A 117,649-nucleotide genomic window follows, 5' to 3' on the forward strand; every position below is an offset into this window, starting at 1 on the left:
GGGAGCGAGTCGTGAGCCGCCGCTGATACCGCCACGACTACTGCCGGGTTCACGGACGTCGCCACCGCCGTGAACCGCGACACGTGCAGAGCGCCTGGGGGCGGGGGGCGGGGCGGGGGGGGAGCGCTCACAGACAGCATTCACTCACTCACCTACACACTCACGCACTCACCACCTACAGACTCACTCACTCACCTACACACTCACGCACTCACCACCTACACACTCACGCACTCACCACCTACACACTCACTCACTCACCTACACACTCACGCACTCACCTACACACTAACTCACTCACCACCCACACTCACCACCTACACTCACCACCCACACACTCACCACCTACACACTCACCACCCACACACTCACCACCTACACACTCCCACCCACACCACTCACCACCCACACACTCAGCCACACACTCACTCACCCACACACTCACCACCCACACTCACCACCTACACACTCACCACCCACACACTCACCACCCACACACTCACTCACCCACACACTCACCACCCACACACTCACCACACTCACCACCCACACACTCACCACCCACTCACTCACCACACTCACCACCCACACACTCACCACCCACACACTCACCACCCACACACTCACCACCCACACACTCACCACCACACTCACCTACACACTGACCACCCACCACATCCCCACCCACACACTCACCACCCACTCACCACCCACACACTCACCACCCACTCACTCACCACCTACCCACCACCACACACACTCACACCCACTCACTCACCACTCACGCACTCACCACCAACACACTCACCACTCACGCACTCACCACCCGTGCACTCACCACCTACACAGTCACCACCTACACACTCACCACCAACACACTCACCACCCACTCACTCACCACTCACGCACTCACCACCCACACACTCACCACCCGTGCACTCACCACACACACACTCGCCACCTACACACTCACCACCCACACACTCACTCAGCCACACACTCACCACCCACACACTCACCACCCACACACTCCCACCCACTCACTCACCACCCACACACTCACCACCCACACACTCACTCACCACGCACCACCACGCACTCACCACCCACTCACTCACCACACACTCACCACCCACACACCACCACCACTCACCACCTACACACCACACCACACACACTCGCCACCTACACACTCACCACCCACACACTCACCACCACACACTCACCACCCACACACTCACCACCCACACACTCCCCACTCACGCACTCACCACCCACACACTCACCACACACACACCACCACCCACACACTCACTCACCCACACACTCACCACCCACACTCCCACACCCACACACTCACACCCACACACTCACCACCCACGCACGCACCACCCACTCACTCACCACCACACACTCACCACCCACACACTCACCACCTCCACACTCACCACCCACACACTCACCACCCACACACTCACCACCCACACTCACCACCCACTAACTCACCACTCACACACTCACCACCCACACACTCACCACCTACACACTCACCACCCACACACTCACCACCTACACAACACACCACCTGATATTGCCCTGCTGATGATAATCGTGTGGGAGTGGAGCTCTCCTCTGGTACAAAGACAAAGATCTCCCGTCTAGCCTCGCGTTTGTGTTATTTGTACGAGATTCGTAGAGTCTGCCACTTTACAGAATGGATTTGCTCCGCTTCCACCGCCTGCTATGAAAGCATTGGGGGGCAGTTCGTTATTTTTAAACAGCATCCACAATTCTGCAACATTGTAGTTGTCCTAAGACAGCCACCACAGTCAAAAAAGTAACTTATTTTGAATTCATTCCTGCTGGATTTAATCTCGACTATAATTTTCCACGATTTATGAAATCGCAATAAGTCTTTATTTTTTAAATATAAAATTTACATATTGTCCTGCAACCCATCCCTCGTTTGGTGTCTCCAGCGACCAACCTCTGCAGCCCTAACCCTAACCCTAGGGTTAGGGTTAGACCCCAGCGGTGTCTCCCAGTGGGTGTAGTGGGAGACCCCAGCGGTGTCTCCCAGTGGGGTCGTGGGAGACCCCAGCGGTGTTCCCAGTGGGTGTAGTGGAGACCCCAGCGGTGTCTCCCAGTGGGTGTAGTGGAGACCCCAGCGGTGTCTCCCAGTGGGTGTCGTGGGAGACCCAGCGGTGTCTCCCAGTGGGTGTAGTGGAGACCCCAGCGGTGTCTCCCAGGGGTGTAGTGGAGACCCCAGCGGTGTCTCCCAGTGGGTGTAGTGAGAGACCCCAGCGGTGTAGCCCAGTGGGTGTAGTGGAGACCCCAGCGGTGTCTCCCAGTGGGTGTAGTGGAGACCCCAGCGGTGTCTCCCAGTGGGTGTAGTGAGAGACCCCAGCGGTGTAGCCCAGTGGGTGTAGTGGAGACCCCAGCGGTGTCTCCCAGTGGGTGTAGTGGAGACCCCAGCGGTGTCTCCCAGTGGGCGTGTGGGAGACCCCAGCGGTGTCTCCCAGTGGGTGTAGTGGAGACCCCAGCGGTGTCTCCCAGTGGGTGTAGTGAGGACCCCAGCGGTGTTCCCAGTGGGTGTAGTGGGAGACCCCAGCGGGTAGCCCAGTGGGTGTAGTGGGAGACCCAGCGGTGTCTCCCAGTGGGTGTAGTGGAGACCCCAGCGGTGTCACCCAGTGGGTGTAGTGGGAGACCCCAGCGGTGTCTCCCAGTGGGTGTAGTGGGGACCCAGCGGTGTCTCCCAGTGGGTGTAGTGGAGACCCCAGCGGTGTCTCCCAGTAGGTGTAGTGGGAGACCCCAGCGGTGTCTCCCAGTGGGTGTAGTGGGAGACCCAGCGGTGTCTCCCAGTGGGTGTAGTGGGACCCAGCGGTGTGGCCCAGTGGGTGTAGTGAGAGACCCCAGCGGTGTAGCCCAGTGGGTGTAGTGAGAGACCCAGCGGTGTCTCCCAGTGGGTGTAGTGGAGACCCAGCGGTGTCCCAGTGGGTGTAGTGAGAGACCCCAGCGGTGTAGCCCAGTGGGTGTAGTGAGAGATTCAGCGGTGTCTCCCAGTGGGTGTAGTGGAGACCCAGCGGTGTAGCCCAGTGGGTGTAGTGAGAGACCCAGCGGTGCCAGTGGGTGTAGTGAGAGACCCAGCGGTGTCTCCCAGTGGGTGTAGTGAGACCCCAGCGGTGTCTCCCAGTGGGTGTAGTGGAGACCCCAGCGGTGTGGCCCAGTGGGTGTAGTGGAGACCCCAGCGGTGTCTCCCAGTGGGTGTAGTGGGGACCCAGCGGTGTACCCAGTGGGTGTAGTGAGAGACCCAGCGGTGTCTCCCAGTGGGTGTAGTGGGACCCAGCGTGTGTGGCCCAGTGGGTGTAGTGAGAGACCCCAGCGGTGTAGCCCAGTGGGTGTAGTGAGAGACCCAGCGGTGTCTCCCAGTGGGTGTAGTGGAGACCCAGCGGTGTAGCCCAGTGGGTGTAGGAGAGACCCCAGCGGTGTAGCCCAGTGGGTGTAGTAAGAGACCCAGCGGTGTCTCCCAGTGGGTGTAGTGGAGACCCCAGCGGTGTAGCCCAGTGGGTGTAGTGGGAGACCCAGCGGGTCTCCCAGTGGGTGTAGTGAGAGACCCAGCGGTGTCTCCCAGTGGTGTAGTGAGCAGAGCGGTGTCTCCCAGTGGGTGTAGTAGTGAGAGACCCAGCGGTTCCCAGTGGGTGTAGTGAGAGACCCAGCGGTGTCTCCCAGTGGGTGTGGGAGACCCCAGCGGTGTGGCCCAGTGGGTGTAGTGGAGACCCCAGCGGTGTCTCCCAGTGGGTGTAGTGGAGACCCAGCGGTGTGTCCAGGGGTGTAGTGGGAGACCCAGCGGTGTCTCCCAGTGGGTGTAGTGGAGACCCAGCGGTGTCCCAGTGGTGTAGTGGGAGACCCAGCGGTGTCTCCCAGTGGGTGTAGTGGAGACCCAGCGGTGTCTCCCAGGGGTGTAGTGGGAGACCCAGCGGTGTCTCCCAGTGGGTGTAGTGGAGACCCAGCGGTGTCTCCCAGTGGGTGTAGGGAGACCCAGCGGTGTCTCCCAGTGGGTGTAGTGGAGACCCCAGCGGTGTCTCCCAGTGGGTGTAGTGGGAGACCCCAGCGGTGTCTCCCAGTGGGTGTAGTGGAGACCCCAGCGGTGTCTCCCAGTGGGGTAGGGAGACCCCAGCGGGTCTCCCAGTGGGTGTAGTGGAGACCCAGGGTGTCTCCCAGTGGGTGTAGTGGAGACCCCAGCGGTGTCTCCCAGTGGGTGTAGTGGAGGACCCCAGGGTGTCCCAGTGGGTTGTAGTGGAGACCCCAGCGGTGTCTCCCAGTGGGTGTAGTGGAGACCCCAGCGGTGTCTCCCAGTGGGTGTAGTGGAGACCCCAGCGGTGTCTCCCAGTGGGTGTAGTGGAGACCCCAGCGGTGTCTCCCAGTGGGTGTAGTGGGAGACCCCAGCGGTGTCTCCCAGTGGGTGTAGTGGAGACCCCAGCGGTGTCTCCCAGTGGTGTGGGAGACCCCAGCGGTGTAGCCCAGTGGGTGTAGTGGAAGACCCAGCGGTGTCTCCCAGTGAGTGTAGTGGGAGACCCCATGTTGCTGCACGACAACAACTCTACATTCACATTGAGGTGGCTGATGAGCCAGATATATGCGTCACAAGCGGCGGAGTCTACGGCTCCGGCGATGCCTCCTTTGAACGCCGCTGGTTGAGTGACGTGGAGGTCTCGAGTGGTGGAGACGGATCGTGGCTGAGGTCTCGATTCGGGCTTTTCTTATCCTTACCCACTCAGTTAGACACTCTCAAAGCCACCCTCGCGAAACAAGTCTTGAGACTCGAGGGTTGTGTTTCGTTTGTTTTCTCACGGAGCTCATCAGCGAAGCAAACCTCAGAGTTAATCTCAGGGAATCTCGAGCATGAATGCCCACGGGGTCGAATGATGCTCCGAGCGCCTTGCTCGAGTGACAATTGGACGTTCATCTCTGGGCCGCCGATGTTTGCACCTTTACAGCACACGAGGGGGCACTGGGCGGTGATCAGAGGGGAGATCAGTGGCAGTGGCGTGGTTGGCATGGGTCGTGATGCAAGGAATGAAATGGGCCATGCCCACCCAGCCCCCCCCCCCCAACACGTCCATTCCTCTGCTTTTCACAGCACGACGCATGACCCCCTCCGCTCTGTGAGCCCCCAAGGTGCAGTTGCACCGCCTGTACACTCGATAGTACCCCCTCTCCCCCACTGAGATGCCAGACGCGCGCTCGAGTGAGGAATCCCATTGGTCCAGAGGCCGTCTCCTGCTCCTCCTCTGCACGCTGCTGCCCCCCCCCCACGCTCTCTCTCCAGGCCCCCCGGGAGGACCCCGCGTGCCCCGTGCGCTTCGTTCAGACGCCGCGCGCGTCGCTCGCCGGGAACGTCGCTCGCAACAGACGGGGAGATGCATTCGTTCGAGATTTGAAGCTTTCGTGACTGCAATGATTCATATTCTTAGGTTTTTTCGGTAAAGTCACGTTGGTGGATGAGATGCATTCGCTTCACGGGAGAAAGGAGAACAATGAGGCCCCCCCCCCTCACCCCCCGGTGGTGTTAGAAGCCCGCCCGCCCGCCTCCCCACCACCAACACCACTGCCGCTTTTAAGTGGAATTCTGGAAAGGAGTAGGAACGATTTACCCCCCAAATCCCGGGGGAGTGAGTGAATACAGTTGACCCCCCCCCCCTGCATGTTGGCAATCGCTTTCGAGGCGGCGGCGGTGGGGGTGGTGGTGGGGGGTGTTGGTGGTGGTGGGGGTGGGGGGTGGTGTTGGTGGGGGGGTGGCGGTGGTGGGGGTGGTGGGGGCGGTGGTGGCGGTGGGGATTGGTCCGAGGTGGATGAGGTGCGCACGCCGAGACGACGGCGCCAGGCATCGGCTGACATGGGGTTGGAGGGGGGCGCTGAGAAGGAGGCACCGTGGCCCCGTGCGCCTGCCTGGGCCTGGGGGAGCGGTGGCGCCTGCAGCGCCTCGCTGCGCCTACTGAGCCCCGACCGCCCGAGTTCGATTCCCGCTCGTGGCCAACGCCGCTGACGGTTATCTGAAGCGGTCCTGCGCCTCCCCTAGGTCGACTTCCGCCTCAAATGAGTACCTGGTGCATTGTGGAAACATCGCAACTGGGGAGACAAAGGCGGCCGGGCGTGGTGCTGGCCTCGCCCGTGGCCGATGAGCCCTGGTGGTTACCAGGTGGTTACCAGGTGGTTACCAGGTGGTTACCAGGTGATTACCAGGTGGTTACCAGGGCTCCTCGCAGTGCTAGGAGTGGGCTGCGGGAGAGACATTCGGAGGGGGCCTTGCTGAGTGTCACCACCTCGCGATGGCGTTGCGGTTTCTCCCCGAATCTCGTCGCTTTCCTCCCGTACGAAGTGGAGCTGTCACTGCTGCAGTGGCCGTGGCCAAAGATGTTCCAATGTAGCGGCGCCCTCCTGTAGGAAACAAACGAGTCTTGGGACTCGACGAGGAGTTCCTGCGTAAATTATTGGCGTTAAGAAGAGATGCGTAAAAAATGAAGAATGATATTCAGCCCTTTGTCAATCTCCTGCCGGATGAAGGCCTCCTTACAACTCCCTTGGTCACGGGGATCTGGACATATGCGAACAAGAGCTTTATAGCTCACCGGATTTCTCCGATATAAATAAATATTCTGATTCTGGGATGTGTTTGGCCACACCTCTCGCCGGCCAGGGCCGTGTGTGGGCAGGGAGCTGGGTAGGGGGCTGGGCGGGGGGCTGGCGGGGGGCTGGGCGGGGGGCTGGGCGGGGGGCTGGGCGGGGGCTGGGCGGGGGGTTGGGCGGGGCGGGGGGCTGGGCGGGGGCTGGGCTGGGGGCTGGGCGGGGGCTGGGCGGGGGGCTGGGCGGGGGCTGGGCGGGGGGCTGGGCGGGGGCTGGGCGTGGGGCTCGGCGGGGGGCTGGGCGGGGGGCGGGGCGGGGGGCTGGGCGGGGGGCTGGACGGGGGGCGGGGGCGGGGGGGCTGGCCACCGATGGCAGCCACGACCGCTGCAGTCCGATTCGGGTGGCTCGCACCGCGCCAAGAGACAGTGCCTCCACTACCTTACACATTTGGCATCGTGGTTAAAAACTCAACTTTTGTTTACCCCACCTCCGATTAGCACGGTTGGCTACGTACGGCGCGAAAGAAGGTCAACATACGTGCGTACATACACGCCTCTCCATCCTGCCAATTATTCGTTGTATTTTCTTTTTTTTCCATAGATTTCCCACTCGCGTGATTTCATACCGAGTACATTGCACTTCACCCGCTCGCTGATATGAGTAGAACACTGGAAGATCCCCTTACATTGGCCAGCCGTCATCGCCGATTGATTTCACGTTCAGTAGCAAACCCAGGAGATTTCTGTTTGTGTTTACACCGGAGTGCTGTACACACAATCCACGTTCTTCCCGCTGGAATTTAGCGAAAAGGATGCAGCCGTGGCAGCAGTGGTTGACGTGGCACTGCGTGACGAACCCGGCGGAACACGGTTCCATTCCCACTCACAGCCACCACCAGTGACGATTATCTGAACCAGTCCTGGGCCTCCCCTAGCCAAGTCAGCCTCAAATTAATACCTGGTGCAGTGCGTGAACATCGCCACTCGGGAGACAAAGGCGGCCGGGCGTGGTGCTGGCCTCCCACTCCATCCGTGGGCTGTGCCGGCCTTCATAGGTGCTTGCTAACAGCACTTGCCGCAACAGTCTGTTCAAGGCTACACGGGGGATCTTTGGGTGCGCGCGTGTGCGTGACTCGGCACAGGCTTGGAGTGGGTCTTAACTCTACGGAGCATCTCAGAATGCAGGAGGGTGGCGAGCGGACTTATCGGAGGGGGTTTTTTCCCCCTCTGCTGTTTGCGCAATTTTATTACAGCCGTGCCATCGACGCCACGTCACGAGAGGAATAATCCATTCGGAACTCTCTTACAGTCATCATCCAGTTGTGGGAAGAAAAAAAACCCGCAGAAGCAGAACTCACAGAACTCCTTCTGAGATCCCTTCAAGCTGCCCTTCTTTACATCCACGTACTTAGAGGCGGCACTTTCCCCACGTGCCCTGCTGTGGATACATGTTCAATCGCGTGGCAGTGAAACCAATATATTTGATCGTTCTCAGAGCTGGGATTTTGTGATAACACTGTGTAACAATTTTTTTTTTGTTCCTGGGTAGTAAGTATTATTTATTAATTGCTTATGCCTGAAAAGTACAGAAAATAGCTATTATTCCCCACAAACTTTGCTTTTGTGACCAGGACAGTGATATTTTGAAATTTTACAGAACATTCCAAGATAGATTAAGTGCTGATTAAATTTGGAGTAACTTTTAGAACATTCTAGAACTTTCCAGTAATATAAATAGTAGTATAAATCAGGGGCCTCAATCCCACTAGTTCAGTTTAGTTCCAGCTGCCTAAGTGGATACATATCTGCATTTTTCTGAGATGGCATCAAGAGGCTGCAAGCATTTGGCAGACACATTTAGCTGTCTGCGGCCAATTTATCAAGACAAAAGTGAAAAAGTGCTCTGTGGAAGCATCTGCTAAGATGTGTGAGGCCGACAAGGCATATTTTGGCATGCCTGTCGGGGATCAAGACAAACTCTGGGCACCTAATTTTACCTGCGAGCAATGCAAAAAAACTCTGGAAGGTAAGATGGACAATTATTGCTCGGAATTTTGTCGTAATATTTGTTGAAACATTTTAAATTGTAAAAGTTTTTAATTTTAAAATGTTTAACAATTTTAAATGTTATTTAAAACATATTTGAAAAATGTTGCGATCTCTTACACATTAGTCATGGGTGATATAAATGTATTTTTGTAGGATGTTACAGAGGGGAAAAGAGAGCCATGAAGTTCGCTATCCCAATAATTTGGTGGGAACCCACTGACCGCTCAAGCAACTGCTACTTCTGCAAGGTGGACCCTTCCAAACGTCGGACTGGCAAGAATGCACCGGCTATCACGTATCCGGACCTTCCTTCATCCATCGTCCCGGTGCCACACTGCCATGAGCTTCCCGTACCCACTTCTCCGGAGAGAGAGAAGCCGTCTTTATAAGAAAGCAGCAAGTCAGAGAGCGAGGAAGATGTAGATCCAGATGACAATTTCAGAGGTGGAGCTGAGGAGAGAAACCCATACTACCCCAACCAAAAAGACCTCAACGACTTGATCAGAGATCTTGGTCTCACCAAGTCCAATGCCGAGCTTTTGACGTCTAGACTCAAGCAGTTGAACTTGTTGGATGAAAGTGTGCAAGTCGCAGATCAGAGGAAGTGTCACCAACCTTGTTGCAGCTTCTTCACCCTACCACAGGCGGGACTGGCCACAGCGGACCGAGTTCTCTGTGGGGAGGAACAACGTCAGTGGGAGCCACTGGTGGACCCCCGGAAGGTGCTGATGCCACCACTGCACATCAAATTGGGCATTATGAAACAATTGGTCAAAGCTGTAGATAAGGAGTCAGCAGCCTTCAAGTAACTTCAAGATTTCTTCCCTAAGCTGTCTGAGGCAAAGGTCAAAGCCGGTTTCTTCGTCGGACCGCAGATAAAGAAGATCTTGAAGTGCAATTAATTCCCCAAGAAGCTCACTTGTAAGGAGAAAACAGCACTGAACAGCTTTGTTGCAGTGGTTCGTGGCTTGCTGGGAAATTACAAAGTCGAGTGCTTCCACCAGGATATACTGGACTTTGAATGCTGCTACAAAGGACAGTATAACGAGAACATGATGGGAGACAACATTTGGGGGCTGATTCGTGAAAGTGATTTACAGTATAATCGTAAATCTCGAAAAACAACTCACTTATAAATCTTTTGTAGTAATTTTTGTATTACTTTAGTATAAATACATGTTAATTTTGATTCATATGTTGTTTTTTCTGACTTTATGTGAACGAAAAGACACAAATTCGCCGTTTTCTCATTGAAAAAAGGTAAATTTCAAAATATCACTGTCCTGTTCATAAAAGCAAAGTTTGTGGGGAATTATAGACATTTTAATTTTTGGGTCTTTCGGTAAAGTCACCTAGATAGATTCAAAGAAAATAACAAAAAATTAAAAAAAACTACGACGTTTCAATCGCAACACAAGCAATCGTCATCAGGAGAAAATAATTGCGGGAAAGCTGCTGAGGCAGGATGTTTTAAAGGTTTGAAATGGGTGTAGCCCACGGGTCATAAGCGAAGTTGGCGGGGCTAGTGATGTTAACATGAGAAAGTTGCTACCTTCCGATGTTAGAAGTTATTTTCGACTCTCTGGGTTTACATTAACAGGTTCAATGTCTCACTAACACAGCCACCGTTGCTCGTTTTCCTCGATGTGGCGGTGGCTCTGCGATCTTACATTGACATGCTAATCTCTCACAAGACAATGACCACCTCCGCAGATTCGTCATCGTGGAGGTAGCTCTCCGATCTTACATTGACATGCAAATTTCTCATGTTAACATCACTAGCCCCGCCCACTTCGCTTATGACCCTTGGGCTACACCCATTTCAAACCTTTAAAACAGCCTGCCTCAGCAGCTTTCCGGCATTTTTTTCTCCTGATGACGATTGCTTGTGTTGCGATCGAAACGTCGTAGTTTTTTGTTATTTTTTGTCATTTCTTTGAACCTATCAACGTGACTTTACCGAAAGACCCAAGAATATGAATTCCTGCAGTCACGAAAGCTTTAAGTCAAGATATAGACATTTTCTTTACTTTTCATGCATAAGCAATTAAGAAATAACACTTACTACCCAAGAACAAAAATTGTGTTTATTTAGCGAAAATGTCAAATGTTACTGGATTTTGTTGTGTATAAATGTTTTATTGGTGAGGTGACAACGTGCTGCATTTGAGAAGCAGCCTTAATCGGGGATGGCTGAGAACTGGAATCCTCAGCCTGACGATCTCGCCTTTGCTGCCTCAGTGTCTGTGACCCCCCCGATCCGACATTGAGTCACACTGACACCCACATTGCTCGCAGGATCCTGTGTGGGCAGCCGCAAGAGGTGCGCAATTGTGACAGCAGATTTCCGTACATGTACTCTATGTATGATGATGACGATTTTATTTTAATCGAGCCTTCCCCCCTATGCGTCGCGGCATCTCAGAAGCTCTTTACATTCCATCTCAAACACATTTCAAGCGGGCACACCCAGTGGCGGCAGTCCCTGTAGCGGCAAAAATGTGACTCGGCACCTGACCTGCAAATGCGCATCCGTCTTGCCAGGAAAGGGACTCCTCTACTTGCGAACATTCGACTTACAAACTTTCAGAGATACGAACAAACCTGTCCGTATGTCCAGTTGCCTGTTCGGACCGAGAGTCGTAAGTTCAACCGCCGCGCAATAGATGGCGGCGGCGGCATCTACATCTGCAAAACATGAACTACCAGTGGCATCTACGTCTACTGGAGATTATACAACGTTTAAAGCCGTTCCCCGTGTTTAGTGCACACGCCGTACAACATGTTTGGAATCGACAGGAGTAAAGTTGGACTTACGAACAAATCGACTTACGAACAGACCTCTGGATCCGAACACGTTCGTCAGTAGAGGAGTCCCTCTGTGCTATTCTTGCTATGCCGGCCAGCCTAGTGGCACCACGAGTAACAGCTGTCGCTGTGGCACAAGGAGCCTCAACACCTGGCCTGCAAACGGGGACCACTGATTGCTGTGTCTGTGTAATGCCAATTGAGTAGAGTATGTACACGTGTGTTGTTTGGGCAGGGACAAGAGCAGGCTATTGGACTCGCCCCTTTCACCAGCCCACCTCACTGTCGCTGTCAATCGCCCTCTGTGTGCAAGGCGAACCACGTGGCTGAGCCCATCGCGGGCACCAGCGATTCCGATTGCCCCCCCCCCCCCCGGCGCACCACGGTCGCAGCGGTGCGGAGAGCGCCAACTTTGGTTGCCGCCGCCGCCGAGCGGAGTTTGAAACTTCCTTCCCCTGCGAGATCTTCGCGAACGAGTGAGAACGAGCTAAGTGCACTCTTGAGTAGCTTCGTCACATTTCGGTGGTGCGGTGTTAACTACCTCGCCTGGTCTACAGGAGGTCGTGGGTTCGATCCCGACTCTGACAATACCTGCTGTATATTTGGAGTTTGCGTTTATCTCATCATCATCACTGTGGCTAGGAGATGTTAACTACCTCGCCTGGTCTACAGGAGGTCGTGGGTTAAATCCCGACTCTGACGCCTACTACTGTATATTTGGAATTTGCGTGTCTCTCTCTCTCGCCGTGGTCACGTGGATTTAGAATCAACATGTGTTTAAAGTATTTGGCTGTTATACATTTCCACACGATAAGCCACTTCGTTGCGCTATAATTTGTGGCCAGGTCGCTTCTGAAAAAAGAGCTATACAGCTCAGTGGGGCCTTACCTGGTAAAACAAACACAAAGTTTAGTTTTAGTTTAAATTCGGGGGACACGAGTTCATTCGTTAATTCAAGATGGCGCCAGATGGCGAATTGCCCGATGATGCTGGATGCAATTACCAGCGAAACGTCGTACTCAAATTGTAAATGTTGTGGTTTCACGCTTCAACACACCGGTGGGCTAAAGCAGTGAACTATTTGTCTTTTGTCAACGTGACACTTTTCTGCTGATTGGTCGTGTCGGGTGGTGGAGGGTTACGACACATTTATAAATAACGCGATCTAAACCCAAAAACGTTGATTATGAATAATATTGGTCGCGAAAGCCTACGTGTTAAACGTGGTCTGTTGTTTGTCTGGTGGCTGAGCGCTGGCTGCTGACCTCTGCCGCGTCCCCGGCTAACACAGAGGTCCGTGTGGTGCGTTGATTGTCGTGGTGGTGATGGAGGGCGTTGTGTGTGCGCGCGTGGGGAGCGGCGGCGTTGCGGTTAGCGCCACGAACCCGGCGACCCCGGATCGATTCGCGCTCACGGCCACCGATGCCGGTGGCGATTATCTGAACCGTTGCTGGGCCTCCCCTAGGTCGACTCAGCCTCAAATGAGTACCTGGTTGGGTGTGTGAACGTCGCCACTAGGGAGACAAAGGCGGTCGGGCGTGGTGCTGGCCACCCACCCCCTCGTGCTCCGTGCCGGCCTTCATAGGTGCTGCTACTCGCTAACAGCACTTGCCCCAACAGTCTGTTCAGGCTATCGGGGGGTGGGGGGGGGACGACTTTGTCTTTGTACAAACAGCAACGTGGATAGCGCGGGGCATTGTGAGCAGGTCAAGAGAAGTGTTGCGATGAGCACGGTGGGAAGGGCGGCTGTTGATGGGTCAACATGAGAACTTGTAAATAGCGCAGAGGTGGAATGCGATGTGAAGAGACGGGAACTTGAGGCGGAAGCACCCAATGGCGGAGCCAGGATTTTCAGGTAGGGGGGCAACTCCTCCAGCAATAAAAAATGATAGAGTTGTTAGTGAGTAAGGACTTGTCCCTTGCTTTTTATTCGACGCGTGTGCGGCGATGGCGTAGCCATCGATCGAGGGTCGAATTCGAACCGCGTTGTGTGATCGGCATCGCGCTCGCTGAAGGTGTTGATGCCTTCAGCGAAATCGTGTACTGTATACGCAACTGCGCACAATTCTGAGTCGCTTATAACCGCTTCGCTGTTACTTATTGCCAATTATGGACTCAGACTATTGTCCTATCATCTCATAGAGTCCCTGGCACGTAATAATATGCTACACAGTGGCAGTGGCGGTCGCAAAATGCCGATTCATTACGAAATTAGGGATTTCGATCGGATCATTGGGGGGGGGGGGCACGTGCCACCCCCCCCCCCACCCCACTGGCTCTGCCAGTGGAAGTAATATCCACGTTTTTCATCCGTGTAATCCGGAGAGCCGGAGCTGAACAAAGCAAAGAGACAAGAAGGCCTCTCACCTTTTCGTTTACTGGGCGCCACGGTGGCTAGAAGATGTTAACTACCTCACCGGGTACACAGGAGGTCGTGGGTTCGATCCCGACCCTAACGCCTGCTGCTGTATATTTGGAGTCTGCGTGTCTCTCTCATCATCATCACGGTGGCTAGAAAATGTTAACTACCTCACCGGGTACACAGGAGGTCGTGGGTTCGATCCCGACCCTAACGCCTGCTGCTGTATATTTGGAGTCTGCGTGTCTCTCTCATCATCATCACGGTGGCTAGAAGATGTTAACTACCTCACCGGGTACACAGGAGGTCGTGGGTTCGATCCCGACCCTAACGCCTGCTGCTGTATAATTGGAGTCTGCGTGTCTCTCTCTCATCATCATCACGGTGGCTAGGAGATGTTAACTACTTCGCCTGGTCTCCAGGAGGTCGTGGGTTCGATCCCGACCCTGACACCTGCTGTATATTTGGAGTCTGCGTGTCTCTCTCCCCGTGGTCGCTTGCATTTGTCTCCGGGTCCTGCGGTTTTCCCCTCCACATTCAGAAACAACGTGCGTTTAGATTATTTGGCTGCTGTAACTTTCCACGTGATAAGCCACCTTGTTGACCTATAATTTGTGGCCACGTGGCTTCCAAAAAGGGGTTATATAATTCAGCGGGGCCTTACCTGGTAACACAAACAAAATAGAACAGTTAGACTGGTGCACACAGAGGCTGCAAGGACTTATCATGGTGGGATACGGTAAGCAACTTGGAGGTTGTGGAGGACAGAGGGCAGGTGACCGAGACGGGTATTGGAGTGGCACCCAGAGGTGGGCCACCAAGTGGAAGTCGATTGGGGCCGAAATGCCACTCGATGCTATGACCTCTTGACCTTGGCGTTTGTGGAATAGGAAATTGTGAATTATTGGTACAAAAGCAATTGAGTGGATGAAATTGGCTTTTTGAAAGAAAGAAAGAAGACATTGAATCGCAGGCGCGTTCTGCGCAGGCATCACGACTCGACGACCCGCCCACCGAGTGATCTGCGCGAGCCCGGGTTCGACTCCTGCCCACGACCCCACCCCCCCCGATCTATTCGCTTTTTGGCATCTGAGCGTGACCCGCAACTCCCGTAGAACAGACACGACCACGACATCGGTACGCGTTGCAATATTATAGTCGCCGTCGCCACCACGACTTGCCCTGGAGAGACAAAGGCGGCGGTGCGTGCGTACAGCACATCCCACATCTCACATCTCACGCTTGTTGCCATTCTCCGCCTTTAACCCGGCGGGGGGCGGTGGGGGGTCATAAGTTCGCAACGCCCGCGACTTCTTTCCCTCCGTGTTGCCGAGGAGGCGGTCGCAGGTCGACACCGCGGTTTGCGCTCCACCCCCAGCGGCTTCAGGCGAGGCGCGGTGAGTGCTGGTCGTGGGGGATCGGTCTCTCCTCAGCAGCGCACCCCGCGACAACGTCCCCTCGCCCCCCCCTCCCCGGAGGAGCGAGACGGGGAGGGGGCACAAGTCCGCTCACTCCGGCTGCCCGCTCACTCCGGCTGCCCGCTCACCGCCTGTCCACGCGCCGAGCTGCACAGGGAGCGGTGAGGCGCTTCGGTCACCGACCGTGGCGGTCATTCCTCCTCCTCCCCCCGCCCCGGGCCAACATAAATCGTGGATCACAACCTTCCCGCGTTCGTGCGCGCGGGGTCGTGCGTGCACACCGCGCAGAGCGGCGTTCTGCAGAAACGGCGGCTCACACTTACACACACTTACACATATATATTTATATATAAATTAGGGCGGACGCGCTTCCGTCATTCTTGGATGCGTTTGTGTTTTTCCTTCCGAAGGTCGCTCGAGACACCGCCGCGGTTTTGAGGTTGAACGCTCCCTTCTTGATCCCCCATCCCCCCCCCCCCCCGCGTGAAACGAGACCTTTGACGACGAGCACGACGAGGATGGAGGGTGCCAGTCGGGGTGAGGTGGGGTCATCATCGCGTGGGGGGTCATCGTCACGTGGGGGGTCGAGCCCTGGGGCCCCTCGTCTCGCGTGGGTCCACTCCGCCGTTGGGATGGAGTTGTACAGATGGAGTCGCGTCCCATTGTTTTGTCTGCCCCGTGTCACTGTCCTTGCGTCGTTGTTGTCGTTTTTATCGCGAGCAAATGTTGACGTCTGCACTTGACGGTGACAACGATGATCGTGATCCCGACGGCACCACCACCACCACCACCACGCCGGGTGGCGTGGCGCGGTTGACTTGGGCTCAGGTGGGTGGAAGCAATTGCAGCTGAATCTTTAGTAAATACTGGAGGAATCCGAAGAGCTATAAAGCTCTTTTTCACATATCGAAATGCCACACCCCCCCCCCTCCTTCAACTTCCCCCACCCTCTGCATAGCCCGGTGCCGCCTGGGCCCCTCTCGCGCGTACGGCCTCGGCGCAGTTGCACCGCCTACACACTGTCCAGCAATGCCACTGAGCGAGCCGCAAACGCACGGACTGGTGAGGACATCTCCCTCCGGCTGTCCTCCGGCTTGTAGGGGCAGGGCAGGGGTGGGGGGAGAGGATGGAGGAGGAAGAAGGGGGTTGGGGGGGGAGAGGGTCGGGACCCCGGCGGGTTCGTCCTCGCCGCCGCCGGCGAGACAGCCGCGGTCAGGGCACGGCCGCCGCCACGAGGGTGGTGCGGCTCTCCCTCCTGGCGCGGCTCAGCTCGTGGTGCCTGTGCAGGAGGCAGCCGGCGGCGCCCAGCAGCCCCAGCAGGGCGCCGAGCCCCAGCAGCGCGAGGCCGAGCAGCGTGATGGGGCTGCCGTGCGCGTTGCGGCCGTACGCCACTGCGCTCACCGCCGCGCCGCTCACCAGCAGCGCCACGCCGAACGGCGCCAGGCACTTGTAGCAGGCGCCCTCGGCGCCTCCCGTAGCCGCCAGCAGCTGCAGCTGCTGCTGCTGCAGCTGCTGCTGCTGCTGGTGCTGCGGGGAGAGCGAGCACCGGCCGGGTGCCAGGCGGGCGCCGCTCGTGCCGCATCCCGTCGCTCCTCCTGCTGCTGCTGCTGACGACGGCGGCGGTGGTGCTGCTGCTGCTGGTGGTGGTGACGATGCTGTCGCCTTGGGGTTGTTGGGCTCCGTGCCCGAGTGTGGACGAGGTGGCTCCGAGCGCCCCGACTGGAGCAGGGGCCCCTTCTGGATGTAACCGTCGGACATGGTGCCAGGGGTCACGGGAGGTCACGACTCGGGCCTTGCTCTGCCTGCATGGGGAGCACGAGGGCAGGCACAGGGCAAGAGACGGCGGCGTCACATCAGTGGCTCTTCTGGTTGTCGAAAGCGGTAACCGGTTTGAGAATCGGTAACCGGTTTTAGAAAGTCAGGAAGCGCTAACGGATCGCGGTGGAACCGTCGTAGCGAACGCACTGACGACGAGAAGTGCAGCGGATTGTTTCGACTGCCGCGGCCGGGAGGTGGCATCGAACCGTCGACCATCTGGACTGCAAGTGGCGCTGCGCTGACCACTGGCGCCACCCCCGCAGTGGCGGCTCCCTTCACTTCCCGGGTGCCGAGTTAATCAACAACAACAACAACCACCATCACCACCATCACCACCACCACGTGCAGCATGCTCGCTGCTTTGGTGTCACCGGTGCTCTCCGCGTGCCGGTTGCCGCTAACGCAGCACTCACCCAGCGTGCGTGCCCGCGTGGGGAGACACTCATCAAGCTGCTGCTGCGTTCGTGTGCTGAGCTCGCGACCGTTTATGGGGCCGCCCATAAATGACGTCACGCGATTTTGGACGATTTTTGCCCTCCCCCCTCGTCAAACGGCGTCACAAAAAGTCAACCCCCCCCTCTCGAATGACGTCACAAAGCTCTGCCCCCCCCCCCCCCCTCCAAAACCATATTTCCATTTTTTAAAATAAAACATGCTTAAAATCGCTTTTAACTATTGTCATTGTTGTGCGTATGTTATGTGGCGCTGCACTCTGATGTTGTAGGAGAAAACATTCATTAAAAAGTATATTGATTTAAAGTTGCGCATTTTGATGTGACGTCAAATTTATCAAACCCCACCCCCCTTCGTCACACATCGTCACAAATGTCTGACCCCCCCCCCCCCACCTAGGTACGTGACGTCATTTATGGACGGCCCCTATGTAGCACCCTTGCTTGACCACGGCTGCCCTTTACAGACAACTAACAGCGGTGCGTACGAATGTGACGGTGGAAGATGAAGTGATTTCAAATGTACGAGGGGAAGTAAAATGGGCGAAAAACCTGCGGTGCGTGAATTAAGTAAAAAAAAATGTTTTATGTGACGAGAGCGAATGATGATGAACGGATTTGATGGATGGGGGGAATGAGTGGGAGCCACGGGGGAGAGATTGTGAAGAGGGAACAGGAACGGTCGTGGTTTAGAAGGCGGAGATTAAGGGGTCGTGGGATGAGCTAGGGGAGGGAGGAGAGGAAACGATTTAGCGACGATGACTTCTTAATGGCCCTGCTGACAGAGCCATATCGTTTGAATGGGGGGGGGGGGCTCTTACTAATAACATCTGACAAATCCATCATTACCAAGGAAGCCTCACTCGGCTGACACTTGTTCATAATAAGATATACAGTAGCAGTAATTTCAACGTGTTGGTTCTTTCGGTAAAGTCACGTAAGTATCAAATAAAATATACCTACGTGACAATAGTATGGATCCCTGCAGTCATGAAAACTTCAAATCTCGATTTAACTTCAACTTGTAACGCGCTGCGCGGCGTTCACTCTCGTACAGGGAGGACGCACTCGGAGGCGCGAGCAGGAGCCGCAGGGCGAGCCGGTGCCCAAGCCCCGCGCTTCTCCCCCAACAGATGGAGGCATCGTCAGCCAGTCCGTGAGTGTTCGTACATGGGACGAAACCGGAGCACCCGGAGGGGGGGGGGGTGGAGGGGAAACCCCCGTCGCACGTGGGTTGACAACTCCCGACCCAACAACGCACGCGCAGATGGACCCCCACGGGAAGAGGAGGGGGAGATTCGCAACATTTATGTGTGCTTCTAGAAGCTTTCGTGACTGCAAGGATTCATACTCTTCGGTTTTTTCGGTAAAGTCACGTAGGTCAAATAATATAATAATAAAATAATGATAAATGAAAATAACTAAATTAAATCACGACGTTTCGGAGGCAACACAAGTCTCCGGCTTCAGGTGGGACCGTCACAGCCAAATTTACTGTATCAAGTGAAGGGAAATCCAAGAGACAAGATCTTATATATACTGGTTCAGGGGAGGGGGGAGGAGCTTATCTAAATGTGGCAGTCAGGGACTGGGAGGGTGGGGGGAGGTGTGCGGGGCTAGAAGCACCTCCGCAAGAATTACGGCCGGTGTTGGCTTCCAAAACCAAAACAATTGCAGCGCTGTTAAACGCTGGGGATGTCAACAACTCGGTAAAATAGACTAGTGCCTGTGAAATAAGATGGTACAAAAATGCGTAGTTAAATCTTTTATTGTTTACCTACGTGACTTTACCGAAACAACCTACGAGTATTTCTGCATGCGGCGATCCAGCACTGAGTCCCTGGAGCGTTGGTGGGGGAGGGGGTCCACATTTGTGTTGCTTCGTGCCCCATGCTCCTGATTCTACGTAGGAATCTCCGCGGTCCATCGGCGGAAAGATTCAAATATTCAGGGTGGCCCCTACAAGTGCAGTGTTTTAACAAATCACACGGGCTTATTTCAGTTATTTGAACAAATGTTCAAGCTGCCTGCCGTAAACATGAATGCATTAATGCGTGCATGAATATTTTTGTTCGAAATTAATTTCGGACTTTTATTTTTAAAAATTCCAGATGTACTCTCGAATATTTATCGGTTATGTGTTGTCTCAATTGCGTTAATTTGTTTTCCATTTGTGGTCATCATCAAAATATATTAATCACGATATTAAATCAAATATTGACTTAGACAATAAATTATTAAAATATTTCAATTCCCGTCTTTAAATGCATATAACAACCCGATGTGTCCTGACTTCTGGGCCACCCTGGATTCCGTTTTCTTTTTAGAGGGAGATTCAGAACAGAGGTCAATCTGCAGCACGTTCAGAATGCGGCTGCTCGGGTCTCAACCAGAACTCCTTGTTCATGTCGTCCGACGCCCGTGTTGGCCTCCTTGCACTGGCTTCCATTTTCACGTAGAACCCAGTTCACAATCCTCGTGTTAACTTAACGAGGCAGTGAACCATCTTGCCCCAGCCTACATGATTGACATACCGCACCCACGTGTCCCACTCAAGGTCCACTACGATCTGGGGGATGCAGATATTCTCTGCGTTCACAGCTCGAGGCTTATTAGGTCTACGGATGACCGAGATGTCCGCCGTGTAGCCACCATGCGTCTTAAAAAGCGTCTTAAAAAGCCATTTATATTCGCTTCCGCTTGTTAAACTTTTGGTTTATTTCGTAGATGGATTCTTAAAATGTATTTATGATATGAAAAAAAATTGTGCTGAGTGCTGCTGCTGTGTCCTGTGCAGCGCTTTGAAATCCTTGATGAGAAGCGTTCTTAATGAATGTATTATATTATCATGAATGTAATTCTTAATGAATGTGTTATGTTATCATGAATGTAATTCATAATGAATGTGTTACATTATCATGAATGTTATGTTATCATGAATGTAATTCTTAATGAATGTGTTATGTTATCATGAATGTAATTCTTAATTAATGTGTTACATTATCATGAATGTAATTCTTAATGAATGTGTTATGTTATCATGAATGTAATTCTTAATGAATGTATTATGTTATCATGAATGTAATTCTTAATGAATGTATTATGTTATCATTAATGTAATTCTTAATGAATGTGTTACATTATCATGAATTTAATTCTTAATTAATGTGTTATATTATCATGAATGTAATTCTTAATGAATGTGTTATATTATCATGAATGTAATTCTTAATGAATGTGTTATATTATCATGAATGTAATTCTTAATGAATGTATTATGTTATCATGAATGTAATTCTTAATGAATGTATTATGTTATCATGAATGTAATTCTTAATGAATGTGTTATATTATCATGAATGTAATTCTTAATGAATGTGTTATATTATCATGAATGTAATTCTTAATGAATGTGTTACATTATCAAGAATGTAATTCTTAATGAATGTGTTATATTATCATGAATGTAATTCTTAATGAATGTGTTATATTATCATGAATGTAATTCTTAATGAATGTGTTATATCATCATGAATGTAATTCTTAATGAATGTGTTACGTTATCAAGAATGTAATTCTTAATGAATGTGTTACATTATCATGAATGTAATTCTTAATGAATGGGTTACATTAACATGATTGTAATTCTTTATGAATGTGTTATATTATCATGAATGTAATTCTTAATGAATGTGTTATATTATAATGAATGTAATTCTTAATGAATGGGTTACATTAACATGAATGTAATTATTTATGAATGTATTATATTATCATGAATGTAATTCTTAATGAATGTGTTATATTATCATGAATGTAATTCTTAATGAATGTATTATATTAGCATGAATGTAATTCTTTATGAATGTATTATATTATCATGAATGTGTTATATTACAATGAATGTAATTCTTTATGAATGTATTATATCATCATGAATGTAATTCTTAATGAATGTGTTATATTATAATGAATGTAATTCTTAATGAATGGGTTACATTAACATGAATGTAATTCTTTATGAATGTATTATATTATCATGAATGTAATTCTTAATGAATGTGTTATATTATCATGAATGTAATTCTTAATGAATGTGTTATATTATCATGAATGTAATTTTTAATGAATGGATTATATTAGCATGAATGTAATTCTTAATGAATGTGTTATATTATCATGAATGTAATTCTTAATGAATGTGTTACATTATCATGAATGTAATTCTTAATGAATGTGTTACATTATCATGAATGTAATTCTTAATGAATGTGTTACATTATCATGAATGTAATTCTTAATGAATGTGTTACATTATCATGAATGTAATTCTTAATGAATGTGTTACATTATCATGAATGTAACATCACGCGCCCAGCCACGCGCATCGGCGTCTTAAACGTGGCGTTAGATGTCCCGCTGGGCTCTTCTCTGAGTGTGTGTGTGTTTCTTCAAGCACACGGCCGTAATTCATCATCAGCAGCAGCAGCAGTCATGATTCTGCTGTAATGTAGTCCACCCGGCACCCGCACACCAGCCGGTTTCATCGCTCCAACTCCTCAGGTGTCATTAACAACAATAACAATTATAAAAATGAGTATTGACATTTATAGGACGACATTCATCCAGGGATCTGGGTGCGCCTTTCACGGGGCATGACAAGCGTGGGTTTACATACTCACGTGCCCACAGCGAGTGCGTGACAGTGCGTGAGAAACACGCGCATCAGGGAGGCGCTCGTGCCAGGCTAGGTGCGCATCGAATGAACGAAGAACGCCGGCGACCAGAGTGGAGCAGCGTGTACGTCCTGAATAAACCCCTCGTTCGAGACCCAAACATGGCGCTCCCTCTTGGCTCTGACTTTCAAGCTCGTCTAAGACACCGGCAGGTGTAGTTCACCAACCACATCGTGCCATCACCAGGCCGGTGGGCACATCTCCTTCATACATCGATTATTACTAAAGCCCAGCCGCAGTCGAGTGATTGTGTCCATGTAACCCAAACTATGGACCCGACAGTAAACGCCACCGTGGTCTGAAAAACAACAATTTCTGGCAATAAAACAGGAGGCACTAAGATGTTCAAACACCAAATAGACACCTTTTTGCAAGGAATCAAGTTCGTATTAACCACGCGTAGTTGTGGTGAACATGCCAACAAACATGATCTAATAATATTTACATCGTCTGTGAAACTGTTTGACCTACGCCTTCTGTATGGCCTAGTCTCACCAGTGGCCGAGCAGAGAACCAGTATTATTGACAGATAAGGGTGAAAGCTATTCTTATTCTTCATTCTTTGATACTCGCAAAAATGGTCCCATGATGCCACTATGGTCTGCACACCTTCAGCTGACGAGGAGGGGGGGAGTAGCAAAGCCTCTCTGCTGAAGACATCTCATCGCGGCCAGCAGCAGCCACAGACCTCGAGGCCGTCACCGCGCGCGCGATGAGAGAATAACGACTCCAAAAGAGGTCACGGGGCGGATCGGAGTGGCGTGAGTTGGCAGGCTCAAGTGGACTGGAAGATTGTGAGAGTGGCGGTGGTGCCTCAATCTTGATTTGAAGCTTTCGTGACTGCAGGAATCCACACTCTTTGGTTCTTTCGGTAAAGTCACGTGGGTAGAAAATAAAATGAATCACGACGTTTCTGGCGCAACACAAGCGTCCGTCATCAGGTGGGAAAGCATGGTCTGCTGCTGAGGCAGACTGTTTTAAAACAGCAGACCATGCTTCGTGATTTATTTGATTTTGTACCTCCGTGACTTTACCGAAAGAACCAAAGAGTGTGGCGGTGCCTCATTCAGGGAGAGAGCAGCCACCCGTTCTTCGGGACGCACAAGCGAGGCGTAGGTTAGAGGCGCAGCCCTGCAATGATTATGTATTGTGGTTATATTGCGCTGCTACTTATGCAGCTATCGAAAGATGCTACGTTTAGTGATGTGTGTTGTGTGTGTCGCTATTGTAAACTTTTAATCACATTTATTGGGAAAACTGTTACGTTGTTTACATAGCATTGTTTTAGTAAGTTTTAGAGGGGCTTGGTTTGGCCCGATTTTTTTTATTTAGTATGGATTTATACTTTAATTTTTTATCTGTATTGTATTGTGATTGTTATTGGGATCAAACATAGAAGTGAATTTTTTTGCACTTTTTGTACGCAGCATGGACGGGTTGTGCTTTTTCTGTAGGATTTTATTGTTTATTACGTATGTGATGTTTAGATTTGTGTACAATGAATTTTAGGTGTATCTTGTAATTTTATTGTTTGTTGCCGTTGAACCCAAATCAAGAGCCGAATGGCTCACGGGGTAGATCCTAATAAATAAATGAATGAACTGAGCTGCAATGCCTCGCTCGCGCCGCTGTTGGCGGAAGGGCCTGCCACTGGAGAGAGCTCTAGAGGAGGTATTTGCGAAACTATTAAACTGAACTTTTTTTTATTTGACCACGTAACCCTCACTAAAATGTACAGCTCTATTTTTTTAGAAGTGACCTGGCTATTACAAATGATAAACTCAACGAAGTGGCTTATCGTCATGTGGACATTTATAGCAGCCAAATACTCCAAACCAGTGGCGCTTAACGTTTACTGCGGCCTGCACACCTTTGGTTCTCGGGAAGGGCATCTCGGACCCCCCGGGGATGCGTACACCTCAGGTTAGAATCCACTGATCTAAACGTGTGACGTTGATTCTAAATGTGGAGGGAAAAGCCGGAGGATCCGGATAAAAATCCACGCGACCACGGAAAGAGAGACACCGCAAATTCTAAATATACAGCAAGCATTGTCAGGGTTGGGATCGAACCCACGACCTCCTGTATACCAGGCGAGGTAGTTAACATCTCCTAGCCACCGTGATGATGAGAGAGAGAGATAGACGCAGCAAACTCCAAATTTACAGCAGCAGGTATTGTCAGGGTCGGGATCGAACCCACGACCTCCTGTATACCAGGCGAGGTAGTCAACATCTCCTAGCCACCGTGATGATGATGAGAGAGAGACACGCAGACTCCAAATATACAGCAGCAGGCGTCAGGGTCGTGATCGAACCCACGACCTCCTGTGTACCAGGCGAGGTAGTCAACATCTCCTAGCCACCACGGCGGCCCTTCGCCAGCGTGTTGAGAAGTTTGGCCAAACAAACCTCGAACATCCCTTCCCCCTCCCCCCGTCGTGACCGACAAAGGCGCGGCGGAAGCCTCCGTCCATCCAGCAGTGGATCGCCGCCGCCGCCGTCGTGTGCCACGCGGGAATGCGCAGATGGCGACGGTGCGTGACCCGAAAGCCGCTGCTGCCCCGGTGCGAGGCAGCCGCACATCGCTCACGGAGTTTCCATTGCGACAGCCACGCGTCAGGAGCAGAGAGCCCCCTAGCACGGGGAGGGGGGGGAGCTGGGGGGGGGCTAGGGGGGGCTGGGGGGGGCTGGGGCATGGCCCCCCTGGGGAAGACTCGTCCCATCGTCCCCTCGCCCCCCACACCGACGCAGCCCGCTGCCTTCTAAATTCAAGTCGAAAATTTTGTTATAGAATGAGTCATCATCACCATCAATCATCCACAGTAAATCATTACGCTATGTAACACAATTTTTGTTCCTGGGTACTAAGTGTTATTTTTTAACTGCTTATGCCTAAATAGTATAGAAAGTGGTTCTTATTCCACACAAACTTTGCTTTTGTGACCAGGACTTTATGTGAATGAAAGACACAAATGCACACCACGTTTTCTCATTGAAAATAGGTACATTTCAAAATATCACTGTCCTGGTCACAAAAGCAAAGTTTGTGTGGAACAATATCCATTTTATATACTTGTGAGGCATAAGCAATTAGGAAATATAACTTACTATCCAAGAACATTTTTTTTACACAGTCCATCAACCAGTCATCATCACAAATCATCACCGGTCATCATCATAATCACCAGCGATCATTACCAATCATCATAATCACCAGTGATCGTTACCAATCATCACCGGTCATCATCATAATCACAAGCGATCATCACCAATCATCGTAATCACCAATGATCATTACCAATCATCACCGATCATCATCATAATCACCAATGATCATTACCAATCATCACCGTTCATCATAATGTCAAATCATCGTCACCAGTGATCATCATCAATCATCACCAGTCATCATCAATAACCACCAGTCATCATCACCAAACATCACCAATCACCATCATCATCATGGACAATCATCACCAATGATGATTATTTTCTGAGGGGTCGTCAAAATGTTTACCGTCTGTTGATGCAGCACGGCAGCTGTGTGTGTTGTGTGGTGGCCGCCACAGTAACGTGGACTTTCCAGCCGTATGAGCGTGGGGGGACCGATTCATGGTCGGCTCATTTGACCCGCGATTCCTCCCTGCACTGCGCGATCGATGGAGGGGAATGTGGTATGAAACGCGAGTGTGTGTCTGTGTGTCTGTGTGTGTGTCTGTGTGTCTGGGTGTATTTGTCTGTGTGTATTTGTCTGTGTCTGTGTGTATGTGCCTGTATGTGTATGTCTGTGTGTCTGTGTGTGTGTATGTGTCTGTCTGTGTGTGTGTCTGTGTGTGTCTGTGTGTGTGTCTGTCTGTGTGTGTGTTTGTGTGTGTGTCTGTGTGTGTGCCTGTGTGTGTGTCTGTGTGTGTGTCTGTGTGTCTGTGTGTATGTGTTTGTGTGTCTGTGTGCCTGTGTCTCTGTCTATGTGTGTCTGTGTGTATTTGTCAGTGTGTGTGTCTGTGTGTCTGTGTGTGTGTGTCTGTGTGGTGTAAAAACATCGTCACTGGGGATACAAAGGCGGCCGGGCGTGGTGCTGACCACCCGCCGCCTTGTGTGCCGTTCTGGCCTTCATTGTTGCTCGCTAACAGCACTTGCCCCATCAGTCTGTTACAGGCTATACGGGGGTCTTTGTCTTTGGTGTCGCGGTTAGCGCTACGAACCCGGCGGCCCGAGTTCGATTCTTGCTCACGGCCACCACCAGTGACGATTATCTGAACCGGTCTTGGGCCTCCCCTAGGTCGACTCAGCCTCAAATGAGTACCTGGTGCGGTGTGTAAACATCGCCGCTAGGGAGACAAAGGCGGGCGGGCGTGGTGCTGGCCACCCACCCCCTCGTGTACCGTGGTGAATGCGACAGGGTGGTGAGCCGCGAGTGGTGAGCGTGGGGAGTGGTGAGTGTGGTGAGTGGTGAGTGTGGTGAGTGGTGAGTGTGGTGAGTGGTGAGTGGTGAGTGTGGTGAGTGTGTAGTGGTGAGTGTGGTGAGTGTGGTGAGTGGTGAGTGTGGTGAGTGGTGAGTGTGGTGAGTGGTGAGTGGTGAGTGTGGTGAGTGTGTAGTGGTGAGTGTGGTGAGTGTGGTGAGTGGTGAGTGTGGTGAGTGGTGAGTGTGGTGAGCGGTGAGTGTGGTGAGTGGTGAGTGGTGAGTGTGGTGAGTGTGTAGTGGTGAGTGTGGTGAGTGGTGAGTGTGGTGAGCGGTGAGTGTGGTGAGTGTGGTGAGTGGTGAGTGGTGAGTGTGGTGAGTGGTGAGTGGTGAGTGTGGTGAGTGGTGAGTGTGGTGAGTGGTGAGTGTGGTGAGTGGTGAGTGTGGTGAGTGGTGAGTGTGCGGAGTGGTGAGTGTGGTGAGAGGAGAGTGTGGTGAGTGGTGAGTGGTGAGTGTGGTGAGTGGTGAGTGTGGTGAGTGGTGAGTGTGGTGAGAGGAGAGTGTGGGAGTAGTGAGTGTGGTGAGTGGTGAGTGTGGTGAGTGGTGAGTGTGTGGAGTGGTGAGTGTGTGAAGTGGTGAGCGTGGGGAGTGGTGAGTGTGGTGAGTGGTGAGTGTGTGGAGTGGTGAGTGTGGTGAGTGGTGAGCGTGGGGAGTGGTGAGTGTGGTGAGTGGTGAGCGTGGGGAGTGGTGAGTGTGGTGAGTGGTGAGTGTGGTGAGTGGTGAGTGTGGTGAGTGGTGAGTGTGTGGAGTGGTGAGTGTGTGAAGTGGTGAGCGTGGGGAGTGGTGAGTGTGGTGAGTGGTGAGTGTGTGGAGTGGTGAGTGTGTGGAGTGGTGAGCGTGGGGAGTGGTGAGTGTGGTGAGTGGTGAGTGTGTGGAGTGGTGAGTGTGTGGAGTGGTGAGTGTGGTGAGTGGTGAGTGTGTGGAGTGGTGAGTGTGTGGAGTGGTGAGTGTGGTGAGTGGTGAGTGTGGGAATAGTGAGTGTGGTGAGTGGTGAGTGTGGTGAGTGGTGAGTGTGGTGAGTGGTGAGTGTGTGGAGTGGTGAGTGTGTGAAGTGGTGAGCGTGGGGAGTGGTGAGTGTGGTGAGTGGTGAGTGTGTGGAGTGGTGAGTGTGTGGAGTGGTGAGCGTGGGGAGTGGTGAGTGTGGTGAGTGGTGAGCGTGGGGAGTGGTGAGTGTGGTGAGTGGTGAGTGTGGTGAGTGGTGAGTGTGGTGAGCGGTGAGTGTGGTGAGTGTGGTGAGTGGTGAGTGGTGAGTGTGGTGAGTGGTGAGTGTGGTGAGTGGTGAGTGTGGTGAGTGGTGAGTGTGTGGAGTGGTGAGTGTGTGAAGTGGTGAGCGTGGGGAGTGGTGAGTGTGGTGAGTGGTGAGTGTGTGGAGTGGTGAGTGTGGTGAGCGGTGAGTGTGGTGAGTGTGGTGAGTGGTGAGTGGTGAGTGTGGTGAGTGGTGAGTGTGCGGAGTGGTGAGTGTGTGAAGTGGTGAGCGTGGGGAGTGGTGAGTGTGGTGAGTGGTGAGTGTGTGGAGTGGTGAGTGTGTGGAGTGGTGAGCGTGGGGAGTGGTGAGTGTGGTGAGTGGTGAGCGTGGGGAGTGGTGAGTGTGGTGAGTGGTGAGTGTGGTGAGTGGTGAGTGTGGTGAGCGGTGAGTGTGGTGAGTGTGGTGAGTGGTGAGTGTGTAGTGGTGAGTGTGGTGAGTGGTGAGTGTGGTGAGCGGTGAGTGTGGTGAGTGTGGTGAGTGGTGAGTGGTGAGTGTGCGGAGTGGTGAGTGTGGTGAGAGGAGAGTGTGGGAGTAGTGAGTGTGGTGAGTGGTGAGTGTGGTGAGTGGTGAGTGTGTGGAGTGGTGAGTGTGTGAAGTGGTGAGCGTGGGGAGTGGTGAGTGTGGTGAGTGGTGAGTGTGTGGAGTGGTGAGTGTGTGGAGTGGTGAGCGTGGGGAGTGGTGAGTGTGGTGAGTGGTGAGCGTGGGGAGTGGTGAGTGTGGTGAGTGGTGAGTGTGGTGAGTGGTGAGTGTGGTGAGTGGTGAGTGTGTGGAGTGGTGAGTGTGTGAAGTGGTGAGCGTGGGGAGTGGTGAGTGTGGTGAGTGGTGAGTGTGTGGAGTGGTGAGTGTGTGGAGTGGTGAGCGTGGGGAGTGGTGAGTGTGGTGAGTGGTGAGCGTGGGGAGTGGTGAGTGTGGTGAGTGGTGAGTGTGGTGAGTGGTGAGTGTGGTGAGCGGTGAGTGTGGTGAGTGTGGTGAGTGGTGAGTGGTGAGTGTGGTGAGTGGTGAGTGTGCGGAGTGGTGAGTGTGGTGAGAGGAGAGTGTGGGAGTAGTGAGTGTGGTGAGTGGTGAGTGTGGTGAGTGGTGAGTGTGTGGAGTGGTGAGTGTGGGGAGTGGTGAGTGTGGGGAGTGGTGAGTGTGGTGAGTGGTGAGTGTGTGGAGTGGTGAGTGTGTGGAGTGGTGAGCGTGGGGAGTGGTGAGTGTGGTGAGTGGTGAGCGTGGGGAGTGGTGAGTGTGGTGAGTGGTGAGTGTGTGGAGTGGTGAGTGTGGTGAGTGTGTGGAGTGGTGAGTGTGTGGAGTGGTGAGCGTGGGGAGTGGTGAGTGTGGTGAGTGGTGAGTGTGTGGAGTGGTGAGTGTGGTGAGTGTGTGGAGTGGTGAGTGTGTGGAGCGGTGAGTGTGGTGAGCGGTGAGTGTGGTGAGCGGTGAGTGTGGTGAGCGCTGAGCGAGCTCGGCATGCGGCATCGCGCCTGTGACGCACGCGGCTCCACTGCTCAGATCAGCGCGCTGATCAGACTCCATATAAATGCTAAACAGCGAGAACATCGTAAGGCAAACACACACAGCCCCTGCTCCGATATTCATACATACACACACATATATACATATATCCCTAAGTCTTGTTGTTGTTGTTATTGGACGCTACGGGTCACGACCGCACAGCTTCAACCTGGCAGCTTGAAGAGGGGAGCCGAGCGAGAGAGGAGATCGCGAGACGCCTCGGAGCCGAGACGAACGGGACAGTCATGTATTTAAACTAAGACTAAAACGTGTGTTTTTTTTAATCTTACCAGGTAAGGCCCACTGAGCTATGTGACCTGGCCATCACGAATGACAGCTCAACGAAGAGGCTTATCACGTGGACATGTGTAGCAGCCGAGTGGTCAAAACGCGTGACGTTGCTTTCACATGTGAAGGGTGGAAACCGGAGGACCCTGAGAAAATAAACCCACGCGACCACGGTGGGAGAGAGAGACACGCAAACTCCAAATATACAGCAGGCGTCAAGGTCGGGATGGAACCCACGACCTCATGTACACCAGACGAGGTAGCTAACATCTCCTAGCCACCGTGATGATGATGAGAGAGAGAGACACGCAAACTCCAAATATACAGCAGGCGTCAGGGATGCGATCGAACCCACGACCTCCTGTATACCACGCGAGGTAGTTAACATCTCCTAGCCACCGTGATGATGATGAGAGTGAGAGACAGGCAAACTCCAAATATACAGCAGGGGTCAGGGATGCGATCGAACCCACGACATCCTGTATACCAGGCGAGGTAGTTAACATCTCCTAGCCACCGTGATGATGATGAGAGAGACACGCAAACTCCAAATATACAGCAGGCGTCAGGGTCTGGATCGAACCCACGACCTCCTGTAGACCAGGCGAGGTAGTTAACATCTTCTAGCCACCGTGATGATGATGAGAGATAGAGAGACACGCAAACTCCAAATATACAACAGGCGTCAGGGTCTGGATCGAACCCACGACATCCTGTAGACCAGGCGAGGTAGTTAACATCTCTTAGCCACCGTGATGATGATGAGAGAGAGAGAGACACGCAAACTCCAAATATACAGCAGCAGGCGTCAGGGTCTGGATGGAACACACGACCTCCTGTGCACCAGGCGAGGTAGTTAACATCTCCTAGCCACCGTGACGCCCTTTTCAGCCCGAACGCGCCCCGCGACACTCCCCACATCCACGTCGCCTTCGCCGAGTCCTCCAGACACTTACACGTGAAGCTGTGCGCACTAAACCTGTCCCGTAGGGCTCTACAAATCTGGGGCGCAACGTGTATAGGATTAGTATTGACAGGCGTAGCTTGGAATCGAGTGGCAGAGCCGAGCGCCCATGAATCGTCTTCTCTAAGTCAGACTCGCAGCGAGAGGTCCGCCACAAACGAACCGCTCGAGACGCGAATCCCCGCGACACCGTCCACACCGCGCCCCGTGCCCGCGGTGAGCGCAGCGGAGAAGCAGGTGGCAGAGTCGAGCTCGGCCTCGCACGGCGTGCCGAGGGGCTTCATCCACACGGCGGGTCGTGAATGATGATGATGATGATCATCGTTACGGACAGGCGCCTTCTGATCAGCAGACGTCTCGACTTGTTCGTTATCGTCGCACGAGGTGGCCGCGCCGCCCGTGAAGGAACCGAGCGCGTTTGCCGTGCGCCCTACGAGCAAAGTAGAGACATCATTTCACTTCTTCAGAACTGCCTCCTTGTGTGTAGCGCGGTTGGCTATGTACGGTGCGAAAGAAGTTCAACGTACAGGGCCGTGCATGCATCCATGCCACGTGCTCTGCTTAGAAACGCGAGTAGAACTTGGGCAGAACTTGGTGGGCAGGACGCGCCACGGCTACAAGAGATGATGACAAGTCGGAGTTGGATTCCATCCACGTGATGCCCGGCGGTCGAGCGTCGGGCCTGAGTGGCAGCCAAAGGAGGAAACCGTGGAACGCGAGGAGATGGAGCGATGGAATCGGCGCCTGTGCGGACACCGCGGTGCACGATGAGTGACATCGCACGGCGGCGAGAGGCGGTGACGGCTTGGGGAGCCTTCATCCAGCAGCAGTGCGTTCACCGCGGCTGCTGATGACGACGATGATGCCTCGCGGCTCCGTAGCCGCGTGCGGTGACTGCCCCCTTGTGACTCTTTGGCTGCCCCCTTGAGGCTCTTTGGCTGCCCCCTTGTGACTCTTTGGCTGCCCCCTTGAGGCTCTTTGGCTGACCCCTTGTGACTCTTTGGCTGCCCCCTTGTGACTCTTGGCTGCCCCCTTGTGACTCTTTGGCTGCCCCCTTGTGACTCTTTGGCTGTCCCCTTGAGACTCTTTGGCTACCCCCTTGTGACTCTTTGGCTGCCCCCTTGTGACTCTTTGGCTGCCCCCTTGTGGCTCTTTGACTGCCCCTTGTGACTCTTTGGCTGCCCCCTTGTGACTCTTTGGCTGCCCCCTTGTGACTCTTTGGCTGTCCCCTTGAGACTCTTTGGCTGCCCCCTTGTGACTCTTTGGCTGCCCCCTTGTGGCTCTTTGACTGCCCCTTGTGACTCTTTGACTGCCCCCTTGTGACACTTTGGCTGCCCCCTTGTGACTCTTTGGCTGCCCCCTTGTGACTCTTTGGCTGCCCCCTTGTGGCTCTTTGGCTGCCCCCTTGTGACTCTTTGGCTGCCCCCTTGTGACTCTTTGACTGCCCCCTTGTGGTTCTTTGGCTGCCCCCTTGTGACTCTTTGGCTGCCTCCTTGAGACTCTTTGACTGCCCCCTTGTGACTCTTTGGCTGCCCCCTTGTGGCTCTTTGGCTGCCCCGTTGCAGTCAGCCGTTAACAAAAAAACCCGTAAATCTTAAACGTAATTGAACGTAAAGATAATTGATTAAATATGACAGGCAATGGGTCACTACGGAATGTCTTGATAACAGGCAAACTGCGTTGTTAGGGACTAACTAAGCCGGGGACACACAAACTAAATAGACGCAGTTCATTCCATCACCTATTTTGTTGATGGTAGTCAGAATGTGTGGTGGTTGTTGTGGTTGTTGTTGTTGTCGCCTGCTGTGTACCCGCGGCTGTGTTTGTGTACAAGCAGCTCCGGCAAAAAGATAATAAAAAGTGGCTCCGCTTCTTCATCTTTGAAAGGTTGCCAAGCCCTGCTGCAGCACAATGCAATACATCGCCGCTCTATAACAGTGCAGCTGTGTGACCACGACCAAGTTACCCCCCGTGTAGCCCCAACAGACTGTTGGGGCAAGTGCTGTTAGCGAGCAGCACCTGTGAAGGCCGGCACGGCACATGAAGGATGGGGATGGCCAGCACCACGCCCGGCCGCCTTTGTCTCCCCAGGCGCGATGTTTACACACCGCACCGAGGCCGAGTCGACCTAGGGGAGGTCCAGGACGAGTTCAGACAATCGTCACTGATGTTGGCCGTGAGCGGGAGTCGAGCTCGGGTCGCCGGTTTCGTAGCGCTAACCGCTGCACCACCGCTCCCCGCAACTCTATCGACAACGCCGCGTGACACGGAGGAGCATCACCGCCCTCTGCACGACAGCCGCACCGACCACGCACCTCGCAAGGCGAACACCCAATGTCGTCGGCCGCGGTAAATCCACTGCTGGATGAAGGCTCCCCAAGCCGTCACCGCCTCTCGCGAGCGTGCAACGTCATTCACAATCCACCCCGGCATCAGCACCCGAGACAATTCCATCGCTCCATCTCCTGGTGTTGCCACCATTCCCCTCCTATTGCTGCCACTCCGTAGTAAGTCCGTCGTCCGTTTGCAGCGACGTGTCCCTGCCCACCCCGAGCTCAACTTCCCTGAACAGTTAGAACGTCGCGTTTCACCGAGACACGCGATTCATAAGTTTACTGGGTTTTATTGGTTGTTGAGTCAGAACGCCGCGTGAGTGAAATGTGTGTCGGGCACCCTCCTCCACCCGAAACACAGCCAGGTAATGAATGCACACGTCACGTGAGCAACACTGCCGGTGCTGCTCACGCGGCAATCACACATCGGGCACGTTTGTTCACCACGTGGCCACTTTAGTTAGTGGATGCGTCGGGTGGAGGAGGGTGTACGACACACGGTTTTAACTTACGTGGTCTGACCCAACAATCTATTATTATTATTATTGTTCACGGTGCGTTTAGCCCACGTAATGTTTCTCTAACACACGAATATACTATCTTCATCTCACCATCCGTGGGTGCCACGGTGGGCAGATGTTAACTGCCTCGCCTGGTGTGCAGGAGGTCGTGGATTCGATCCCGACACTGACGCCTGCTGCTGCTGCTGTATATTTGGAGTTTGCGTGTCTCTCTCTCTCCGTGGTAGTGTGGATTTTTCTCCGGGTCCTCCGGTTTTTCCACTCCACATTCAGAATCAACAACGACGACATCATCATCATCACGCGTTTAGAGCGTTCGGCTGCTGCTGTAAATGTCCCTGTGACAAGCCCACTTCGTTGAGCCCGTCACTTGCCAAGTCGCTTCTGAACAAGATCTGTAAAGCTCAGTGGGGGCTTACCTGGTAAAATAAAAATTAAATAGTGTATAGTCTTTTACTTTTAGAACGTAAGTGGCGGTGACGTCACCACGGCGCTCGTGCCAGGCCAGGTGCACTCCGAGGCCACGTGAGCCCACTGCGTTGCAGTCGGCCACACGGCTGAGTGTCTCACTCAACATTCGGAACCTTCTGTCAGCTACCATTCGAACGCAAGTTACACCGGTCCACAATAACAATAATCATACTCTATTATTAGTACACGCATATATTCGTGTCATTCTACGGACACGGTTCGCTACGTACTGTGCGAAAGAGGATCAACGTACGTGCCTACAGATTCATATAATGTTGATGCAGTATACATACACGCGGAGGAAGCGCGCGCACGCACTCGCATGCAGTATACATACACGTGCGGTGAGCAGAACCCTCGATGCTGCTGCTGCTGCTGCCTGTGGCCGTGATGTCCTTGCTACCGGCGCTGATGCTGCTGATGATGCTGCTGCAGCTGATGGTGCTGTTGCTGCTGATGATGATGCTGCTGATGATGATATTGATGGCTTTGTTGAACTCGATTAATGCCCTGGTGCGCGAGATCCGCAGTAGGTCCGCGGTGCATGCCCCGAGCCCACGTCTCGACTCTTCGTCTATAGCTCCTCCTCGTACCTCCTCCTCTTCCTCCTCCTCCTCGGCGGCTCGGAGCTCCGTGTCGCCTCGAGGGTCTCGTCGTGGAGCGCGCCCCGCGCTCACGTGCGGAGCGCCGGAGGACGAGCGCGCACGCGAGCCAGCCTGTGCGTCTCGACAATCAAAGGTGTGTGTGTGTGCGCACGTGTGTGTGCACGTGTGTGTGTGCGCACGTGTGTGTGGGCACGTGTGTGTGTGTGCGCACGTGTGGGTGGGTGTGCACGTGTGTGTGTGTGTGCACGTGTGTATGTGCACGTATGTGTCAATGTGTGGGTGTGTGTGCACGGGTGTGTGTGTGTGAACGGATGTGTGTGTGCACGGATGTGTGTGTGTGGGCGTGTGGGCAGGCGCGCTTGTGATGCAAGAGTGTTGGTGATCGTGCGCACGTGTTTGGGCGCGCGCGCTCTGATTTGGGTGCGCACGAGTGTGTGTGTCTCCTAGTGTGTGTGTGTGTGTCTCCTAGTGTGTGTGTGTGTCCCCTAGTGTGTGTGTCCCCTAGTGTGTGTGTGTCCCCTAGTGGGTGTGTGTGCCCTAGTGTGTGTCTCCTAGTGTGTGTGCGTGCACGAGGGTGTGTGTGTGTCCCCTAGTGTGTGTGTGTGTGTCTCCTAGTGTGTGTGTCTCCTAGTGTGTGTCTCCTAGTGTGTGTCTCCTAGTGTGTGTGTGTGTGTGTCCCCTAGTGTGTGTGTGTGTCTCCTAGTGTGTGTGCGTGCACGAGGGTGTGTGTGTCCCTAGTGTGTGTGTGTGTCTCCTGGTGTGTGTGTGTGCCCTAGTGTGTGTCTCCTGGTGTGTGTGCGTGCACGAGGGGGTGTGTCAGTGTGTGCTCGCGAGAGGATGTCTGTACGTGTGACTGTGCACACACGTGTGTGTGTGCCCGAGTGTGTGCGCGCGCTAGTGTGATGAGCGCACACACACACACGCACTGACATGTGCGTGCGTGTGTGTGCGTGCGCGCGCACTAACGTCAGTGTGCACGTGTGTGCGTGTGCGCGCGGGGGGTGGGGGGGGGACATCATGACATGGGATTCCTCCTCTGACGTCATTGGGGTGCAGGGAGCTGCTGACCGTGGAGGGGGGCGGGTGGGCGGGGGAGTGATCGGCGCCGGGGGGTTGGTGGAGGGAAGAGGATGAGAGGGGCGTGGTGAGTGGAGGGGCGATTGGAGGGGGGGGGGGGGTTGGAGGAGGAGTGAGGAGTGAGGGGGGGTAGCTGCGTGGTTGTTGGAGGAGGGGGGTGGAAAAAGAGGCCACCGCAAAAATGGAAACAGCGGCAGCAGCAGCATCAGCAGCAGCGTGGCAAGCGGCGGTGACGTGTGGCGGCGCGTGCCGACCCCCCCCCCCCCCCGGCTGTCGTGCGTCGCCACTCCGAGATGCGCGTCTCTGCCTCGTGCGTCGTGTGCGCAAGGGGGGTGGGGGGGTGTGTGGGGGGGTGGGGGGGGGATCCAATATCAGTGGGGAATGTTTGGACCGGTTCTGCGCTTTCCTCGAGCTCGGCTCAAGCCAGCAATGATGAGCGACCCGGGGCGGTGTGTGAAACGTTCGGTACTGGGGAGACAAAGGCGGCCGGGCGTGGTGCTGCTGGCCACCCGCCCGTGCCGGCCTTCATAGGTCCTCGCTAACAACACTTGCCCCAACAGTCTGTTAAAGGCTATAGGGGGGATCTTTGTCTTTGGGGATCATTTCGATTATTTGGCCGACATAAATGTCCACGTGATGAGCGATGTGGTGGAGCAATCATTCGTGATAGGCTGGTCGCTTCTGATAAAGAAGCTAAGAGCTCAGGGGGCTTTACCTGTTCTCGTGATTTGTTTACGTTGCCGACACTTTGCACTCCGATCGTGTGTTTGTGTTGTTTGTCGTTGTAACGTTCTGACCCCGTGCCCCCACTGGGCATCATAGCTCATAGATTCCTCTTGCAGTATAAATACACGTTCCGATTCTGTATCGTGCAGCGCGATAATTAAGACCAGAACTGCGTGGCGACGCGCAGTAGGGAGGAGGATGAGGATGTGTTTGTGTGTCGATGCCGTGAGACGAGGTCGCATTTCAGACGCGATATGAAAGCGCTTTGTGATTGCGATGGAGCGCAGATCGGCCGGGACCCGCCTGAGAACGAGTCCTGAGTCTCGGGAGGGCTTCCCCGGATGAACACGAGGGCCACCGCGGGGTTTATTCTGTAGGTCAGAGCGGAATGTCAGAGCGTGTCGCTGCTCAATCAAACCCAGTAATCGCGTGTCGCCCCACGCCGCTCCGTCTCCGTTCGCTGGACCACATCCAGAAGTGGTGAGAAGTCCACCGTGGCACGAGGTGGCACCGATCTCTCTCCCTCTCTCCCCCACGTTGCTGCTGTTTACCTGCTGCAGTTTGATGGCCGGCGGATTGGAATTGCCTCTTGAGCGGCAGCCAACGGATGGGGGTTCGGGCACATCCGTCGCGGAGACGGAGCGCTGGGATCAGCTGGCGTGCAGCAGCTGCGAGGATTGATTCGTCGCGTGGCCGTGAATGTTGGCGGCGGTGGCGGCTTGGGGAGGCCTTCATCCAGCAGTGGATTTATCATAGCTGCTGCTGCTGGTGGTGGTGATGGTGGTGATGGTGGTGGTGATGGTGGTGATGGTGGTGGTGATGTTATTGATCAACTGTGCTTCGTGAACTTGTTCAGAGAGGACACACAGAACACTCAGAGGAGGGCTGCACAACACAGACAGTGGGCGCCGCGGTGGCGAGATGTTAAATCTCTCGCCCGGTATGCAGGAGGTCGTTGGTTCGATCCCGATCCCGACCCTGACGCCTGCTGCTGTGCATTTGGAGTCTGCTTGTCTCTCTCCGATTTTCCCCTCCACATTTAGAATCAACGTCGGCAACGCGTTCAGAGGATTTGGCTGCTGCTCTAAAATCCCCACGCGACAATAAGCCTCTTCGTCGGGCTATCATTTGTGAGAGCCATGTCGCTTCTTTAAAAAAATGGGCCGCAATAGGTCAGCGGGCCGCCTTACCTGGTAAAATAACTAAATAAAACGTTTTATAGCTTTAGTTGAAACGAATCCTAACTGTGGACGCGAGCCAAGGCAGCGGTGCCCATCGCTTCATCGCCACTCGCGTCAAAGACCGTGCCCCGTTGTGTTGACGAAGAAGAAGATCTGAAGGGGCTGAGCCCCCTTCAGATCCACAGCCCCTCCCCCCGGCGCTACGGGGCTGAATGGCGATGATGAGGAAGATGATGAGTGGTGATGATGATGAGTGGTGAGTGGTGATGAGTGATGATGATGAGTGATGATGATGAGGTGTGATGATGAGTGGTGAGTGGTGATGAGTGATGATGATGAGTGATGATGATGAGGTGTGATGATGATGAGTGGTGAGTGATGATGAGTGTGATGATGATGATGATGAGTGTGATGATGAGTGTGATGATGAGTGGTGATGATGATGAGTGTGATGATGAGTGTGATGATGAGTGATGATGATGAGTGTGATGATGAGTGTGATGATGAGTGTGATGATGAGTGTGATGATGAGTGTGATGATGAGTGTGATGATGATGATGGGTGATGATGATGATGAGTGGTGATGATGATGAGTGGTGATGAGTGGTGATGATGATGAGTGGTGATGATGATGAGTGGTGATGATGAGGTGTGATGAGGTGTGATGATGATGATGTGTGATGATGATGATGGGTGATGATGATGATGAGTGGTGATGATGAGGTGTGATGATGATGAGTGGTGGTGATGATGAGTGGTGATGATGATCCCACTTAGGCGTAACTAAAAACTCGCGGGACAGGCTGCACAATTGAATTGTCACAGTCGAATACAATAATGAAGGCACAAATTACAAAAGCGTTATTTTATCAGTCTTATGCGGAAAGTTATCCTTAAAAAAATCAGGGATCTGGCCTCGAGCTGATATTCGGGGCTCCCATATTTTGGGGCCCTACAATTGTTTCCGACTCTTCACTTGCTTAGCCCCAGTCCCCGATGAACGTCGTGATGATGATAATGATGATAGGCATTGCATTCACGGGAAAGCTTTGGCGTTAAGTTGAAATGCACTTTTGTAAAGTGCCGATGCTTAGATAATAACGGTATGTGGTGCACCCAGATCTTCTCGCATGAATCCGAGGACTTTCGGGTTACGTGGGGACCCTACACGGTTACGTTGTTTGCTTGTGACGACTGCTTCCCATCATTTTGTTATGCGCATCTTGAGTTCGAGCTGTATATATGTATTTGCAGTGTCCCTTTTTATTTGAATTCATGAATCCTGGTCTTCTTGAAAGCCACTTTGGTGGAAACCCTCCACATTGTGTCGCTCACTGAACTCTGACTGATGCCCCATGAAGACACAGCAACACCCAAATGTACGTCTCTCCCCCTTCACGTCGTCACTTGGTAACACCGCGACCTGATGATCTGCGTCGCCTCGACCCGCACACGCACGTCGCTGACAGCGGCATCGTCGTCGTTCGTCCTGTCTAGTGATGCGTCGCGTCTCAACCTTCGCCTCCACCACCACCACCACCACCCACCCACCACCACCACCACTACTACTACTTACCCTGTAAGTCGCTTTGATTTGCGTCGTTTCCATATTCGTCGTCGCACCTTTCGGGAACGTATCCCCCTCCCCCTACCCCCCCGACGTTAACCGGGGTATCACGGTGAAAGCAAACATTGCGTGGCACTGCGTGGCTCTTGACTGGCACGGCTCCAGCAAGGCGCGTGGTGCTGCTGGTGCTGCTGGTGCTGCTGGTGCTGCTGGTGCTGCTGGTGCTGCTGCTGGTGCTGCTGGTGCTGCTGCTGTTCCTGCGTCAGTGCAACGGTCGGCGCTACGCTCCGCTACGTACCCGGCGACCCGAGTTCGATTCCCGCTCACGGCCAACACCGGCGACTATTATCTGAACTGGTCCTGGGCCTCCCCTAGGTCGACTCAGCCTCAAACGAGTACCTGGTGCGGTGTGTAAACCATGCCACTGGGGAGACAAAGGCGGCCGGGCATGGCGCTGGCCACCCCCATCCTTCGTGCGCCGTGCCGGCTTTCATAGGTGCTACTCGCTAACAGCACTTGCCCCTACAGTCTCTGTACCCCCCCGCGTGTGCGTCACTAAAGACCCCTGGTGGCCTTTGGTGCTGCCACTGACATGCCCCCCCCCCCAACACACAAAGAGTGACACCCCCCCCCCCATCGTCATCGTGCTGCTGTCAAACCCCCAATGGGTTCACACGTGTGGCGGCCCCTCTCACTGACGGCGTCTTCCCAGCGACAGTGGCCCCCCTCTGAGAATTATCTAAGAACGCCGGCTTAGGCTATGCGGGGGATCTTTGTTTTTGTTGTTTGTTGTTGTTGTTGTCGCCACTGTTGGTGTCATTGCTTCTGTTGTGCCGTGCAGCGAGTGGTCCGCCAGGCGCGTGCACGAGCCACGCGCCTGGCTGACGGGCTTGATGAGCGCGCCGTGCGCTGCGTACGTGTGTGTGTACGTGTGTGTGTGTGTACGTGTGTGTGTGTGTACGTGTGTGTGTACGTGTGTGTGTACGTGTGTGTGTGTACGTGTGTGTGTGTGTGTACGTGTGTGTGTGTACGTGTGTGTGTACGTGTGTGTGTACGTGTGTGTGTGTGTGTACGTGTGTGTGTACGTGTGTGTGTACGTGTGTGTGTACGTGTGTGTGTACGTGTGTGTGTACGTGTGTGTGTGTACGTGTGTGTACGTGTGTGTGTGTACGTGTGTGTACGTGTGTGTGTACGTGTGTGTGTACGTGTGTACGTGTGTGTGTACGTGTGTGTGTACGTGTGTGTGTGTACGTGTGTGTGTACGTGTGTGTACGTGTGTGTGTGTGTACGTGTGTGTACGTGTGTGTGTGTACGTGTGTGTACGTGTGTGTGTGTGTACGTGTGTGTGTACGTGTGTGTGTGTACGTGTGTGTGTGTGTGTACGTGTGTGTGTGTACGTGTGTGTGTACGCGTGTCTGTGTGTGTACGTGTGTGTGTGTGTACGTGTGTGTGTACGTGTGTGTGTGTGTACGTGTGTGTGTACGTGTGTGTGTGTGTACGTGTGTGTACGTGTGTGTGTGTGTACGTGTGTGTGTGTACGTGTGTGTGTACGCGTGTCTGTGTGTGTACGTGTGTGTGTGTGTACGTGTGTGTGTGTACGTGTGTGTGTGTACGTGTGTGTACGTGTGTGTGTGTACGTGTGTGTACGTGTGTGTGTACGTGTGTGTGTACGTGTGTACGTGTGTGTGTACGTGTGTGTGTACGTGTACGTGTGTGTGTGTGTGTACGTGTGTGTGTACGTGTGTGTATGTGTGTGTGTACGTGTGTGTACGTGTGTGTGTGTACGTGTGTGTGTACGTGTGTGTACGTGTGTGTGTGTACGTGTGTGTGTACGTGTGTGTGTGTACGTGTGTGTGTGTGTGTACGTGTACGTGTGTGTGTGTACGTGTGTGTGTACGCGTGTGTGTGTGTGTACGTGTGTGTGTGTGTACGTGTGTGTGTACGTGTGTGTGTACGTGTGTGTGTGTGTACGTGTGTGTGTACGTGTGTGTGTGTGTACGTGTGTGTACGTGTGTGTGTGTGTACGTGTGTGTGTACGTGTGTACGTGTGTGTGTACGTGTGTGTACGTGTGTGTGTGTACGTGTGTGTGTACGAGTGTGTGTGTACGTGTGTGTGTACATGTGTGTGTGTACGTGTGTGTATACGTGTGTGTGTACATGTGTGTGTGTACGTGCGCGTGTGTACGTGTGTGTACGTGTGTGCGTGTACGTGTGTCTACAAGGTGTTTTACTATTTAATATTTAACTATTAAATATTTTACTATTCACAGTTTACTCTTCAATATTTTACTATTCACTATTGTATTATTCACTATTCATTATTTTATTATTTCACTATTCAATGTTTTAATTACCTATTTTATTATTTAATACTTTACTCTTCACTCTTCCACTATGAATTAATTTACTATTCACTATTTTTATTTAACCAGGTAAGGCCCACTGAGCGATATAGCTCTTTATTCAGAAGCGACTCTGGCTATCACAAATAATAGCCCAACGAAGTGGCTTCCCACCACCACCATCATCATCATCGTGGAGATGTACAGCAGCAGCCAAACACTCTCCACGCGCGGCGGTGATGTTGTTGATTCTAAACGTGGAGGGGAAAAACCGGAGGACCCGGAGAAAAATCCAGCAGGTGTCAAGGTCGGGATCGAACCCACGACCTGCTCAGTTGAACACGTAGAATTTTGCGACAAATATCCATAGAGGGGGGTGGGTTAGATCGCGTAAATATAAAAACGTGTCGTTTAACCCGCCATCACCCGACGCAGCCAATGAGCAAAGTTTGCCACGCAAACAGAAACACCCCAATGAACAAGACCACGACCTGCTGCGTACCGGGAGAGGTCGTTCACATCTCCCGGTGCCCCTCCGCGTGCGTGACCCCCACGCCGCGTGCGTGACCCCCACGCCGCGTGCGTGACCCCCACGCCGCGTGCGTGACCCCCACGCCGCGTGCGTGACCCCCACGCCGCCCAGGGGGCCGCGAGCCGCCACGGACGACAGGCGGCCACAGGTGGGCAGGCGGGCGGGCGGGCGGGCGGGCGGGCAGTGCCACGGGGAACAGGGGGCGGCCGTGTTGTCTCTCTGTTGTGGGTCCGTCGCCGCGGAACGAGCGGCACGCCGCGCCGGAGCCACCCGGCACTCGTGACGCGTTCCTCCCTCGAGGGAGGGTTCTTTGTGTTTGTTTGTTGTTTTGGTTTCCGTTTCGTATTCCCGAGTCGTCTTATCTTTGGCCTTTTTTTTCGTTGGTTTGCCGTTGCACCGGCTGGCTTGCCACGGTGGCACATCGAGTGCCGCTGTTTTCCCGGCGGTCCCGGTTGACGCGTGGCGTGCAATGGCCCCGTCCTGGCGTCTTCCCATTGTTCGGACGCCTCCGATTTGCACGGTTGGCCGCGCACGGTGCGAAAGAAGTTCAACGTTAAGTGTGTACATTGAGGCCAATGAGGTGTGGAACGTACACCGCTTCTTCAGATGTGGACGCATAGAAGTAAAGTACAACGACGATATTGTTGCTGCTGCTGCTGCTACCACGGGCCCATCGCGTAGCCCCGCAAGCCCGATGGCAACCCTTGCTGGCGCACCATCACCCGTCCCAGCCCTCGAGGTGTGGGGCATGCCAGGAGATTCGCCTGCCCCAACCAACACTCATCGCTTTCCAAGCCGCGGGATCAGTGGCGTAACGAGCAGCGTGGGGGCATGCAGGGGGGGGCCCTAAACCCCCCATCCCCTGGCGGACAAAGTTACGAGTTGGGGGCCCCCCTTGACAGCCACCATGAGATTTGTTTGAAACAAAAGTGTCAAAGAACAACACTTGTTTAAAACACGGTTTAAATTATTTTTTACGGAAATTCTTTCATTAATGTCCCACGTTTAATATGCAATTAGAACGGCAATCGTTGGCTTCCGCAAATTGCGCATCGCGGGTTTGTTTCTCAGGTCATCACCACCACCACAGTGAACCACAGACACGCTCAGAAACCAAAGACACGCTTAGAGACCCACAAGAATACGGGGTAAACCGTGTGGGTTGACACGGTTTGCATTTGCGCATCAACTCTCCGCATCTGCTGCTGCTGCCATGGTTTGTGTGCGGCTGCGGTGTCGAGGTTCCTGCTGCCCGTGAGCTGACGGTGGAAGCCAGTGGGGGCAGAGCTTCTGACACGCGATACGGAGGAGCCAAGTTACAGATTCGGAATGATCTGAACCGCACTGGGACCACACGCGATGCTCTCCATCTTTGTCCGATCGATCACTCGGACACGAAAAGGTATCCGGTCAAATTTTGATGGTGACCTTGGCCGATGTCAACTGCTGCTGCTGCTGCAGCGTCCGGCTCCCGTCTGCCCTTGAGGTCTTCCCTGCGGCTTCTCATCTGTCGACGTCCCACCGCAATGCGTTGAGTGACGTGCGTCTCTCCTAAGCTAAGCTCCCCCCCGCCCCGAACACGTGTGTGTGTGTGTGTGTATGCACAACTTCTTTCACGCCGTACTTAGCCAACCGTGCTAATCGGAGGTGCGTCCCATGCACCACCCCATACGTCAGCAGTGCTTTCTTGCCACGCTCCATCCACCTATTCCCAACGTGGACTTTGTAAGAATGCAACGTTCCATTCCGAATATGTTGCATCACAGCGGATTCGCATGGCCCCCCGCAGCCACGACAGCAGTGTTCTGCACTCACTTTCGCCGATAAGAGACCATCAGTGATGGGGGCCGCCACTCGTTTGAAACCTTTGGGGGTTTGGCAGCAACACGATGATGGAAGGGGTTGTGAACCTGATCGGCTCACAAGTGACGACATCACATGTTTCTCCCCTCTATTTGAGACCAAACCAGGAGGAGGATTTCTCCACAACTCTGTGGCTGTCGCCTGATGATGCTGGTTGTTGTAATTACCGGCGAGACGTCACGGTACTCGAATGGTAAATGTTGTAGTGGCTTTACTCTCCAACACGCGAGGTGGTGTCGAGCTAGTAACGAATTGGCCACGTTTGGTTTCCGTGACAAACCTCACTAATTCCCTGTCAGGTGGTGGCAGGTTTAACGACATTTATATTTAAGCGATCTAACCCAAAAACCTCTATTATGGGTACTATTGGTCACGAATGCCGACTACGACTACTATCACTGCGTGTTCAACTTATGATGGGGAGTGTTTGCACATTGGCGAATATTGCCAGGGGCCGCACGTCACGGGGCCGCACTGAAGGCCACCAGGTGCCTCCAGCCAGTGGCCCCGCGGGCTCTGCAGTGAAGACCACTCGGGCCAGAGGCTTTAGCATGAACCACTCCGGAACACGATACCCATCGGGCTTTTGAAGAATCGCCGCCTGATCGTAAATCCCGAACAGTGATTCGCGTGTTGCTCACAACTCCCCTCGCACGATGCACGCCAACCACAACCTCCCCGGTGGCTCACGTCTCTCCAGTGGCGACGTTGACAGCGCACGAAGTAATCACTTGAGGCCGAGTCGACCTAGAGGCCGCCACTCACACGTCGGCGGGCGAGGGGAGTTCTGCGGTGTTTGATGAAGTACTGGCGGCGAATCCGGGCCGCGTGGATAGAAAATAGAAAATACAATTTTTGGGCCGAAACTCGAGGGGCCAAGCTGCTCTTTGCCATCAATTGTCAGTCCTTTTGGTCTCCTGCATCTCGGATTTTAAAAAAATATTTCCATGAACGACCTGCCAGTTTTTATTTTCTGGGAGTCAAAATCATCTCTCGTCTACGTCACAGATTCTGATGCAAAATCATTCGGCTCGGGGGATTTTCTTTACATAAAACTCACCACCACCATCGTCGTGTTACGGAGGGCCACCTCTGCCAAAGTGACAACACGTTTGCCCAGCGTTCGCTCCCCTCTGTGCGCGAGAAACATTCCCCGCAGCTCTGAGCTGACGGGGGGATTCTGTTGCTGGCAGTGACGGCGGGGAACAGGTGGGGTTCCGGTGTCGTCTTTGCATGTGTGTGGTGAGTGGTGTCTGTGCATGTGTCTGTGCGTGTGTCTGTGTGTGTGCATGTCTGTGTGTGTGCGCATGTGTCTGTGTGTGCATGTGTGGTGTGTCTGTGCGTGTCTGTGTGTGTCTGTGCATGTGTCTGTGTGTCTGTGTGTGTGTGTCTGTGTGTGTGCATATGTGTGGTGTGTCTGTACATGTGTCTGTCTGTGTGGGGAGCAGTGGCGTAGCGGTTAGCACGCTGCGCTACGAACCTGGAGACTCGAGTTCAATTCCCGCTCACGTGCCAACACCAGTAGTGATTATCTGAACCGATCCTGGGCCCTCCCCTAGGTCGCCTCAGCTGCAAATGAGTACCTGGCGCAGTGTGTGAACATCGCCACTCGGGAGACAAAGGTGTGGTACTGGCCACCCACTCCCGCACGTGCTGTTTCGGCCTTCATAGGTGCTCGATAACAGCACGTGCCCCAACAGTCTGTGAAGGCTACACGGGGAGCTTTTGTGTTTGTTCCCTGCGTCTCTGTGCGCGCGTGTCTGTGTGTGTGTGGGGGTTAGCGCTACGCTGTGCTGTGAACCCGGCGAGCCGAGTTCAATTCCCGCTCACGGCCACCAAGACCAGTGAGGATTATGTGAAAATACCACTCCAGTCACGTCGAAATATCATGATCAGGACATCGGCCATGACCTATCCACTGCTGAATGAAGGCCTCCTCCTCCAGGCGCTGCCATCTCTCACGGCAGTGTAACAACCCACCCAGACACCTGAACGGATTTCATCGCTTCATTCCCCTCGGACGCGTTTCACTCCTTGGCAGAGAAAAGTCGTCTTTTAACACAAAATACTTCTCCGTAAGAACAAACACAACGATTACAATAAACAGATAAAGTGTTGTTGAGCAGACATCTTTCTTTTTATTTCTGAAAACCTTTCGAGAATGCACGTGTAATTGTCTTCAGCCGAGGACAGAATACCCATCCTGTATGCAACACTCCCAGGGTGCACAGCTCATTAACGGCAACTATATTTACCCCAACGAAATATCATACCAGAGGCAACGAAGGCACGCCAAACTAAAGCAACGGTAAACAACAGTGAAGAGCAAATTAAGCCACACACACGGAGGCAAATGTCATCAAGTCCATTAAATATTTGGTAGGTATGCACTCCAACAGCACTATTAGGAATACATTGCTGAGAAAAAACGTAGGGAATTCATCAAAGTCAAAAATGTGGAGGCCGATATCTCTGCTATGACCGAGCAGGTCATTAACGTAGACAAAGGCTGCCTGATAACAAAAAAGAAATATCTGTGTTTAATATTTCCACCACATTAAGTGAAAATCTTCAACGGAAAAAAATCAGCTCTGCGACACCAATACCGACTCAGCTGTCATAGTACGAAAGAGGTCACCACTGATATGAAATTCAAACAGCTAGCTCAAATAAAAAATAAATCTCTTTTTCGGTTCACTTATTCCATGAATGGCAGCCTTCACACCACAGTATTCTAACAAGACGGCGATTGTGGCGGTTGCGAACGCGACGGCTGCAACACCAACACATCCATTCCCTTTGAAGCCGTGTGTGCAAATTCTCTGTAGGTCGGCAAAGTAAAAGGGTGCGCAACTCTGCTGTTACTGGGTTTGAGAAAAACAAATGCAGTTGGGTCTGAGAAAGTTTCACAACAACGCCATGAAAACATCAGCTGTGCGTCCGCACCCCCCCCCCCCCTCTCTGGCCATTCTCTGTAAGACTTCGAGGTAAAACACTAGGCCCCAAGGGGATGGACTCGGCCCACGGTCCATCTGGAGTGAATAAAACAAAGTGACCCCCCCTCTGCGTGAGAGAGGTCAACATCGATCGTCGCATCAATAGATCGGACCCTGTCATAGTGATAGGAACTTCCACCACCGGCCAAGGGGCTGGCCAGCAGAGACGAGCGAGGAGACGCCGACTTCAACGGCTGGGGCTCGCATTCAATTTCATTGCTGTGGCCATCTTTAGTTTAGCGATCGTAAATATTTAACGTGGTCACAATTAACCAGGTTGGTTGTGTCCGCATTCCCTTTCAACATTCAACAAATTAAAGCTGTTTATAAAAATGCTTGTATACTTGCAGTACTCTATAGCAAAAAATGCAGGAATGTTCAACATCTCAGAACGGATCTTTAAAAAAAGTACATTTTACATGTCATACATTCATTACCTCTAAGTAGGGGTTCGGGAAGGAATGCGGAACAGAATTATAGACTGAAAAAAATGATTCGACATTTCAGGCACATGACTGGGGGAAGAAGAACAGAATGTGGAATAAAAATGAATATTTCGTGAACTAACAATCAAGGGGAAAGAATGATCAATGGCACGACAATAGATTTGATATAACAGTGGAATAAAACATACATTTCAATAGTTTTTATTTATTACAAACACAATCTAGGAATGTTCCGAACATTGCCAATGTATATAGATTCTTAAAATGTCAAACCTAGATAGATTTTTCTTCTTCAAAATGACTTGATAGCATTAAAACACACGTCGTTTAAACGTGGCGATGTACTATGGCGTACATCGAATATTCCAAAATCCAAACAAGTTGCTCATTATACCCACTACCAGGACTGTCTTGGCTGAGTGGCATTTCTCCGTAGCTGCACCAGGCATTTGGAACTCTCTCTCTTCCACTGCATGTACGCAGCAGCATCCAAGCACCTTCAAGCAGCAGCTCAAGGCTCACCTGTCCAGGTTCTCACCGAAGAAAAATAAAAACACATCTGGCTTCGATCCGGGTGATCTCTCTAAACCTTCACCGCATCTCCCATTCTCTCTGCGAAAGTCCTTGGAACGGGCTGCAGCGCAACGCATTGACACTCATTTGACATCTGACGACCTTCTGAAGCATTTTCAATCGGACTTCCGGGCGGGCAACAGTAAGGAGATGTAATTGGTTCGGGTAGTGAATGACCTCCAGTCGGCTGACAAGGGGGCTCAATGATACACGAGTCCTTCTAGACATAAGTGCTGCATTTGACTCCATCGATCACCAAATTTTCCTCCACCGCCATGAAAACCTTCATGGAAATTTCTGGCTCAAGCCTGATTTTGCTTCAATTCTTTCTAACAACCAGAACCCAATGTGTCTCGCAAAGTGGCTTCACACCAACCATTGAACCAGTCCTGTATGGTGTCGCACAGGCCACCGTCCTTGGACCCCAGATTTTCAATATTTACCAAACATCTCTGGGTTCACTGCTTTAGCACTGATGTATCGTTGTTACGCAGACAAGACAGATACATTTTCTCCTACCTCCTCTTCCCCTGATCCACTACAGACTCACAACTCACCATTTCTCTATCATTGATAAAGTCAGAAAATAATTGAACATTGCATCCGATTAGCGAAATATGCGCATGTTATAAATTGTGATGAATGCATATAGTGCAAATTATACGGTTGCCAATTAAAATAAGTGAATTGATGATTTCAAAACACTCGCGCTAAAGGTGCCTTTGTTGTGGCTTGGAACTTGACAGGTGTTGATGGCCAACACACTTGCACTGTTTTTTCACGATTAACTTTCATCAATAATCCATAGCGAGTTATACAACTGCCAAAGAGTGTAATAAACTTCTGATACTTCCAATTGATATACTCTCATGCCATTTATAATGCCTACGCAGTACAACTTTGCTAATGCTCCATATTGAAGGCGCAAATCAGAACATGACCGGAAACACATACGGCTATAAAGAGTTCCTTTCTAAATCCTGTGATGTAATTATCGACACGGAGAAGCCGGTGGAGTGGAGGCTCTTCAGCAGGTCGGTGGCTCGTCAAGAGCGACGAGACACAAAGCACAGAGGCCGCAACGCGCTTACAAGTGACATGAAACCTGCTGCCATTGAGCCACAAATGTCACATGGCACAAAGTGCATTAAGTGAGCCACACGGTTCGATTTAAATGGTGATCTACATTTGTAGGCTCGTGCCACGACTCTTGTGCCGGCCAAAGAGGACCCCAATGCCACCCAATGGCGCGAGACGTGGTGGGGAAACGGTGGAGTCCAAAACGAGAACAGGACCGAAGAACAGATGAAGGTACAGCCCCGGTTTCACTTTGCTGGCCCAACCAGTGAGGACCGCTCTCAACTGCGTCCCAACAACAACACAGGGAAGGTGGTGTATATATTTCCTCCATAAGTGGAAGATGATGTACTCGCCAAACTGCGAATGCAGTGAGATGCAAACAATCGGGCGTAAATCACTGATGTCTGTCGATACAATACGCATATTCTTGTGAAACTAGCAGACTCCACTCAGCTACCCTGATACAACACGTGTACTCTGGTGGAACTAGCAGAATCCACTCAGCTACCCTGATAAAACACGTGTACTCTGATTGAACTAGCGGACTCCACTCAGCTACCCTGATACAACACGTGTACTCTGGTCGAACTAGCATAATCCACTCAGCTACCCTGATACAACACGTGTACTCTGGTGGAACTAGCAGAATCCACTCAGCTACCCTGATATGACACGCGTACTCTGATTGAACTAGCAGACTCCACTCAGCTACCCCGATGCAATGTGTACTCTGGTGGAACTAGCGAATTTTCTCATAAATCAACATATAAACACGTGTAACACACACGCCGTAGCTCACCTCCACCCATCTCTCTGAGCTCGTCTTAATGTTGTCCTCCACAAGCTCTCTGGTCAGGCAACCGAGGCCTTTTCGAAATCCGTCCATCAACCTCTGTGTTACGAGTGCTCACTTCTCTGGAACTCCCTCCTCCTGCTCGACCGTCCTGCCAACCACTTCCCCGTGATCCCAGACTCATGACGTCAAAGGTTGCTTTCTCTTCGTACAATGGGCCCAGTGCTACTGTGCGTGTTCAGTCTCTCCTCTCCTAATTCTGTAGAGAATATATTTTTGACCCTGCTGCACATAATCCACGTATCAGCGTTGCTCGCAACTCAGGCATTACATTTTACGAAAGATATACACCATATTCACGTGAAATATTTAAGCAATACTTTTATCGGATTAGCACAAGGACTTTGAATTGAATACAAAAATACATCCCAATTCACTCAAGATTACAAAACATATTTTATCCTAGGCTGGTGCGAATTCAAACGAGACCGTGGTTTAGGCTCCGACCACCATGGCCAGCCGTTGGACACAAACGCTACGCCCAGTCAGAAGGCCGAGGGCTTCAAATATAGATCAGGGAGACAAATTCAACCTATTCCCGAGTGGGGGAGGGGGGTCAGTAAATTCAGTAGCACTTTGTAAGATGTCCACAGTAGTTGGTTGTCCAAGGGAGGACTGGTGCTTGTCATAGGAATGTGCAATTTCCATCACTGACTCGGGGCTGCCAACAGTGATGAGCACTGCGCGAGCGTAGAGGCACTTTAACCAATATGTCCTTAGTGGAGTAGCTATTACCCACACGCTCTCCTGATCCTTGTTCTCACTGGTGACTTTAGTAATTTTGGCTGCAATGTGGCCATTGTCTCCAGCGATCCACCCAAGGTCTCCAGTATCCGTGGGGGAGCAGGGGGGGCGGCGAGGATAAGTGGACACGGCGTGACATGTCCCTTCATGGGCATTAGAATGCTTTTTAGCCACCGGCTGGCTGAGGGGTGAAGGTTCAACAGGTTCTTGACCTTGCCGTGTGATGGATCATCATAAACCGTGGATAACTGGGGAAAGGAGACCCGTGCTGAGTTGCACAATTGTAATTGTGTACTTCGGAATGAATCGCGGTCACAAAGCAACTGACATTTCTAGTAAACAATCGTGCTGTATAAGTATACGAGGGCCAAGGACTTGTTGGGAATGTTTCGAGCGGTGCCGCTGCAGACCTCTGGCAAAAGCTGGAGCCTCCAGTTAAAACGGTGAAATATCCCCACGAGTGCGAGCCGCGTCGCAACTTTCGCATGCCGCCCAACGCCCCAAGCTGAATGAGATCTCGGACAAGGGTCGGCTCACTTCCGTCTTCCCTCCAGGGTCCATAAATTGTGTACCATTTTGCGGCAAAAGTTAAAGAAAGCAACTGCAATACTGCATGAGCAGTGGTGCAAGAGCATATTGAACGAAAGCTGCGCGTAGCTTTCGAATCACAAGGAGTTCAATGAAGATATAACATTTTCACTTCAGCGTCAATGAAAATGAACTCCTGCATCTATAAGTAAAACATGTCTGCATGTTAAACTTCCGTTTGCACCGTACGTAGCCAAGCGTGCAAATCGGAGGTGCGGGGGAAGGACAACAAACAAAACACAAAAAACTGTTCGAACGCAATGAGTTTTCATTCTAGATTTAAAAGTGCACAACATCACCCGCATCTAATGAGTGGCCTCAATTAAATTGTGCTGTGGGAGTTACAGAGAAGCCCGCCACACATGTAGCTCATCCACAGATAGCTGGGATATACAAGGGCGATCCATTTATAGCGCCCCACTTATTTGTAATCAACCTTTTACTTTATTCTCAAAAGGCGTGATTGAACTGTTGTGAAATGATGGCTCTGTTATTATGTTAACAAATGGTTGTTTACCCAAGAGGGCTTCACCGAATCTCAGGACTCGTTTTTTTCCAGAAGGTCCTGCCAATTTGTCACGGCAGGGGTCGGTGAGTGCCGTGTGTATACTCCAACCAAGTAATCCGCGGCAGAATTCCTCAAATTTGGCAAATTTGCACCATGACCGCCGGCACGCAATTGAATGATGTCACGGGATCCTTAACAATCACTGTGACGCATGAGGGCTTGTAAGTATTTCTACAATTAATAACACCTTGAAAGCGGTTGCCAGTTATATTCTTCATAATTTGCCAGTGTGGACTGTAGAGGAATGTGATCGAGCTGTAACTCACATGGTCGGGTTTTGCGGAAGAGGCCATCGTGCTCTGACACTTGCTACTAAATGTCCGGTGCCCAATCATTAACCAGGGCGGCCGCTAGATTCGAACGTGCGACCGCTGGACCCGAATGTGTGACCACTGGACCGTGTCACCTCGCGACTCACAGGGGAACAGGAAGGAAAGGTGGTAAGCGTCTTGGGATTGGTGCGAGACACGTATGCGGCCTTGAATTAAAATACAGTAGAACCCCTCTTAACGACGGTAATTGGTTTTATGAAACCGGTCGTTAAGTGATGTGGTCGTTAAGCGAGTCTAGGAAATACACGTTAATGGCTTAATTCCTTCCGATAGCATCGAAAGTTACCCTTTTTCACCCAAAAAACGGACTTGATAATATTTAAACAATGGATATTAATGCACAAAGATACTAACATTATAAACACATATTAAAGGAAACATGGTAAATCAATGGATTCATTAATATTTACTGTAACTAAAACAGCCCGTCGTTAACAGAGAAATAGTCGGTAAGCGAACACTGTGCTCTAGAGGCCTGTCGTTAAGCGATTCGTGGTTAACTGGGGTGGTCGTTAAGAAGGGTTCTACTGTATAGGTTTTTTCCCTTACCTACAACATCTCCCCTAGTATTTTAGTGGGGTAATTATAAATGGATCAACCTTTAAAAGGCATATAACGGAAAGAAGAGAGTTGTGAGCAGATGTAAGGGGCGAGAGGGAGCGACCGGGCCATTTTTATACTTGTTAGTTTGTTTTCTACGACCGCGAAGTTGATGTTTTTTTGCGAGCGAGCCCGGGGGCGCGTCACCGCTCACTCGCACTGCTTGCGGAACTCCCCCCACGCGTGGAAGCAGCGCGTGAAGTACAGCGTCTCGTTGCCCTTGCGCACCAGCTTGAGCTTGCGCGGGCGGCTCGTGTCCTTGCTGCGCATGTTCTGGATGTACACCTGCAGAGGCGACATCGCAGTTTCCATTGCCGCTCCTGCCGCCGCCACCACCAAGCACATGTGGGTACGCGTGGACTTTTTCAATTCATTGCGGGATGAGGGCCTTTCGATATGGGGTAATTTGACCATACTTCACCATGTCGGTCAGTGTGGGCTGGTGAAGGGCAAGCCCGGAGACAGTGATGTGGAAGCATAGAAGTACAGTATCACAATGTATTGTGCCAAGCTGCCCACTACACAAGCCCCGCGTGTACGATTCAAACCTGCTGCGCAAGGTGGTCAACCCAACAGAGCACTATCCTGGCTCAAGCGTGCTTATCTTGCGAGATCTGAAGACATCAGGCGCTTATGACCAAATCACCACAGCTTGGCATATACAGTAAAACCTTGGATTGCGAGTAACTTGGTCTGCGAGTGTTTTGCAAGACGAGCAAATTTTTGTAAATAAATATTCATTTGATAAACGAGCGAGGTCTTGCAATACGAGTAGTACGTGTATACGCTTTGTCTGCCGAGCGTCACGTGATCACAACTGATATACGAGTGCTTTGGATTACAAATACGTTTCCGGAACGAATGATGCTCGCAATCCAAGGTTTGACTGAATGTTGAACTTCTTTTGCACCGTCCATAGCCAACCGAGCTACGGTGAGGAGAAAGGGCTGTGAGAGGAGTGGTTCTTACCTGAACGGCCTTCAGGCTTAGCTTGATCTCCACCTGGCTGGTTTGAGTGCCCACCCACATGTAGACCTACACAGAAGGAGCTCTGTGTTAGAGAGTCACTTGCAACACCATGTGAGACTAGGTTCTAAGGAAAGCTGTCTCGGGTGCGGACCAATCAACTTCAAGGACAGTGCATACATTATCAGAGTTGTGTTTTTTGTTTGCATTCCGACTGCAGGTATTGTGGTTAATGCAAACATGACTTCTTGTAAAAAAGGTGTCAGTTTTGTTGCCAAATAAAAGGGTAAAAAAACAATTATCATATGTTGCTACTGGCAAATGAGGTTCCAATGGTGAGAGAGAAGTTTGTGTAGTTTTGCAATTCCTCGTGCGATGAAGGATCACACACGACAGAGAGATTTACCATGTGGTCCATAGTTTGGTTTGCATGGCCACAATCGTACTCATGTGGTTGGCCTCTACAATGTACCTCTACGAGTCTCTCTGCGTGTCTCTATCGGTTCATTGATTGGTTTATAGTTTGTGTTGAATGGCCAGTCACACTGTGGCTTGTTTTTAAGGCACGCTTGAATTATGTGAAGTGCTATACAGTGTTGTTTGTCTCGGGGAATGAAAGCGACGCATCAGGTTTTGTGGTTGGCCGTGGTTTTCGGGAGGAGTGGTGCGACGCATTGGAGGGACGGCGTGGTGTTACCTCTTGGCCGTTGTCAAGCAGCATGATGTCGTCATCTGCCAAATCGTCTTGACAGAAGTCGGAACACTTCTCTGACACGGCAAAGTAGCCCTTCTCATTGGAGCATCTGGAACCCAAAAACGAGGACACAAGATAATGAATTAACCATAACAACTGCACACGCAGCTAAACACGCTGGTCTATCCCCATCTAGGGGCTAAACCTTAACCACAAGTACAGAGCATCGCTGAACCTTAAAGGGGAAAAAAAAGTAGAGCATCTTGGCATTCCGAGAGCGAGTCTGTGCAGTGTCCGAGTTGCCCTATGAATGATTTTTTAAGGCACTTTTTTCCCATGCTCAGAAATGAATTGGGTTTCATATCCTAAGCAGCTCTGGAATATTCGAAGACGATGAGAGCCTTCAGCCGAGCGTGCGGATGAGGATTTTACGTCAAATTAAAATGTCACTCCCTCCGGAGTCTGTCTGTCTGCCACGAATAATTGCAACCAAATGGCACGAGAGCAGCTAGAAACCCCATTCGCCACGCCTAACAAATGTCATTACAGCCATTACCTTCCAGTAAATTATTTAAGTGGTATCTGACATATGGTTAACGATGCTCGTAAAAAGGCGTTTCTTGCGTTTCTGCCCACTGTTGGAATAGAACCGAGCAGGTTTAGGGATCTGTCACATTGATGGATAGGTGTTAAACATTCATCAGATAATAAGCTTTCCAGATTCATATTTCACACCAACATGCTGGAGTGCAAGCTCGCACACGCTGATATTTCGGCAAGGATTTTTCAATGTGGACTCCAAAAAAAGAGATTTTTAGATGAGAAAGTCAATCCCCTGCACAATGCAGCCGAGTTCCTATCCTCTACAGCAGTGGTTCTCAACATCTCTGGGCCCCTGTCAACAATCAAGATTATTTTGTGGCCAACGGTGCGCCGATAACACATTTTTCTGAGTGAAAAAGGAATGTTTTTGTTGCTGTAATGTGTTCATTAAACAAATCCATGACAATGATCAACTTGCTTTTCATTGCCTAATCCGAATAGTTGATTAACGGCCAGTAAAATATATTTATTTATTTTGTGTAAACAAAAATTGTAGCGGACCACATCCGACGGCGGGCCTTGTGGACGAGCAGTGTCTGCACGGAGCACACAAAATACCACATTAGAGGGGAGCGCCACAGCCCTGGAAGAGCAAGCGGCCCCAGAAGAGCAGGGCTGCCCGAGCAGGTATTCACGCGCTCGGCGCGAGCACTCACCTGAAGAGGCGTGCGTACTTCATGTACTCGGCATCCTCCTCGTAAGGCTTGCTGCCCCCGATCCCCACCCAGAAGAAGTTCTCCGGCTCCTCTCCCTCGTCCACCACCTGCGGGGAAGGGGGGGGGCCCACGACAGGGAGGTTTGTGGGACAAACCCTGAGCGCCATAACGCATGCGCACAACCTTGCATTGAGAGCACCAGCCGCCAAATCAAAACATTTCAACGTTACGGCCACATTATTTTAGCCAGCGGCGGAACAACGAGACAACTGTGAACCAGTTCCATATTCGCCATGGAACCTCGTACCTCCGATTAGCATGGTTGGCTATGCACGTTGCAAAAGATGTTGAACATACATACATTTTTATGAATATACATTGTGATTGCTTTGTATGGGCTATCCACAACCGACCAGCGGAACAGTGTAAAGTATTTCTGGGGCTGCATCCTTCGGTCAAAAGCCACAGAGCGAGAAACACAGGCGGCTGCGGCACGACGGACAGCTGGAGAGCAAACCTGCTTGCTGTAGTCGCTGCTGAACATGGTGTTCATTATTTCCTCCGCCAGCTTGGCCTGATCTGGGTCAGCGGCACGGCCAATCCAGGCGTACACAATCCCTGGGCTGTCCTCGCTGTTGAAAGGAACCTGCAATGCATTTGTGCGACAAAAAAAAAGATGCATTTGTTTATTCGCAGAAGCAATTGAGAAATGTCCTTTTAGCAAGTAAATGTTTATATCTGGCGTGGCGCACAGATGGTTGCTGTGGCCAGAACTACGCATCAAGACTGGACATCTTTGTCTACTCTGATGTCCATTATTACGCATGTTTATCCAGGAAAGCCTCAACGACTCAAGCGACTTTTTTTTGGGAGGATCTTGCCACCCCTCCTTCTCCCCTTGTTGTCCTCCCCACTCGTACTAATGCCTTCCCTGTCCACAACTCCCCATGGCCACCCATCATCAATCCACTCATCACATTTCCATCTCCGTTTATTCCACGCATCGTCACCACCACTTCATTTTAAATATAGCCCATCCACTCATCTCATTTCATCTCGCCAACCATCTTGTACCATAGTTAGTTTAATGTACAGCGCTTTGGTTAAGGTGATGAATATTTAAAATTAGTAATATACGGGTATTTTCTTTACATTTTGGTAAATGTGGATCGTGATGCTGGCACACAATGGCCTACTCTTGCGAATGAAGCCACGGGACTTTTACTGGCCACTGTGAATCAGACGCCGTGAATTTTTATGATCGATACACCCGCAGTAAGAATCAGGGCGGCCGCTGGATTTGAACTGTGAAGCTCTGCAACAAGCCGCGTCACCGTCCAATGTTGATGCCGCACTAAACACTGACATTAAAGTGAGTGAAGCAAGCTGAAGCAATCCCATGGCTCAGATGCCTGGCATTAAAGATAAATATTACCATCATCATCATCAGTGATAATCAGTCCATTGTAAGATGAAGGCCTTTAATGTAACAATCCACTTGTCAACTTCAGGCACATTCCCTACTTCGGCTGTTACTCCGTTGTTAGTCTCAACCACCAGTCATAATCCCTTCTTCCGATGTAACCCGTCATAAGCCCACTATTCTGAAGAACAAAGCTGTTAACTCCCTCGCCCGGTATGCAGGAGGTAATAGGTTCGATCCCGAGCCCGACGCTTTTATATTTGGAGCATGCAAATCTCTCCCCATGGGCGCGTACATTTTTTTCCGGGTCCACCGGTTTTTCCCTCCACGTTTAGAATCCACGAGCGTCTAGAATATTTGTCTGCTATAGATTTCCACGTGATAAGCCACTTCGTTGAGCTATCATTTGTGGCCAGGTCGCTTCTGAAAAAGAGCTATACAGCTCAGTGGGGGCCTTACCTGATAAAACACATTTTTAGGTAATAATTTAACGAAGTGAAAATGTGCCATCGACCGTGTTTTCGGCGGTTTAGCCAGATAGTGCAGCTCTATTACGTGCATACAGCGAGGGAGGGGGGCGAGGGAGGGGGGCGAGGGGCCCTGCCACTCAGTGAGAGATCAACTGGGGCATGTGTAGCGGAGGGAGTTCAGATTAAAGTGCACTTCAAAGGTAATACACTTTGATCTTACCTAGTGAGTAACTATGGAGATAAATGGGGATTAAAAGCCACAATGTTTTTTACATGCAGGAAAACTCATTTGACTATAGTTTCTTATACTCTTTGGTTTTTTCGGTAAGGTCACGTAGTTAGAAATAAAAATAAAACAAATCACGACGTTACGATTGCAACACAAGCAGTCGTCATCAGGCAAAGGAGTCGGCCTCTAAAGGCAAACTGTTTATAAAGGTTTGGGGATGGGCCTAGCCCAAGTGTGTCAACAGCACCAAGAGCATGGGCGGTGCACGAGTGCCAATGCAGCAACAATGCCAATGCAGCAACAATGCCAATGTAGCAGCAATGCCAATGCAGTGGGCGAGAGAGCTGCCGTGGGCGAGAGAGCTGCCGTGGCAAGAGGTTATATAGGTAAGAAATTCTCCATTACAGTGTAATTATTCACATATACATGCATTCGCTTTTATCTGTGGTATGCATGAAACATTGCAGTTCATCTTGCCGGCAAGCAAGATTCTTGAGAACTGCTTTTTGTGTTTAGTTTGTTGTTCTTCCCCCGCACCTCAAATTAGCACGGTTGGCTACGTACGGTGCAAAAGAAGTTCAACAAATATACATACACAGACGTTGTTGTGCGGGCAGACAGCCCGCGGCAAGCAATGGCTGCGGTTACTCTGCAGAGACCACGCAGAGCCGCAAGCACGATAGCGGCGTGGCCTGCGCCAATACGCACCTTCAATATGTAGCAGAATTCCGAGTTGAGTAGACCTGCGTCCGTATTCACTTGAATGGACCTACAGCGGGACACATAATTATTGACGACAATTTCACCTAACCAACCGGCCTTCTTATCATCTTCTCTTTCTCAGCCACAAGTCCCACTGCTGCATGGGAAACAGCTGCTCGGGTTTTCTCTCCCCGTGAGCTTCTATTCTGCACCTCTTCTCTCATACACTGAGAGTGTCATGCTGCCAGCTATGGCTGTAAATTTGGTCGTACGTGTATATCGTTTATTGTTACATTTTGAATCACAGTTCCTATGATTACTGTTGTTACATTGTTTTTATATATTTATTTTGGTAATTCGAAAACATATGGTTAATCTAAATTGTATCATGGTTGTTATTGTTGGCTTGCACCACATTGGGATTTTTACACACAGCGTTTTAAAACATTTTTTTATATTTGCTGGTTTATTACAGGATGTTTCTGTTACGCGTTGTCGCTTTAAGATGTTCTGTGTTCATGTTTTGTTTGTTGCGGTTGCACCAGACTTAAGAGCCACATGGCTCACAGGGCTATACCTAATAAATGAACTTGAACTTGAATCATCACATGCACCGTCCCCGTTTCTCTTTCCACTGCCTCCTCCCATCCCCTGCCCGCCTCGGGCTCCCTCTGCTCCCTCCACCGGTGGCATCTCGACAGCCCTTCTCATTGCGTCATCTCTGCCTCTTCTCAACACGTGCCCAAGTGTGAGTCTCACCCCCCTGACCTTCTTGAGAATATTTAGTAATCACTACTGAATTCCTGCTTGCCTTTAGAGGTATTGCCGACATTCATCTCATAATTATCATCTCCGTCCTTTAAGCACCCACTCAATCTTCATTCTTTCCTAATAACGACATCTCTGCACCCTCAAGCAGCACCGGCGGCATTTTTCTGTTTAGTTTTACTGGGATCTTTCTATCACGTATATTATAATACATCAAACCACTGTATTCTGTGCTCCTTCAATAGAGGAAGAGCAAAACTACGCAAACTCTCACGCGTAAAGCCCTCTCGACTTTTGGCATTTAAGCTCCTGAACACATTGGCCTACGTAATAACAGAATCGAGTACAATTCCACTTACACCTAACAGCAACCTCCACCCCTTTCCCTAATCTCCAGCCAACCTGCCTCATCTGAAGCCACCTACGCTGCAGCAGCAGCACGCGCAAGAGGCAGCGTGGGCAGGCGGGTGGGCGAGGGTACCGTGTGCACAGCGCGCTGCCGTTGGTGCGCAGGTGGAAGAGGCTGGGCTGCAGAGCGTTCTCCGTGGCGCGCCGCTTGCCCCTGTGGATAAGGAACTTGCGCTTGAAGTGCGACAGGAACTTGAGGTTCTCCTGCTGCTGGGTCATGCGCACCACCTGCACTCATCACGACGCACGCACGGGCACAAGCGCATTGCTGAGCCGCCACTTGAGCCGGCACGAGTCCGTGGGAAGCGGCGACGCAGCGGGAGTGGCGGTATGGTGGTTTGACCGATGTACTGTCCTTCTCAGACAACCTCCGGTCAACTTAATAGATTGTCGTTGTTGGCGATGATGAACTGAACGTGCGTTGCGTCCTCGACCAATGCATTTCAATTCTCCTACAGCAATAATAACTATTATTGCGTCAATGTATTTTTGAAACGGAAAATTCCCATGTTAAAATCATAATTTAGATCATTCACAGCAGCCGCACCTTAACAACTCTGGTACCTCCCAGTTCAACCAGTCTACACAACAAAGGTTCATTCCTAGCAGCGGCTTCAGCCGCACCAACCTCACAATAATAATAATACAAAACTCCGATCCAGGTGCCTGCCTTGGCTCCTCCCACCCTCAACCAGTATATATACAGTGATACCTCGGTTCACGAACTTAATTCGTGAACTGACTCTGGTCGCGAACCGAATTGGTCATGAACCGAGGCACATTTTCCCATAGGGTTCAATGTAAATCCGGTTAATCCGTTCTGACCTTTTTTTTGGTTTTTGAAGCACAAAAATATGAAACAAATTACAATACACATTAGTACTGTACAGTATAGTAATGTATAAAGAGAGAACACTAACCTTGCTTGAGATGACTTCAGTAAGCACTCAAACGGGTGAACTGTACAATACAGTAAGTACAGTATTGTACAGTACAGTAGTACAGTACAGTACCAAAAAGCAAAAAGTCACTGAAAGTGTCTTCACAGTACTTCTTTCTGTGTCTCTTCTTCTCTCCACGATCTTCCTACAGGAAGTCACGACCATGTGACAGCCTGGAAATAGCATTAAAATGGCCGCGGCTCCTGTTCGTGAACTGAAGCGGAGTTCGTGAACCGGAGCATATTTTTATGAACTTTTCTGTTCGTGAACTGAGTTGTTCGTGAACAGAAGCGTTCGTGAACCGAGGTATCACTGTACAAGGACGGGTCCTCTTGGAATTTCTCTTACTTGATACAGCAATCGTGCTGTGACGGTTCCACCTGAAGACGGAAGCTTGTGTTGCCTCCGAAATGTCGTGATTTTTTATTTTATTTTACTTTTTATTAATTTAAATTGTTTACCTACGTGACTTTACCGAAAAAACCTAAGAATATCATTCATCAAGCTGCTGCAAGGGAGAACCATAACATGTCGATTCCCCTAAGAGAGGCCGGCCGAACACCCCAAGGAGATTTCGATTTAAAGCTTTCGTGACTGCAGGGATTCATCTTCTTGGTTTTTCGGTAAAGTCACGTAGAAGGGAAGTAATAAAATAATAAAAATAAAACATAATAAAACAATTCTCACGACGTTTCGGCCACAACGCAAGCAGCCGTCCTCAGGTGAAAACCAGGTCCGTCGAGGCGACAGAGTCTGAATGAAACAGCACACGGGCTTAGAGCATTGACAAAGGAATTTGCATATCAACAGGAATTTAGCATATTTATGGGAAATGCAGGAATGTAATTAGTACTGCATATGCATGTGCATTATGCAGGATTAACAGCATCAAAGGGAGCTGCAGTTACTGCTGCTGCAGCAGTTGCTGCTGCTGCTGCAGTTTCTGCTGCTGCTGCAGTTGCTGCTGCACTTGCTGCAGTTGCTGCTGCACTTGCTGCTGCTGCTGCACTTGCTGCTGCTGCTGCACTTGCTGCTGCTGCACTTGCTACTGCTGCTGCAGTTGCTGCCTTATCCATTTTAATATAACACTATGTATTATTCTACCCACCCTAATGTGTATCATACTGCTATATGTTTACTGTACAATTACGACACCATACATTACTCTGCACACTGCACCATGCCAGTGAGTGGAACGCGGTCTGAAAGTCACCGTTAACGTGAACACAATCAGTTAAGATCCGAAATGGTTTATTACGTCCTTCCAATGATTGCTAAGCCAGAATCCATCTTCTCGGTTGAAATTGTCTCTGTGTTTGTATATGTAGATCGCCTCATGAACGAATCTCTCATGATAGCCAGATGGCTTGCAGAGAACCTCTGTCTTGGAGAAGTCAATGTCATGTGAGCCCACTGAATTGTAACAGTGATCTGCCACGGCTGAGGTGTTTGTCCTACCGTGTTTCAGGTCTGCCTTATGTTCACGGATGCGGTCCGAGACATGTCGTTTGGTTTCTCCAATGTAACTGCTACCACAGAGGCAACTTAGTTTGTAGACGCCAGGGTACTGTATGTCTGGAACCACATCTTTTACAGACGGGACCAGATCACGGATTTTATGTACTGTGTTGAATCGGACCTGGATCTTGTGTTTAATCAGGATTTTGGAGATCTGTTTTGTGACCCCAGCAATGTAGGGTAAGGTGATGGTCTTGAAAGGCTCCTCAACAGGATCCTTCTTGATGGTTGGAGTGATGGCTTTGCGGATTGTGTAGTCGGAGTAACCATTAGCCTTAAGAGCTTGGCGTACGTGTTTGAGTTCACTGGAAATGTGTTCATGGTCGGAGATGCATTGGGCTCTATGATATAGAGTCTTGATGAGGGAATTCTTCTGGGATGGATGGTGGTGGGAATCCGGTTTTAGATAAGCATCCGTGTGGGTGGCTTTCCTGTAGACAGAGTGGCTCATTGAACCATCAGGTCTCCTTTTGATTAGGACATCCAAAAAGGGTAGCTTGCCATCATTTTCGACTTCCATGGTGAATCTGATGGCTGGGTGTATGGAATTGATGTGGTCGAGAAATTGGTCTAGAGCAGGCCGGCCATGTGGCCAGATGACAAAAGTGTCGTCTACGTACCTCTTCCATAAGGTCGGGCGTAGAGTGGCAGTCTGGATGGCGTCCGTCTCAAATTTCTCCATGAAGATGTTGGCTACAACCGGAGATAGGGGGGAGCCCATTGGGATGCCCTCAATTTGCTTGTAGAAGGTTCCATTCCAGGTGAAGTATGTATTGGTTAAGCAGTGTCTCACCAGGGGGGGTACCCCAGCATTCAGTCCTTGATGAACCAAGTCTTCAATGATTGCGATGGTGTCAGGCACAGGCACCTTGGTGAACAAGGAAACCACATCAAAACTGACAAGCAGGTCGTCTGGGGACAGGGCAATCCCCTTGATTGTCGATACCAGGTCAGTAGAGTTTAGTACTGCAGAGGTGGTTTTTCCAGTGAAAGGCCGTAGGATTTCGGACAAAAAACGAGCCAGTTTGTAAGTGGGGGAGTTGATAGTAGAGACAATGGGACGAAGAGGTGTATCTTCTTTATGTATCTTTGGCAAGCCGTACAATCTTGGTGGCCTGGCTGCAGAAGGTTTCAACGAGAACTGTTTGGTCTGATCAATTAATGCGGTTGAAGCAGAAATGATGTTGTTGGTTTTGGAGACGAGGCTGTTGGTGGGGTCTCTTTTTATTTTTGTATAGCTGCCATTGAGCTAATTCAAAACGCGTTTTGAATTAGCTCAATTAAAAAAGAGGGATGACATTGTCATCCTCTCAGCCGACAAAGGCAATGCCACTGTCATCATGGACAAAATAGAATACAACAACAAAATTCAAGAACTACTCAACGATGGCAGCTATACAAAAATAAAAAGAGACCCCACCAACAGCCTCGTCTCCAAAACCAACAACATCATTTCTGCTTCAACCGCATTAATTGATCAGACCAAACAGTTCTCGTTGAAACCTTCTGCAGCCAGGCCACCAAGATTGTACGGCTTGCCAAAGATACATAAAGAAGATACACCTCTTCGTCCCATTGTCTCTACTATCAACTCCCCCACTTACAAACTGGCTCGTTTTTTGTCCGAAATCCTACGGCCTTTCACTGGAAAAACCACCTCTGCAGTACTAAACTCTACTGACCTGGTATCGACAATCAAGGGGATTGCCCTGTCCCCAGACGACCTGCTTGTCAGTTTTGATGTGGTTTCCTTGTTCACCAAGGTGCCTGTGCCTGACACCATCGCAATCATTGAAGACTTGGTTCATCAAGGACTGAATGCTGGGGTACCCCCCCTGGTGAGACACTGCTTAACCAATACATACTTCACCTGGAATGGAACCTTCCACAAGCAAATTGAGGGCACCCCAATGGGCTCCCCCCTATCTCCGGTTGTAGCCAACATCTTCATGGAGAAATTTGAGACGGACGCCATCCAGACTGCCACTCTACGCCCGACCTTATGGAAGAGGTACGTAGACGACACTTTTGTCATCTGGCCACATGGCCGGCCTGCTCTAGACCAATTTCTCGACCACATCAATTCCATACACCCCGCCATCAGATTCACCATGGAAGTCGAAAATGATGGCAAGCTACCCTTTTTGGATGTCCTAATCAAAAGGAGACCTGATGGTTCAATGAGCCACTCTGTCTACAGGAAAGCCACCCACACGGATGCTTATCTAAAACCGGATTCCCACCACCATCCATCCCAGAAGAATTCCCTCATCAAGACTCTATATCATAGAGCCCAATGCATCTCCGACCATGAACACATTTCCAGTGAACTCAAACACGTACGCCAAGCTCTTAAGGCTAATGGTTACTCCGACTACACAATCCGCAAAGCCATCACTCCAACCATCAAGAAGGATCCTGTTGAGGAGCCTTTCAAGACCATCACCTTACCCTACATTGCTGGGGTCACAAAAAAGATCTCCAAAATCCTGATTAAACACAAGATCCAGGTCCGATTCAACACAGTACATAAAATCCGTGATCTGGTCCCGTCTGTAAAAGATGTGGTTCCAGACATACAGTACCCTGGCGTCTACAAACTAAGTTGCCTCTGTGGTAGCAGTTACATTGGAGAAACCAAACGACATGTCTCGGACCGCATCCGTGAACATAAGGCAGACCTGAAACACGGTAGGACAAACACCTCAGCCGTGGCAGATCACTGTTACAATTCAGTGGGCTCACATGACATTGACTTCTCCAAGACAGAGGTTCTCTGCAAGCCATCTGGCTATCATGAGAGATTCGTTCATGAGGCGATCCACATATACAAACACAGAGACAATTTCAACCGAGAAGATGGATTCTGGCTTAGCAATCATTGGAAGGACGTAATAAACCATTTCGGATCTTAACTGATTGTGTTCACGTTTACGGTGACTTTCAGACCGCGTTCCACTCACTGACATGGTGCAGTGTGCAGAGTAATGTATGGTGTCGTAATTGTACAGTAAACATATAGCAGTATGATACACATTAGGGTGGGTAGAATAATACATAGTGTTATATTAAAATGGATAAGGCAGCAACTGCAGCAGCAGTAGCAAGTGCAGCAGCAGCAGCAAGTGCAGCAGCAGCAGCAAGTGCAGCAGCAGCAGCAAGTGCAGCAGCAGCAGCAAGTGCAGCAGCAGCAGCAACTGCAGCAGCAGCAGAAACTGCAGCAGCAGCAGCAACTGCTGCAGCAGCAGTAACTGCAGCTCCCTTTGATGCTGTTAATCCTGCATAATGCACATGCATATGCAGTACTAATTACATTCCTGCATTTCCCATAAATATGCTAAATTCCTGTTGATATGCAAATTCCTTTGTCAATGCGCCCAGCTTATATATATGCTCTAAGCCCGTGTGCTGTTTCATTCAGACTCTGTCGCCTCGACGGACCTGGTTTTCACCTGAGGACGGCTGCTTGCGTTGTGGCCGAAACGTCGTGAGAATTGTTTTATTATGTTTTATTTTTATTATTTTATTACTTCCCTTCTACGTGACTTTACCGAAAGAACCAAGAAGATGAACCCCAAGGAGAGTTGACGGGGACATTTGCTTCACCTCCATCTTTTTGCCGGGGAAGAGACTCTCGAACTTCTTCTGCAGGCTGAAGGTGAAGGTGAGCCAGCCCATGTTAGAGGCCTCGCGGCCCTGCCAGAAGTAGACGACGGACTGCAGGTCCTCCTCCATCTGGCTGTCCTGCTCCCCCGCCGCCTCCTCCTCCTCCTCCGCCCCATCCTCAGCGCGCTCCAGCGGCACCCAGTACCTTGAGGACAAGGAAAAGAACAACGATGCCTGTCTTTTTTTTAATGAACCAACGTCAGCGGTCACATCGGAAGGCACACGATGCCTTGGTTTAGCATCAGAGTGCCGGGGTACATTCTGTGGCAGAGCATCTATCGCATGACGGGCGTGGTTCACGAGAGCCAGTTGTGTTCAGCACCATGTCGCACAAATGTGTCAAGTCTTGACATTCACACAAGCTGTGATACCAAGTTTAAATACTGATTGCACCAGATATTGTGCATATGAACCTAGAATCATAACTGGCTATGGGGTGGGGTGCTAACCACGACACCAGTACTTTCTGCTGATATAGCAGTTAATGAAACAAAAGCGAGATGCACCTGTACATGTACGCTGTTGTGCAGGTGTGTAGTGGTCAGCATTTGTTATTATTTTTCTGTGGTAGGAATAAAACATTGCAGCTCCTGTTGCAGTTCCAGGTAGTGTAGTGGTTCGGATGCTGCGCTATGAACCCGGCGACCCGAGTTCGATTACCGCTCACGGCCAATACCATTGACGATTATCTGAACTGGTCCTGGGCCTCCCCTAGGTCGACTCAGCCTCAAATGAATACCTGGTGTGGTGTGTTAACATCGCCACTGGGGAGACAAAGGCGGCCAGGCGTGGTGCTGGCTACCCACTGCCCCTCGTGTACCGTGCCAGCCTTCATAGGTGCTCGCTAACAGAATTTGCCTCAAAAGTTGGTTGAAGCTTTACAGGGGATCTTTGTCTTTGCAGGCGCAAAAATGGATGTCTTGTGCACTTGTGTGTGTGGCTTTGCCCGTGTCTCCGTACCGGCACAGGAAGACATAGCAGTCGTGTGTGTGGAAGTGGCCAAACTCTTCGTCGGGTAGACGCACAAACTTCCTGCCCTCCAACACAAACGACTCCATTCCCTCCAGGTCCTCATTCCACTCGTCCATCAGCGTCTCAGCCTGAGGACAGCACAGCATTGTCAACTCGGTTACGGTGACCGCAACACGATTACTGCTCTTATTACAGCATCGCACAAAGGTCGGTGCGGCACACATTCAATAACTATGCCGCTGTACGTGCCAAAGTACTACACGTAAGACAGCCCCACAAAAACACCCACCTTGAATGTAAGGTTTACATTATACAGCCTCTACTCACTAACAACACAGTGTCGTACACGTGCAGACAACAAACGTGCACAACACGTCAAAGCGTCACACACAGTCGCATGGGAAGTTGGCGTGGGTAGAGGAATGAGAGTGTGCGAGTGAGTCAGTGTGGTGGGTGTGGGTAGAGGAGTGAGAGTGTGCGAGTGAGTCAGTGTGGTTGGCGTGAGTAGAGGGAGTGAGAGTGTGAGAGTGAGTCAGTGTGGGTAGAGGAATGAGAGTGTGCGAGTGAGTCAGTGTGGTGGGTGTGGGTAGAGGAGTGAGAGTGTGCGAGTGAGTCAGTGTGGTTGGCGTGAGTAGAGGGAGTGAGAGTGTGAGAGTGAGTCAGTGTGGGTAGAGGAGTGAGAGTGTGCGAGTGAGTGAGTGTGGTGGGTGTGGGTAGAGGAGTGAGAGTGTGAGAGTGAGTCAGTGTGGGTAGAGGAGTGAGAGTGTGCGAGTGAGTCAGTGTGGTGGGTGTGGGTAGAGGAGTGAGAGTGTGATAGTGAGTCAGTGTGGGTAGAGGAGTGAGAGTGTGGGAGTGTGTCAGTGTGGTTGGTGTGAGTAGAGGGAGTGAGAGTGTGAGAGTGAGTCAGTGTGGTTGGTGTGGGTAGAGGAGTGTGAGTGTGCGAGTGAATCAGTGTGGTTGGAGTGGGTAGAGGAGTGTGAGTGTGCGAGTGAATCAGTGTGGTGGGTGTGGGTAGAGGACTGAGAGTGTGAGAGTGAGTTAGTGTGGTGGGTGTGGGTAAAGGAGTGTGAGTGTGAGTCAGTGTGGTTGGAGTGTGTAGAGGGAGTGAGAGTGTGCGAGTGAGTCAGTGTGGTGGGTGTGGGTAGAGGAGTGTGCGAGTGAGTTAGTGTGGTGGGTGTGGGTAGAGGAGTGAGAGTGTGAGAGTGAGTCAGTGTGGTTGGTATATGTAGAGGAGTGTGAGTGTGAGAGTGAGTGTGGTGGGTGTGCGTAGAGGAGTGAGAGTGTGAGAGTGAGTTAGTGTGGGTAGAGGAGTGAGAGTGTGAGAGTGAGTCAGTGTGGTGGGTGTGGGTAGAGGAGTGAGAGTGAGTCAGTGTGGTTGGTGTGAGTAGAGGAGTGTGAGTGTGCAAGTGAGTCAGTGTGGGTGGTGTGTGTAGAGGAGTGAGAGTGTGAGAGTGAGTCAGTGTGGTGGGTGTGGGTAGAGGAGTGAGAGTGTGAGAGTGAGTCAGTGTGATTGGTGTGGGTAGAGGAGTGTGAGTGTGAGTCAGTGTGGGTAGAGGAGTGAGAGTGTGAGAGTGAGTCAGTGTGGTGGGTGTGGGTAGAGGAGTGAGAGTGTGAGAGTGAGTCAGTGTGATTGGTGTGGGTAGAGGAGTGTGAGTGTGAGAGTGAGTCAGTGTGGTGGGTGTGGGTAGAGGAGTGAGAGTGTGAGAGTGAGTCAGTGTGGTGGGTGTGGGTAGAGGAGTGAGAGTGAGTCAGTGTGGGTAGAGGAGTGAGAGTGTGAGAGTGAGTCAGTGTGGTGGGTGTGGGTAGAGGAGTGTGCGAGTGAGTTAGTGTGGTGGGTGTGGGTAGAGGAGTGAGAGTGTGAGAGTGAGTCAGTGTGGTTGGTATATGTAGAGGAGTGTGAGTGTGAGTGTGGTGGGTGTGCGTAGAGGAGTGAGAGTGTGAGAGTGAGTTAGTGTGGGTAGAGGAGTGAGAGTGTGAGAGTGAGTCAGTGTGGTGGGTGTGGGTAGAGGAGTGAGAGTGAGTCAGTGTGGCTGGTGTGAGTAGAGGAGTGTGAGTGTGCAAGTGAGTCAGTGTGGGTGGTGTGTGTAGAGGAGTGAGAGTGTGAGAGTGAGTCAGTGTGGTGGGTGTGGGTAGAGGAGTGAGAGTGTGAGAGTGAGTCAGTGTGATTGGTGTGGGTAGAGGAGTGTGAGTGTGAGTCAGTGTGGGTAGAGGAGTGAGAGTGTGAGAGTGAGTCAGTGTGGTGGGTGTGGGTAGAGGAGTGAGAGTGTGAGAGTGAGTCAGTGTGATTGGTGTGGGTAGAGGAGTGTGAGTGTGAGAGTGAGTCAGTGTGGTGGGTGTGGGTAGAGGAGTGAGAGTGTGAGAGTGAGTCAGTGGGGTGGGTGTGGGTAGAGGAGTGAGGGTGAGTCAGTGTGGGTAGAGGAGTGAGAGTGTGAGAGTGAGTCAGTGTGGTGGGTGTGGGTAGAGGAGTGTGCGAGTGAGTTAGTGTGGTGGGTGTGGGTAGAGGAGTGAGAGTGTGAGAGTGAGTCAGTGTGGTTGGTATATGTAGAGGAGTGTGAGTGTGAGTGTGGTGGGTGTGCGTAGAGGAGTGAGAGTGAGTTAGTGTGGGTAGAGGAGTGAGAGTGTGAGAGTGAGTCAGTGTGGTGGGTGTGGGTAGAGGAGTGAGAGTGAGTCAGTGTGGTTGGTGTGAGTAGAGGAGTGTGAGTGTGCAAGTGAGTCAGTGTGGGTGGTGTGTGTAGAGGAGTGAGAGTGTGAGAGTGAGTCAGTGTGGTGGGTGTGGGTAGAGGAGTGAGAGTGTGAGAGTGAGTCAGTGTGATTGGTGTGGGTAGAGGAGTGTGAGTGTGAGTCAGTGTGGGTAGAGGAGTGAGAGTGTGAGAGTGAGTCAGTGTGGTGGGTGTGGGTAGAGGAGTGAGAGTGTGAGAGTGAGTCAGTGTGATTGGTGTGGGTAGAGGAGTGTGAGTGTGAGAGTGAGTCAGTGTGGTGGGTGTGGGTAGAGGAGTGAGAGTGTGAGAGTGAGTCAGTGTGGTGGGTGTGGGTAGAGGAGTGAGAGTGAGTCAGTGTGGGTAGAGGAGTGAGAGTGTGAGAGTGAGTCAGTGTGGTGGGTGTGGGTAGAGGAGTGTGCGAGTGAGTTAGTGTGGTGGGTGTGGGTAGAGGAGTGAGAGTGTGAGAGTGAGTCAGTGTGGTTGGTATATGTAGAGGAGTGTGAGTGTGAGTGTGGTGGGTGTGCGTAGAGGAGTGAGAGTGAGTTAGTGTGGGTAGAGGAGTGAGAGTGTGAGAGTGAGTCAGTGTGGTGGGTGTGGGTAGAGGAGTGAGAGTGAGTCAGTGTGGTTGGTGTGAGTAGAGGAGTGTGAGTGTGCAAGTGAGTCAGTGTGGGTGGTGTGTGTAGAGGAGTGAGAGTGTGAGAGTGAGTCAGTGTGGTGGGTGTGGGTAGAGGAGTGAGAGTGTGAGAGTGAGTCAGTGTGATTGGTGTGGGTAGAGGAGTGTGAGTGTGAGTCAGTGTGGGTAGAGGAGTGAGAGTGTGAGAGTGAGTCAGTGTGGTGGGTGTGGGTAGAGGAGTGAGAGTGTGAGAGTGAGTCAGTGTGATTGGTGTGGGTAGAGGAGTGTGAGTGTGAGAGTGAGTCAGTGTGGTGGGTGTGGGTAGAGGAGTGAGAGTGTGAGAGTGAGTCAGTGTGGTGGGTGTGGGTAGAGGAGTGAGAGTGAGTCAGTGTGGGTAGAGGAGTGAGAGTGTGAGAGTGAGTCAGTGTGGTGGGTGTGGGTAGAAGAGTGTGAGTGTGCGACTGAGTCAGTGTGGTTGATGTGGGTAGGAGTGAGAGTGTGAGAGTGAGTCAGTGTGATTGGTGTGGGTAGAGGAGGGTGAGTGTGAGAGTGAGTCAGTGTGGTGGGTGTGCGTAGAGGAGTGAGAGTGTGCAGGTGAGTCAGTGTGGTTGGCGTGAGTAGAGGAGTGTGAGTGTGCGAGTGAGTCAGTGTGGTGGGTAGAGGAGTGTGAGTGTGAGTCAGTGTGGTTGGAGTGTGTAGAGGGAGTGAGAGTGTGCGAGTGAGTCAGTGTGGTGGGTGTGGGTAGAGGAGTGTGCGAGTGAGTTAGTGTGGTGGGTGTGGGTAGAGGAGTGAGAGTGTGAGAGTGAGTCAGTGTGGTTGGTATATGTAGAGGAGTGTGAGTGTGAGAGTGAGTGTGGTGGGTGTGCGTAGAGGAGTGAGAGTGTGAGAGTGAGTCAGTGTGGTGGGTGTGGGTAGAGGAGTGAGAGTGTGAGAGTGAGTCAGTGTGATTGGTGTGGGTAGAGGAGTGTGAGTGTGAGAGTGAGTCAGTGTGGTGGGTGTGGGTAGAGGAGTGAGAGTGTGAGAGTGAGTCAGTGTGGTGGGTGTGGGTAGAGGAGTGAGAGTGAGTCAGTGTGGGTAGAGGAGTGAGAGTGTGAGAGTGAGTCAGTGTGGTGGGTGTGGGTAGAGGAGTGTGCGAGTGAGTTAGTGTGGTGGGTGTGGGTAGAGGAGTGAGAGTGAGTCAGTGTGGTTGGTGTGGGTAGAGGAGTGAGAGTGTGAGTCAGTGTGGGTAGAGGAGTGAGAGTGTGAGAGTGAGTCAGTGTGGTGGGTGTGGGTAGAGGAGTGAGAGTGTGAGAGGGAGTCAGTGTGATTGGTGTGGGTAGAGGAGTGTGAGTGTGAGAGTGAGTCAGTGTGGTGGGTGTGGGTAGAGGAGTGAGAGTGTGAGAGTGAGTCAGTGTGGTGGGTGTGGGTAGAGGAGTGAGAGTGAGTCAGTGTGGGTAGAGGAGTGAGAGTGTGAGAGTGAGTCAGTGTGGTGGGTGTGGGTAGAGGAGTGTGCGAGTGAGTTAGTGTGGTGGGTGTGGGTAGAGGAGTGAGAGTGTGAGAGTGAGTCAGTGTGGTTGGTATATGTAGAGGAGTGTGAGTGTGAGTGTGGTGGGTGTGCGTAGAGGAGTGAGAGTGAGTTAGTGTGGGTAGAGGAGTGAGAGTGTGAGAGTGAGTCAGTGTGGTGGGTGTGGGTAGAGGAGTGAGAGTGAGTCAGTGTGGTTGGTGTGGGTAGAGGAGTGAGAGTGTGAGAGTGAGTCAGTGTGATTGGTGTGGGTAGAGGAGTGTGAGTGTGAGAGTGAGTCAGTGTGGTGGGTGTGGGTAGAGGAGTGAGAGTGTGAGAGTGAGTCAGTGTGGTGGGTGTGGGTAGAGGAGTGAGAGTGAGTCAGTGTGGGTAGAGGAGTGAGAGTGTGAGAGTGAGTCAGTGTGGTGGGTGTGGGTAGAAGAGTGTGAGTGTGCGACTGAGTCAGTGTGGTTGATGTGGGTAGAGGAGTGAGAGTGTGAGAGTGAGTCAGTGTGATTGGTGTGGGTAGAGGAGGGTGAGTGTGAGAGTGAGTCAGTGTGGTGGGTGTGCGTAGAGGAGTGAGAGTGTGCAGGTGAGTCAGTGTGGTTGGCGTGAGTAGAGGAGTGTGAGTGTGCGAGTGAGTCAGTGTGGTGGGTAGAGGAGTGTGAGTGTGAGTCAGTGTGGTTGGAGTGTGTAGAGGGAGTGAGAGTGTGCGAGTGAGTCAGTGTGGTGGGTGTGGGTAGAGGAGTGTGCGAGTGAGTTAGTGTGGTGGGTGTGGGTAGAGGAGTGAGAGTGTGAGAGTGAGTCAGTGTGGTTGGTATATGTAGAGGAGTGTGAGTGTGAGAGTGAGTGTGGTGGGTGTGCGTAGAGGAGTGAGAGTGTGAGAGTGAGTCAGTGTGGTGGGTGTGGGTAGAGGAGTGAGAGTGTGAGAGTGAGTCAGTGTGGTTGGTGTGAGTAGAGGAGTGTGAGTGTGCAAGTGAGTCAGTGTGGGTGGTGTGTGTAGAGGAGTGAGAGTGTGAGAGTGAGTCAGTGTGGTGGGAGTGGGTAGAGGAGTGAGAGTGTGAGAGTGAGTCAGTGTGATTTGTGTGGGTAGAGGAGTGTGAGTGTGAGAGTGAGTCAGTGTGGGTAGAGGAGTGAGAGTGTGAGAGTGAGTCAGTGTGGTGGGTGTGGGTAGAGGAGTGAGAGTGTGAGAGTGAGTCAGTGTGGTGGGTGTGGGTAGAGGAGTGAGAGTGAGTCAGTGTGGGTAGAGGAGTGAGAGTGTGAGAGTGAGTCAGTGTGGTGGGTGTGGGTAGAGGAGTGTGCGAGTGAGTTAGTGTGGTGGGTGTGGGTAGAGGAGTGAGATTGTGAGAGTGAGTCAGTGTGGTTGGTATATGTAGAGGAGTGTGAGTGTGAGTGTGGTGGGTGTGCGTAGAGGAGTGAGAGTGTGAGAGTGAGTTAGTGTGGGTAGAGGAGTGAGAGTGTGAGAGTGAGTCAGTGTGGTGGGTGTGGGTAGAGGAGTGAGAGTGAGTCAGTGTGGTTGGTGTGAGTAGAGGAGTGTGAGTGTGCAAGTGAGTCAGTGTGGGTGGTGTGTGTAGAGGAGTGAGAGTGTGAGAGTGAGTCAGTGTGATTGGTGTGGGTAGAGGAGGGTGAGTGTGAGAGTGAGTCAGTGTGGTGGGTGTGCGTAGAGGAGTGAGAGTGTGCAGGTGAGTCAGTGTGGTTGGCGTGAGTAGAGGAGTGTGAGTGTGCGAGTGAGTCAGTGTGGTGGGTAGAGGAGTGTGAGTGTGAGTCAGTGTGGTTGGAGTGTGTAGAGGGAGTGAGAGTGTGCGAGTGAGTCAGTGTGGTGGGTGTGGGTAGAGGAGTGTGCGAGTGAGTTAGTGTGGTGGGTGTGGGTAGAGGAGTGAGAGTGTGAGAGTGAGTCAGTGTGGTTGGTATATGTAGAGGAGTGTGAGTGTGAGAGTGAGTGTGGTGGGTGTGCGTAGAGGAGTGAGAGTGTGAGAGTGAGTCAGTGTGGTGGGTGTGGGTAGAGGAGTGAGAGTGTGAGAGTGAGTCAGTGTGATTGGTGTGGGTAGAGGAGTGTGAGTGTGAGAGTGAGTCAGTGTGGTGGGTGTGGGTAGAGGAGTGAGAGTGTGAGAGTGAGTCAGTGTGGTGGGTGTGGGTAGAGGAGTGAGAGTGAGTCAGTGTGGGTAGAGGAGTGAGAGTGTGAGAGTGAGTCAGTGTGGTGGGTGTGGGTAGAGGAGTGTGCGAGTGAGTTAGTGTGGTGGGTGTGGGTAGAGGAGTGAGAGTGAGTCAGTGTGGTTGGTGTGGGTAGAGGAGTGAGAGTGTGAGTCAGTGTGGGTAGAGGAGTGAGAGTGTGAGAGTGAGTCAGTGTGGTGGGTGTGGGTAGAGGAGTGAGAGTGTGAGAGGGAGTCAGTGTGATTGGTGTGGGTAGAGGAGTGTGAGTGTGAGAGTGAGTCAGTGTGGTGGGTGTGGGTAGAGGAGTGAGAGTGTGAGAGTGAGTCAGTGTGGTGGGTGTGGGTAGAGGAGTGAGAGTGAGTCAGTGTGGGTAGAGGAGTGAGAGTGTGAGAGTGAGTCAGTGTGGTGGGTGTGGGTAGAGGAGTGTGCGAGTGAGTTAGTGTGGTGGGTGTGGGTAGAGGAGTGAGAGTGTGAGAGTGAGTCAGTGTGGTTGGTATATGTAGAGGAGTGTGAGTGTGAGTGTGGTGGGTGTGCGTAGAGGAGTGAGAGTGAGTTAGTGTGGGTAGAGGAGTGAGAGTGTGAGAGTGAGTCAGTGTGGTGGGTGTGGGTAGAGGAGTGAGAGTGAGTCAGTGTGGTTGGTGTGGGTAGAGGAGTGAGAGTGTGAGAGTGAGTCAGTGTGATTGGTGTGGGTAGAGGAGTGTGAGTGTGAGAGTGAGTCAGTGTGGTGGGTGTGGGTAGAGGAGTGAGAGTGTGAGAGTGAGTCAGTGTGGTGGGTGTGGGTAGAGGAGTGAGAGTGAGTCAGTGTGGGTAGAGGAGTGAGAGTGTGAGAGTGAGTCAGTGTGGTGGGTGTGGGTAGAAGAGTGTGAGTGTGCGACTGAGTCAGTGTGGTTGATGTGGGTAGAGGAGTGAGAGTGTGAGAGTGAGTCAGTGTGATTGGTGTGGGTAGAGGAGGGTGAGTGTGAGAGTGAGTCAGTGTGGTGGGTGTGCGTAGAGGAGTGAGAGTGTGCAGGTGAGTCAGTGTGGTTGGCGTGAGTAGAGGAGTGTGAGTGTGCGAGTGAGTCAGTGTGGTGGGTAGAGGAGTGTGAGTGTGAGTCAGTGTGGTTGGAGTGTGTAGAGGGAGTGAGAGTGTGCGAGTGAGTCAGTGTGGTGGGTGTGGGTAGAGGAGTGTGCGAGTGAGTTAGTGTGGTGGGTGTGGGTAGAGGAGTGAGAGTGTGAGAGTGAGTCAGTGTGGTTGGTATATGTAGAGGAGTGTGAGTGTGAGAGTGAGTGTGGTGGGTGTGCGTAGAGGAGTGAGAGTGTGAGAGTGAGTCAGTGTGGTGGGTGTGGGTAGAGGAGTGAGAGTGTGAGAGTGAGTCAGTGTGGTTGGTGTGAGTAGAGGAGTGTGAGTGTGCAAGTGAGTCAGTGTGGGTGGTGTGTGTAGAGGAGTGAGAGTGTGAGAGTGAGTCAGTGTGGTGGGAGTGGGTAGAGGAGTGAGAGTGTGAGAGTGAGTCAGTGTGATTTGTGTGGGTAGAGGAGTGTGAGTGTGAGAGTGAGTCAGTGTGGGTAGAGGAGTGAGAGTGTGAGAGTGAGTCAGTGTGGTGGGTGTGGGTAGAGGAGTGAGAGTGTGAGAGTGAGTCAGTGTGGTGGGTGTGGGTAGAGGAGTGAGAGTGAGTCAGTGTGGGTAGAGGAGTGAGAGTGTGAGAGTGAGTCAGTGTGGTGGGTGTGGGTAGAGGAGTGTGCGAGTGAGTTAGTGTGGTGGGTGTGGGTAGAGGAGTGAGATTGTGAGAGTGAGTCAGTGTGGTTGGTATATGTAGAGGAGTGTGAGTGTGAGTGTGGTGGGTGTGCGTAGAGGAGTGAGAGTGTGAGAGTGAGTTAGTGTGGGTAGAGGAGTGAGAGTGTGAGAGTGAGTCAGTGTGGTGGGTGTGGGTAGAGGAGTGAGAGTGAGTCAGTGTGGTTGGTGTGAGTAGAGGAGTGTGAGTGTGCAAGTGAGTCAGTGTGGGTGGTGTGTGTAGAGGAGTGAGAGTGTGAGAGTGAGTCAGTGTGGTGGGTGTGGGTAGAGGAGTGAGAGTGTGAGAGTGAGTCAGTGTGATTGGTGTGGGTAGAGGAGTGTGAGTGTGAGTCAGTGTGGGTAGAGGAGTGAGAGTGTGAGAGTGAGTCAGTGTGGTGGGTGTGGGTAGAGGAGTAAGAGTGTGAGAGTGAGTCAGTGTGATTGGTGTGGGTAGAGGAGTGTGAGTGTGAGAGTGAGTCAGTGTGGTGGGTGTGGGTAGAGGAGTGAGAGTGTGAGAGTGAGTCAGTGTGGTGGGTGTGGGTAGAGGAGTGAGAGTGAGTCAGTGTGGGTAGAGGAGTGAGAGTGTGAGAGTGAGTCAGTGTGGTGGGTGTGGGTAGAGGAGTGTGCGAGTGAGTTAGTGTGGTGGGTGTGGGTAGAGGAGTGAGAGTGTGAGAGTGAGTCAGTGTGGTTGGTATATGTAGAGGAGTGTGAGTGTGAGTGTGGTGGGTGTGGGTAGAGGAGTGAGAGTGTGAGAGTGAGTTAGTGTGGGTAGAGGAGTGAGAGTGTGAGAGTGAGTCAGTGTGGTGGGTGTGGGTAGAGGAGTGAGAGTGAGTCAGTGTGGTTGGTGTGAGTAGAGGAGTGCGAGTGTGCAAGTGAGTCAGTGTGGGTGGTGTGTGTAGAGGAGTGAGAGTGTGAGAGTGAGTCAGTGTGGTGGGTGTGGGTAGAGGAGTGAGAGTGTGAGAGTGAGTCAGTGTGATTGGTGTGGGTAGAGGAGTGTGAGTGTGAGTCAGTGTGGGTAGAGGAGTGAGAGTGTGAGAGTGAGTCAGTGTGGTGGGTGTGGGTAGAGGAGTGAGAGTGTGAGAGTGAGTCAGTGTGATTGGTGTGGGTAGAGGAGTGCGAGTGTGAGTCAGTGTGGTTGGAGTGTGTAGAGGGAGTGAGAGTGTGCGAGTGAGTCAGTGTGGTGGGTGTGGGTAGAGGAGTGTGCGAGTGAGTTAGTGTGGTGGGTGTGGGTAGAGGAGTGAGAGTGTGAGAGTGAGTCAGTGTGATTGGTGTGGGTAGAGGAGGGTGAGTGTGAGAGTGAGTCAGTGTGGTGGGTGTGCGTAGAGGAGTGAGAGTGTGCAGGTGAGTCAGTGTGGTTGGCGTGAGTAGAGGAGTGTGAGTGTGCGAGTGAGTCAGTGTGGTGGGTAGAGGAGTGTGAGTGTGAGTCAGTGTGGTTGGAGTGTGTAGAGGGAGTGAGAGTGTGCGAGTGAGTCAGTGTGGTGGGTGTGGGTAGAGGAGTGTGCGAGTGAGTTAGTGTGGTGGGTGTGGGTAGAGGAGTGAGAGTGTGAGAGTGAGTCAGTGTGGTTGGTATATGTAGAGGAGTGTGAGTGTGAGAGTGAGTGTGGTGGGTGTGCGTAGAGGAGTGAGAGTGTGAGAGTGAGTCAGTGTGGTGGGTGTGGGTAGAGGAGTGAGAGTGTGAGAGTGAGTCAGTGTGGTTGGTGTGAGTAGAGGAGTGTGAGTGTGCAAGTGAGTCAGTGTGGGTGGTGTGTGTAGAGGAGTGAGAGTGTGAGAGTGAGTCAGTGTGGTGGGAGTGGGTAGAGGAGTGAGAGTGTGAGAGTGAGTCAGTGTGATTTGTGTGGGTAGAGGAGTGTGAGTGTGAGAGTGAGTCAGTGTGGGTAGAGGAGTGAGAGTGTGAGAGTGAGTCAGTGTGGTGGGTGTGGGTAGAGGAGTGAGAGTGTGAGAGTGAGTCAGTGTGGTGGGTGTGGGTAGAGGAGTGAGAGTGAGTCAGTGTGGGTAGAGGAGTGAGAGAGTGAGTCAGTGTGGTGGGTGTAGGTAGAAGAGTGTGAGTGTGCGACTGAGTCAGTTTGGTTGATGTGGGTAGAGGAGTGAGAGTGTGAGAGTGAGTCAGTGTGATTGGTGTGGGTAGAGGAGTGTGAGTGTGAGTCAGTGTGGTGGGTGTGCGTAGAGGAGTGAGAGTGTGCAAGTGAGTCAGTGTGGTTGGCGTGAGTAGAGGAGTGTGAGTGTGCGAGTGAGTCAGTGTGGTGGGTGTGGGTAGAGGAGTGTGCGAGTGAGTTAGTGTGGTGGGTGTGGGTAGAGGAGTGAGAGTGTGAGAGTGAGTCAGTGTGGTGGGTGTGGGTAGAGGAGTGAGAGTGTGAGAGTGAGTCAGTGCGGTCGGCGTGGGTAGAGGAGTGCGAGTGTGCGCGAGTCAGAGAGCGCTCAGCACCTCGGACAGTGGCATGGGCGGCTGGCGAGGGTAGAAGAGTGCCGAGAGGTCGGCCTTGAGCTGCTGCTGCTGCCGCCGGGGTGCAGCGTCCTGCTGCACCTTGCCATCGAGGCCGGCGGCGCGACCCACGGCGTCGGCGCTCCGCGTGTAGTCCACCGCCAGGATGTCGTCCCAGTTTCTGAACTTGGACTTGAAGATCTGCGCACAAAAGCAAGCAGCGCAGCTCTCAGGATGTACAGCGCTGAGAATGGTCATGAAGCTAATTCTTTAATACTCAAACTAATCCCCGCCACCCCTTGTGTTCAGTCGGATATTGAGGGTATGGCAAGTGCAGTAGACTGACGAGTGCATGTTAATTGGGATTGGGTGCAATCAGAATGAGAATGTTTTTCACGAATGATAACACAATAGAAACCAACACATTTCCCTGCAACTAAGTAATTAGTGCATGTCATTTATAGCGCAAAAGCATCGTGGGTGTTAACACGCAGCTTAATTTGATGTGTTTAGCTTTTTAAAATTGTCATGGTTCCTAAGATTGCATATACTAACAATATTTATTTCGAGAGCAACTTTCATACTACCAGGTTAAAGGTACTTGAAACTCTTTATGATAAAACAAAAATTATACCAGGTGTGTGTGGTGTGCTATCTAAATGTGACCCATACCAAGTGTGTGATCTAGGGAGCGGTGGTTTAGTGGTTGGTGCACTGCGCTATGAAACCAGCAACCCGAGTTAGATTCCCACTCACAACCAATAACAGTGGTGAATATATGGAACTGGTCCTGGGTCAACCCGAGGTCGATTCAGCTTCAAATGAGTACTTGGTGCAATGTGTAGACATTCTCCACTAGGGAGACAAAGGCGGCGGGGTGTGGTGCTGGCCATCCACCACCCTCGTGTGCCGTATCGGCCTTCATAAGTGTTAACGAGCAGCACTTGCCCCAACGATCTATTGGGGCTATACGGGGGATATTTGTCTTTGTCTAGCCTTCCCGCACTTTCCACTAGTGTGTACAGCATTTAGAGATGGCGTTGCATGTAGACGCTCTATAATCCTAAATTGTGTTGTATTATTAGAGCTACAAATCGTGGTCCAGTTAGGCCTGGGACAGCCTCGGTTTCAGAAAGCCTGTCGAGGTGTCCCGAAGCAGTTGTAAAATACATGATTTTGTCCCGGAATAAGATGTGTCTGGTCTGAAACTCGACTCTTGATAGGACCAAAGAGCGGCCATACATGAATGGCAGGTATAGCGGGCGGGGATGGCAGAGTCGTCGGTGAAGCCTCAATAGGTGGGGCCCAACATCAGAAAGAGCGATGCCACTCACCATGTGGTTGGGCCGAGTGGCTGAGTGGCCGAGGCCTAGTGGCCACATGACTGTATAGTCGAGTCGCTGAATAGTGCAGTGGCTGTGTCGCTGAGTGTCCGAGCAACTATCGTCCAGTGACGGAGTGGCCAAGTGGCCCAGTAACCATGTGGGTGTGGCTACGTGAAAGTGGGCAGGGCTGACGCAGACGAGGACTGCCATGAGCCACGGCTGAGCCCGCCAGAAACACGGTGGTCGAGCTCTGCAACGCATCGCGGTACCTGAGACTCGGTGCCCTCGATGTTCTTGAGCACGGTGGCGTGGCGCGGGCGGGGCAGCATGGCGCACACCTCGGAGCCCAGCTTGAGCGCGGCGGCACGCAGCAGGCGCGGGGAGCGGCGCCCCATCCAGATGAAGACGTCCGAGTGGCAGTCGAGCAGGTACACGCTCCTCGTGTCCAGCAGCGACTGCACCTGCACGGCGTGCGCACGCGCGGGGTTCAGTGGCGCCACGGCGATTCAAGGGCGAGGAAAGTTTCGCTCGTAACCTTTCAAGCAAAGATTTCAGGGAAGAAATTGCATAACGTCAGCGATTCAGAATGGAAATTAAACGGATCCTGCGATGTTTTTGGTTTGTATTCAGAATTTTGGACGAAATACAGCCTTTTGTTCAAAATCAACCCGCCTGATTTTGTCTCATTCCTTCAGAAGGTATGCTAGAGGTTGGACAAGCGGTTACCATGTATACTGTGTATAACCTGTGCTCATGGCGAGCATCACAAAGTGCGGTAATATCGCTCACTATCCACGGCTTTGGGGTGGAAGGATTCACCCTCCCAGCAATTCCGTGAATCGTTGTGATTCAACTCAAGAGATGATTCTCCTTTGTAACGCTCCTGTGAATGGGCAGCATCTCCAGCGGCTTTGCAGAGGGGATGCGTGAACGTGCAATAAATACCATTTGAAAAACACGCGATTACATTGCGTGTAGTGCGAGCTTAAGAATGAATATTGATCGACAAATCAACGGCGTCGTTTTACCCCCGCGATGGTTAACGTTCACACGAGACTCGCTCTCCATGCAGAACTAACCAGCCTCTGCTCGGGCATCAGCTGAGCACACAGCTTCTTGTTCTTGTGCTCCACAGACAGCCGGTAGTTCACCTGCGGTAGCTCCAAATAGCCCTGGCCCAGGCCCACCTGCACGCACAACACCCACATGCTTAGGAATCGCTGCCATTCGCCACTTAACCCGTTTCACATTCCGATGACGTACGTATACGTCATCAGTTTCTCTTCCGATTCTGTTCCGATGACGTACACGTACATCATCAAAATGAAACCGGAAGTAAAACTAAAATAAAATAACTTTATCGGTACCGAGGTTCCCAGAAGGCCACGCGGGAGGGCGTGTGGCAGTTTGGCGCCAGCTATTATAGAGCATGGTCGTGTCGCTACGGTTCTCTGCGGCGAGGACAATGCCTTTAAAAAACAACGGCGATGTGCCTCTCTTAATAAAATTAACGGCAAGCCGCTTTGCGCGTTCCGAGATTCAGCGATGAATTGCAGACGTCTCGGAACGGGAAAGGGTTAACCGTGGTGGCGTCGCCATGTCTCAACCTGGTTGAGTGCGCAACTACGGAGGCAAGGACCACGGTCTCTGTGCGCACACCCCGAGGGGTTTTAGAGGCTGGATACTGCCTGGCGTCTGGCCTCGTGGTCCTTATTTGTAGATTCTCAGCTGCTCAGTGTCGTACCGATTCTCTGCCTTCTGTTGCAGCTGAAGGAGTCTCACCAAACAGCTGCGTAGTGACAACGATCATGAACCTCCACCACAGGTGCCAGTCCCAACACCGCTCGTGGCCATCAGGTCCACTCGAATACAGACCTTGTTCAATGTTATTTGCATTCTTAGATCACGCATTAGGACAAACGGCCACTGTTTAGCCTGATGAACTGTCTGAGGTAGTACTGTGAATGAGTTAGTGGTGTACCTACCCACAGTGGCAAGGTACGCAGAGGGGTGGGTGTGGCAAGCTATGAAGGGGTGTCGCCCGAAACGTCACCCATTGCATAGTTTTATTTTTAAAGCCACACAGTGTCATTGACGAATGTGTCGAGTCTTTTACTTATTTGCGCTTGTTGCACCACTGCCAACGCAGCAGCAGCAGCACCAGAGAATTTGTTGACAATTAATTCACAGCGCAGTGCCCCAACGCCCGTGAGCACACAAGACGCTACAGGGCCTCATGGCATAACGCCGACAGAACAGAATACCAGCACAATACAAGGAGTTTTCTACGGTGAAGATGGAAAAGTATCAGTACAGTGAGGATGAGGAATGTATAAACGTGCATCGTGCTTTAACAAAGCAAAACGTCAAATATATATTTATTTAGAAGAGCAATGCAAGCTGCAGTAATTGGCTATTTTCACGAAACGATTCACAAAAAAGACAAAACCACAGACCTCTCTTGGTGAGATTCAGACAGCGGAAGAGAGGCAGAGGCTATGACGGGAATGGAAACGCCGTTCCAACATGTGCCGAGGAGGTGGGGGGGGTGTTCCCCCCACACGCGACGGATCGGGGAAGGTCGAGCGAGGAGGCAGCATTGCTGGAGACGCACGAAGCGGGAAGGGAGAGATGGGCGCCACGAGAAAAGTAAGAGTAAGCAACAGCAAGAAGCAACAACAGCCACGAGGGAGACACTTGGGGCGTCCGGAGAACGCGAGGCGACGTGTTCTCGTCCCCGACCCATTACCCTGAAGAGTTTGGGCGTGCAGGGAACGAAGTCGGCAGGCACGTGAGGCACAATCGAGTCGGGCTGCCCCCCTAAGGTCGTCCAGAATTCCTCGGGCTCCTCGCCCTGCGCCACCATCAGGATTTCGGCTTGACCCTTGCGCTCATTCTTGTTGATCTTCTCCGCAAACAGCCTGGAGGAGAGGAGGCGTTACAACGTGTGGTGCAAGGAGGGGCTTCTCCAACTCCACCCACACACAGGTGGGTGGTTGTGTGCAATGTTTTTTGTGTTTAAGAGAGATATAACAGACATCATTCAACGATTTAAATCAATTCTTAAGCTCAGGACAAATGCAGTGAATCATATGCACAATGCATTGTCTATTGTTATTATTTGTAGATGTTTTAGCATATAACACAAAGTGGTGCCATGGTGGCGAAATGTTACGACTTTTGCCTGGTGTGCAGGAGGTCATGGGTTCGATCCCAACCCTGACGCCTGTATATTTGGAGTTTGCGTGTTCTCTCTTTCTCACATTGGTTGCGTGGATTTTTCTCCGGGCACTCCGGTTTTTCCCTCTACATTTACAAACATGCATTTAGAGTATTTGGCTGCTATAAATTCCCATGTTATAAGCCACTTTGTAGATCTGTTATTTATGCCCAGGTCACTTCTGCAAAACAGCTAATAGCTCACTGGGCTTTACCTGGTAAAATAAAAATTGTCTATAGTAAAAAATTATGATTGATTCCCAGTGTTAATTATAGACTTAGTGCTGCAAGCAGCACGTTTTGTCACTACTCCTACACCCCCAGTCCTCTTCTTCCTTCCTCTCTTTCCCTTGAGATGTTTTCAAGCACAAGATCTTCGTGAACGCAATGTAGAAGCACGACGCTTGAAGAAGAACACTGGACGGTTGGAAAAAGGCCTCCAGTGATATTGCAACGATTGTAACGACTGTGGCAAGGGAGGAAAGTGAGCGAGAGGCGGGCACCTGCACTTTGTCTTGGCATTGAGGCCGGCACGCCGCCCCTTCCAGATGTAGATGGTGTTCCCAACGTCCAACATAAACACAAAGCTGCAAGGCAAAAGCCAAGAGAATAATTTTACAATTCACAACGAAAGTCTCTCATTTAGCAACATAGGCTGCTGCGAGAGGCCCGAGATTTTCAATAGATACTGGTAGACTAGTATCAGACAAACAGGTGGAGCAGCAGAGGCCTTTTGATTTGATCCTTTATGTGAACGTATCGTGCCACTCAATTACATGTTACGTGGTTCTAAGTATACAACACTGTCACATGCAAGCGATGCAATCTAATTGGGCCCAGTGTCTGACCTAAACACAAAGTTACAAAGGCAAAAGCCGGGACAATCAATTTGCAACTCACAACAAAAGTCTTCCATTTAACAATATAGTCTGCTGCAGGAGGCCCGAGATTTGCAACAGATACCAGACAAACACGTGTAACATCAAAGGCTTCGTGGTTCTATGTCAGGTTATCTAGCCACTCAATTACAGGTTACGTGGTTCTAAGTAACCAACACTGTCACATAACAAGCGATGCGATCTAATTTGCCAGAATAGAAAGGGAAGTGCGTGAGGATTAGCCACGCTGCGCGTCCTCACCGTAGGTCCAACGAGCTTCCCTTGAGTGCTACTGCCTCCAGGTGGATGCTTTGTGTACCGTGACAGCGGTACAATCTGCCCAAATGCACAAGCAAAGCAGAACACACGTGCGCAGGATTTACCGACTATCGCTACTCAGGCGGTTATTGGGTTATTGGGGGACGGTGATGTGGAGTGGTGATGTGGAGTAGCGAGTAGTCTGAGGGCGTCTGTATATAGGCGAGAATGACTGCGTGTGATTTGCGCATTTTTGTGCGTGTGTCCGTGCCGCTGGAAGCCATTGTGGGTGGCAGTGGACAGTTTAGTCCATAAATGTGCTTTCACGACCTATGTTAGGATTCATTATTACGGTACTTTATTTTGGGTTAAATCATTTAAGTATAACATACATTTTTTTACAACCTTCCAACAATCAAATCATGTTTTCACATGGGCAAATATGCCAATTGATTTTGTTTTATAGCAAACCAAATGTTGAAACGTGAGCACGTGTGAGAGTTGAGCTTTGCTTAACATCTGATGATGCTGAATGTAATCTCCAGCAAAATGTTATTCGTACTAAATTGCCACACTTTGCTTGGACTTTTCAATATTCCTTCTCTAGTTTGCTGAAAAAAACAAATCAAGTGGCACATTTGGCCACGTGACAACTTGATTTGATTGGTTATCAGGTGGTGGAGGGTCAGAGTAAAAAATCTGACATCAAACCTACACGGCGATCTAACCCAAAAGAAATTACTTGTGCGGAATATTTGTGTGCGAGCTTGTACGTGTGCAAGCCTGTGCGTGTGAGAGTGTGTGGAAGCATGTGGGTGTGCGAGCGTGCGCGAGCGTGTGCGAGCGTGTGCATGTGCGAGTGCGTGTACGTTTGAGCGTGTACGTTTGAGCGTGTGACACAGGGCCCTTTCGATCGTGTCGCCCGTTCAAAGTATGAGACTCAACAGCTTCACAATCTTTTACTATGCCTGTGTGGAATCGCATCACCACAATTTGCTATATTTGCAATACTTTCTATTTGTCATGTGACACGGTTGTTTTTGTTCTGATCACTATTTACTTCATCGCTGTACTTTGTTTTTTTCTTATGTCATTTTGGTGAGCGAGGTCAACTCTTGCAAATGAAACTCATCCTGGTCTCTCCGAGCTCCCGCCTGGTTAAACAAAGTAAACTGGAACCATGCGGCGCAGTTTGAAGTCACCCAGGACCACTGTGCTTCAGGTCACATGGCTGCAGGATTAATTGAGAGCAACTGCCTCGTTGCTGACCCTGTACTGGCAATGCATTGCAGATAGGAGGATATTGAATGTACATGTAATGGCTTTCTCTGTTCAGTATTTCTACTGTGGAATTTTTTATCTTCAATTTTCTAATGCATGTAGACTTTTTCTATCAAAAATAATTTAAATGAAAAGCTTAAAATCGTTGTCATGCTGTAGAAATTATATCATGCAGAGATAAGCAATGCAGTGCAGGTGTAATATCATTTCGCGTCCAGCAAATGAAAGGTTACACTTAGAAAAGGCTCATGACCACATTTGCATTTGCTTTTGAACCTGAAAGAAGCTCTCGCAGATCTATAATTCTAAGTGTTGTATTTGATTTGAGCTTGAGCAATTAAATAAAATGACACTGTAAAGTATGTAATACTTCCTACCAAATGAACCCATCCATTTAATCTTCTGTTTAAATCCAGGTGTCACTAATCCATTTACCCAAAACACAAAAGCAGCAGCTGCAGGGCTTTCTGTAGGATGTGGAGGTGAGGTTGGAGCTTTCATTAGCGATGCACACAGCAGAATTAAAGGATTTCTCCTGCCAAATCACCACAATTAACGTCATCTCAACCGCAGCCACTGCGACGTCCGCCTATAGAGCTGCCCATTTTACCAATGATGTGAACTTACCGGACAATGTGGGCGTTTTCCTCCACCGTGAAAAATCCGCTAGACGTTCCCCCTTCAATATACGAGATGGAGCCATCAAACACCTATACACTCACATGCATGAGACGCAAAAACAAAAGAGCCCATTCTTCCAATCAACAACAGCAAGATCAATAATCAAAGTGCGAATATAAAACTGACGAACAGTCCAAGTTCCACGTCACTCATCGGACATATTAATTATATTGCATAGATAGAACTAGATGTCACAGAACATCAGGGTGCACGCAAGTGTGATTGCCATGCTCCACAACATGGAAGTTTGTCTAATTATAGCACACAAGGCTGCAAGAGCCAGGATTTTCTAATCTACAAAACTTATTCAAAAGCAATGCTTTGTTTTCCCTAAATCTTAGAACCAGTGCCTCTTATATGAATTCCTTTCCCCCCCCCCCCCCCCCCCATAATTCCAATCAATTATGTTCCTGAAATACCTAACCACCTAATAAAATGCCTCTAACCTACACAGAGACATAACCTCATATCTCTGACCCAAGTGTAAACATACATTTTTTTTGTTTTTATTGAACCCGAAAACCGCGATCATAACAGAGGGCACAAACATACATGCAGGGATTGTATATCCAGGAGTTGCACCCTTTAGCTAGATCCTTCTCCCAAAACATGGGCTATTTTAGGGTATATCGGGTTCCTTTTATGCCCGAGGCATGGGTGGGGACTGGGAAAGAGGAGGGGGAATATGACCAAAATAACGAGCAAAATAAAAAAGAAAATAACTTAAAGCCCATGTCCGTCCATTCTCCCCCTAAGAACAGCTGTCATTCAGAGTATATTGAAAGTAAAGTGAATCCTGGGGCCTGTCCCCCCTCCACCTCCTCACCATTCCTGCTGGCTTACCGAGTGTAAATATTGAATGAAAACCCTTCTAAGCGCACGGAACGAAATGTGAACACAAGTGTTGTGGAAGAACAAGCATCCCGATTGTATCCTAGAGCATTCCCTGTTATTCCAGGCCCCCCCCCGAACCCGCACCACGGTATCTGCTTAATTCCGCTGTTGATATGTAAACTCCTTTGTCAAGGCGCTCTCCTCCCCCGACCCAGCTTAAATATACACTGTCAAGCCTGGCGGTGTTCATTGGGACGCTTTCTTTCCGACAGCTCTGTTTCTTCACCTGAGGACGGCTGCTTGTGTTGTGGCCGAAACGTCGTGAGAATTTTGATTTGATGTTTTATTTTTATTATTTTATTATTTCCCTTCTACGTGACTTTACAGAAAGAACCAAGAAGATGAATCCCTGCAGTCACGGGGGGGGGGGGGGGGGGGGGCTTCACTCACAGCGAGGAACTCTTCGCTCTCGTCGTCCATCTCCTCCCGCTGCGACCTCCCCTCGGCGCCCAGGAAGTTGCGCAGGTTCACGGCGTGGATGGCGGCGCACGCCTTCTTGTCCAGCGTTGCCTTCGTCCCGATCCAGTAGTAGATCTCCCACGCGATTGCCCCGTTTTCGTCGATGAATGTCTGTGCAGAGAAGAAAGGGAGCCGAGCGCGCAGAGAGAGGGTGGACGGGCAAGCGAGCCGCCACACAGGCCTTCAACAGGGCGCTCTTCGCAAAGCATCGCACGTCAGGAGGCTGCAATTTCTAGAAAACATATTTTTAAAAAGAAACTCTCCAAGTTAATATGAATACTGCTCATGTGATGAATTTGCACCCTATGGCCTAGGAAGTGTTTCCTACTGTACATTCAGAAACAATCCACTCAACTACAACATGCACAAAGGTCATGCTTATGTGGGGAAGATTGTTATGATTTCGTGTCATCCTGCAGTGTGCATAGGTTTTGTGAAACGTGCAAAATAATATTGTTTTCTTGAAGAAAAGCTGATTACAATAGGTTTTCACGAGGGTCCTCCTTGGAATGTTTTGACCACTGTTTCGAGGATATTTTCCCCTGCCTACCACTCCCCGCTCAAGTAATTGGATTCACCAGCTGCCCTCTGCTCCAAGGTCCTGATCAAAAACCTGCACTTCACACAAAAGGTCACTCCCTCTCTGCTGCCGCCACCTCTGGCAGTTTGTGCAACAAAAAACCCATCTCCCCTGACCCCCAGCAAGGGAGGTTAGGCCACTCACCCTCAGCACGATGTAGCAGTCAGCGTCGTAGAACTTGCCATGGTAATCATCTTCGGTCAGCTGTGGCACAAAGTTCTCAATGTGCCACACGGACACGCCGGGGATCTGGCCCACGTCTTCAGTGAAAATCTCCGAGTAGTCGAGCTGCGGCTTGGCTAGGCCCTCGTCCCAGCGGCGGCTCTTCACCTCCGTGTAGCGCACGTCGCCTCCCTCCTGACGACGACGATGATGATGCGAGTAAACAGGGTTTTATTTTTTTTCATGAAACAAAACATAAAGGCCCGTTACAGCATATCATGAGATTCGCATGATCCGAGGTATGCATTTACGCGGGATTCACGTCAGCAGTTTTATCCACCGTGCGTGTAACCGTGAACTTGAACCATCAGCCGTGAGTCTATGGACTACCTCTGGAGTCCTGACCTCTAGCCATCACGATCCTTCTAGCGACGTGGCCTGCCCAAGCCCACTTACTTTTGTAATGACGCCGACACACGTAACTACTTGGGGCCTTTTATTAGACACAGCACCAACACTAGGCCCGGGCTACTTTCTTGCCGCTTGAAGCTCGTACTCTCCCAGAAGGTCCCCTCCCTTTGTGCTCTCCCCTATTATACCCTTTCGAGCCTCCTCCCTCGAAGCATCACTCGCCCCACTTCTTTTGGCCAATCCTCGTCCTCCTCCACCACCTACAATTGTCAACCGTCCCCTCAACCGTCAACCTTCGCTTCCCGCCTTTTACGTTTTAAACCTCTGCTCCAATCTCTTTTAACCTTGCCTCCCGACCAATCACTTTGGAGTCCTCTCTGCACCAATAGGAGGCCTTGGCGTACTTCCTGACTGTCCGTCTGCCCATACGCTTGCCTCAGGTGAGTGGTCTGTTGCCTCGGTCATTGCACTTTTATTAGCAGGGAATATGATGCCTCGAACCTGTCGGTTAGATATTAAATTAAACTTTCTAAAGCATGTGTCAAATCATTCATAAACTAGGTCCTCCCTTGAAAATGAGACTTTTTCTCTCAATGGGCACCAATATTGTTTACGTCCATGATTGTACCTGTGTTGCTGTACAGCATGTCATACTGGTGTAATAAATCTCGTTGAGGCGACTTCTGGAATCCGTCTTTTATTCAACTTGTATTACAGCTTTCCTTCACGCTGCTGACAGGCAGCGTGAGAGGGACAGATAGAGAGAGAGACACACTGCCACGTGGCAACCCGGAGCCCCGCTCCCGCGTGGCCCCCTTCCTCTGTTCGTTCCCGTTCTGACCCCGTGTCGCTCGTCTCCCCCCCTATTTAATACCCGGGTCACGTGGTACGTTTCCGCCAATCCTCGTTAGCCTCCATGGAATATTCCAGGCCCCCTCGTAAGCTCCCGGGACCACGCCCCTGACTCCTCTCCCCATTGGATGTGGCCAAAGCCAGCAGAACCAATCCTTACAGCTGTCACCTTTCCATTACGTCAGGGCCACGCCCCTAGGCTTCCCCCCATTGGCTATAAACCAGGACCGGCAGAGCCAATCATCATGAGTTGTGATACGTCAGTGAGCCGGATATATCCTCACATTACACTGGTATAGGCGGTGCACGCTACTTGCATGCGGTGGTGCGTGGTTGGCCAGCGGGTAGCGTGCCGGCGAGACAGCCGCGTCACGGTGTGCGTGCCAGAGCGGGGCGTCCCAAGTGCAGTGCCTACCGCCAAGGTCTTGTTCTTGTCGTGGGCCACGTCAGACATGCCCTTGAGCACCTGCTTGGCTTGGTCGTCCTGCGCGGAATCGCGACGCCTGCGCAGACGCAGCTTCCGCGCCACATGGTCCTTAGCGGGCTGCCCGCCCCCTGAGAACACAAATCGTACCAATCGTCGACCCTCTGTTACGGAAATGACCGTGCCGCCTCTGACCACACGGGCAACCATGCAATCTACAGTGCCGTTGGTTCGTTACATCGACGGACCCCCGTGCACGGCGTGCAGACCACTGTCTGCCATGGCTCCCGAGCCAACTGATACCCGAATGCAAAGCAAAGGGGGGGGGGGGGAAAACAAAGAAAAAAAAACAAAAACACAAAACACAACACCCTGGGCTTAAAACGCAGATGCCCCACTTGTGCTAGTGTGTCTGAGACATGCGCTTAAAAGTAGGCAGACAGCGCGTGTTGTTGCTATAGGGGAGCGGGCAACATGGGGAGAGGAGGTAGGCGAGGGAGGGAAGGGAGGGGAGGGAGGCTGCTACCGGCGGCGGCGATGGCGGCAGGGGAAGCGCCCGCCAGGCGGAGCTGGTTCTGCAGCGAGAAGTCGATGTTGTACAAGTTCTCCGAGCGGTCGGTCGGCTTGGGGGGCATCACCAGGTTGGGGTTCTCTCTGACGTCCAGGACCTCCACAACAGCCCCACACAAGCAGAGCGCACGCCCAACTGAGTCCACTTGTCGTGTTCATCATTCACCCCATGCCATCTGGAGCTGAAACGTTACCTACAATGCCAATGTCTGGCGCAGCTGCAAATGTAGCAGCTAATACTATTAAACTAAGCTATTTTTTCGATTTAAAGCTTTCGTGACTGCAGGGATTCATTCAGATGCTGTCTTTCCGACAGACCTGTTCTTCACCTGAGGACGGCTGCGTTGTGATCGAAACGTCGTGAGAATTATTTAAAAATGTCAATTTTTATTATTTAATTATTTCCCTTCTACGTGACTTTACCGAAAGAACCAAGAAGATAAACTATTTTTATTTCACCAGGTAAGGCCCACTGAGCTATATCGTTCTTTTACAGAAGTGACCTGGACACAAACGATAGCTCGACGAAGTGGCTTATTATGTGGACATTTATAGCTATCAAATACTTGAAATGCATTTTTCTAAACGTGGAGGGAAAAACCGGAGGACCAGGAGAAAAATTTACGCAATCATGGGGAGAGCGTGCAAACTCCAAAGATACAGACGTCAGGGTTTGGATCAAACCCACGCGCTCCTGGTTGGTTGAGTTGTGGGGTTTATGCCCCACAAACGTGTACCGTATTTCATTCAGAACTCTCGACTGACAAAGGAGTTGCCGAGAGTTCGAGGTGGGCTAAATAAAAAAATAAATGTGAATATTTAGATTTCATAGATGAATTATGTTTCCCCGAGCACAAAACGTTCCATTTTGTCTCGGCAGCGACGGCACCGCGCTATGTCTGTATCTCTCCAGAGCTATCGGTGTTCGGCAACGCGCATCTGGCTTGGCTCACCTCCAGGTCGGTGAGGTAATGCACGAGCTCTGGCAGCGTGATGAGCCGGTTCTTGTTGAGCACGAGCTTCTTGAGCTTGGCACACCTGCACACAACATCACGGAGCGCAACAATGAGGACACGTGTTCTTAGTCGCAACTCGGCTCTGGCTCAGCCTCTAGCACTCGAGCTGCTCGGTTGTTTTCAAAGGTGCACGAGCGGCTAAAGGCTGAGTTCAAAGCAATCCTGAGCGTGGCTGGGAGAGTGCTCAGAGCCAGCTCAAGTTAAGCAGGCCTCGGAGCTTGGCTCCCTGGAGGCAGAGCGAAGCCCGAGCTGTGCTGTGATGAACAATACGGGCCGAACAATGCAAATAAAATCTGCAATTAATATTCTTTGTGTCTTTTGGTAAAGTCACGTCGTAGTTTTTTGTATTTTTTTTGCTATTTTCTTTGAGCCTATCTACGTGACTTTACCGAAAGACCCAAATAATATGAATTCCTGCAGTCACGAAAAATTTGCAATTGTTTCACGTAAAAATCAGTAATCACATATCCTGGTGATTGAGGATACTGTAATTCTACATTTAACGCAGTAGATGCACGAGCAGCTTAATAGAGGTACTCGATGTATATAAAATCATCTTTTTCACACAGCATTTGTGGACCAGATGTTTTGTTCTCTCATCATTCCATCCGCTCCGAGTAAAATCTTCATCCTTATCCAAACCCCGAGTGTGGACTCGACGCTGACCCCCACACCTTGACCTTAGCGCTGGCTCTGCAACTGACGATGACGGAAGCTCCACACCCCCGAGCCTGACACCGAGCCCTGTCTGGACGCTGACCTGCACAGGCTCTCGGGGATGAGCTCCAGGTTGTTGTCGGCTGCCACGAACTGCTCCAGATTTCCCAGCTTCCACACGCTGGAGGGAATCCCTTCGAAGTCGAGCCGGTTCGAGTTGACAAACAGCTTGCGAAGCTTGGCCAGCTTGCTGATCGATGACTGCATGCCCCCGGGGTGTGACGTTTGCACATTAGTTTTGGCACAGCGGATGTCGAGTCATTCACATAACATTCCGGGAAATACAAAGATAAATTAACATAGCTTACCACAATGTTACCGTGTGGCACCACATTGAAGCCATCCAGATTTGTAAACACAGACACAATTTCCACCGACAAGTTGGGTACAAACTGAGCAATCATTGGAAGGACGTTATTAACCAGGTAAAGTCCTAACTAGCTGTGATGCTTCCATCCTACCTGCCTATGTTAGCAGTTATTTCCGACTCTCCGAGTTACATTACCTTGTTAAATGTCTTTATATTAACAGGCTAAATGTCTCACTAACATCGCTGCTGCTCCCTTTTCCTCGATGCGCCGGTGGCGCTCGTTGTTTAATAGGCTGAATGTCTCTCATCAACACAGCCGCTGCTGCGGGAGCTGTCTCACATTGACATGCTAATCTCTAATCTCTTTAGCACCGTAGCCATGGGGTTACATTAACAGATTGACATGCTCATCTCTAGCAACACAATGGCCGAGGTATAGCTAGCTCTGCGATCTTACATTTACTTGTAAATTCCATCTCTAGCCCCGCCCACTTACCCTTGGGTTGTACCCATCTCAAACCCATATAAACCTTTGGCTGCAGTAGCTCTCTCGCTATATTTCTTCCTGCCTCAGCAGTCCGCCTGCTGTATTTTTTCACGTGAAGACGATTGCTTGTGTTCCGATCGAAGCGTCGTGATTTTTTATTTTATTGTTTTTCTATCTACGTGACTTTACCGAAAGACCCAAAGAGTATGGCACCACATTGTTACCGTGTGGCACAACCCACAGCCTGCATGTTGCTGGTATCTCTCGCCTACGTGGCAGTAACGTGCGCAGGGGCATTGCGTTCAAGTTGATTTTGTTTAACGAGGTGAAAACTCAAGAGGCCAGGAGGAGTCTCATTTACAAGAGTGACCGAGGGGGAGCGAAAATCACAAAAGCAACGAAGCAAATTTATGAAAATCTGAGCAAAAACCACCAAACGTAAATTCTAACAAACACAACTGCATTGCATAAGAAATAAAAAAACAGCGGACAATAAAGTGAACAGTGTGGTCGCAGTGCATGAATCGCATGGTGACATGCAAGCACGGCTGCCACTGTGCTCGCAAAAGCCTGCCGAGCGGCAACATACGGTGGTAGTGTGAGAGCGGTGGGGATTGCGGGGAGCGGCACTGTAGTGGCTTACGCATTCTGCTACAAACCCAGTGACACGAGTTCAATTCCCCCTCAGAAAACTGCAGTGATGCCGTCTGAACTGGTCACGGGCCTCCCCTAGATCGACTCAGCCTTAAATGAGTATCTGGTGCAGTGTGTAGTCATCAGGATTGGAGAGTGCAGTGCCGAGCACCCACTTCCTGATGCGCCGTGTTGGCCTTCATAAGGTCCTCACGAACAGCACTTGCCCCGACAGTCTGTGTAGGCTATAGGGAGAGGGATCTTGGGCTTGTCGTCTTGGTGTTGCCAATGCAAAAAAACTAGGGAAATGTGGCCATGTGGTTTGTGCGTGGTAGTGCAAGTCGAAGTAACGGAAGCACATGTGGCGGTGGTGCGCGTCACGGCAGCAGCGGGCGCGTTCCCACCGGCAGCGAGGTGAGCTGGTTGCGCGACAGGTTCAGCGTCTGCAGCTGCGTCCACTGGTCCATGCACAGCGACAGCTCCGTGATCTGGTTGTCGCTCAAGTTGAGGCGGCGTAGAGCGGACAGGGTGTACAGGCACTCGGGGACCCGCGCCAGCTCGTTGTGGGAAAGGTCCACATCTGGCAGGCGCCCAGAACAAACGTAGCCGTGAACTCGTGCCGACAGTAGCCGGGCGCAAACGAGAACAGAGGCAGCCGAAGCCTAATATCTATCTCTCTGCAGAATAAACAATGTGTTTCTACAACATGGCAATATGGTGCTGGAATGATTTTCACCCACATTTGTAGTGTTCTACATTTGTCCTGTGAAACTAAAAAATCGAAGACTAATTTTATTAGACCAGGTAAAGCCCACTGAGCTATATAGCTCTTTTTCAGAAGCAACCTGGCCACAAATTATAGCTCAACGAAGTGGCTTATCGTGTGGAAATGTATAGCAGCCAAATACTCGAAACGCACGTTTGTAAATGTGGAGGGAAAAACCGGAGGACCCAGAGAAAAATCCATGCCACTACAGGGAGAACATGCAAATCTGATATATACAGACGTCAGGGTTGGGATGGAACCCACAACCTCCTGTATACCAGGGCAAGGGAGTGTATAATGTGCAATGCACGTTTTGCTAAGCCAGTTGACAGTGTCTGCAGGGAATCAAAGCGAAGACGACACATGCGTCGCATTATGCACACAGGAACCGATTTTAATCCGTGAACACGTGCACTGTTACATGCCTTGTGCACTGTAGCGGCCATGCACATGTGTGCCTATTAAAACAGTCATTGTGGTGTGTCGAGTCCTCGCCTCGTATGTGTGTGCTGTACCAGCTGCCTGTCTGTTGTGTGGACCCATGTGGAGTGGTAGTGGAACTGTTAGCGCGCTGTGCTAAGAACCCGGCAACCAAAGTTCGATTCCCACTCATGGCCAACACCAGTGACGATTATCTTAATCGGTTGTGGGCCTCCCCTAGATCGACTCAGCTTTAAATGAGTACCTGGTGTGATGTGTAAACATCGCCACTGGGAGACAAAGGCGGCCGGGGCATGGTGCTGGTCACCCACCCCGTCGTACGCCGTGCCGGCTTTCCCTAATGGCACTTTCCCCAACAATCTGTGTTGCGGGCTATACGGGGGATCTTTGTGCGCGTTTGTTACCAGCCAAGTGCGTGAGTGCCTCCAGCTGCGTGGGCAGGTTGCTGAGCGTACGCTGCGTGTTCCTCATGTGCAGCGTTTCCAGGGCTGTCATGGCTGTCAGCTGCCTACAGAGAGCAATCACAATCTTAAGGTCATCCTCATACAATACAAACACAACATAAGCCACATCACAAGACGTTGTACAACAGTGAAACGTGTCCATCCTGAGCTGACCAGCGTGAAGAACGGACAAAAGGGCCCGCAATGAGTGACTTTGGCATTGGGAGGCCTTCATCCAGCAGAGGATTGAGAAAGTGCCGTAAATGTAGCACTAACGTAACGGCTGCCGGATAGACAAAACAGCAAAAGGTCTTCCATCCGGCACTTTACCATCCGGAATGCTGTATTAACCGGCATCTGTCATTGATAGCAATACGAATCTTCCTTCACGTAACCGGAAATATTCCAACAGCCTTCCGGCATCTTGACGTGCACCTATCATAGATATGTTGCTTACAGGAGTTTTCAAGACGCTGCCGAATGTTGGCACTAGCGGCAGTCTGTACATAAAGTGCTACTGTATACTGTACTCTAAACGTCCCCACTGCTTCTCTACTATCAACTTAGAATGCTCTACAACCGACTGATGAGTACCTCTTTAAAATAATATATGTATTGTATCATAGTTCAAATGTAGGCTTAGTTTCTTTCTTTAAAAGTTTTATTTTATTAACTGGCACCTTCCATTCCCCATGGATGCCGGAAAACAGAGCTGTATTTGGAACAGAATCAACAGTAGAATCCTCAGGTTCTCTGCATGGGAAGTGCGAGCACACGAGCGGATGTTTGCGTCTTCTCGGGGGCGGGTGGCTGGAAAGTGCAGGCGGATGGCCCACCGCAGCTGTGCGTGCAGCAGGGGGTTGTTGTTGAGCATGAGCGTCTGCAGGTGGACAAGGCGCCGCATCTGGGGCGGCAGACTGTCCAGCCGGTTATTGCTGAGGTCCAGGTACAGCACGTCCGTCAGGTTTATGAAGAGCTGCGTGGGGATCGTCTCGATACTGCGGAAGGGCGGCACGGGCAAAGGAGGGCACGATCGATGAATGACACGCGTGCGAAAACACTACGGCGATGAGGGCTGTCGAGTTGAATGTGGGAGCAAGCACCGAGACAGCGGTAACAGCATCTACCCGTCCGGGCGCCAATCTAAAGGGTCTATACGGGCAAAGCCACAAATGAGCTCCCCTTACTTGCTCCATTTCTTGACAACAACGGTTGAACGGATGCAGCGAAGAGACATATGGCCAACTCCCTGGTGTCCTCCACCCATGAAATACAGTCGCAGAAAGAACCTGCCAGGCCAATCGCTGCTATCCACCAACAAGTGGAAGTGACTTTAGATGTTACCGGCACCAGGCTTAATGTCCCTTTAGGCCACATAGATTACCGAAGGCTTACTACTGGCAGGTTACGGAGCAGGCCCAGGAATTATGGGTTGTCAAAGTAGGTAAATGCATATACACTGGCCTTCTCTGCTGCCTTCATAGAATGCTTGGTTGGTGTGAGTGTACACGTATTTATGGCTGGCAATGCATGCAACAGATTAGTGTGACCAACACCATGCCTGTGTTCACAGTGCTTTTGTTGGCACATAACACCGGGTACTCATTTTAGGCTGTGTCTACGTGGAAGGGCCTCAGGCAGTTACTGATGTGCTCGGCTAGACACCTAACCTGTGGTTCCATATGTGCACCGAAGATCACAGACCACTGCACCTCTCATCCCCATACATATTCTTTGCATCCCAATCTATATTCAGTAACACAAAATAATAATCAGCTTGATTGTGGAGAATATAACTTACAAAATAAATATGCAGAAAATGGACCTCCTTCACCTAACCCCATAAAAACACACACACATCCCATAGGCAAGGACCCTTTCAATCAGACATGGGTCAGAGATTGACACACACTATATACTACATAATGCAAAATGACCATGAGCATTGTTGTAGATAAAATCAACAAGTAACAAAGTGCATTCAGTAACATGACTCCTGACACATTAATTGATAGTAAACTTCCCATCCAAACATGAAAACAGGGTTGTAGTTGGGGAAGGACCGATGATTATGGAGTTCAGAATCAGAATCTTTACTCATCGTGGAGGAATCCGATGAGCTATGAAGCTATCTTGCACAAATGTCCAGTTGTTCACCGATGCATCAAAATAAGCGGCACGACCGACAGCACCGTGCACGAACCTGTTGTGGCTGAGGTTGAGCACCAGCATGTTCTTTGCATTCTCCAATTCATTCGGAACCTCCGTCAGCTGGTTGTGACTGAGATCCTGAAGGGAGTACAGAGTTACGTGCAAAGGGAACAAGTTAACACAAAAGCAGGGCTACAAGTACTCTAGGCCCAGGGAATGGCAAACTTACCACTCTTCGGGGCTCTGCAGATGTGCAAGCACCAAGCAGTAATCGCAGCTGGGAATCCACTATAGAGTTGATTAGTGTCTGCAACCAAATGACATTAAATTCGCCCCAGTGTCATCAGCTCTCGAAGATGCAATGTTCAGCCTGGTTAGCACTGTGGATAGGCGGCCCATCAGAGATGTGTAGGTGTGGGGCTGTAAGGTGAGCAGGAGAAGGCAACGTTGAGGGTTGCTCCATGAAAGGGTGGTTTTCTATACATTACAAACGATCATTCATGGAATTAGCCGTACATCTCAATGCAGGACTCTCCAGAATTAGAGTCTAGAAACTCAATGATAATCTTCCGTATAATGAATTAGCTTTCCAATGAAAAACAATGGAAAAGTTAAAAAAAATCACCCTTGTTTGTACTCAAGTATGCTGCGATTGATTTTAAATGTAAGTTTTTTTTTTGCGATGAAACTTAAAACTTCTCTGTTATTCAGTTCATTGCGAACCACGATTGTGGTTGATATTCATGTCTGGCAATGAGAGCTTTTAAAATGCAGGGCTTCCATACCAGAACAGAGAGGTCTTCCAGATTGAAGATGTCAGGAGGAACCCCAGGATTTGTCAGCTGGTTGGCTCTGGCTACAATGGCCTGCAACAAAAGGACAAAGAATCAGTAAAGTCATTCCAGCTTGGTTTAGTCATCCAGACAACCACTTGTTATAATAATATTTTAAAAATTCTCTACTCCATTCTAAAAAATATCACCAAGAATCCACCGTGTTGCATGAATAATTGGATGTATAGCAACTCCCCTGGCCCACACAGATAATAGGATTTGCAGATAAAGGTGGTGGTAAAGAAGAGTTTAATACATGAGCTTTATAAACACAAACGCTTTAAAACACTAAAACAATTAGCAAGAACTTCCATATCAGTAGAAGATCGTCCATTACCATCTTGCTGGCTGCTTCGTATGTGACGTAATGGCCAGGTTTAACTGGGCTGGCTTTTTCCTTGACAAAACTTCCTTCACTTTAAGACGAGCCAGAGCAGCCAGCCCATTGGTGGTGTTGGTGCGTGGAACTGACCAGCTGTTGCTAGAGCTCAAATGCTGGAGCCACCAGGGCCGGGCCATGATTGTGGAAATAGTATGATTTTACACTGTTTATCCAGAACAGCCTCACTGAGTATCAAGACTCTTTTTCAAGAGGGACCTGATAACTTTTACTAATTAAGTCGTTTACGAGGTTTTTTTAAATCAAATTTGACAGTGGGACACAATGATGGCCTCGTCTGCTTCGGATGACATCACGGGTTATTTAACGCCCACTGTGAAGGAGACGTCGCACATGTTTTATGGCACATTGAAATTGAACAGCAAACCTGTGTGAAAAAGTGGTGAAAGTGTTCTCGTTGGCCCATATCACCGCCATAGGTGCAAATCATCAGGCATATAAATTATATCTTTTATTTGTTAAACTAGCTGAGGCCCACTTAGCTATATAACTATTTTTCAGAAGCGACCTGGCCACAAATGATAGCTCAAGCAGCTTATCATGCGGAAATTTTGCAGCCAAATACTCGAAAAGTGTGTTTCTAAATGTGGGGGGGAAAACCGGAGGACCTGGAGAAAAATCCCCGCATCCACGAGTAGACCACGCAAACTGAAAATATACAACAGGTGTCAAGGTCGGGATCGAACCCAAAACCTCCTGTATACTAGATGAGGTAGTTAACATCTCGTCACCGAAGCCCCCACACAGCGGCTCACAATACTTTAATCTCACTTTAAAAAAGCAAAACCTAGCCATGTCAGATATCAAGGGTCACGTTACAATGCATGTTTTTTTGTATGTTTGTCAGAGTACCGTATTATGAACTTTACAACCGCCACAGTATGCAGCCTGACACCACGTGCGACACTGGCTACTCTAAAAATGACGCTAATTTATATTTTATTTTCACCAGGTAAGGCCAACTGGGCTATATAGCTTTCTTTCAGAAGCGACCTGGCCACAAATGATCGCTCAAAGAAGTGGCTCATCGTGTGGAAACTTATATCAGCCAAATCATCTCAATCAGACATATCAATCTTGATTTGAAGCTTTCGTGACTGCAGGAATCCATACTCTTGGGTTCTTTCGGTAAAGTCAAGTAGGTAGAAAAATAATAGATCACGACGTTTCGATCGCAACACAAGCAATCTTCATCAGGTGGGACAACCACAGCAAGAAAAAACTGCTGAAAAAACTGACGATTGCTTGTGTTGCGATCAAAACGTCGTGATCTATTATTTTTCTACAGTCGTATATCACCAATGATTGCCCAATACAACACGTGTACTCTGGTGGAACAAATAGACTCCACTCACACTTACCTCAGATGCCGTGGAATGGCCTAAAAAACTAAGAATACATTTGTTTCCCTGGTGCTTTTCTCTTTGCAAATGCCTAGCAGTTGAAGAAGACCGCTCCCAGGAAAAAGAATGCTCATGGTGGTCTTGGGTTCGCTGGTGCAGCGGATTGTGTGAGCGTACCCGGAGACAGGGGAGAGCCGTGATGTCGCTGTGCAGCGTCGTCAGCTGGTTGTGGCTCACAGAGAGGTGCTCCTGCAATACCAGCGTCAATCGGGTCACTTTTTAATATCGAACAGACAGAAATGGCAATTAACATCATCAACATCATTAAAATGCACTTTTGTTTGTATGAGAAGGAAATAAGCAATGTATACTTTGAAGTTGTGAGCTGCTGGAAATGCTTTGAAGATTCATATTGTATGAGAGTTGCTGTTCCTGGTTTTTGCTAAAGAGAACGGCATAAAATCCTTGAGCATTTTGCGTAATCACCAACACAACTTTGTTTCTCAATCATCAACTTCCCTTTTGCTGCCAAACAAGAGTCCGGGAAAACATGTAACCATGAGGAAACGTGTGAGAACAGGATTAAGAGAAGACTCAGAGCTCACTTCACTTTACCCACGGTGTTCGCGTGAATGTGATAAATGTTGTGGATTCACTCTTCAACACACCGGTGGGCTAATGTAGTGAACTATTTGTCTTTTGTCAACGTGACACTTTTTTGCTGATTGGCCATGTCGGGTGGTGGAGGGTTACGACACATTTATAAATAACGCGATCTAATTCTAGATTTGAAGCTTTCGTGACTGCAAGGATTCATACTCTTAGTTTTTTTCCCCCTTCACACGCTACAGTAATTTTACTGGAGCAGTTACACCTGATGACAGAGGCTTGTGTTGTTTCCGAAACGTCGTGATTTAATTTAGTTATTTTCATTCATTATTATTTTATTATTATTATTTTACCTCCGTGACTTTACCGAAAAAACTAAGATTATGAACGCGATCTAACCCAAAAACGTTTATTATGAATTGGTTAATCAACTTTAAAAGACGCCTTGCATTTATCGTGTCTGAAATACTAATTGGGGAAAATGTATTTGTTTGGGATACTCGGTATAACAGGGGAACACCTCGTAGCAACAAATTCTCATCCACGGCAGCCCCCATTCATGCGAGGAAGAGCTCTAACGCATGTTGAAACAGTGGTGCAAGTTTCTTGAATCGCCCCCGCCTCTGTCGATCCAGCAGTATAAATGGGTTCACCGCGGTTAGTCGATCGGCAGGTCACATGCGGTGGGGTAAAGTGTAGGTACTCCCAACTCTTACAGCGCTTCTGGCCTGCGCGGAAGAGTAGGCCAATATACCCCCTAGAGCAGGGGTCGGCAACCTGTGGTTTCGGAGCCACATGCGGCTCTTCATAGACTGCTTCGAGACGTTATATATTAGGGATTCTCACGTATTCACGTACATTGCGGCTCTTGAAATATCGAGGGTTTTTTTACAGAATATAAAAAAAAAGCTCTCCTTGTTATTTTGGTTACTGACCCCTGCTTCTCACGGAGGCCTTTCTGCCAGCAGTGGCATGAGCAAGCAATCGTAGGGCTGCACCACTATCACCACATTTATATGTCCATGGCTGCCTGGGCTACACACTCAAAGGAGGAGTTGGAGGCGCTGCTGCTGAACCTGGAGCATGCCGCTAAGAGGTGGGGCCTTACCATCAACCCCACCAAAACTAAGCACCTGCCTGGGTATTTTGTACCATCAGACACTCCACCCCTACAACCTCCAATTAGTGATGGGGCAGTTGTGGAGAGAGTGGAGAGTTTCCCATACCTAGGCAGTGGTGCTCATGACCGACTCTGGTTTGACAGCAGAGGTCTTACTCCAAATCAGTCGAGCGGCATTATCTTTTCATTGGTTGCGTAACGCTGTGGGGAAGTGACCTGGTCTGTCGCTTCACACGAAGCTTCAGGTCTTCTCGGCCACAGTCATGCCCTCCCTTTTATACGCTTGCGAAATGTGGATCCCCCTAATGGAACATCTTCGCCGGTTAGAAACATTTATGCTGGCCTGCCTACGATCCATCTTAAAAGATCTGGACAAAGTCCCATCCGTGAGCTCCTCCGGCAGGCAAGGCTGCGTTGGCTGGATCATGTAGCACGCATGCCCAGCCACCGCATGCCTAAACAGCTTTTGTTCGGCTGGATAGAGGGGGCAAAATGGGCGTGGCATGAGCTAGAGAAGAGATGGAGTTACGTGGTACAAGAGGAAGTGGAGCGAAGTGGACTTGCCGATGACTGGTATCAGCAGTGTCAAGATTGGCCTCTGTGGAGGAGGCCCGTGAAGGATGCTACTGGGCAGTTGGAGGCAGTCACCCTCCAACAACAACAGAGGGCAGAAGAGCAACGCCCACAACGAGCGGAGCGCCGGGCGGCTAAAGCACAGCAATTTGGCACAGTAGGGGACACAGATGGTGCATCGGCCAGTAATCTCAGTCGGTCGACCCGTGGCACCTGCTGGGTATGCCCCGTGACCTCCTATCAGCGGGCAGTTCGACACTTCACGTGGCCTCAACGTGCACATCGCCTGACACAAGCGCCGTGGTGACGTCACCACCACTGAGTGGCGAATGGCAGATGTTGTTGTTGGGCTACACATGTGCAATATGATGGTGGTGTTGGTGCGTAGGGCTGACCAGCTTTTGCAGCACTGCCAGCTCCTCGGGCAGATAGGACAGCCCCGTGTGGTTCAGCTTCAGCCACCGCAAACTGCTCATGGCCCCAATGCGCTCAGGAAAGTTCCCTCCCTGTGAGCGCACACAATGACACAAACACGTGGGTAAAAACACCATTTACAGCCCTATAGATTATCAATGGTGCAGTGGTTTGGACACTGCGCTGTAAACCCTGCAACCTGAGTTTTATTGCTGGCCATGGCTAACATCATTGTCAAAAGTCCTCTTTTTTGGTTTGCACACTTGCTGAGCACAGGCCCATCGGTGCAAAACACCAGCAATAAACAGCACTATCAAAGTGGTAACAGATAAGCATTAACACATTTAGTGAATTGAGCAAGGCCAAAAGATTGGGAAAAGAGACGACAGGAGGGAATTCCAAGGTAGCGCAGTGTGAGGGACGAAGTGGCAAGAGAAGGGCTGTGGCATGCAGTGACCATAGCATGGGTGAAATGAAAAAGTCAGTTTGCGAGTCAGAGTCCTCAACACGAGTGGAGGAATGAATAGAGGAGTTTCACGAGAACAGTGAGGAACGGTAGTAGCAATAGAAGAGTGATGAGGAGGTGACTGACCACCGGTGAGAGACTAGAGAGAATGTGTGAGTGCTGGATCATCAATAATCCTGACAACTTGACCAACGCACACTAAATAGTAAAAATTGTCAAAGAATTATCCTCGACTGACAAAGCATGGGAGAGGCAATCATCCAGCAGTGGACTGACAAAGAGTGGGTTATTATTATAGTTAAACTATCAGTCTAACCCCTCGCACCCCCCCCCCCCCCCCCGGGTCCAGGGTCACCCTTGAAAAATAGCTTTCTATCTCAATGAGCCCTCTCCGGGGTGAGCAAAAATGTAGTAACTAAACTAAACCGGACAGAGCAGGTGTTTTATTGAGGCGCCTTCTAAGCCTCTAAGCCTGGGAGCGCCTCCTCAGGCTGGGATGGAACGCAAAGGTGCGGTTAGGACTATGCTCACTCGGTCACCTTTGTCTCCATGGTGCTCATGTAAAAAAAAAAAAATGTCCTTTTATTTGTACAGGAAAACTTGACCGAGTCTTCAGACTCCATTTGAAGCATGCCTGGGTTTTGTAAAGTTTGGCTAGTTCCTTCTGCATATGGGAGGCAACTGTACTACCAAGGGAACATTCGTGCACATGAGGGAGTAACATTTAAAAGTCCACACAAACGGGTACAAGAAACCAACATATTGTACCGTAACATTCTGTCCACCCGCCAGTGGGCTTACACCGAGTGTTAAAGTATTGACGTGATAGGTGTGAACCTGGTGTCTCAAGTACAGAAATTGATGGCCTCAGCCAGATCACAAATTATTGCATCAAAACCAATCAATTGCATTATAATTATTTAGTTCTTTCGGTAAAGTCACGTAGATAGAGAAATAAAAATAAAGTGAATAAAAAACACACTAATGTAAACTGTAGCCTGGTTCTTAATCGGAGTGAGTGTACTGGTAGTCTATAATGTAGACTGTAGCCTGGTTCTTAACCTCGGTGAGCGTACTGGCAGTCTATAATGTAGATTGTAGCCTGGTTCTTAAGCTGGTGAGCATATTGGCAGTCTATAATTTAGACTAGCCTGGTTCTTAACGTGAGTTGACGTACTGACAGTCTATAATGTTGACTTATTCTTGGTTCTTTCAGAAATAAATAAATAATAAACTTTGCCATGCCGTTTCGATCGCAACACAAGCAGTCATGATCAGGAAAAGGGGGGTTAGCCTCTAAAGGCAAACTGTTTATAAAGGTTTAGAGATGAGCGTAGCGCAAGTGCGTCAGCAGCATGGGCGGAGCAGCTAATGTTAATGTAGAAGAAAACAACGACACCTGCAATGGGTCTACACCAATCAAAGGGCCGCCAGACAATCATTGCACCACGCTACACACACCACACTGCTGACGGTGGAGGTTGACAAGAAAACACAAGTCAAGTCATGACCCAAAGTGGTTGATGACATCTTTCCAATGATTGCTGAGTCTATAACCATTCTCTCGGTTGAAATTGTGCCTGTCTGTATATATGGATGGCTTCATGAACTAATCTTTGTTGATAGCCAGTAGGCTTGCAAAGTACCATCGTCTTAGAGAAATCAATTTCGTGTGAGCCAGCCGCATTAAAATAATGATCAGCCACGGCAGAAGTATTGGTCCTACCGTGTTACAAATCTGCCTTATGCTCACGAACATGGTCAGAGACATGTCGCTTAGTTCCCCCAATGTAACTGCTGCCGCAGATACAGCTTAGTTTGTAGACCCCAGGATATTGCATGTCAGGAATCTTGTCCTTCACAGATGGGATCAGATCTGGAATTTTATATACTGTATTAAATCGGACCCGGATCTTGTTCATGATTTTGTAAATATTTTTGATTACCCCTGCTATGTATGGCAAGGTGATGGTTTGATTGGATCATCAGATGGCTCCTTCCTCACGGTTGGGGTGATGGCTTTGCGGACTGTGTAGTCAGAATATCCATTCGCCTTGAGAGCTTGGTGTACGTGTTTGAGTTCACTGGTTAGGTGTTGATGGTTGGAGATACATTGAGCTCTATTGTGTAGCGTTTTGATGAGGAAATTCTTCTGGGATGGATGGTGGTGGGAATCAGGTTTTAAGTCAAAATTTATTTTTATTCACTTTTTTTTCTATCTACATGACTTTACCGAAAGAACCAAAGAATATGTCACCGTCTTTATTTAAACGTATTTTATACAGCTCTTTAGATATCGTGCTTGTTGATGTACTAATTATTTGGTGACATTGCAATGGCAATATCACACATATATTTCTCTGGCCTCTCTGTGGTGCAAAGAAGGGCCACAACGTTGCCTTTTATTATTGACCAGTGTATCGAGTGTTTATGTTATTAATTTACAGATCGTAAACATACACATGATCATTTATACCAAATCGGAAAATTGCACGGCCACTTGTGTTAAAACTGCCGTACATTTGTTACAACAGCAAACATTAAAACTGAAAAAGATATCAATATGACAAGCACGTACATTCAAACAAGTTTAGCTGACTTCTGAACACATACATGAAAACATTGCGACAGGTCTCTTTAGGAAGGAAACGATGGTGTGCCTGCTCCCGACGGCGATAAAGGGTGGGGCGAGTACGAGGGCAGCACGTCTGCGTGGTTAAGGGCACCAAGGGTGTGGTCCATGATGTGTCACGGTTAGTTGCACTGCTTAAGCCGGCCGAGTTTACTTTAGTTTCACTTTATTTTGGTTAACCAGGTGAGAACTCAAGAGACCATGAGATAGTCTCATTTAAAATTGTGACCCGGGTCACCAAAATGACAACGAGGAATAAGACAAAACACGGCAAGGAAAATTACACAAAAACAGAGCACAATGACAACCACCACGTTAGAGAAATTAAACACTGCACAAATGTCAATATTAATTAAGATATTTTTAATAACGCAAGGTGTGCGGCAACTGCGTGGCTGACTGACTTTTCCCCCACACCACTAAATTATCTGGACATCGTCATTATCATGCATTGTGAAATGTCATCGTAATGCAATCTAATTAAATCTAGCTCTGGCCATGTCTTTGGCACCACCACGCCACTGCGTATACAGAAAATCGATTACGCACACAGGGGCCCATCCCTGCACTCCAAGACGTTTCATCACATTATGGTCACAATATAAACGCAAGTATTATCATTCCTGTGCAAATTTTGTTGCCTTGGTTAAAGGTGCAATGATGTCCATATCAACAAGCTTTTTCAAGGCATCAACAGTAAAATTATGTTGGCAATGATGATAAGAACAAGCTTCTTTGAATATATCAAGTCCCATAAAGATTCTAGATTTGAAGCTTTCGTGACTGCAAGGATTCACACTCTTAGTTCTTTCGGTAAAGTCACGTAGGTAAAAAAATTAAATTAATAAAAATAAAACAATAAAAATCACGACGTTTCGGAGGCAACACAAGCTTTCACCTGAAGACGGAAGCTTGTGTTGCCTCCGAAACGTCGTGATTTTTATTGTTTTATTTTTATTAATTTTAATTTAATTTTTTTACCTACGTGACTTTACCGAAATAACTAAGAGTATGAATCCCATAAAGATGATGCACTCTCCCGATAAGGTCATACCCTCTCAAAAAATAAGAATATGAGTTAAGAGTAGTCACATCAAACCTTAAATACAAATAATTGCAAATCACGACCAAGCAGTAGCGTATTTACTGCTTGTTGCAGAGGTTTGCGGTTCCAGCCCAGTGGGCCAGCCTGGTTATTACTGTGGGTGTAATAACCATTACATCCTTCACAGTAGACACTAAAAATTCCAGAGGTAATTTGCAAGAGTAAGTCCATGTGTGCAAGCATCATGGTCCAAATTTGCCAAATTCGAAAATTACCTGCAAATACACAATTGGGATTATACATAGCAATCATCGCCCACTGCTGGTAGACTAATGCCAATTGCAGGCTAGGTGCTGAGTCAAAGTGTGTTCTCACAGGGGCAGCTGCTACAGGGGGTGTTCTTTTAAAATGTGATGTAAAGTGCTAAGATCTCCCGCTATAAAGGGTGGTATATAAAAATAAAGTAATATTGATATTGCCTTCATCGGCATCACTGCAAAGCACATGCAAGGTGAAATGTCTAGTCTTGAATTGTAGTTGCTTATACCAAGATCCCAGCCAGGACCTCCGATTAGCCGGGTTGGTTACGTATTGCGCAAAAGAAGTTCAACATACATACATTGAACGCTGAGTATAAGGGCCTCCCTTGGGCAAACATTTCAAAACGTGTATATGTTAATGCACATCATACATTAAACGACAAAACAACCACAAAGTTCCTATCATTGGATGTCTATCATTAGCATATTCACGCTGGATAAAAGAACACAATTAAAAAAACATTTCATAATCAACGTTTTGGGTTTAGATCGCGTTATTTATAAATGTGTCGTAACCCTCCACCACCCGACACGGCCAATCAGTAAAAAAAGTGTCACGTTGACAAAAGACAAATAGTTCACTGCTTTAGCCCACCGGTGTGGCAAAGACTAATTAGAGAATCCATTGAAATTGAGAGAAACAGAAATAACTTTAATCGCTCAGACAGCTACAGGCTTAGTGCGGCCTGGAAGCGTATTATTAAATAAGATACATTACAATTCCTTATAAGGGAAACAAACACTAACTGATTACTAATGTAGCATAATCACAATAAAACACATGCCAAATGATTACTAATCTACAACTCGCATCGTAACAATAGCCTGATTACTAATCTAGTATATAATTACAATAACCCCCCCTCAAATCTTTGCACCTGATGCGTTAATGATGACGTCACCCTGCTGCTGCTCTATATAAGAACGGGAGACACAGCAGAGCCTCACCATTCTGGCGAATTGCCCGATGATGCTGGATGCAATTACCAGCGAAACGTCGTACTCAAATTGTAAATGTTGTGGTTTCACGCTTCAACACACCGGTGGGCTAAAGCAACGTGACACTTTTTTTACTGATTGGCCGTGTCGGGTGGTGGAGGGTTACGACACATTTATAAATAACGCGATCTAAACCCAAAAACGTTGATTATGAATAATATTGGTCGCGAAAGCCTCTGTGTTAAACTGAAAAAAAAACACTTAATTTCCAAGACAAAAAAATCCTAGGCTCAATGTAAAAAAGGAGAAAATAATCAGAAAGCACATCTACTTTCTATCCGCACCTCCGATTAGCACGGTTGGCGACGTACGGTGCGAAAGAGGTTCAACGTACAGGAGACCCTTAAATATCGCTCTTGGAAAGTGCCGCGAAAGCCAAAACCGCAATATTCAATAGTTAAGCCCAACCTAAATAATGGGGCTAGGTACATGGCAACCAAAAATAGACACAATTTAAAGAGGTACTGTATGCCAAATGAACTAAAAACTAAACTATTTAATAAACGTGTAAAACCCCTTGACAAATAACCATTCCCAGACAATAGACAGTAGTATAAAGACAGTACATACATACGCGGCGAATTATGTTGTGCTTCCTAAAGCATTTCTTGATGGAAAGCCACGGAGCAAAGCCACTGTACATAGTCTGCGTTCCTTCAACAGATGAATAGCTAAATTAGAGACTTCTCAAGCTATCATTTAGCCCCTAAATATATAGCTGCCAGCAAACACACGAACAGAATACACGTGGCTTAGCAGGCAAAAGGTTGTTTCAAAGATAATGCATACATTTTCAGAGCATATTTGTGTTTGCATGTTTTTCCACAAGTACCGGTGGTGAATGCAGATTCGATGCCGTGCAAAATGTATCGATTTGGTGTTTGTACATCTTAAACACATTCCTGCGGAGGGAGCTGGTAGGAACGTTGGGTTGCTCGGTCAATGGCCTGCAGGGTCAACTGCGGCGTGGTGTATTCCGCAAATATGCCCGACTGTGAGGGCGGGCACAAGCCGGCGTGAGTAGGTTAAACGTTGAGTTTTATAAGGGCACCACGGGTTGACCAGCCCCTCCCCACCCAGCCCCTCCCCACCCAGCCCCTCCCCACCCAGCCCCTCCCCACCCAGCCCCTCCCCACCCAGCCCCTCCCCACCCAGCCCCTCCCCACCCAGCCCCACCCCTCCCACCCCCCACCCCTCCCACCCTCCCCACCCTCCACCCAGCCCCTCCCCACCCAGCCCCTCCCCACCCAGCCCCACCCCTCCCACCCCCCACCCAGCCCCACCATCCCCACCCAGACACAACATCAACAACACAACCACAGGTGCAGAGGGGAAAATCCTCGAACCTGGCATCAAAGTTAAACCACACAGGTTACGTCACCGGGCACACGTCTGTGAAAACTACTGGACATGTACACAACAAGAGCTTTACAGCTCATCAGATTCCTCAGATACGAATAAAGATTCTGAACAACGAAACATCAGCACGCAACTTTATCGTGGCTGTAGCAGGGAACCCTCTGACCTGGCACAGTAAGTTAACGCCAGGTCCTTCAACACAAACGAGTGGGGCTGGAGGGAAACCCTCTGACCTGGCACTAAGTTAACGCCAGGTCCTTCAACACAAACGAGTGGGGCTGGAGGGAAACCCTCTGACCTGGCACTAAGTTAACGCCAGGTCCTTCAACATAAACGAGTGGGGGCTGAAGGGAAACCCTCTGACCTGGCACTAAGTTAACGCCAGGTCCTTCAACGCAAACGAGTGGGGCTGGAGGGAAACCCTCTGACCTGGCACTAAGTTAACGCCAGGTCCTTCAACACAAACGAGTGGGGCTGGAGGGAAACCCTCTGACCTGGCACTAAGTTAACGCCAGGTCCTTCAACATAAACGAGTGGGGGCTGAAGGGAAACCCTCTGACCTGGCACTAAGTTAACGCCAGGTCCTTCAACGCAAACGAGTGGGGCTGGAGGGAAACCCTCTGACCTGGCACTAAGTTAACGCCAGGTCCTTCAACACAAACGAGTGGGGCTGGAGGGAAACCCTCTGATCTGGCACTAAGTTAACGCCAGGTCCTTCAACGCAAACGAGTGGGGCTGGAGGGAAACCCTCTGATCTGGCACTAAGTTAACGCCAGGTCCTTCAACACAAACGAGTGGGGCTGGAGGGAAACCCTCTGACCTGGCACAAAGTTAACGCCAGGTCCTTCAACACAAACGAGTGGGGCTGGAGGGAAACCCTCTGACCTGGCACAAAGTTAACGCCAGGTCCTTCAACACAAACGAGTGGGGCTGGAGGGAAACCCTCTGACCTGGCACTAAGTTAACGCCAGGTCCTTCAACACAAACGAGTGGGGCTGGAGGGAAACCCTCTGATCTGGCACTAAGTTAACGCCAGGGCCTTCAACATAAACGAGTGGGGCTGGAGGGAAACCCTCTGACCTGGCACTAAGTTAACGCCAGGTCCTTCAACACAAACGAGTGGGGCTGGAGGGAAACCCTCTGATCTGGCACTAAGTTAACGCCAGGTCCTTCAACGCAAACGAGTGGGGCTGGAGGGAAACCCTCTGACCTGGCACTAAGTTAACGCCAGGTCCTTCAACACAAACGAGTGGGGCTGGAGGGAAACCCTCTGACCTGGCACTAAGTTAACGCCAGGTCCTTCAACACAAACGAGTGGGGCTGGAGGGAAACCCTCTGATCTGGCACTAAGTTAACGCCAGGGCCTTCAACATAAACGAGTGGGGCTGGAGGGAAACCCTCTGACCTGGCACTAAGTTAACGCCAGGTCCTTCAACACAAACGAGTGGGGCTGGAGGGAAACCCTCTGATCTGGCACCAAGTTAACGCCAGGTCCGTCAACACAAACGAGTGGGGCTGGAGGGAAACCCTCTGACCTGGCACTAAGTTAACGCCAGGTCCGTCAACACAAACGAGTGGGGCTGGAGGGAAACCCTCTGATCTGGCACTAAGTTAACGCCAGGTCCTTCAACGCAAACGAGTGGGGCTGGAGGGAAACCCTCTGATCTGGCACTAAGTTAACGCCAGGTCCTTCAACACAAACGAGTGGGGCTGGAGGGAAACCCTCTGACCTGGCACTAAGTTAACGCCAGGGCCGTCAACGCAAACGAGTGGGGGGGCTGGAGGGAAACCCTCCGAGTTGGCACCGCGACGTCTCGCGGCGCGGGCTCTTCTCTATGGAGGGCGGCGGCCGGGCGGTGGTTCACTTCTTCATTACCTTGAAGTCGTTCCCGCTCAGGTCGATGCCGCGGACGAACGGCAGCACGCCCGTGCTGGCCATGGCGCCCGACTCGGCGGCGGCGAGACGCGAGAACAGCGAGCGGGGTGGAAGAGATGGGGAGGAGGGGGGCAGTAGGAGACGAGCTCGAAGGCGACGTGCGGACTGTGAAGGCGGCAGCCTCTCCCCGCCTCTCACGCAGCGGCAGGGGGGGCGAGGGGGGGCGGGGGGCAGGGGGGCGGGGCGAGGGGGGCGGGGCGAGGGGGGGCGGGGGGCAAGGGGCGGGGCGAGGGGGGGCGGGGGGCAGGGGGGGGCGGGGCGAGGGGGGGCGGGGGGCAGGGGGGCGGGGCGAGGGGGGGCGGGGGGCAGGGGGGGCGGGGCGAGGGGGGGCGGGGCGAGGGGCGGGGCTGGGGGGGCGGGGGGCAGGGGGCGGGGCGAGGGGCGGGGCTGGGGGGGCGGGGCGGGGCGAGGGGCGGGGCGAGGGGCGGGGCTAGGGGGGCGGGGGGCGGGGCGAGGGGGGGCGGGGGGCAGGGGGGGGCGGGGCGAGGGGCGGGGCTAGGGGGGCGGGGGGCAGGGGGGCGGGGCGAGGGGGGGCGGGGGGCAGGGGGGGGCGGGGCGAAGGGGGGCGGGGGGCAGGGGGCGGGGCGAGGGGCGGGGCTGGGGGGGGCGGGGGGCAGGGAGCGGGGCGAGGGGCGGGGCTGGGGGGGGCGGGGCGAGGGGCGGGGCGAGGGGCGGGGCTAGGGGCGGGGCTAGGGGGGCAGGGGGCGGGGCGAGGGGCGGGGCTGGGGGGGCGGGGCGAGGGGCGGGGCGAGGGGCGGGGCTAGGGGGGCGGGGGGCGGGGTCACCGCCTCGTGCCGGCGACTCGCGCGAGTCGCCAATAAATTTGTTTGAGAATCGATCCGCCGGCCCTCGTCTTTGACCAATCGTCGCTCCCCCTGGCGGGTTTCGTGATCGTCCACACAACAATAATAAATAAGTAATATTTAAAATACTTTTTTTAAACACGCTTTAATGAAATGTACCCTACTGGTAATGGAAGAACTCCACGACTCCAGCAAGTGGCCCCGAAGCTTGCCACAACGTCAGGGGCCTTGGACAATTACTGCCAATTAGACCCAAGCCGAAACTTTACATCTAAAAAATAATTTACACCATTGGAACCTCCTTTGCCAGTAGCAAAATATGATAATTGTTTTTTTTTTACCCTTTTATCTGGCAACAAAACTGACACCTTTTTTTATTAAAGTAAAAAACAAATGTTTAATGGTAGAATATAGTGTTGTCATCAGTATGACATAAGTATACCAAGTTTGCAGTCGATACCACATTGGGAAGTGGGTTAAAATCGAGTTACAAGATTTGAGGATACAACAACAGCCAGAGTGACAAGAGTGAGTTAAATAAAAGCGTCTAAAAATAATACAAATTAAAAACACCGCACTCCGCTGCCACATAAACCTTGACAGCAGCAGACAGCTGACAGCTGATTGCGTGGTCCAGTCCAGAGGGGGGGACCGTGACGACGCAATGCCCCCCCCGATCTGCAAGTAAGGAGACGTCGCAGCGCCACGCTGCGGGTTATTATCTGTCTTGAATGTGAAGTCGTTGATCTGCGTCGACATCAGCAGCCACACGACAATAATAATAACGCTGACATTGTATTTTATTTCTTTATAAACGTGCATTCTACCTCGTGTTTTCCTTCACTTGAGTCGTTTTGTTAGCTTACAATGATATATTGTGGCGTCAGTGGGCCTTGGAGGTTATAGAACGATGTGCAATTGAAATGGAATGAGGTTGAAACGTCTACAGTGCATGTAGAAATCGAGTATTCTCGACGCGGGTGAATCGTATTTAATCGATCCGCGTTCGATTCCGGACGCGTTCACCAATACAAAATACTGTACTGAACTGTATGATGTTGTGGAATCGAATCATGGGGAGGAATCGCGATTTGTAATCGCCGCGGAGAGGAATCGCTGGAGGGCCCCAGTCGACAACGGGGCAAGGTGAGCGGCGTGGAGAGCGAGTGGAGGTGAGTGAGTGGGTGTGGGGGTGAGTGTGAGAGAGGGTGAGTGAGGGTAAGTGGGGGTGAGTGAGTGGGGGTCAGTGAGTGGGGGTGAGTGAGTGGGTGTGGGGGTGAGTGGGGGTGAGGGTGAGTGAGGGTGAGTGTGGGAGAGGGTGAGTGGGAGTGAGTGGGGGTGAGTGTGGGAGAGGGTGAGTGAGGGTGAGTGTGGGAGAGGGTGAGTGGGGGTGAGTGAGTGGGGTGAGTGAGTGGGGGTGAGTGAGTGGGGGTGAGTGAGTGGGGTGAGTGAGTGGGGTGCGTGAGTGTGGGAGAGGGGGAGTGTGGGTGAGTGGGGGTGAGTGTGGGAGAGGGTGAGTGGGTGAGTGAGGGGGAGTGGGGGTGAGTGAGGGGGAGTGGGGGTGAGTGAGGGGGAGTGGGGGTGGGTGAGGGTGAGAGAGTGAGTGTGGGTGAGTTGGCACAGTGGTGAGTACAGATTGTGCATCTGTCAGGCTCCTCACTGCACCCATGGCACCTGGTTCTGTCGCGTGACCTCCTCGAGCTTTCGACACTTCACGTGGCCTTGAGGTACACCTAGCCTGGCACAAGCGCCACTTAGTGGGGAACGGTGGCAGTTGTTGATGGGGTGAGCGAGGGCGACTCCGCGTGCGGGTTGCCACGATGTCCGATGTTTCGCGCCGCTTGTTGGCAGCTTCTTGAAGGAACTGGCGTCGATTGCACACACGTGGTGAGCAGGTTGACAACACCAGCACGCGGCGAGGTTGATCATTGGAGATGAGTGTTCATACGAGTGGTTTTATAGTCGCCTAATTTATGCAAACTGCATCTCACAACGCATTATTACGATGTTCTCGGCCATTGAAGGAGTGTTATACATGTGGGAGTAAATCCACGCGTGCGAGGGGGCAACACTCTATTCCACACTGAAGGGACAGAGGGAGATTAGCTCGCACTTTCCTGTGCCGCCGTCTCCTGGTGAGCCAGGGAATGGCACCTGGACGCCGACCCACCAACCCCACTGCCTCTCAAGTGACCTGGGTCACTAAAAATGTAATCAATACAAAATAAAGTATAGTAAACGAAGCAAACCGTAATAGAGTTTATTTTGGTTAGATCGTTAAACCCGCCACCACCCGACACAGCCAATTGTCACGTAAACAAAATATGCCAATTCGTTACTAGGACAGTAAACCCACAACATATACAAATCGAGTACCGAATTGGCGTGTTTTGTTTACGTAACAACCCTTACTAATTGGCTGTCAGACGGTGGCAGGTTTAACGACATATTTATATTTACGCGATCTAACCAAAAATAACCTTCATTATGGATATTGGTCACGAAAGCCTTCGTGTTAAATGAAGCAAACCGTCACGTTTTCTTCCCTCGACACCCACATGTGCACGCGTTTTTGTTCTTGCAGGAGCCATCGTTGTGACTACGGTAGCTGTGGCGATGTCTGGCGTGGCGGTGCAGTGGTCGCGCCCGGCCGTGCTCAGCTTGTACCGCGCGATCCTGCGTGAGGGCCGGCGGCTGCAGTACACGGACAGAGACTTCTTCGTGTCTTCCGTCCGCCGAGAGTTCCAAAAACACCGCGACGTGCGGTCGACGGAGAAGCGAGAGCAACTGCTGAAGAAGGGATGGAACTTTCTCAACAGCAAGCTCGGGGGGCTGATGTGAGCGACAGCTGCGGTTAAATATTTCTGGACCTCCAGCCACTCGTTTGCAAGCGCTGGATGGTTTATGGGGGCTAATGGCCATGTCTAACTAGCACTAGTCCAGCAAAAGTCCTGACAGCCACCTGTGATGAAATCATGTTTTCCGTTGTAGCAAGTTCATCGTTTTTAGCCCAATCGCAAATGAATGTATAGAAAGACCGTACAAATGTCAGTTTTTACTTTATATGACTTAGATCAAATAATTTGGAGGCTTCTACTGAACAAGAACGAAGATGGAAAGTAAGAAAATGGGGGAGGCCTTTATCCAGCAATGGCGAGTTACAGGCTGACACCAACAGAGCTAGCAGCTCTTATGGCTCAAATTAACAAAAATATCAGAGACTGACATGTTGGAAATCACTCTTTATGGAGCATGAATGAATGCAATTTGGTGTTGAAAAGAAGGGTCTACTGAATTCATGATCTGCCAAGGGATTTATGACCAGATGTGTTGTTTGACCTCATGGTAGAACTCCAATAGTACATTTAGGATACATTTGATAGTCTTAAACGTTATGTTGGATATAATGGCAGCATTTCAATATAATTTGCTTGAAAGTTGAAGGTCACTTCTGTTGATGAAAATTCAACTTACCGTAAATACCACTATAACACTCGTGTTTTCATCCACGGTATCTTCATATTCCAAAACTTAAAATTCTATCTGCACGTGAATTTAATAATGTGTATTTTATTACATTTTTTACGCTTTGGATAAAATGTCTCAATGTTGACTGCAGTAAACACATATCTGAAGACCTTGTAAAGAACGGCCTTAGGAAAAGCTTCCTCAATAAATGTTGATCAGTGTAGACTTTGATTAGGGGCAGGACAGAGAAGTTATCATTTGTGAGAGCTAACAAGTGGTGCAACGTTAGCCAACATTGCGTGCATTTGAACCTGTATTTGTTTGGTCCGATTTTTTGCCCCAATCTCAGTTATTTTCCTGACTTATACATTTATGATATTTTTGTCATGAGTTTAATATCACCACTGTGTAAATTCGGTAAAGATTCAAAATACCGATTGATAATTATTCATTCATGTTGATGAGCTGTTTCTCCGCATGTTGTGAGTCACGGAAATATTGAATCATAAAAACATTTACGATCGCAAAATGTTTTATTTTATTTCATGTCACGTATGATTACACCTTGATCAGCTTGGGGAGACCTTCATCCAGCTGTAGATGGATAATGACAAGTGTATGATGGGGTCATGTGAACCCACTCCAAATAATGTACGAATTGAAGCATCAATTTATACACCTCTGGTAGAAATTCAAATCTTTTTCCCAGGAATTGAACCGTGATTCAGGTGAGGACATTCCACGTGGGAAAAATGGACCACATGGAGCAATTTTGGCCATACATTCATGAGACCACGAGGGATGAAAATGGCTTAAGGGAAACCATCCAGCAGGGCTGATAATATTGCCACTGGAGTATGTGTTGTATTGATCATGTTGACGTTGAATCCATCCGGTGACCCTAGACACCATCAATATCTTTCCAAGATCAACATAATTGTAAGCTTGGATCATTGCTTTTTAAATGGCTTTGATTGTAATAATCACTTTTATTCATAGATAAGTACATGATACGACATTGAATAGGTTTGGCATAACCCTTCCATGAAGTCTCAGTGTGAGTTTTGACCAGCAGGGAACTGGTCCTGGGCCTCCTCTAGGCCAACTCAGTCTCAAATAACCACCTGGTATAGTGTGTAAACATTGCTACTGGGGAGACAAAGGCAGTTAGGCATGCTGCTAGCCACACACACCCTCACCGTGCTGGCCTTCATATGTGCTCGCGAACTGCGCTTGCCCGAACAGTCTGTTAAGGCTGTACAGGGGATCTTTGTACATTCGTGTGAGTATACAGTACTGTATTTGTGTGCGTGTGTATGTTAGTATGAGGAATTTACATCTGGTACAGATACAATGGGAGGCTGATCGATGCCCCAGTGCAGTCAAGGGATGGCTCCTCTTTGGTCAACAATGTTATGTGTGCTGATGACCTGGGAATTGTTTCTCACTCTGATGAGTTGGAGCCTCTGCTGCTGAACCTGGAATCTGCAACTAAATAGTGAGGTCTTACATATCAGCCCCACAAAAACAAAGCATCTGCCTGGGTATTCTTTATCATAAAACACTCAACCCCTTAACTCCCAAAGAGTGATGGGGAAGTTGTGGAGAGAGTGGAGGAGCTCCCATACCTGGGCAGTGTGCTTATGACCAGTTCTAGTTTGGCAGCAAAGGTCTCCGATTGAACCGAGCGTCATCTCATCAGATGCGTAGAAGCTACCTGGTCGGTCACTCCAATCAAAGCTCCAGGTCTTCTCGGCCACAGTTATCCCCTCCCTTCTCTATGCTTGCAAAAACTGGACCCATCTGGAGGAACATCTGCGCCAGTTTGAAACATTAAGGCTGGCCTGCCTAGAAGCCATCCTGGGTTTAACCAAGCTGGATTGTGAGGAGCTCGCAGATTGGAAGTAATAAAATAATAAAAATAAAACATAATAAAACAATTCTCACGACGTTTCGGCCACAATGCAAGCAGCCGTCCTCGGCCACAACGCAAGCAGCCGTTCACCTGAGGACGGCTGCTTGCGTTGTGGCCGAAACGTCGTGAGAATTGTTTTATTATGTTTTATTTTTATTATTTTATTACTTCCCTTCTACGTGACTTTACCGAAAGAACCAAGAAGATGAATCCCTGCAGTCACGAAAGCTTTAAATCGAAATTTAGCTCGCAGATTCTTAAAAGATCTGGACGCAGTCCCATCAGTGAGCTCCAGCAGGCAAGGTTCAGTTGGCAGGGTCATGTAGCTCGCATGCCCAAGCAGCTTCTGTTTGGCCGGATAGATGGGGGGCTAAACGGCACGGGCTAGAGAAGAGATGGAGCTGATGTGGTACAGGAGAATGTGGAGCTGAGTGGACTTGCCGACGACTGGTACCAGCGGTGTCAAGATCGTCCTCTGTGGAGGAGGCTCGTGAAGGACGCTGATGCTGCTGCTGCTGGAGGCAGTCGCCCTCCAGCAACAACGGAGGGCGGAGGAGCGACGCTCACAACAACGATCGAAGTGCCGGGCGGATAAAATACAGCAAAGATAGTACAATATG

The 117,649-nt window shown here is 50.5% G+C and overlaps 2 protein-coding genes across 5 annotated transcripts; one reads left to right on the top strand and one right to left on the bottom strand.

Moving 5' to 3' along the window:
• Nucleotides 1-50,182: 50,182 nt before the first annotated feature.
• LOC133345051 (protein flightless-1 homolog) lies at nt 50,183-110,975 on the bottom strand. Its single transcript, XM_061555458.1, has 30 exons — nt 110,784-110,975; nt 102,068-102,178; nt 99,548-99,619; nt 97,580-97,660; nt 96,847-96,932; nt 95,480-95,641; nt 94,605-94,708; nt 93,398-93,573; nt 91,607-91,764; nt 90,784-90,868; nt 89,787-89,928; nt 89,252-89,391; nt 87,556-87,768; nt 86,763-86,942; nt 85,425-85,507; nt 83,520-83,594; nt 82,884-82,967; nt 81,911-82,082; nt 80,241-80,348; nt 79,431-79,622; nt 77,840-78,037; nt 66,716-66,855; nt 65,696-65,900; nt 59,704-59,858; nt 58,461-58,521; nt 56,148-56,276; nt 55,631-55,737; nt 54,375-54,480; nt 53,681-53,746; nt 50,183-52,996 (listed from the first exon to the last, which is right to left on the bottom strand). The coding sequence occupies exons 1-30, from the start codon at nt 110,844-110,846 to the stop codon at nt 52,862-52,864; spliced, it is 3,789 nt and encodes a 1,262-aa protein (XP_061411442.1). The 5' UTR covers nt 110,847-110,975; the 3' UTR covers nt 50,183-52,861.
• Nucleotides 110,976-112,578: 1,603 nt separating this feature from the next.
• Nucleotides 112,579-115,664, top strand: LOC133345060 (mitochondrial ribosome and complex I assembly factor AltMIEF1). Of its 4 annotated transcripts, none has more exons than XM_061555501.1 (3): nt 112,720-112,792; nt 113,298-113,373; nt 114,231-115,664. In XM_061555501.1, exon 3 carries the CDS (start codon nt 114,263-114,265, stop codon nt 114,485-114,487), a length of 225 nt encoding a protein of 74 aa, XP_061411485.1. In that variant the 5' UTR covers nt 112,720-112,792; nt 113,298-113,373; nt 114,231-114,262; the 3' UTR covers nt 114,488-115,664. The 4 variants fall into 4 exon arrangements, with proteins under 4 accessions (XP_061411474.1, XP_061411454.1, XP_061411485.1 ...); XM_061555479.1 differs by having other exon boundaries at nt 112,748-112,818; XM_061555490.1 differs by lacking the exon at nt 113,298-113,373 and having other exon boundaries at nt 112,579-112,792.
• The last annotated feature ends 1,985 nt before the right edge of the window (nt 115,665-117,649 follow it).

Source organism: Lethenteron reissneri, chromosome 3 (genome assembly GCF_015708825.2).
Source record: "Lethenteron reissneri isolate LAM-NWPU_2019-01 chromosome 3, ASM1570882v1, whole genome shotgun sequence".
Lineage (NCBI taxonomy): Eukaryota > Metazoa > Chordata > Hyperoartia > Petromyzontiformes > Petromyzontidae > Lethenteron > Lethenteron reissneri.

Coding starts and splice junctions, on each gene's coding strand:
- LOC133345051 (XM_061555458.1), bottom strand. CDS start 110,846: ATGGCCAGCACGGGCGTGCTGCCGTTCGTCCGCGGCATCGACCTGAGC. Junction 66,856..77,839: donor CGCCCATGCCACTGTCCGAG/GTGCTGAGCGCT, acceptor TGCTGTCCTCAG/GCTGAGACGCTGATGGACGA. Junction 53,747..54,374: donor TGCTTGACAACGGCCAAGAG/GTAACACCACGC, acceptor CCTTCTGTGTAG/GTCTACATGTGGGTGGGCAC.
- LOC133345060 (XM_061555490.1), top strand. CDS start 114,263: ATGTCTGGCGTGGCGGTGCAGTGGTCGCGCCCGGCCGTGCTCAGCTTG.